Source organism: Lissotriton helveticus, chromosome 3_1 (assembly GCF_964261635.1).
Source record: "Lissotriton helveticus chromosome 3_1, aLisHel1.1, whole genome shotgun sequence".
In the NCBI taxonomy this organism is placed as follows: domain Eukaryota; kingdom Metazoa; phylum Chordata; class Amphibia; order Caudata; family Salamandridae; genus Lissotriton; species Lissotriton helveticus.
The window spans coordinates 650,804,231-650,948,409 of record NC_136061.1 but is presented as its reverse complement, the minus strand read 5'-3'; the positions used below and the strand labels follow the sequence as shown (position 1 = coordinate 650,948,409).

General features: G+C 45.3%; 1 protein-coding gene across 2 annotated transcripts; it reads left to right on the top strand.

Annotated features, from left to right (window-relative positions):
• The first annotated feature begins 45,030 nt into the window (after nucleotides 1–45,030).
• LOC144824694 (metalloproteinase inhibitor 1-like) lies at nucleotides 45,031–101,081 on the top strand. Of its 2 annotated transcripts, none has more exons than XM_078683721.1 (6): nucleotides 45,031–45,131; nucleotides 63,093–63,261; nucleotides 71,034–71,104; nucleotides 77,373–77,487; nucleotides 90,080–90,201; nucleotides 100,730–101,081. In XM_078683721.1, exons 2-6 carry the CDS (start codon nucleotides 63,138–63,140, stop codon nucleotides 100,877–100,879), a joined length of 582 nt encoding a protein of 193 aa, XP_078539847.1. In that variant the 5' UTR covers nucleotides 45,031–45,131; nucleotides 63,093–63,137; the 3' UTR covers nucleotides 100,880–101,081. The 2 variants fall into 2 exon arrangements, with proteins under 2 accessions (XP_078539847.1, XP_078539848.1); XM_078683722.1 differs by having other exon boundaries at nucleotides 45,063–45,140.
• Nucleotides 101,082–144,179: the final 43,098 nt, after the last annotated feature.

Here is a 144,179-nt window from a genome sequence, read left to right as displayed (position 1 = left end):
GCCCCAGTCCTGCGATGGATCTGTTCAAGCTCGCGAGCCTTAACAGTGAGTTCCTCCCTCTTAGCCTGTCTCTCCTTGTTATCGGCGGAGGAGATCGCTAAGAATTCTCCCCGGAGGACCGCTTTCAAGGCTGCCCACTGCGTAGCCCGGGCGGTGTCCTGATTGTCATTGTGCACCAGGAATTCCCGGAGAGCTCCCTCTATGCGTTCCACTACCACCTTCCTGTGCAGTAAAGTATCTCGCAGGCGCCACGTGCGAGGGGGGAGGGCCACGGGCGGCAAACGCATCGTGGCATCGACCGGAGCGTGATCCGAAAGGGACAGCACTCCTATGTCCGAGCCTGAGACCAGTGCCTGAACCGGGGCAGTGACCAGCAAGTGGTCCAGCCGTGCATACGTCTTATGCGCATGGGAGTAATATGAGTAGTCCCGATCCGCTGGGTGCATGTAGCGCCAGATGTCCAAAAGCCCCACCTCCGCCAACCACTCCTTGCCGTCGGCCGAGAGCTCCCCGACCTGCGGGTAGCGCTGTGCCGACCTGTCCATAGCCGAATCAAAGACCAAATTAAGGTCCCCTCCTATAATAACATGTCTATCCTGTGAGGCCGTGATATCCTCGACCGCTGTTCGCAGGAAACGTTCCTGTCGTTCATTGGGGCTATACAGGGATCCAATCGTAAACGTAAGACCCCCTATTCTGAATCTATAGGCTAACAGTCTACCCTTTAGTTCTGTAAGCTTGTGGAGGACCTCCCCCTTAAAATGACTGGACACCAAAATAGCCACCCCCGCAGACTTAGAGGAGCTGGATGAGAAGAACTGTGACGGGAACTTACGGGAGCGTAGTCTATGTGTATCTTGCTGCAGCAGGTGTGTCTCCTGTAGGAGGCAAATGTCAGCGTGCGTATTCTCCAAGAGGGAGAGCACCGCCCGCCGTTTGACAGGGTTGTTCAGCCCCCTAACGTTCAGGGTAACCACTTTAAAAGAAGAAGAAGGCATAGAAAAGGAGAGGCAGCAAGCAATAGGGACCCCACCCGCGGGGATGGAGCGCAGGAGCCCACAATATGAACACAAGCAACAAAGCAGAAAGAAAATCACAAATGCATAAGCAGCCCTGCGACGCAGGCAAACCAAAGTGTAGGGCCACCTTCAAAACTCCCAACAGTCGCACTGTGCACTGGACAACCCCCTTCCCCATCCCAACTCCCGGATCCCCCCCCCTACCCCCAGAACAACCCCCGAACTGCCCAACCCCCAACCCCCATTCCCCTCCTTCCCTCTCAAGCCACCCCCCAACTCCCCCCCCCCCTTCCCCGCACAACCCCCAGCATCAGAACCCCAACCCCCCGCCCCAAACTACCCAAAACTTCCTGAAATAGTCCCAGACCGGCCCTAACGGACCAGTCCGTGGAATGTTACCTTAGTGGACGTCCAGCCACACGTGTCCAACCGTCGCCCCCCCCCCCCCCCCGCTCCCCTTCAGCCAGCTGTTGGAACAGTGCTGTAGCGAACTCCCCCCGGAGCACGATTAAGCGGTCAATGCAACAACCTCCGGATCTCCAAGCTCCTCGGACGCTGTCCGAACAGCAGCCTCACGTTCCGCTCTAATAGTCGGAGACCCTGGCCTCCGGGTCCTCTCCGCCGTCCTTCTCCTGCGTGCAACCTGTTGCCAATCTCCCTCCGCTGAGCGTCGTCTTCTCGGTGTGCCGGTCTCTTCCCCTTCCGTGGTGATGCCCAGGATCTCGCAGGTGTCCTGGAGGTTCCGCAATTGGTGAGACTGTCCCTGCCACTGAAAGATGATACGGAAGGGGTGCCCCCAGGAGTAAGGCGTGTCGTGTTGCCTGAGAAAGTCCGTCACAATCTTAAATGACTTACGCTTCTGAAGCGTGAGGGTGGACAAGTCCTGATATAGCGCCACAGGGTGGTCTCGGAAGGTGAGCGAGTGCGCTTTTCGTGCCTCCGACATGATCCTTTCCTTCAGCGGGTAGTCCGGGAGGAACGCCAGGATGTCCGGGGCGGGCCCATTAGCCCTTCTGCGGGGCCCTACTCTGTGTGCTCTGTCAATTTTAATGAGGAAATCGTCCCCTTCGCCCAAGACCATGCGAAAGAGTTCCTGCAGGTACTTAACTATATCAGGGTTCTCTTCCGAAGACGGCACACCCCGGACCCTAATGTTGTTCCTTCGTGACCTATTCTCCAAATCTTCATTGTGCGATTGGAGATCCAAGTGCTGTTCCCTGAGAGTCAGTACTTCCTGCTGCAAAAAAGCGATCTCCTCATCCTGTCTGTGCGTGGAGTTCTCTACAGTGTCCACTCTCTCGCCCAAACCTTCCACTTCCCTGCGGACTTCTCTCACCTCACCCGCCACTTCCTGCTTCAAGGTTTGGAAGTCGTCCCTCAATGTGCTGAACAGAGACTCCAAAAAAGATCTGGTGACCGGGGGTTCCATCGCCGCACCCGAGTGCGAGCTCCCAGCTGCTCCAGGCGAAGAGGAGTTCCTGTCACCCCTAGCCGGCTGTCTGTTGAGCATCTCCGGAAGCATGCGATCATTGCGCTTACCCCCTCGCTGACCAGCCATGATGTAAGCTCCTTCACCCGGCCTATCGCCCGTCACGGTTCTTCAGCACGTCCACTCCCGAGCCCCTAGGGGCCACCTCCAGGCCAGGGCGGGCGGCGGTCCACTGCAGCTCCAGAAACCACGGGGAGATTCGCGCTCACTATTCACCGGGGTCTCAGGCGCTGCGGTACCGGGGCGAACAGCGGCTCAGGGGCTCCGGTGTCCTCACCGACGTCCAGCCGGTATTCGTGGCCAAAGGGCTCACCACGTCAGCCCGGTTGTGCTCCTGCGTCACCCCGTGGATGTCTGTAGACGCGGCAAACGTCGAGAGGGAAGGCCAGAACCCCCACGGCACCCCCCTGTGTCTGGGGGACGTGAGCTCCGTCCAAGGCGTGACCGCAGTACCCCCACTTGCCTCAAACCACTGCAGGCCTCGCTGGCGGCCTCATGCACAAATGAATCAGCACCAGGGGCGTGGGGGCGCCACAAGTAGGCGAGGCGCTTGTGCCCATGCAGTCTCAGTCAGGGCCGAAATGGCTGGTCCTGCCGGAAGCAGCGCCCGGCTCCTCGCAGAGATCGGGGAGGCCTCCAAGCCGGGCGCTCGCGTAGGTCCGTCCCCGGCCACGTCTGTCCCTGGAGTGGGGAGATCGCCCAGCACCGGCCGGAGGGACCGCCGTGTCCGGCGCCTCGTCCGCCTCGTCGCCAGGGAAGCCCCGCCTAGCAGCGGGGAGCAACCGCTCCTGCTAGTGCACTCACTTGGCAGTCCCAGGGCTATCCGCCAGTCCGGGCGGGGATCACCGGTCCCGGCGCGCCGCCATCTTGGAGCATAGAGGGGACAGCAGGGATGCCCCGGACACCTCGCCGCACCACACCGCAATAGGGGCTCCGAAGTCCGTTGCCCTCCAGGTGCTCCGTACTCTTCCGCTGGGGGGATCAGCGCCCCTCCGCCTTCCCGATGCCACTGATCCGGCGGGACCCAGGCGCAGCGCCGTCACAGGTCTGCAGCTCGTCACCGCGAACTCGGTGAGTTTTTGCTTTGCTGGGCTCCGGCGGCGGAGACCAGGCGGTGACCAGCCCCTGGACAACACAGCCGCTCCGTATGGCTCCGGGGGGGAGTTCTTAGCAGCAATCAGGGCTTAGGGCCTAGGATGGGGTCGGGAGCTCCGGCAAACACGTCTTCCTACCCCGCCATCTTGGCCACGCCCCCCTGGATCATACATTTAAAGCTGATCCAAGCAGGGCACCTTAAAATATGTTTGGCCCAGGGCCCCCAAAATTCTTAAGATGTCCCTGGACAAATATTTACACCCTCATGTCACACTAAATTATGAAAGATCTCCAACTGCATGCTCCTCGTTACCGATTGCAGTAACTATCTTGACCCAGGCTAGGTCACAAAAACAAAGCAGATAAGGTTACATTGTCTCAACCTCTTCTTCAAGGCATCGGGTGCATTTGAAGCTCCTACATCAAATAGTGCTATAAGAAGGGTACCCTGAGCGGTTCATGGCAGACCCGCTATTGCTGTTGGCCCATCATTGTAAATCTGTGGCCTACTGCTGTTAGCTCGAAAAGGAAACTTTAACCCCTTCAGCGCTCATGACAAAGCCAGCTCGTCATGGGCGTTACCTGCGCTACGCGCATGACAAGCTGGCTTTGTCACGTAACATGGGTTTTTCAAATTTTCAGCGCGCAGCGGGTAAACCGCTAGCGCGCATGTGGTTAAAACCACACATTACCACTTCCTTGTGCAGGCACCATATGCAGAGAGCCAGAAAAACAATATGCAATGGAAGCTTTAGGTGTGTGGTTCTTCCTCTTGGCAACACACAGAAGGAAGCAATCACTTCCTTTTATTGTTGGTAATTTTCCAGTCGGTTTTTGTGTGCAAATTTGTATGTAGCTATTTTAAGCTAATAGGTACAACAATAGAAGTTCATTATGTCCCAGATTCTTGCCAGTATTCTTAATTTATTTGGAAATTCTAACCCTGTTGGAATCATTTCTCAGAATGAGGGTCTTCCTGTGATGTCACCAGCTGTTTTTCTGTACCTTGGCCAACTTAGAACCCTGTCTGGGTCCAAATCCAATCCAAAATGCCAGTATTCTCCAAATACTTCACAAGCCCTATAGCCAAGCTTTGCTTTATCAACAGGGGGCTTATTTATGAGAGAAAAGCGTGATTTTGCATACTAGCAGAGTGGTTACATGCATAATGAAGGGCACTCCTGCGGATGAATGAGTAACAAGGACTTTATGGGAAATGATAGTGAAAATGCTTGAATTCTGTAATAACTATCATGTGAAATAATTATACCACTCCATTAGAAACGTTAAATAAATCTTTTTGCGAAATACTTCATTTTATTTATTGTAGGCTTGGAAAAAATGTCTAGAAGCTGGTAATAGTTGGCAGCGGCTGCCCATGCAGCAGATGTATCACTGCAGACCTGTAAAATTTAGAGTCTGAGCCTGTGTTCTGCCCTTCACCCCTCCTACCACGCTGCAGATCCCCACGGCGTGCACTTTCAGATCACTAGCAGCTGATCTTATCTTCTGATTAGATCCTTCGTGGCAGCTGCCTAACAAATATAAACACTATCCAGAGAGGGTGGGGATTAGGAGCAAGTTATGAAAAAGGGGAAGGTCCTGTACCTAAGCTCCTAAAACAATATTCTTTAACAAAGTGGTATCAGTTCCTAAGAAGGAGGAGAACAAGGACTCTTCAACCAATTATGGTTCTGAGTGATTTGTAAACTTATGTGGGTACCGATAGGTAATTTTAACTTCACTTGCACTGATTCACTTGGCCCACACACCCACATGCACAAGTGCGGCACCTCCTAAAAATATCTCCATCAAAGAGCCCTCCTGAGGGCCTGTGAGGGACTGCAGGGCCAACCCCACGAAGAGCATTGCCCAATCATGATGCTTTACACTCGCAAGGATGTGTGAGGGCACAAGAATCAACAAGATGTTCACTCCCACTTCGAGCACACTCAACCGTTATTTGGAGACAATTACAAATCACTCAGAACCATAATTGGTTGAAGAGTCCTTGTTCTCCTCTTTCTTAGGAACCAATGCCACTTTGTTGAAGAAGCTGCTTAACAAAGGCATCTCTATAGGGTTACGGCTGGTAGTGCACCTGAGTGAAGATTTTTTTTATGCCCAGTGTGAGGGCGAAAAGGAGGAGCTCGATAGGGACCGGTCTCACAACTTGATTTTTTTAGAACTGCAGATGCTGAGGACCTGGCCCACTTAAAGCCCTGGTCCGAATGAAGCACCCATATTAGAATGGCGAAGAATATTTAGAGAAGAAGGGATTGTTGATAGGAAGAGTCCTACTACATGGGGCTACCAGAACTGATGGTGTGGGGCCTGCTATGTTATGTAGATTTGTATGGCACAACTTCTCACCCATGAGGGCATCATGGCGCCGAACTGCACACTTTAAAGAAAGCATGTGGCACCAACATGGCCTCAGGAGTTCTGTTGGTTGAAGGATTGATGACAGCGCACTCATTGACGAGCCTAGATTGCCGCTGGAGCTCTGATCTGTAACAGCAATACTACATAAGCTATTCCTTGCTGGAATTGGTGGATGTTAAATCCACTTAGGAAGGCTGTGTCAAACTACTGATTTTCCTTGTGTGGCAATGAACAGTGAAAATGGACTCCAATGATTGTTGGATGCTCTCGCATACTAAGGGTCATATTATCAAGGCTTATATGTGGAATAAGGGTGGCACTACCAACCAGAATATAAGATCCTTAAGTGTTGCCCGGCGGTGTCGCCTCTTGAACCCACAAAGAAATTAAAGTATTGAAGAGGCAGGCGCTGGAGACTGGAAGGCAGGAAACAAGGTTTTTATTCTCTCCGGAGGAGAACACAACAAAACGGGCAGAGGGTATCGTTCTGAGGTGCTCTAACTGCGTCCCTGAGGCCTGGCCTCTTATACACAAGTTTATCTCTTTATTACATGTAACACATTCTCGTCGATACTTTGATGTACGGAAAGACATCCTCAGAATCCCCCCTTCCCAGCCCGTTCCCACGCAAGGTTACAGTGGAAGTCCCCGCCCCGTTCACAACAGGTGATGATCATCGCGCAGCTGGATATTCCGCCGACTCACGGAGTGTGTGGGGTTCGATCGGATCTCGTAGGGCGGGGGCTTTGATCAACCCGGGGATCCCTTGCTGGGGGGAAACTTTCTATTGTACGGGGAGGGGCAAGGAACAGTATCGGCAGAGCTGGGTGTCGGCCTGGGAACGAGGAAGACGAACGGGCACACGGGGAAAAGGGGTTTTGCATCAAAGGGCCGGGGATCATAAATGGGAAGAAGGGAGGTGTCGCGCTGGGAACAGGACGAGGGCCTGGGGCAGAGCAGCGCTGAAGAGGGGTTTTATGATTCGCGGCAGGTGCAGGCAGGGGGGTTGTCAGTATGCGGGGGATGCCGGCGAAGCTAGGAGGGGGAGAGAGGCGCGCTGGCTCTCGGCGGGAGCAGGGAAGCCATGGTGTTCAAAATGGCGGCTGTTTTACGCGCACAAAAAGGTTAAGGAGAGCAAGAGGGCGCCGATAATGTTGACGGTCTCAGTCCAGCTTTCAACAGTCCCCCCTTTTCAACATATCTAGCCACCTTGCTTTACTCAATGTCAATTTTCATCAAATTTCTAACTTCGGTATCATACAATGCTCTCATATGTTCGCTTCCAATGTCCACAGTTTTGGGAAAAATGCAACTCGCACATAAAGAACACATAGGTGGCAGACATTGAATTCCTAAGCATAGGCCACATATTACAACTACGGGAATCATGATAATGGTGAGCAGTCTCCAGCCCCAGCTTTTGATGGTGTCCCAGAACCAACCACCAAGCGACCATTCTTCTTGCTCTTGGTGAACTAACGAAGAGAGTCTGTGAAGATGTTCGATGGCTTTGTACACTGAGGGTGAGTTGTCCGGTATGTATGTGCAACAGCTGGACCCAATTATGCGGCATGCTCCTCCACGGTCCGCCAGAACCACATCTAGAACGAGGCGGTTCTGAAGAGCCACCAAACGGACCGCTTGGAGCTCGGCAGTGTTGTTGGCAAAGATGCCCGCTGTGATGTTCATGGTCGTCTCGACTGCCTGAGTCAAATGTCGGATGGCACGGCTGTTTGCCATCGGGCCCCAGAGGGGGACGAGTCCTTTCATAGCATCGAGGAACTGCGCCCCTGTCGAGTCGGCTTGTTCAAGGTCTTTGGCTCGTTTTTGCCTGTGGTGGTTCGCTGGGGCTACATAAGTCGGAGGAAGGACGAAGGAGATGTAGCAAGTGCCCCCCCAGCCTTTGGGGAGCCAGGTGTAGGCCTTCGTGCCGCAGATGAAATACATGTTTGGGGATGACACAAAGGAAGGTGGATCCGCGGAATCCAAAGTTCTGGTAAAGCGGCAAGCGCTGCGACCCACCAGCTGTGTCCCAAGTCCTTCTACACACATGTGGCCTGTGACGTTGATGACCGACAGGGCCACAGTCAGGGTGGCAGCCGTTCGTTTCCGCAGGTAGGAGAAGGTGGGTCTGGTTGGATTGTTGAACACCTGCATTTCGATTCGTTCTTTAGCCGGGATGTCCATTTGGATCGAGTCGCTGGGGGTCAGCGGGCAGAAGTGTGTCTTTGTCTTGTTTCGCCCGGCCCCGTGAGAAGAATGCGCTGCAGTTCTGCTGGAGGTGGCATTGCCCGTATAGCTTTCTTGCAGGAGGATCAGCCAAGCAAGGCAGGAGCCGTGGACAGAGAAGGGTGAAGGGATGAATGGTATTGAGTGTCCAGTGGCATGGGGTAGCAACCCACAGATCCAGCAGTTGGTGGTATTGGTGGCAAGATTGTGCTGGTGAAGTAGCTGCACGAAAGAGTTGTTCCAAAACTCCTTTCGCCTCTCTCTTAGTTGAGGAGAGAGCGAAATTAGATAATGGTCCTTCATGGTGGTAGGCTGAGCAGTGGTTAGGAATGTTTCGTGAGCAGGTGCATGTTCTTCCAAAATCCAGAGCGTGGTCATGAGGAGAAAGCAGAGGAGGATTACGATGAAGAGCGCAATTGTCTTTGAGCTATGGAGTCTGTCTGTTCTCGGATTTCTGTAGTGGGTATTTCCTGCTGTCTCCGTCGGCTTCTTATTTGGCGCTTCCATCATCTTCTTATCTGGCGCTTCCATCATCTTCGTCTTCAAGGTGCTCGGTAGTGGGCAGGACCACAGACTTAGTTTTAGCTTCTCTCCAGGTAACCCTTGGTAGTTTGGGTCACCGTTCTGAGATCCTTTAACCTAGTCCGTGGCCTACTTAGCCGAAGCTCCCTCCTTTCGACGCAGGAAATACCCTTCTCGAGATGGCACAGTGGGGTCAGGATGTTTTGAAAGTTCAAGTGTCTCAGTATCAGGATAGCAGTTCAACGATGGTCGGTCCTGGTTCAGGAGCTCTTCTTGGGTGTTGACTGTGTCTGTCGTGGCCAGGGCTGGAGAGACCTTTGTGCAGTGATGAGCGTGCAGCCAGTGTTTCTTCCCCTCCACTCGAAGTGCGGTCCGAGTGGTGATCAGCACTTGCCAGGGGCCCGTCCACCGGGGTTCCAAACTCTTTGATCGCTGGAAATTTCGGATCAGCACGAAGTCCCCCGGCTGGATGGCGTGACCCGGACCCCTGGAAGCATCGGGGATGGCCTGCTGCACCTGCTGATGAAGGACAGACAAAGTTTCAGTCAATTTGTACAGATAATCAGACATTAGGACGTCCGGAACGTCATGAATGGAAGTTGGTTTCGGGGCAGACCAGACGCTCATGGGTCGACCGAAGACGACTTCATAAGGAGTTAAGTGATGTCGGGTGGGGGTAGAGCGCATCGATAGTAATGCCAGTGGGAGGGCGTCTGGCCATTTCAGGCCCGTGGTAGCCACTATTTTGGCTAGTTTAAGTTTTAGTGTGGCATTGTGTCGTTCGACAAGCCCAGCAGATTGAGGGTGGAAGACTGCGTGGAATTTCTGTTTAATACCCAGCCCATTTAGGATGAGCTGGATAACTTTGGCTACGAAGTGGGGGCCATTATCACTCCATAAAACACGACAGAGGCCATAACGGGGGAAAAACTCCTTTAACAGAACCTTTGCAGTGGCCATAGCGGTGTTGTCACGGGTTGGATATGCTTCCACCCACTTGCTAAATGCGCACACCACAACAAGTACATATTTTAGGCCTTGGCATCTGTCTAGCTGGATGTAGTCCATCTGCAGGACTTCAAATGGGTGGTTTGGGACCCCAAATCCCCCCCGGGGTACTACAGTTCCTTTCCCGGGGTTGTGTTGCAGGCATATTAAGCATTGTTGGACCAGGCGTTTGGCGGAATCTGGGATCTTGTCATTGTGCCAAACCCTGGAGACAAGTTCGATCATGGGGGCTGATCCTATGTGGGCAGGGGAGTGTGCCATGGTTAATATGGGAATCAAGTATGAATCAGGTAACAACCATCTGTTCGTGTCTTTTGTCCGCCAGCAGCCTTCATCGTCTTTCAATCCCACCCGTGTCCATTCAGTCAATTCGTGTTGTGTGCTAGCCGTTTGTATGTCTCTAATTGTGTCCTTGGCGTCAGTCCAGTTTTCTGCTTGTGACCTGGTCACGTACATACGTGTTGTCGTTCTATTTTCAGCTGTCGTTCGGGCGGTGATGTCGGCTAGTGCATTTCCCTGTCCAATAATGTCTGTCACCTTCTTGTGTGCCTGGCATTTGATAACGGCAAGCTTGTTGGGGAGGAGGACAGCTTCGATTAAGGCGGAGACTAAATCCCCGTGCAAAATGGGTGTGCCGTGTGAGGTCAAGAATCCTCTCTCCCTCCAGAGGAGCCCGAAATGGTGAACCACCCCGAAGGCATACTGGCTGTCGGTGTAAATGTTCGCTGTGGTTCCTGTTGCCAGGATGCAGGCTCGCGTTAAGGCAATCAGTTCCGCTGCCTGGGCAGATCGCTGGGTGATGCGGGCTGTTTCTACTACAGTTCGAGCCGTGGTGACTGCATAGGCAGCGGAAGTGGTACCATCGGAGAGTTTGATGCAAGAACCGTCCACCCACAGCTCCCCGTCGGGGTCAGGGAAAGACGTGTCTCTGAGATCGACCCTACTCCTGGTCTGTTCGTCCGTAAGAGTCACGCAGTCATGTACGGGGTGCACATTGGGATCGTTCTCTGGCAAGGGTAACAGAGTTGCTGGGTTCAGTGTGGTGCATCTTTTCAGGGTGATATGGGGGGCAAGCAAGGTCAGTTCGTATCCAGTCAGTCGTGCACTCGTCAGATGTTGCGTCTTGGTTTGGTTCAGGAGGGTGTCGACTGCATGGGGTACCAGTACCGTGAGGGAATTCGAGAGTACAATCCCCTCACTTTGTCGGATAGAGATTGCAGCAGCAGCTACAGCTCGAAGGCAGGCAGGCAAGGCTCTGGCGACAGGGTCAAGAGTGGCAGAGAAGTAAGCGCACGGTCGTTGCCTAGGGCCGATGGCCTGGGTCAGGACAGATAAAGCGCACCCCTCCCTTTCGTGAGTGTAAAGGGAGAAGGGCTTTTTGTAATCAGGGGTACCTAGGACAGGGGCTGAGCAAAGGGCATCTCGCAGTTCTGTGAAGGAAGTTTGACACTCAGGGGTCCAAGGGAGTGGGAAAGGGACGTCTTTGTTTAGCAGAGAAAGCAGTGGTTTTACAACGAGGCTAAAGTTTGGTAACCATTGTCGGCAGAAGGAGGTGAGGCCTAATAGGGAGCGAACCTGCTTCTGGGTCTTAGGGACAGGGGTATCTAGAATGGTTTGGATTCGATCAGGGGTGAGTTTTCTTTCATCTTTGGACAAAAGGTGGCCTAGGTAAGTGACCTGGGGTAGGCAGAATTGCAACTTCTTCTTGGAGACCTTGTGGCCATTTTCCGCGAGGAAGTGCAAGAGTTGAATGGTGGCGGTAACCGCTAGAGGGGTGGTGTCGGCTGCCAAAAGGATGTCATCGACATATTGTACCAACACCACTCCGTCGGGTAACTGGACTTGGTCTAGTTGTCTTTTGAGGGCCTGGCTGTAAATGCTAGGGCTTTCCATGTAGCCTTGAGGCGCTCGGCAAAACCTATATGAGCGGGCTTTTAGGGTAAAGCCGAAGAGATATCGGCTGTCTGGGTGGATGGGGATGGAGAAGAATGCGTTCTTGAGGTCGATGACGGAGAAGGTGGTGGCAGTGGATGGAATCAAAGTCAGGATGGTGGTGATGTCTGAGACCACAGGGTACTGGGGTACCACCACTTTGTTGATCTCTCGGAGGTCGATGATAAAACGGTATGCTTTCTCATCTCCCTCTCCCTGCTTCTTGATAATGGGCAAGATAGGGCTGTTGCAAACGTTGCTAACCACTTCCTCTACCACTCCTGCGTCTATCAGTGACTGGATAATCATTACCAATGCCTTCTCGCCCTCTGGCGATATCCGATATTGTGGGAGTTTTGGGAGTGTTGCGTCTGGTCGGACAGTAATGTGCACTGGGTCAATTAACATACGCCCTACGTCCGAATCCGCTTTGGCCCACAGATACGGAGGTAGAGTGTCAAGCAGGGACGCGTCAACGTCGGTGATGGAAAACATGTGTCGGGGAGAGCAATGTCTAAGCAGAACGGGGTTGTCGTAAAGAAACACTCGAACTCCATCTTGGGAACACCTGATCGTCGCTCGGAAGTGTTTCAGTAAGTCAAGTCCCATAATGGCGTCAGGGCTATTGGAGGAAAGCAAGAACGTGGTGTCGGTGGTGTTGTTTTCTACGTCAAAGAGAATCGGGGCAGACAAAGGGTTGGTGGAGGGCGTTCCATCGAAACCGGTCGATGTTATGAGTGAGCCAGACAAGGGTGCCCTTGGAATCAGTCGTTTAGATAACGCACTACGTGTTGCGCCAGTGTCTACCAGAAATGGAGACTTGGTACCCAGGACCTTAGCAGTGACATAAGGGCCCTGCTGGTCAACATAGAGCTCGACTGGATCCCTCCCTCGCCCTTGGCTGTCCTATGCGAAGGTGTGAGTGTCGTCATAGTCAGATTGTTGATATTGGTTCTGCCTGGGTCGATCGAACGTATTTGGTCTGCTTGATCTGTCGTTAGTCGCGTCATTTGGGGGCCCTCGTTGTTGTCCCTTAGGTCTCGGTCCGTTTGCTACATCCCTGGGGTCTTTGTTTCTGATCATTTCCAGAAGAACTGGGCACTGGGATTTCCAATGGCCAGTCCCTTTGCAGAAAGCGCACTGGTTTTCTCTAAGGTCTGTGCGTCCACTGTAGGAAGTCAGAGTGCGGTCCTGGGGAAATGTAGTCTTAGGGACGTTTGTCTGGTAGTTTCCCCGGTATTGGTCTCGTCCTATAGTCACCCCTTGCAGTTTGGCAATCATCACCCTCTCTTTTAAGTCCTTCTTCTTTTTCTCTGTCGCCCTATCGTTTTCATTTTTCTGATGCTCATAATATTGGGCCATTTGGAGAATCGCGGTAGGTTTGGAGGCTGCCCAACTACTCTCGCTGGCCTGTAGTTTCTGGGAGATTTCCGATGATAGGCCCTAACATAATTCTGGACAAACAGATGGTGTCCGGTTGCAGTGGTCATGTCCTGGCCGCTGTAATCGGAGAACACCGTTTCAAACCGGGAGAAGTATTCCGATACATCCTCCTGGGGTTTTTGGCGACAGGCTGTTACTATCGACCAGTCCACTTTCTTTTCTGGGATTAGGGTTTTTAATTTCTCTACGATTTTATCTGGGAGGTCTAGAATGGATTTCAAAGGTTTTTGTCCTGGTCCCCGTTGTTTATCCAGGTCATCGAGTTGTGACCAGGTATGTCCAAACAGCTCAAGGTGGTCGACTTTCCGGATTTGCTTCCACACATCAGCTGGTAGACATAACCCGAAGAACAAGTCGATGTCAGCCAGGGTCATAATCGTTGAGCCCAGGGCTGTACCCAATTCAGTATAGAAGGCAGTGGGGTTTTTACGTAGGTCGGGTAGAGATTTCCGGAATGTCAGTATCTCTTGCCGGTCCCATGGCTGGTAGACCCAGTTGTACACTACCCTTCCCTTCGCATCTTGGTTGTCTGCATCATCGTGAGTCCCTGTACCCCGAGGAGGAACCCAGTAAGGGGCAGCCTCTCGTATCGGCATCATGGTGTTAGATTGCTCGGTTGGTGGTTCGGTCACTACAGAGGCTGCGGATTTAGTTCCCGGCTTTCGTTCAGTGAGGTGGCGGAAAACCTCAAGCGTACGCGTAAGGAGGTCCGACACATCACACTCGCCCTCATCCCCGATATCGACCTTCCGGTACAGAGTCCTTAGGCTCTCGGGACCTTTGTCTCGATATCGGTCCTCGTATGCATTCAAGACATGATAACACAGTCGTACGGTAAAATGTCGTCTGTGACTCCCTGTATACGAGCTGAACACATCCGTGATGTACTCTTCATCCTCCTTCCTTTCTACCAGTGTCCTTGCTATTTTGTCGATCCCCGCTCGCTCATCTTTGTCTAGTCTGTTTGTTCTTGCAGGGCCAGCCCCTCGAGTCTCATGCTCGTCTAACGTTGTTGTGGATGCGGGTTTTAATACAAGGGGTTCGGCTGGCACAGAGGCCATTGGGGCCGACGCTGTGGCGGTACCTTCGTTTGTACCTGGGGGTGGCGCGTGCTGCGCCAAGGGTTGAGAAGGGGCATATGGAGGGGGCATGTAGATGATAGGAGGACCTAACAGCAGGTCCTCATTGGCTCGTTGTTTCGAGGGTAAATCAGGGTAGAGCATGGAGGGGGTTCTAACCGGACACTGGCTTGGCGTTTCCATTTCTAGTTTCTGCTTAGCTTTCTCTCTTTCCTTTATCTCTTTTTCTAGTTTCTGGGCAGCTAGGTGGGCTGCTTTTCGCAGCTCTTTTTCCAACCTACTCTCAGTTTTCTTTTTACGTTGTTCAGTTTCTTTTCGCCACATGCCGAAGCTGTCAAGCATAGTGGGCGTTGTCTTGTTTTTACCCAGGGCAGTTTCTAGCGTTTTTATTTTATCATCATCGAAGGATCCTATCAGGGGCCACTGACTTTCTTGACCCTTTTTCGTATATTTATGCCATAGTTTACTATAGGCTATAGCGGTCAATCCATGCTTCATGAACATGTCCTTATTAGGGGTGCCTTCCAGTGGGGCTGGATGGTCCATCTCTAATAAGCGGTCCGGGCTAAACAGGCTACTAATCAGTGGGGAGAAGACAGACATGACGGCTCGTAACGAGGGACTAAAAAGTCAGCACTGCCTATCTTATCACTAGGTGCAAAGACTGGACAGAATATTTCTATTCTACGTTGTTTGCAGGCAGTGAATACCTCATGGATCAAAATAACAAAAGACCAATAAATAACAATGGGGAGAATGAGTAGGTCCGCAAAGATCTGCGTTACCTACCCTTTTCACTGTCTGCAAAAAGGGTGGTCTCTTCCCTGTTTGCAGACAGGGAATCTCCAGGAAACAATAGTTTTGCGAACAACAGTTCAGTTTCAAGTGATTATTGAGTGGGGGAGAAAAAATGAGCACGGCTGCTGCCCTACCTATCCTCCACTGCTTGCAAAGAGAGAGAGCCCGTTGTTTCTCCGTTTGCAGACAGTGAATCTCCAAATAAATAAAAAGAGCAATACTAGTATTTTTTTAAACAATCAAGCAATCAAGCAATCATTTCGCAACTTGTCGTGATTACACGACCTTACCCGGACCGCATGGACAGTTTCTTGTCTTCCGAATCCAGCGCCCGATCGTCCTCTCTTCTCCGTTATCCTCGCGGCACTCCTTATGGTTCCCAGTCAGGACCGTAGATCACTCGAGAGAGGTCTGTTCGGAACCAGTGAAGTTCGGATGATCGGCTGTCAGACGAGGGTCTATCGGACAGACGCGTTCCCGATCGTTGCAGTCGTTCACATTGTCGTCAGGACCTCTCCCACTGGATCCATGGGTCGCTGATGGGCCCCACGCTTGGGACGCCAATTGTGGAATAAGGGTGGCACTACCAACCAGAATATAAGATCCTTAAGTGTTGCCCGGCGGTGTCGCCTCTTGAACCCACAAAGAAATTAAAGTATTGAAGAGGCAGGCGCTGGAGACTGGAAGGCAGGAAACAAGGTTTTTATTCTCTCCGGAGGAGAACACAACAAAACGGGCAGAGGGTATCGTTCTGAGGTGCTCTAACTGCATCCCTGAGGCCTGGCCTCTTATACACAAGTTTATCTCTTTATTACATGTAACACATTCTCGTCGATACTTTGATGTACGGAAAGACATCCTCAGAATCCCCCCTTCCCAGCCCGTTCCCACGCAAGGTTACAGTGGAAGTCCCCGCCCCGTTCACAACAGGTGATGATCATCGCGCAGCTGGATATTCCGCCGACTCACGGAGTGTGTGGGGTTCGATCGGATCTCGTAGGGCGGGGGCTTTGATCAACCCGGGGATCCCTTGCTGGGGGGAAACTTTCTATTGTACGGGGAGGGGCAAGGAACAGTATCGGCAGAGCTGGGTGTCGGCCTGGGAACGAGGAAGACGAACGGGCACACGGGGAAAAGGGGTTTTGCATCAAAGGGCCGGGGATCATAAATGGGAAGAAGGGAGGTGTCGCGCTGGGAACAGGACGAGGGCCTGGGGCAGAGCAGCGCTGAAGAGGGGTTTTATGATTCGCGGCAGGTGCAGGCAGGGGGGTTGTCAGTATGCGGGGGATGCAGGCGAAGCTAGGAGGGGGAGAGAGGCGCGCTGGCTCTCGGCGGGAGCAGGGAAGCCATGGTGTTCAAAATGGCGGCTGTTTTACGCGCACAAAAAGGTTAAGGAGAGCAAGAGGGCGCCGATAATGTTGACGGTCTCAGTGCAGCTTTCAACATATATCGCCACTTTTTTGGCACATAGCACCGAAAAAGCGGCAATTTCTTTATCGCTTAATTAACAAGGACACGCTAACAAGCGCTAGCGCGTTTCCTTACTACTTTGCATGTCAGCGATCAATGTCACTAATGACATGCAAAGTAGGCGTTCCTCTCCTAATCCTCATTGAATCCCTCGCAAACACAACATTGCCCTACTATTATCAATGCAGGGCCGGACCCGCGAAACGATATAAAATCCACGGTAACCGCAGTTATCGCTGGAACTTAACACCTGCCAAAAATGTGACTTATCTATCTCTTCAATGGAAGATGGATTGTTATGTTAAGTCCACACTTGAGTATCACTAAGCATTACACATATCGCAGGTTTTCTATCCAGGAATCAGCCTGCTATTACTGGTTTTTCCTGCTATCGCTGGATTATCCTTCGCCTGTGAGCAGCGCGTTGTTAATATGGCGCTAACAGGGCACGAAAATCCAGCGCTATGCGGCAATAAAAAAAAATTCGCTAGCCTCGGTTTGCGATAATTATCGCAGTATCTTGATAATATGCCCCTACATAAGTGGACCTGCAAATTCAGATGTTATGCTATGTGTATTTGTTAGCGCTCTGTCAATCACTAAGGACTCGGAGCAGGTGTGTGTGCATAGCTCTGCCTATGGTAGGTTGCTTCATTGAAAAGCTAGGTCTGCTTTTTGTGAAATTCAAGAAGAGAGGAGGGGGCTCTAACGTGGAGTTGGAGGTCATTTCATGCTTACGAATGAAGTTAGAGAGCCCCCGCCCTCCTGCATTGATTTGTGTACATGTGGGATGTGTGCAACTAGGAGTCGTGGATTTATCTGGGTGGTAGTTGGAAGGAAATGCGACTGTACAGGTAAGTGGGGCCTTAGTTGTGTAGTGCCATGAAAGTGCATTTGAAGAGTTCGTATTGAATGTACTTGTGTATTGGAAGCCAATGGAGCTAACTGAGGTGGGTGTTAGGTTAGGGATGAGTCTGTGTGCTAAGTTCTGGAGGTTTGTAGTCTTCTGGTGAATAGTCTGGTGATCCCGGCCTACAGGGCATTCCCATATTTCAACTTGCTGGTGACTATGACATGAGTGACTTTTTATTAGTGTTGGTTGGGAGTCATTTGAAGATCTTCCTCCCCATCTTCAGGGTGTGAAAGCAGGATACAGTGGCATCCTTGACTTGTTCGGTCATGTCTAGTTTGCTATGAGATTGGTTCTGAGGTTCCAGGTGTGATTGCTAGGTGTGTGTCCCTGATTTCAGCCAGCATCAGCAGAAGTCCCATGATGAGGTGTCTTGCTGAAGATTACTACTTCTGTCTTGGCCTCAAAAAACAAGAAAACATTGCCAAGCGAAATTAAAATGCAAATAAGAGCAGGCATTGGGGTGCCAGCCCTAGATGTGAAATGCCCTACTTTTCAGGTGGCTACGCTTATACGATCGGGTAAAATGCCAGCACTGATCCTGAAGGCAGCTAGTGGATCACATGGGTTGACCAATTACCCCATTATGTATGCTCTGGTGGTGGACGCAAAATTATACTTGATCAGACCTATGGTGGAAGAGTGCTGCCTGAAAGCCCCTGCAAGTCTACATTATATGTATGAATTTTTCATTAACAAAACTGGTGCATTAATTAAAGTTATCTCTAGCGGAGACCTAAAAATGAATTATATGAATGTCTTTTCATCTAGCGCCACCTAGTGGATTTCATTGTCAAGCACTCTTTTCTAGCTAAGTCTTTGCTTGTACTGACTTCTTTTCCAATTAATGCTCTGGGTCTTCACCATCATGAGACTTACCTATGGGGCAATGTGGCAGTGCTAGAAGGCCTGGTCTGGTAGGCCAGTTTATGGGAAATTTCGAGTCTGTTTGTGGGCTTCTTTTAGGGTCTGGTATGATGGTTACTGTGAAATTCACTGATGTTACCACATACATTGCATGTAGTAATCACAAATACACCAACATAACAGCTCAAGCAGTTGTGCTCTCCTTGAATATCCTCAAACTACTCCTAGGGCAATCTCACTTCTTATCCATAATTCGAGGACCAGTCACTTCTAAAAGTGCATGTGGATATTCAGTACAGACTAGAGCCACAAAAAGATCTGTGGTGTCTCTGAGAACACTTTGTCATTCTGCTGCTCTTTTGTCAACAAGTACTAACAGGTTCGATCACATTACACAGGGCTAAGAGATCTCCAGTGGTTCCCATTAAAGGCCAAATCAAATATGCCTGTGCGGCATTTAAAGCACTGCGAACCCAACGACCCATTCACTCTGATTTTTGAGTAATGCAACTTTCCACCGCCAAATAAAAATAAATACATTTAAAAAAAAAAGCTCCATCTGAACCATTTTCTCCTGCTTCTCATACTTTAAGATACTCTCTTCCTCGGGGATATCTGATATATAGAGAACATCTGGCCATATTATCAAGCAAAGGCAATTCATTATCGCCACTTTTATCGGCAGGAAACTGACGCTAAAACGGCGATAATGGGCTTGATAATATGCCCTTGTGAATTCTCATAGAAGCCCAGGTTCTGGTGTTAACCTGGGCTTCTATGGGAATTCACAAGGGCATATTATCAAGCCCATTATTGCCGCTTTAGCAGCAGTTTTCTGCAGATAAAAGCGGCGATAATGTATCGCCCTTTCTTGATAATATGGCCCTTCGGTACTATCTGAAAGAACTGAAAATGGCACTCTTTAACCTACATAAAAACATTTGCAGACGCAAATTTTCATTTGGTGACAAAAACGCTTTTATTAAAAATTTGCAAAAATAGACCTTTACATAGCACATATAATATACACGAAAGGCAGTAGCTAATCCTACTTAAATGTTACCAGCGTGCAAGTAAATAGTTATTTGTGCACAATGTTTTTCCTTTGTTGCAGATGGTGCTATTTCCCAGAAGCTTTCTATTAGCTAGTGAATAGACAGACACTTGTTTGCATTAGACAACTGGAAGTGAAATTCACACAGAGAGGAGAGGAGGCAACAGGAAGGATGAGTCATGAGAAAGACTGTCTTCATCATAGGATGCGAACGCTGTAATTTTTCAAGGTCTAATGTCTAAAAACTACTGTTCACATGGTGAGTTTTGCTAGTCCCAGGAATTCACTGTAATTCTATTGGATGACGTAGAAGACAGAAGAAAATTGGGGTTGTGTTCCAAAAATAGAGTAGGATTCCTTTTTTGATTCTCTGGCTGTGGACTCATCTCTGAGTTTCTTATACTTCTCTACATAAGAGATTGATTAACCCATTTCCTTGATGTCAGCTAATATATGAATGTGAAAACTTTCCAGCCTGATATACAAGGGCTTTATGCTAAAGCATTAATTCTCTTAACAGCAGCCACGGCTCGTGCAGGGCGTTACACCGGGCGGTGGCGTCAGGCAGAGGAGGGGCAGGGTGGGGGGTTGTAAAATGCGGGATTTGGACGATGTCAGGTAAGTACCGAAAAAAATGAATAAAAGCGAATTTCGTTACCCGCGCTGCATCGCCAAATGTGATGCAGCGCGGGTAACGAAATTAGTTTTTTTTTCGGTACTTACCTGACATCGTCCATATATCCTTACAACCCCCCACCCTGCCCCTCCTCTGCCTGACGTCACCGCCCCGTGTAACGCCCTGCACGAGCCGTGGCTGCTTATCAGAACTCTTTATTGGGTATCTGAACAAACACCTTATTTTCACCTTGCATTAATATATATTTCTAGGTTCGGGAATTTCCTTTAAGGAGTACACTTGTTGCATTATAACAATAATCACTGTTCTTTTGACTGATCACCTTTTGATCTTTTATTGAAATGTCAATTATTAAATTATGTTCATTTCTGATGCTGATGATTGAAAGGCATTGGGGGACATTAGGATGACAGGCGGACTTTTTCCGCCCGACATCCTGTCGGACATCGGGACCGCCTGCCATAAGGGTGGGGGTCCCATGGGTCTCAAGCAGCTGGTGACCACCCCCACCCACTACGCCGGACACACACTCGACCCCGTGTTCTCATCCAGCAAGGACATCACCTTCAGCCACGCCACCGGACTCCACTGGACGGACCACAGCTGCATCCACTTCAGCTTCAGAAGGACCACGATCCACCACCACCAACAACAGGTTGCACGCAGAAGCTGGAACAAGATCACAGCCGACCAGCTCGCGACCTCCCTGAGTATGAACCCTCCCACCAGCGCAACTAACCCAAGCCAGGCGGCCACCAACCTCACAAAGTGGATCAGCAACTGCGCAGAAGACCTCGCCCCTCTGAAGACCCCGCCTAGCAGACCCGGCAGCAAGAAAGCACCATGGTTCACCGACGAACTCAAGAGCTCCAAGAAGAGCTGCCGAGCACTCGGGAAAGCCTGGCGCAGAGACCCAACACCGAACAACATGACTGCCCTCAAGCTCGCCACCCGAAAACACCACCAACTGATCCACGCCACCAAGAAAACTGCTTTCAAGGAACGACTGGACAACAACGCACACAACAGCAAGGAACTCTTCAACATCGTTAAAGAGCTCTCCAACCCCAACGCCGGAAACAACGACATCACCCCTTCGCAAGACCTCTGCAACTCCCTCGCCTCCTACTTCCACAACAAGATCGCGGACATACACAACAGCTTCAGCACTCAACCGACGCATGCCACGACTGAACCACCGCCCCCCACCAACACCCTCCGCGCCTGGACCCCGATCAGCACCGAAGTCACCATCCGCACGATGAACTCCATCCACTCCGGATCTCCGACCGACCCCTGCCCTCACCACGTCTTCAACAAGGCCGACGCTGTCATCGCACCCCACCTGCGGGACATCATCAACACCTCCTTCAACACCGCTACCTTCCCGGAGAGCTGGAAGCACGCCGAACTCAGCGCTCTACTAAAGAAGCCATCAGCCGACCCCACCGACCTCAAGAACTACCGCCCCATCTCGCTGCTCCCGTTTCCTGCTAAAGTCATCGAGAAGACCGTCAACAAGCAGCTGGCCGCCTTCCTCGAGACGAACGGATCCCTCGACCTCTCGCAGTCTGGCTTCCGGGCCAACCACAGCACCGAGACCGCCCTGATCGCAGCCACCGATGACATCCGAGCCCTGCTCGACAACGGAGATACAGCGGCCCTCATCCTCCTAGACCTCTCCGCGGCCTTCGACACTGTCTGCCACCGTACCCTAGTGCGGCGCCTCAGCAACGACGGAATCCAGGAGAAAGCACTGGAATGGATCATCTAGTTCCTCGCCGGAAGGACACAGAGAGTCCGCCTCCCCCCGTTCAGATCAGAAGCCACCGAAGTCATCTGCGGCGTTCCCCAAGGTTCCTCGCTCAGCCCAACCCTCTTCAACGTCTACATGAGCCCCCTCGCAGCCATCGCACGCCAACACAACCTCAACATCATCTCCTACGCCGACAACACCCAGCTGATCCTCTCCCTCACCAACGACCCCGCCACCGCCAGAGCCAACCTACACGAAGGGATGACAGACGTAGCCAAATGGATGATGAACAGCCGCCTGAAACTGAATTCGGACAAGACGGAAGTCCTCATCCTGGGATCTTCACCCTCCGCCTGGGACGACTCCTGGTGGCCCCCCGCCCTGGGCAGCGCACCCAAACCAACAGACCACGCACGCAACCTGGGCTTCATCCTGGACTCCTCCCTCTCCATGACCAGACAAGTCAACGCCGTCTCCTCGTCGTGCTTCAACATCCTGCGCATGCTACGTAAGATCTTCCGGTGGATCCCCACCGAGACCAGGAAGACGGTCACCCAGGCCCTCGTCACCAGCCGTCTGGACTACGGCAACTCCCTCTACGCCGGAACCACTGCCAAACTCCAGAAGAGACTCCAGCGGATTCAGAACGCCTCTGCACGACTCATCCTGGACATCCCCCGACGCAGCCACATTTCCGGACACCTGAGAGATCTGCACTGGCTCCCGGTCAACAAGAGAATCACCTTCCGTCTCCTCACCCACGCACACAAAGCCCTACACAACCAAGGCCCAGGATACCTCAACAGCCGCCTCAACTTCTACGCCCCCACACGCCAGCTTCGATCGACCGGCCACGCCCTCGCCTCCGTCCCCCGCACCCGAAGAGCCACCACAGGAGGAAGGTCCTTCTCCTACCTGGCCGCCAAGACTTGGAACTCCCTCCCGACCCACCTCCGACTGACCCAGGACCACCTTGCCTTCAGGAAGCAGCTCAAGACCTGGCTGTTCGAGCAGTAGCGGACCCCCCCTCCCCTAGCGCCTTGAGACCCTCCGGGTGAGTAGTGCGCTATATAAATGCTTTGATTGAGTGATTGATTGATGGGGGGAATTAGGATGCGCCCGCCACAGTGGCGGACGCATCCTGCATTTTTAACATTGTGGCGGGCGGAGCTCTCAGCACCGCCCGCCACAATGTTAAAAATGCACGTTGTGCTTTTCAATGCACAACATGACAGGCACCGCGCGGTGCCTGTCATGTTGTACATTGAAATGCAGGGGGGACCATAGGTACCCCCCATGTGCACCCCCCACCTCGCCTTCACCATGGGGGCCCGCAGGGGGCCCCCAAAGTAAAGACCGCCTGCATTTCCGTGACGCCATTGCGACTGTGGCGGAAAAGCGGCGGAAGGTGTTTCCATCCGCCGCGGTCCGTCGGCCATAGTCATATGGCGGGGGGAAATGGGTGGCGGGCGGGCAAGGATGTCGGGCGGATCGCCACCGCCCGCATGGCGGAGGCAATCCGCCCGACATCCTAGTGGTACCCTAATTCTTATTGAACAAAACAGAAAAACCCGAGACACTGAAAGTAAAACTCTTTAACTCATTCAAAAATCTCTTTATTGACCATTCTAAAAGTCCCTAATGATATAAAATTTCAATTGGATTAATGTAGATGTTTACTCCTTTTAATTTATCCTTGTTGATAAACAAAGACCCATATGGCAAGTGGTGAGGCTGTTTAGTGATTACACCCAAAGATTGAGGTATTTAAAACCCCATTCCCTGACATCTAAACACTTGTTTCTACCACTCACCAAAAATGAACATGTTTTGTTGGCTCCTACTGCTTCCCCTCCGTTCATAAACTCCCAACCCCAAATTGTTAAACTGTTTTACTCTTTACCTTTCTAACAGTTCTGCTCTGCTCAAGATCCTGCCTCACGATAAATATTTTACTTGAAAATCACTCTTACACCCAAGGGGTAAAGAATTGCAATATCAAAAATCTTTAAATAAATACATTGAAATTAAAATCTGGCATTTAATGATAACAAAACAGTTTTTGGGAGGAATTGAGCTTATGTTTTCAAAATACACTTTTTCTAATACTCAATGAAATGCTGGTATTTTCAGAAAATAGCAAGTTTCAGACAAAATATTGTATTTCAGAATTATATTTATAGTTAATATTTGTGTGCTAATTAATTTAAGAATTTTGGAAGGTTCATTGATGATTTTCACTTCTTGATAAGGGGCCCTAGAAAAAGGCAATAACAGCTCTGACTATTATCTTAAGGCTTGTACAAAGTTCGTTCACCATCTATACTGTAAATACCTTAGATGATATCACCACTGATACATTACGTGTATGCTTGTAGGATTGGTGCATTATGTCTGCTGTCTGATTCTATAAGCTCTATAGCTAAGTAGTAGCATTGCTATATCAGCCTATGGGACATGATTGATAGATTTGTATAATGTAATTTTTGTATCCTGTCCCTTCTAAGTACTGTTAAATTCTAAGGACGGAAAATGAAGTAAAGAAAAATGAAATTTATATATATATATATAAGGCCGGGGAAACTCGGTTGAAACGCGTCATGTTGTGTGAAGGCTGGAATAAAATGCACTAAGAAACTTCAAAACCTTGTGGTGGTCCGTTCCTGGTTAGCAGTTCGCCGAAAGGGAATCTTGCTTTCTTTCCTGGATTTGTTTTTCATTAATTCTAACACACGGTGGCTGTCGGCGTGTTTAACGGACCCTCTTCACGTTGTTGGCTTGTTTATGGCAGCTACTATCGGTTTTCCGATATCTACATTTGACCCGGAAGTGGTATAGCAACAAGCCCCCCACCAGGCGGAAACGAGGAAGTTCCAAGCGCATCGAGGGTGAAGCGGAAGCCTGTTTGCGAGTGAGCGGTTGGATTACGGCGTCGGAGGGCTCCCGGTCCGGTTGTTTGCCAAACAGGTGAGACGCTTGCTCTTACGCGCTAAAGGAGCCCGTATGCCGAAATAAAGTGGGTGTGGAGATTATCAGAAAAAGTGTGACTCGTTTGTCTCCCAGCAATATTCAACGACCATCTTTGGACATAAGGTGCTGTTCGTTTTGGGATTCAGGATCAGAACACGAGTCGCATTCATCATTGAATTGTGCACATATATTTTCATTGCCAAAGAAAACGCTATGGCGTCCACAACTGACGTGCTTAGGACCCGAGATGAACGTGTGGATGCAATGTTTGCCGGCATGCTGGTAACTACCGGGGCTAAGCAGCAAAGTAATATGCAAGCAACGGAAGCAAAGGATATTAAAAGTTTGTTGAAAAAATTAGAAAAACTCCAAAAAAATGAGATAACTAAGTGGTGGGAGCGAAAATCATTAGAAAAATACAAGGAAGCTGGCAGGGTGCCTAGAGGACTGCGTGTGTTGATTGCCCCCTCGTTTGATAAACCTAATCCATTAATGCTAAAGGAGTGGGCTACTAATAATCTGGAATGCTCAATGAACATGGTCATAATGCTGGTAAAGTACGCCGAGATTGACAGGTTGGAAATAGCGGCGGAAATTGAAACTTTAATTGGTGAACTTGATGCTCTTGATCAGAAAGAGGCTGTTAAAAAAAGAAGGGAGGAAATACAAAAACGCCTTGATAAACATGAAAATGTGATCATGAATCGAAAAATCACTAAATTTGCGAGAGATAAACGTGATTACGAGACTGGACGTATTTTCACATTTGCTAAACGTTTTGATAATGTGAAAAAACTTGCAATGAATAAAGTCCAACCCCCATTGATATCCATAAATCAAGGCACCATTTCTGACGTTGCATCAAGTTCGGGAACAAGTATACCTTCCAGCAGTAATGACGAGTCAATTCCTAGTGAAAATGAGTTACATTTAAACATGCCGGAACCCCAAAGCTTCACTCCCTCGGAAGAGTTGGGGTTCATGATCGAGGATCGTCGTCAAACGCTCAGATCATGGGCGCCCCAGAACCAGCCTCAAAATGCAGCGAGCGTAATAGGAAACGCAAAGAGAGGAGGAAAGCGCGGAGGCTTCAAAAAGAGAAATTGAACATTCAGAAGAGCCAACCTAATGACTTGCCTCAAACATCTGTCAATACTGTGATTAATATGACCGAGCTCGAATTAAACACTGCTGAATTGCAGCTCTTGTCGTTGGGAATTTCTTTTTGTCCTAAAAGTAATTTCAAATATGTACAATCACGTATAGACATTTTTAAGTTTATTAGAAAGTTGAAACTTATCAAGTTTCATAAACTTAAGAAGGCAAATGTAAAAGCAACATCTATTATTGCTAGCAATCAGCCCAGTGCTCGTTTTCAAGTAGCTGATGTAGTGGCATTGCGTACAATTAGTGGTTTGGCAGATGACACAATTAATGATAATGTGCTTAATACACAAGATGACCTTTTGGCTATGGGTATTTCCACCTCTTCTGCTGCTCTCACTCCGTTTCGTCCATCTTCTACATTCATGCCAGTCATGGCGAGGGATGCTATAGACATTTTTGGTGACTGTGTGATCAATGACCTCAAGGCTTTACATAAGAAATGCATTTCTGTAACTAAAAAAACTATTTTAGAGAGCAACAATATTCCTGCCTGATTGATAAATTGAGTAAAGAAAAAAACATCATAATCAATAAAGCAGATAAAGGCGGGAATATTGTTTTGTGGCCTCGAGATGCATATTTGGAAGAAGCAAATAAACAATTAGGTGATGTTAATTGTTACAAAAAAGTAGCTTTTCCAATTTTGTTAAAAGTGAAGGATCAGATTTTTAAAGAGTTGTCTAAGTGGAAGAGGGAGAGTTTAATTGATAAGGATGTGTACAATTTTCTAAAAACAGAACATCCTATTACTCCTACTTTATATTTACTCCCCAAAGTTCATAAGTTGATTACTCCAGTGCCAGGTCGTCCCATTATCTCGGCATAAGGTAGCCTGTTAGAATCCATGTCTAAATATGTGGATTTTTTTCTCCATGACTATGTTGCTGATTTACCTTCCTTCATTCGTGATACGGGTGATTTTTTTAACAAACTCAAAGATGTGGTTTGGGAGGATGGTTATCATTTTTTGGTGATGGATATCTGCTCCCTCTATACAAGTATTGATCATCTGGACGGTCTAAATGCTGTTAAATTCTTTCTGTCTAAAAGGAATATTTGTTATAATGAACATAACAAAATGCTACTCCAGATGACGGAATTATGTTTGACCAACAACTTCTTTATTTTTAATAAAGAATTGTTTCAACAACTAAGAGGGGTGGCCATGGGGGCGTGCTTCTCTCCCAGCTACGCGTGCTTGCACGTGGACTGGTGGGAGGAGCACGTCCTCAAACACTCCTACAAGAATGGCTTCTCTAAGCACGTCATCAAATGGTGGCGATTTATTGATGACGTGTTTGTCATATGGAATGGCTCTAATGAATCAGCCTTAGATTTTGTCAAAAGGATTAACAGTAACTCCTTACATTTGGAATTTACAGCACAAGTCAGTGATTCAAAGGTAGAATTTTTAGATGTGGAGGTTTTTGTTGATCAAAAAAACATTTGCACTAAATTACATCGCAAAGTAACTGCTGGAAATTCCATTCTTCATGCCAGTAGTGCTCACCCTAGGCACCTCATAAAAAGTATTCCTTATGGTGAGTTTTTACGTATTCAAAGGATTTGCAATAGAAAAGAGGATCTAGACACCTGTTTGAATGAATCATGGAATAGATTTTTAAATCGAGGATACAAGACTAAAGATTTGCAATGGGCACTAGATAAACTAAATTTAGATGGTCCATTGGCAGAAATTAATAAGATTCTGTTGAACCAACTGTCCAACCTCCGGTAAGGCTTATTACTACGTTTTGTAGTCAGGAGCAGGCCATCAGGAAAATTGTCAGTAGACATTGGCCTATCTTACATACTGACATTACCTTATCACCGGAACTTTTGGACCAACCCACTATCACTTTCAGACGAGCACCATCTATGCGTGATGCACTAGTGAAAACTAATCCTGAAGTGATTGAGAAAAGAAACTGGTTGACTGACAAGAGGGGTTTTGTAAAATGCTACCCTTGTCGCGCATGTAAGTTTGGTTTAAATAAACAGTCTTTTTTGGATCCCTTTTCGGGTTCTTTAAATAAGATTAATGGACATTTCACCTGCAAAACGGATTGTGCGGTATATGTTTTAGAGTGTACTTGTCATCTTTTATACATTGGCAGTACCAAACTCCCTGTTTTTAACAGGATCCTCCAGCACTTGCGGGCAATCGTGAATTCTGATCCATCTTATCCGGTTGCCCGACATTTTAAACTTGTGCACCAAAACAAATTGGAGGACCTTAAGTACTATGTAATTGACTCCGTACCGAAATCAATAAGAGGTGGTGACAGAGAGAAGAAACTCCGCCAGTTAGAGAGTCACTACATAGTTAGACTTAATACAAAGATACCCAATGGTCTTAATACGGGTGAAGATTTGGTCCATTTTCTATAAATATACCTGCTATATGTGACTTTGATTTGTCCATATATCTGATGTTGGGCTCAACGTTAGGCCTGTATCCTTTCTCCAATCCACATTTGGGTTGTCTATCCTTGATATAATAATGGTCTTCTAGTGCAAATCGAATGTGTGTGTGTGTATATATATGAATTTAGGTTTTATATTATGGGTAACATATTTATTGATATTAATGAATTTTAACCTGAATTTAAGTTTATTGCAAAAAATGAATTGCAAAAAATTGATTTGTAATTTGACCTAATGACGATCTGGCAGAGGACTTCTAGTTTCTATTTATTATTTCCTGTAAATACTAGTTATTTTCAGATAATCAATAATGATCCCACTAGGAAAGCCGTATTTATAATTCATATGTGTGTGTATATATATGTTCATGTATTAGCTGATCCTTTATTAATATCATTACTGCTATACTTGATCCAGGAGATGAACTTTTGTATCTTTTTGCTTGGCGCTTATAAGACTTGCTTAATATTGGCATCCCCAATATCATCTGATTTTTAATAACAATGTATGGCTATAAGTAGCCACATTTCACTATTTGCACTTTGGGTACTTATATACCATGATTAACAATTTTTTGTCATTTAAGTAATCGTAAATGTGGATCAGAATTTGGGCACTTGCCCTGGATTTTCTTTTTGATTAAGATTACCATGTATAGTAATCTTGTGGTCCAATTAATTTCAATAAGATTTTAACTTTTTATGCATTCAACAGTGTTATATATGTGTTATTGTAACATTGACTGTTTAAAAGGAAATTTATTGGATGTTCTGATTTGCACATTTTTCATTATGCACTTTATAATTGACTTAGTCTGTTTTCCCTCTCTATGTGAAAGATGGGAGGGTCTAAGTTGTTTTCATGGTATTTATGGGTGAAATTTTTCCTAATCACGTCATGTGATCAAGGCCGGGGAAACTCGGTTGAAACGCGTCATGTTGTGTGAAGGCTGGAATAAAATGCACTAAGAAACTTCAAAACCTTGTGGTGGTCCGTTCCTGATTAGCAGTTCGCCGAAAGGGAATCTTGCTTTCTTTCCTGGATTTGTTTTTCATATATATATTATATATATATCAACACAAGAAAATATATATATATATATATATATATATATATATATATATATATATATATATATATATATATATATATATATATATGTATATATATATATATATATATATATATATCCAAAACCAGTCCAAAGTTTCAATTCAAAGAAGTCGCTGACTTCGTGAATAAATGCCAAAGTAAGATTTCTTTTATTCCGTGTTCACCACCTTGCTCACTACTCTATATATATATATATATATACACACATATGAAAAACTCCCCTCCACAAAAGAAAGGACAGAGACCAGAGGGATTTCCAGGGAAAAGACCAGTTTTATTCAGCGACTTCCAGCAATGTTTGGCGAATGCATTTCGGCATAGGCCTTCTTCAGCGCCCTGTCATTGCGTGTTCAGCCTCAGCAGAATGTCCTGATACTGCCTGCATTTGAATACTGGTCTGGATGCTCCTCCCCCAAGCTTGGTGAGCTCACCTGTTAATTGCCGCTTGAAAGGACGGACTTCAACTCCCAGAATGCCAAATGTCAGTCCTTCTGGGTCGGTGGTGTGGGGAACCGATTGTGTGGCAGGAGACTTGTCCAGGCGATGCAGGTAGGTGGTGGGGCTGTACATCGAGGTTCACCAAAGTCCACAAGCCCCTCCCTGGGTCCCTCGTACCGCTACTGCCCTCGAGTCCAAGTCGGCGATGTAGGCAGGGACAGCCGTAGGCTACAGCGTCCAATGGAGGTAAAATACCTCACTCCGCCCGTGCTTTCCCGAACTAGAAGGCGGACCCTGGATTTCTCGGTACCCCGAGCCAAAACGACGCTGTAAACAGCGCAGGTGTGCCAGTTAACATCCAGGTCACTTGTGTAGCAGTAATATATATATATATATATATATATATATATATATATATATATATATACCTACCTAGGTAGTTATAGTTAGGACCTATTATCCATAGGAAATCCGCAACATTCTATTGGCAATAACTTTGTCGATTGATGAATATTCTTGGAATTTTCCAAACTTTTGGCCAGCTCAGTTCCACTTCTTCCCTGAAAGCTTGGGGGTGATTGGTGAAGGGGGGGGCGGTAAAAAAGGGGGGTCCCAAATCGTGTTTTCCCCATGCAATTTCCCAAAGGACCTTTAGCCACGGCTACAGCTCTAAAGGCTGAACGGAATTACACCAAATTTGGCAGAGAGTTAGTCCTCAGTTCCGACTTGTGCCTTTCGCATATCTGTGTCAATCTGTTCAGTAATTTCTTTGAAAATTACGGTTAACCCCTTGCCTGCTAATGTCGAGCCCAGCTCGTCATGAGGCACATTGGAGCTGTGCTCATGACTAGCTGGGCTTGTCATAACGGGCGCACCACTCCCCCGCGCTGCGAATTCCAGGCCTGTGCGGATGTTCTACAGAAGTGGGCGGAGTCATGACGAGCCCAGCTCCTCATGAGCACAGCTCCACTGTGCCTCATAATGAGCTGGGCTCGACATGAGCGCCGCGGTGCTGCGCGCGACCCTCCCCTCCTCCCCGCGGCGAAGGGGTTAAGATAGACATCCTTATGTCTTCACTCAGGCTGTTGCTTGTATGGCAAACCTGCTGAAAATACAAATAAAGCTTTCTATAAAACATAAAAGTGCAAAGTTTCAAGGACCGGAGGCAGCAGCTGAGCCCAGCCTTTAAGACCCTTCATTTTTCTTTCATTGTCTGGCCTTTGAGAGGAAGGTGCTGCTAGGGACACTGAGTTGCAGTAGTCATCGTTTTTTGTTTGTGTCCACTCCTCTCACCTCTATCTTTTTCCTCCAAATATCTCCAATCGTGCATGTGTGTACTTTGAGCACACTCTGGTCAAACTCCGACCTCTCCTCCCTGAGCACTGGTCTGCTCCATGTAGGTGCTCGGACACTTCAAGGCTCACAATTACATTCATAGCAGTCTGTAGCCGGAGCCCTGAGGACCCATAGCCACACATGGCAGCAAGATCCGAAAGCAATCAGTAACAATTGGCAGGGTTTGAAGGGGTTCTACCCCAATGAAATTTAAAAAAATGTACAAATGGTGAATTTTACAACACAACCTAATGTTCCTTGGTTCGCCAAAATCACACAGCTAACTACGTTTGCCACATTTCTTAGAAAAAAGTCACCAGTATTGGCCATTTGTTTACTTTTGGATAAACCAGAAAAGCAAAGAGCTGAGAGGTGAAAACCAATTTGTGTAAAATGACCAGGATTCTTCTTTAATTGAGTTACATGTCATTAGTTTCTCTAATAAACCCCCTCCTCTATAACAGAGTATTATGCAGCCAATAGTAAAGATGTTCAAGAGCAATACCTCAAGATGCACATTACAAATTGTCCAGCTCAAAGGGTGATTTCTAGAGACCCCCTAACTTCTCATGCTTCTGATTACACTCTCTGGCTTCTTAGAATGGGGATTCAGTGGTTTTGCTTTTGTGCATTGTGTAAATGCATTGTCTCCTATGAGGTACCATGGGTGGCAACTAAACTTGATAAATATGCCTTCTGTCTTTCACCAACCCCAGGGTAATCAAGATTTCACAATAGCTATTACACACACTCTCTCCCGTCCTCTCTCGGCATGCAAGATTAACCTGCTCCCCAGGCTTGGGGAAGCTGCGTGTTGGTCAATCTGCTCCTCCTGTGTTATGCAGATTTGTAGAGTGCACTATCATCCGGGAGGGTATCCTGGCACTGAGCAGGTGTGAGCCGAGCCAAACCTAGGGACTGGTGGTACTACTCAAAAAGCCAGCGTCCTTATTTATGAAACGTGGCGCATCGCTGCGTGAAAACAGCGATGCGTCACTTTTCACTGCGCTCTCCCTGCGACATGATTGATGCGTCATATTTATAATATGACGCACCATGTCTCAAGGAGTTACAGATACGTCAGTATTTCTGACGTATCTGTAAGAGCAAAAGTCACGCATTGCTGGGGTGTGTCACAAAAGTGACGCAACTCCAGCAATGCGTCCTTTCACATGGGGAAAGCCCCATGTGAAAGGGCTTGCGTCAGTCTTACGCCTGCTGTGTGGCAGGCGTAAGATTTTGACGCACCAGCGTCCTAAAAGTGACTCAGTGAAATCTGATAGATTTCACTGCGTCACTATTACGAGGCTTTTTGCGTGTGAACGCCCCCTTTGCATACAGTATACCTGACGCAGGTAAAATGTAGCGCAGGGGTTTACAAAGTGACGCATCTGCTTAGATGCGTCACTTTGTAAATAGTGCGCAACACGACGCATGTTTTACGCCGCCGATGCGTCACAAAAAGTGATGCATCGGAAGCGCAAAACACACGCACGGCCTCATAAATGAGGCCCCAGGTCTTCAGCTTTATGCAGAATTCAAGAAGTGAGGAGGAGGCTGTTATGTATAGTGGCAGGTCGTTCCAGGCTTTAGAAGCAATGTAGGAGAAGGATCAACATCTGAATCTGGTTTTCTGTATGCGTGGGATGTGTGCAAGTAGTAGTCTGGAGGAGCCACGTTTTCTGGAAGGCTTTTGAAAGCTGATGTGTTTGCTGAGGTATGCTGTGCCAGTGTTATGTAGTGCCTTATAAGTGTGGGGGAGAAATTTGACTTGTGATCATTTGTGTATAGGGGGCCAGTGGAGCTCCTTCAGGTGTGGTGAGTTTTTTGTTGATCCCAGCATAGATGATGTTCTTGTAGTTCCACTTGCTTCAGACTAGGGCATGCATGGCGGTATTCCCTGTGCTGATTACGAGTCATTTGGAAATCTTCCTCAGTATCTTCAGGATATGGAAGCATGAGGAGGTGACAGCGTTCACAATGTCAACTTTTGTATTGATGACGATCCCAAGGTTCTCGGTGTGGGTGGTGATGGTGAGTGTCAGACCTAGCTCTGTTCATCTCCAGGTGGAGTTCACGGTGAAGTTATCATCCAGAACATCATGATTTCGGTCTTGTTGGTGTTTGGCTTAGAAAGTTAATCTTCATTCAGTGGGCAATTTCAGTCATGCAGGCATTGAACTTGATCTGGTACTGGGCATCTTATCTGTGAGGGAGAACATAAATTGTGTAGGACAGAGCGTTGATCTCGTCGGAGGGGAGGATAAGTTGAAGAGGTTCAGGTTCATGCAGCTTCCATTCAGAACTCCGCAGATGAGATTGCCGCAATCCAAGGTGTACAGAGCCAGTCTGGGTCCTTCTAGTCAGGAAGGAGCAGATACATCTGACTGCATGTCCTAGGATTGTGATGTCCAGGAGATGCTGAATGAGGATAGGGTGGGAGAAAATGCCAAATGCTGCAGGAGGATGAGATTCACTGTGTCTCCTCCGTCAAGAGTCATACTGAAGTCATCTGTGGTGGGGTGAGAACAGTTTCCATGCTATGTTATGCTGAAACCAGACTGAATGGTATCGAGAGGTTTGTGGATGTTGAGGTATTTGTTAAGACGTCTGTTGATTTTTGCTGAGACCTTGGTAGCCGGGAGAACGGTCTATGGTTGGTAAGTGATGGGGGTCTAATGGAGGAATTTCTTTGGCAATTTAGCAAGGGCTGGGAAGTGTCCAGGTGTCTGTGTATGTCTCAGAAGTGTTGGAGACATTCAAAATGGGTGTTATCATGGTGCTGATGGGTTGCAATTTTTTGAAGTAGGCATGGCGGAGGCAGAGGTCTGATGGGGCCCCTGTGAGGATGGATTTCATGGTCCTCCTACATGAGTGATGCACCACAATCCCAGATGATCCCAAGGTGCAGCCACCCACTGTTGCTTCCGATTTCACTGCTATGGGCCATTGTACTGATTGTCGAACTGTGAGTATCATATTTGTGGACTGACAACATCTTCAAGCGTGCACAGGTATATTCATTGCATGTAGATCACACTGTACACCTATGTCAATGACAGATTAACCAAGTCTCAACGGTTGTTTTGTACAGCCTGTTCATTTGAACATCTATCATCATACACAAAGATTTTCCATAAACAAAACAAGGACTGTTACCACGTTTGTTGTTAACCACCACTAGGACGCTCTACATGATTTCTGCACCAATGAACTACAGCTAGTCTGATCCCATGATGTTTGCACGTATGAACCACCAAAAGACAGACACTCATCATTTCTCTGCTAAAGATCCACTACTAGACAGCCCCCCATTATTTCTGCACCTATGCACCACCACCTGACTGGCCCCATGATTTCTGCACCTATAAACCACAACTGCACAGATCCCCATCATTTCTCTACCTATGAACCACCACTAGAAACCCCCCATTACTTCTACAGCTGTGAACCACCACTAGACTGCCCCCCACAACACAAGACAGACCCCACACCACTAGACAGACCCCCCACACCAGTAGAGAGACCCCTATCATGTTTCAACCTATGTTTTCACCACTGAACCACAAATAGACAACCCCCGTCATTTCTACACCTATGGGCAATTAAAAGTATGGATTTCTAGAGTGAATACTGACTAAATAAATATTGTAGACTGGAATGAGGAGGCAAAGGTATTATTGTTCCAAATGTTCCTGTTTGAAAGAATTTTAAACTGTTTAGGAGGATATCCGTAGGCGTAGACGTTTACTATCCATCGAGGATAAAAGTGCTCCTTGTGTACCACATCTCTGAATAATCAATAGCTAATTACACACGTATTTATCGATTTTTTTTTTACTGGTGAGGGCACTATATAGTCCTGTTTATGCTTGATCCGTGTACCACTCAATTATAGCTGATAAGGTCTCACAGCTTATGATTGCTTTTTGCTAGGGTTTTGCCCAGCCACAGGTTGGCGACAGTCATCTTACTTAGCCATCTGTGTGCTGAATGTGGTGTGTTTGGGCTGATCACGCTGCAAACATGTTTCAGCTTAAAGTTGTTGCAGAATAGGTTAAGGGTGGAGAAGTAAATCAGTGAGTAAAAGACTGCGCTAATATTAGTCAAATCAGAGGCATTAAATTGGGCTCAGGCTGGTACCGGTTTCTGTGGTTGAATTCGAGAAGGAAGGCGTTGGCTGTACTTTTCAGGAAATGCTCTGACTCAGTTAGTAATTAAATTAGGTGGTGGCTTAAGGTCACGTGCTCATCCAATTAAATACAGTCTATGTTTTCGAAAGTGAACAGTTTGTGTATTGGCTTAAATGGTAGAATTATTAGGATAAGAATGACCACCAACTCATTAGTCATTACACTAATTAAAGCCTTGAATTCACTGCAGGCATTAAGGCGTTTAGTATACATGCTATTCTGCAATGCCTGTATTAATGCCTGTATTCATTCCATTTGAGTCCTGATCTCACAATGCCTGCTGCCAGAACCAGCAGCCATGCCTAAGGCAGGTCTGGTTGCAGAGCATAATTAAAGGATCTGTTTAATGAACAAAATCAAACATTGCTTTTTTGTCTTCTTCTCTTTTTTCTAGCTGCATAGTCACATGCAGAAAGGAGATATTTATAGCAACATGTTTATTTTTTCCATTCCGTAGGTAATTACAGAAAAAGTTGAATCTTTCTGCATGTTTCTACACATTCCAAGCTATTGTGCCTTTAAAAAACAACTGACTCACAATTAACTGATTCTAATATTTTTGGGGAACAAATATATACCAGCTTTTTGGTGTGCTTAATTTTGCACTAGAGATTCTATTTTTAATCTTCATCTTTGCAAACATTCATTCTCTTTTATATGAACGTGCTACACATCAAGAAGTTAAGTGGTTTGTGGGAAACGCAATGGTGTTATATGGAATAAAGTACCCCTTGCTGTAAATTATAAGGATATCGTAAGTCACCGCCTCTTTCCATAGCCTTGTAAAGAAACTCAGCCTTTGTCTTCTTTTCTCCACATTGTCATGGTGCTCGTCGGTGACTTGCAATAACCTTATACTGTACGGCCGGGGGGGTACTTTATCCCATATATAGTACATGAGATATCTGCAAAAAACAAATGTGTATCCAATTATATAGCAAAGGACATGGAATGCAGATCTTAATCTTTTAAAGGGGCCACGATATAGCTCCTAGAGGCCAAGTGTCAAAACCTCTTCCTACAGTATGTCCAGCCACGTCCTCAAATGGCAAAGGTCTGTTGTTCCAGTTGCATGCCCAATGTTTTATAGCTGTTGCTGGGGAACGCACGGATATGCTCCCTCAGCCTCCAGTGTTGTCTGGAGTCAAACTAAAAGGCTGTGGATGGCGTCTCTCCGGTATCTGGTCGCCTATCTTCCCGACATATTCCTGTCAGTCAACAACCTCCTCTCGGATTGCTCACCCCTAGTATCAGCTACACGAGCCGCTATAGGCCCATGGTCCGATCACGTGACTCCTAATCCTTCGTGCAGACGTGTGTGCATCTGTATTCTAATGTATTGTTATCCACTGGGAAAATGTCAAATCTTTACTGTTGGTGATACTATGTGATGTTGGTAATGCCAAATACTAAATTAAAAATAAAAGTGATAAAACGTGACGACCATTCCCCACCCGGGGATTGAACCCCTCCGTTGCTGTCAACCAAAAACTCAAGCTCCTAACAAGTGAGCTATCGTTAGATCCACTGGGTGTGTATGTAGAATAGTGATCTAAAAATGAAGTGTATACATGTAAATACTCATATCATAACATTTCTACTGTGCAGTAGTCCTTTTATCAGAGCAAGGTGGAACATATTAAAGTCTATTACAGATAACATGATAGTTCCATGCGTTCATTTAGCCCAGCCGGGCTCTGGGTGCCTAATTTATGAATCCAAAAATTTTCTCGTTGCAGTATGGCTTTGGTGTTATCCCTTCCTTCAGTCTTTTCTACAATCTCCAATATCAAATACTTCAATTGTGAAATATTGTGTTGTGCCTCCATAAAGTGTGAGGCCACTGATGATTTGATATTTTTCATCCGGATGTTTGAATTGTGTTCTGTTAATCTCGTCTTGATGCTCCTTTCGGTTTTGCCGATGTATAGTTTCCCACAGGGACATTTCAGTGCATAGATTACGTTTTTTGTTTCACATGTTGCATTCACCCTCAGTTTAATCTCATGTCCTTTCATGGGATGATTTATTTTATTTCCTTTTATAATGCTGTTGCAGTTCCCACAGTTTAGACATGGTTTCGTACCTTTGAATTCTTTGATTTTTTGTGGACAGCTTTTTAAGATTTCGCCCAGATTTTGGATCCCCAATCCAAGCACTTCAAGTTCTTATAGTCCCCGGGAAATAGTGGCACGCATCATGAGCAACTACGAAGAAATAACAAAGAGTACAGAAGCTAGAGCAGAGACTTTTGCTTTTAAAGACACAGAAGCGGATCGCATCTACGCTTTAATTAGGGATGAACTCACGCAGGAATCCTCAAACCGGAGCAAGGAACAAAGTATTAAACAATTGATCTACCTATCCAAGAGACAGATAAACCAAAAACTACATGCGAGTACACTCATAAAGTATCATCGATCCCAGCGCATACCGAGAGGCCTAAGAATTTCCTTAAAACCTTCGCTTTGTAAAAACTCAAAATCATTTCAAGACAAGTGGTTCGCTATTCTTAACAAGTGTTCCCTGGACCTCATCCTTCTAATAATAGAGGAATTATCAGGGATATTAGAAGAGCTAACAAAGGAAATCACAGAAGTGTCAAAAGAACTATCCAACATGATGACGGAAGAGGAATTATCAGAAACATTGAGAGACATAAAGGATCAAATAGAAAAACACACAAGGGAAATAAACGAAAGAAAAATCAGAAAATTTAAAAGGGACACCCTGGACTATAAGCTAGGGGAGGTCTACACATGGGCAGACATCTACGCCCAAAAAAGAAGGAATCGCCCTTACTCTCCGAATACAGACACCTCATCTTCAGGAAGTGATAGTACACAAAGATTTCAAAGACAACCGAGAAGTTCGCAACAACAGGAACAGACCCGGATAGAACAAAGGCCCCAATCGGAAGGAAGGACAAAAGATAGCACGTCAAGTGAACTACCCACCACCAGCATTCCCGTAACTGTGAATCCTTTTTTAGAACAAGGTCAGTCTCAAAAAGGAGACCCCGGAGAGGAAAGAGACAAAAACAAAGAGAAGGAACACCCAAATACAAGGAGCACCACGGTACCAAGGAAGGAGAAGGACAAGAAAAAGACACAAACCTAGATCGACTGGTCATAAACATTAGTGACTACCAACCCAGTGAATACGAACTCAACTTGTTACAAAGAGGTACATCGTTTGTACCCACGACCAACACAGATGCACTAGAACTCCAAGTGAGTTTTTTTAAACTCATGAGAAAATTAAGATTACGCCACTACTTTGACAACATTCTACCCCAACAAGATAAAACCCAGGAAGACCAATTATGTGGCCTACGACCTACAAGTACTTTTCAGGCTCCAGTGAGCCATAAGACTCTGGATATTTTTGAACAAATGGTCAAACAAGACTTAGCACAATTGAAGTGTGATAGAAAAATCAAGAAAAACATCACGCAAAAGGACATGGATAGTCTAAAAAAATTAGCCGCAATGTCTAACCTAAGGTTCACCAAAGCGGACAAAGGTGGGGCCCTAATAATTATGAATGAAGACATGTACGAGAGGAAAGTTATTGAGCACATTTCAGATGGTAACACCTACATGCAATTGAGTGGAAACCCCACAATGGAATATTCTAAGAACTTAGGCGTTATCATAGAAAGAGCGTATGAAATGGGCGTCATAAACATGAGGACAAAAAACTTTCTTAATAAACCCAACCCTAAAAGCCCGGTATTCTACATGATACCGAAAATACATAAGGACCCACTGGATCCTCCTCTACGTCCAATTGTGTCGACACGCGGCAGCATTCACGAACCCATAGGTCAACTACTAGACAGACATCTACAACCCACAGTAAGAAAGATGAGAACGTATGTCAAAGATACAACGGATTTTCTGGTAAAACTGGAGAGCATCACAATAGAAGCGGAGAACCCCTGATCATGTGTACAGCTGATGTACGATCCTTATACACCTCGATACCTCATCTACTGGGAATGGAAGCAATAGAAAAGGCTTTATTAAACAGCGATTTGAGCCATGAATTACAAACATATCTAATGGAACTTATGACATTTACACTATACCAAAGCTATTTTAAGTATAAAGACTCATGGTATCAACAGCTCACAGGAACAGCCATGGGAAATTCGGCGGCGCCTGTATACGCCAACATCTTTATGAGAGACTATGAAGAAACAAACATTTTCTCCAAAAAAATCTGGCAAGACAACATCAAGTTTATGGTACGTTACATTGATGACATATTCATCTTGTGGAAATCAACAAAAGAATCACTACAGTCCGCATTATTGGAATTCAATGGAGTAGATAACCGGATACAACTTACGTGGGACATTTTTGAATGTTAGGATTACCATAACGGAGAAGGGACTAGAAACCAGCTTGTATCGAAAAGAAACAGATAGAAATAACATGCTACATTTCACAAGTTTCCACCAACCGAGTCTGAAAAAACATTTACCCTTTTCACAGATGACAAGAGCGAAAAGAATTATATCGGACAGTACCAAAATAGACACAACTTTGGAAGAAATGGCCACAAGATTTTTGAGCAGGGGTTACCCTAATGAAGTTCTAAAAAATGCAAGAAAACGGGTGAACTCAATGGAAAGAAGAGAACTTTTAAAACCCAGATCCAAGCAACCAGAAGCTCGCATAGTAGCAGTATCCAAGTATTCCACACAAAGTCACAACTTAAAAAAAATTATCACCAAACATTGGAGGATGCTCAAACTAGAACCAGATTTTCAGAAATCATTCGAACAAACCCCAATATTTGCATATACCAAAGCCCAAAATCTGGGCGAAATCTTAAAAAGCTGTCCACAAAAAATCAAAGAATTCAAAGGTACGAAACCATGTCTAAACTGTGGGAACTGCAACAGCATTATAAAAGGAAATAAAATAAATCATCCCATGAAAGGACATGAGATTAAACTGAGGGTGAATGCAACATGTGAAACAAAAAACGTAATCTATGCACTGAAATGTCCCTGTGGGAAACTATACATCGGCAAAACCGAAAGGAGCATCAAGACGAGATTAACAGAACACAAATCAAACATCCGGACGAAAAATATCAAATCATCAGTGACCTCACACTTTATGGAGGCACAACACAATATTTCACAATTGAAGTATTTGATATTGGAGATTGTAGAAAAGACTGAAGGAAGGGATAACACCAAAGCCATGCTGCAACGAGAACATTTTTGGATTCATAAATTAGGCACCCAGAGCCCGGCTGGGCTAAATGAACGCATGGAACTATCATGTTATCTGTAATAGACTTTAATATGTTCCACCTTGCTCTGATAAAAGGACTACTGCACAGTAGAAATGTTATGATATGAGTATTTACATGTATACACTTCATTTTTAGATCACTATTCTACATACACACCCAGTGGATCTAAAGATAGCTCACTTGTTAGGAGCTTGAGTTTTTGGTTGACAGCAACGGAGGGGTTCAATCCCCGGGTGGGGAATGGTCGTCACGTTTTATCACTTTTATTTTTAATTTAGTATTTGGCATTACCAATATCACATAGTATCACCAACAGTAAAGATTTGACATTTTCCCAGTGGATAACGATACATTAGAATACAGATGCACACACGTCTGCACGAAGGATTAGGAGTCACGTGATCGGACCATGGGCCTATAGCGGCTCGTGTAGCTGATACTAGGGGTGAGCAATCCGAGAGGAGGTTGTTGACTGACAGGAATATGTCGGGAAGATAGGCGACCAGATACCGGAGAGACGCCATCCACAGCGTTTTTTCAGGTTAGTTTGTGTTAGGTAAAGCCAGCAAGGGTTATTACGATAACGATAAGAAAAGAACATAACGTCGACCCAGCACACTTGACTATAGCCACGTTTTCATTTTATTTTTCCACAGAGTTCTTGAACATCTTACACGCGACACGTAAGTGTGAGATAATAATGAGGATAGATGTCATTAAACACACAGGCTGTTAAGGTTTGATAGGGTGATTTTGATCTAAGACACACATTTTGATTGTTTTGAAATATACGTACACATACTCATGAATGTTACATTTTGATTGTAGATATGATTCCCTGATGAAGGGCGGGATTGACACGACCGAAATGCATTGGATTTGAATAGAAATTGTGTCGCTGATGGAAATATGATGAAATATTTTACAAACAGTTGAAATGAAAAAACACTGAAAATAAAAACGTGAAACTAAGTAAGGAACTATTGTTTGGAATCTTCTTTTGACCAAAGAAGAGAACAAGGAGTGCCCATAGGGATGTCTTCAGTGGTTCACTAAAGACACTGTTAGCAATTGTTTGTAGGCGCCCAGGGACGACGGCGGCCACCTACGGAGCACCCTCTACTGAAAAAAGCCCACATTAATAGTAGCTGTGCACTAATCCCCAATCCAAGCACGTCAAACTAAAAGGCACACAAATAGTTTTAAACCATAGAAATACCCCCTTTCTAGAAGTGGCATTTCTATGTTAGTGATGGCAAATTCTTCTTTACCACAGGAGAGGGTTTGCAATTGTGAATTCAACGACAGGAAAGATTATGAGGCTGCTGTACTATTTCAGCGTGAAGTAATTTCGTACCATTCCCCCATGTTAACCTCTAGGAAGAGCAGACCTCATACGTAGTGAAAACACACATGGGTATTCTTGACTACCTGGGCATGGAACACAGGTGTACCTGCCCTTCATTTTACCTACCACCTGCTTCACACCTTAATATTTACCCTAGGGGTGCTCTAGTGATAGTGAAAGGTACCCTCTGGATTGGCATTTAGAAATACCAACCTGTGTGTGAGTGCAATTCTGCACACACAGGCCTGCAATGGCAGGCTGAACACATGTTTAAAACACCATAGGTGCAATTGCGCACACTCATGCCTGCAATGGCAGGCTTGAGACATATGTTTAAGACATCAGGTAAGCACCACTTCCTAATTTGTGTAAGAAAGGTGCACGCACTTCCACACTTCATTTACAGTGGGAAGGTGCCCAGAACCCTAAGGCCGCAGACAGAGAATTAGCAAAACCTAGAAGAAAAAGCCAACTGTTTAGGGAAACACGACCTGAAGATTATCAGCTCTAACATTGGTTGACACAGGTGTGAGCCCTGGCCAAACATCAACCACAATCCTTGTCAAGGTGAAGTCACAAGCAAACCCTAAGTTAACCCATGCTCAAACCTCGGGTAGCTTGGCACAGAGCAGTTAGGCTTAACTTAGAGGCAATCTGTAAGATCTTTGTGAAACACTTCAAACAGTGATACAATGAAAACCCATCAGAAATGGGATCCCACACCAGATTAGAAATACAGAGAAATTAAACATAAATATAACAAGAGCAAAGTGACCCAAAATAATTAGTAGTTGGAGCTATCCAATTTTAAAGATTTTAGTACAAATAGTGCCACATGCACAAGCACCAACTGTGGATATCTGATCACACAGGACCGGGACAAAGTCACAAGTTCATTGGGACTGCGGTGGAGCACGGGTAAGCTACAGGGAACGAGATAGGCCAGCTGAACAGATACCTTAAATCCTGGGTTGCAAAGCTTTGCGAGGGTCTGCTTCGAAGATGTGTTGTGCAGCCAAAGCAATGCATCAGTTCTGAGATGTAGCGAGGCTACAATTGGAGGACCCACATCTACATCGAGGGCTTGCTAAGCGAATCCCGGCATCGAAGTTGCGTTGTGTAGTTGGGGTGATGCATCGGTTCCGAGGAGCTGCATGGCAGAAATGTGGAATTCGGAATGGTTGTGGAGTCGGCTGTCGACAAGGGATCCGTGGCCCTGCACCGAGGATGCGATGCACAGTGGTGGTTCAGAAGAGGTTGCGGCTACGATGGCAATGCATGTCTTTATGATGGGTCTGATCCGCACAGAAACGACGATGCATCCCTTCTGCTTGGGGTTGTGCCGTGCAGCAAAGGATATGTCCCGGTTCTGCTGGCTCTACAGAGAGAGGACCTTAGGCCAACTTCCATCTTAACAGTTATGTGGACTGTTTCAAAGATATCTTTGACAGACATTTGGTAACCCTGCCACAAATAATTCAGGGTGAGGCCTCATCCGTTCTGCTCAGAGGTTTGTATGAAAGAATATCAATTACAAAAAAATAGTGTACACAAATGTTATAACCAAAATAACGAGTACCATAACATTGTAATGGTATGTATAGATGTACTCTTTTTAACTCCTTCTTTGTACTATAGGTGTCTTGCTTAATACCACTTGTAAAAATAATGTTTTAAATCATATTTGTCTGAAATGCTTTCTAGCAAGGGAAGATATGTTCTTTTCAGGATGCTAATACATTTGCATGTTTTAGAGTAAATAGGAATGGGAAATAGAAGAGAGCATGCATTTAGTCGAGGTTAAACTGTACTGTGATTCAGATCAGATAGAGAATGTGATACATGTAACCTGTCTGCCAGTTTACCAGATGACACAATGTAAACATAATCTTCAGCATACTTTGGGAGATTACGCAATCTGTAGTCAGAATTGCACCCGTCAAGATTATGCCTCTTCACTCCACATACCATTATCCCGCATGCTGTCACAACGCGGTCATAACAACGACCGCTTTGTGACAACGCATACCATTACTCCGCAAGTCGTTACAACGACTTGCGGAGGGGGGGCGCTGGATGTTGGAATAGTAAAATTTACTATTCCAACTCCAGTCTGTGCAGACTTTAGGGAAGGTGTTGGATTTTAAATCCAACACCTTTTCCACCCTCCGCAAGTCGTTGTAACGACTTGTGGAGTGATGGTATGCGTTCTCATAACGTGCTCGTTATAAAGACCGCGTTGTGACAGCATGCGGGGTCACGGATGCGTAGTAAAGGTGCTTTACCCCCACACACCTAACATGACAGTGGTAATTGTTCCAGTTACAATTACTCAGGAAATATAAAACAATAGCTTATTAAGCAGGCTCCTCATGAATGCGCGGGTTTTATATTTCCTCTCTTACAATTGGGCCTTTGGTACTTGCTGTAGGTATATGATAGACGTGTACCGTGCAGACAGTTCACAAGAAACCTACACATTTGTACAGTTCATTTAAGAAGTCCTATAGCACCACTGTGGCACATGTTGAAATGACTATACCCAAGAGATCGTCCCTAAAAACGCAAGCAATTTTACATTTTTGTACATATTTCTTTATAGTTGCACTTTTTATGTAAATTCATGTGGCACATTAACACCATTACATGGCACAAAGGTCCTGTGTAGAGGATTTCACTGACTTTTTCCAACATCCACAATAAACATGCACTCAGACTTGAGTTGAAAAAAAGATATCTGATTTTATGCATTTGTTTCCTTCTAAGTTTCCTATTGTGCATTTTCTCTTTTTTCATTTTCATGCTGTTTCAAACTTAACATTGCATACAAGTGGCATTTATTCTAATTTAGTTTCCCTTGCCATTATGTTTTTTCTTTGTCATTCTTTGACATTTGTATCTCTTTATCTTCAAATGAGCCTCACCATTTTCTACATTGTTGTTTTTGTTCTCCCTCTCATACTTTACCTTGGTGATGCGTCACTCAGGTGGAGTGCTATGTGCTTCTCTTCCTAGTACTTCTAGGAAGCTTCACCCACTGAAAGACAATTAACCTATCTGCTCATCACTGACTGCCTTATAAAAGGACATACGTAGCCTTTAAATTCCAAATAAGCATTGGAAGAGCATCAACACTGTTCCACCTCCAAGAACTGAGCTTGAAGCCACAGGTAAGGAAGGTCTGTATAAATGTTTTAGAATGGCATCTGTAATTCTGAGCTTTCCAGAGGAATAATTGCCTAGTCTCACCATGGTCCTGACTAACAAAGACCTTTGCACCATTAAATATGAATTACTAGCGCCAACAGGCACATCTATGGCTTGCAAGATATACACATAAGGTAACTCTCTCAAGGGTAGAGGCCAGTGCAGAGTGCATTGTGTCAATGTACAGCACTGTTGTAATGGGACTACAATTGTTTAACACGAATTTACACTTCTTTTAAGGCATGTCCCGGGTTTTTCCTGAAAAGGAATTTAAACCTTAAATTAAGGCTGAGCAATATTTTGTTTCAAGATCCTTAGAACTGCAATCACAGATAGGTCTGAGAGTTTAATGCTAAGCTTTCTTCTTAAGTGCAAATTTGAGAGAGGATGAATTTTGAGTTTAATGCATAGTTGAGCCCCACCTTCAGATACATAATAGATTGGATCTTATACGTTGTTGCTCCCTTAGTATTCCATTGGAACTACAATCTTTCTGGATAGGTGTGAGGATTTTATTTTCCTTCATATTATTAAAAATATTATTCTCACAGTTATGTTGTTCCAAAGATTGGAGAGTTCACTGAGGTCCTACTGATGTCCTGGATTACAGTTTGGTCAGGATATCAGAGGATGTGTATATTTGTTCTACCAGCTATGGGGAAGAATCCAGGGCACTTTCATGCTGGCTTCCTGGCCTTCTCAACATCCATGAGTGATGAAATCCCATGCCCTACCAGAAAAGTCACTTTCATCACAAAGATCACTGCCGGGGACACGAGGACCTATAAATGTGGTGGGCAGTCCTGTGCCAGCGGGTCAGGGCCCCACAGATCTGGCATGCCACCCCTAAGCCTGTTAGTCATTTTAGTTCTTTGACTGTCAGCTTATTTTGAGTCTTTAAATTAATCATAAATCAGTTGTTAAATAGACCATTCTCTAATTTCCTCGTTTGCGTCTTGACCTTCTTTAATTGGCAGACTCTCTACAAACTTAATTGAGAGAGTCTTTCAACTTTTTGCATGTCTACTGTACTGAAGCAGCATACACATCTGGGATACCTGGGCTTCATTCTTGGCTTCTGAAGGACGGCCTGTCCTATCTTTTTATGTGCAAAATTTACCAACCTAACAGCCGAGTCTCTGCATTCGTAAACTTACTAATAACTCGTAGTTTGTGACCACAAATATAAACGTACAGAAACAGGTATGTTTACCTTTGTGAATCTGGCCCTACAAGTCAGAGCATGTTTAGTGGTTTAAGGTACATTTTCAGGGAGGAGTGCTCAGCTTGGACATAGGATTTTCAACTGAGCAAGCTCTATGAGCCTGGATGCACATTTTTCGCTATGATGTCCCGCAGTAGTCAAAACTGAAGAGCATGCAGATTCTTCAGGGCTTGTTAACTAGGGTGTTTGGGCACGGAACCACGTGAGTGCATCTAAAGAATTTAAGGCCTCATTCATGGGATTTTGGCATAGGGCAGTGGAGCAAGGCAGCTTGCTGCACTGCCCTACACCAGAGTGAAAAGGGCAGGAATGCACCATATTTAAGCAATACCGTGCATACCTGTCGTTTCTGCCTCGCTGGTGCCGTTTTGGCCGCCTATCGACAACGTAGGCAGAGTTTCACCATGGTGCAAGGGTGCCTCCGTTGCATCCAGGATTGTTTTTGTGCAGAAAGGCACTTTATTCTTTCTATGAGTGCTGCAGAATGCAGCACACACAGAAAGAGGATAAAACTAGGAGAAATAAACATATTTCTCCTTGTTATACCTCACCTCAGGAAGCCTATGAATTTAGTGCTTCCCCAGGATTACATCACTTTGTAAATCTGGGGAAGCGTCAAATTTCATGGGTATTGCGTGGGAAACCTCACTGCAACGCCCATGGAACAACTCCTGGGTGCAGAGTAAGTCGACGCAGAAATTTGCTCTGTGCCACCTTACCCATGATTTATGAGGCCACTTAAAGCCTCGCAGGGTGTCTTCAGGCAGCTTCAAAAATCGAAATGAGAGCCCTGGTCAGGCATGTACTACTTTACGTGGTGCAGAAGTGACACAGGGCTCTCATAAATAAGCCAATCAGTGTTTATGGTTTAAATCTTTTATTGGTTTTCCAAAACAAGAAAAACACACAGACCACATTTCCCCATCAGATGCAATAGTGCTAGTTTGTGCTTGAAACCCCTCCGGACGTGAGGTAACATAGATCAAGTCGTTAGTATAGGGGTCTCGCAACGGGGGAACCCAGTCCACAGCCAATCAGTGTTTAAAGGCAGAATGGGGCAGGTGCCAGTTTTAATGAACAGCTGAAGAGTGGAAGTGGAACAGCTGATGACAGCTATGGAAACATTTTTACATTTTGTAATTATCCTTCCGTGCGCCGATGCAAAAATCGAGAGTGGACATAGGAGACTCTGGTGAGCCAGCCAGTTATTAATGCACGTTTAGACAAGTTTTATCCTCTTAGTTGCATGTGGACAACTCCGTATATGAGCCAGTGTACATATAATTATGTAAACAAGGTATGCATTTAATGTACACTACCCTTATTAATGATCAGGTTTACCTAAAATCATTCCTGTTTGTAGCAAATAGGCACTCCCCCATAATCATCCCATTATTATATTATTATGCAAATGTTCCTTACTGCAAAAATATTTTTGGGGTTCAAGGCAGATGAATAAGAATATTGTGAGAATGGTTCATCAATGTGTATGAGTGAAAGGATCTGTAGTTTGATGCCACTTCTGGTATGTGTGGTCATGAGACAGGAAAAGGATAGGGAAAACTCAGTTGGAGACAAGGACTGATGGCGAGTGCATGACAGGGAATACCCCCATCAGTATTAGGTCACATGGTGCAATCAGAAAGAAATGTCTTGTCCAATAGGACCTTGACCAAAGAGATACAGGATCTCAACACCACTGCTTCCATTCAGCATCACACAAGTACAGCTCGGAGTTGTAGGTTACCTGAGTGCAGTCAATGCTTTTCACTTCAGTAAATGCAAAGTACCGACTGAATACATGCTTTGCCACAGATTTATAAGGGAGCAAGAACCCTTTGCAAATGCAGGGCAGCACTCCCATATTAGGTCACCATTCATAATCAGGACATCTGGTGAGCACAAAAGCTGCACTCATATCTTCAACCTTGCCCTCCTTGCATAGCAGTGCACTGGACATGCACTCACTGCTCTGCTATGTATTGCATCACCTGAGCCACGTGAGCATGGGGAAGGGACCGGCTGATGTAAAAGGGTAGGAATGTTGCTCTTTGCTCCACCTCTCATGTGTTGGTGTGCTCCATGATTATTGAATCCACAATATCGATGGGACAGAATGTTGAGGACAGAATATTGAAAATTAAATATTGACAGGTAATTAAGTCTAGATGTTCTATACCTAGCTTAACCTATATCTACTTACGGCTACATATAGTGTCAAGGTACACAGATGTGGAATTAGGTATAGTGAATCTATACATCCCTATATGCACTTACCTTCTGATATTCTGTCCTCAATATTAGTATGCCATAGTAATATCGGTGTCTATATTCAGTAAAACAATCTCATGTGTTTCATGAGTGGTGTAAAATTAGGTTTATAATGCAGACATACGACATTCCCGGCTCCTGCTTCCATTCCACCTTCATCTGCAGCAGTTTGGCAAGGTGTAAGGCTGCTGTAGTGGAATAGGAAGTCTGCCAGGTGCAGATTCCACCAAACTCTGCATGTGCAAGGGATGCTTTGGAATCTGCTTCTGTCACATCTCTGTGGCAGTGCTTTAATCTCATCATGGATATGTACCGGCCCCTTTGGCCATGCGTGTCAGGGCTGCTTACACTGGTATATAGTGAGAAAGAGTTCTCCCAGATACTTAAAGGTCCAGAGGGGGGAGAGATAAACCAAGCGCAAATAAACGAAACCTCAAAAAGGACCTATATTTCTTTTTAACATTGAATCAATCTTATCATTTTTTAAGGGATGCCAAGAGAGAGAACATATGGGTGATTATTTAAACAAGTTTATTAGTATTTTTACATTTTTATATAAAAGAATTGTTTTGACACATTTTTGCAACTGAATTGTACATTATAGGAACAAGCATTAGAATTACTCAATTTACATATAAACTTTCTTAGGAAACATTAAGAGTGCCCTCTAGTAACAGCTAATCTAATCTTTCATACATTCATACGAACATGGCAATCATACTATGAACTATTCTAAAATGACATATCATTCCTCACATACACAAAAAACAAATTTATACTAAACACAAAGGAGACTAATACATTTGGCAATTCTAAGGTGTACTAAGTGGAATACACAAGGGATCCAAGATGGTATGGGTCATCTAGTTATGATGGAATAAACTAGTTTGTATCCAAGACAATTGATGTTAGGCCGACGTACGTTTCGGTGAGAAACACCTTCCTCAGGGCCAAGGACAGTATAAGCAACAAATTATCAACACAATATATTTAAAAAGTTTGAGGGCAGCAGACAAATTTCTGAAAAGTAAAAGGTACAACAGAGAACATGTAAGTATCAATATTACTATTTCTTTTACATGACATGCTCAATCTTTGGCATCATATATAGACCCATGTTTTTACTTTGAAAAAATGACAACTATTTGCTCATAGCTAGTGATTCCTCCTTATGGATAGTTTGGATTAGATAGATCAGAGAGATTAGTGTTTAGCGGTGACAGAATAGAAATCAGATCCTAAGTGTTCCCTTTATATATTATGCACCAAAAAAGAGAGGTGTGTTTAAAGGCATGCAGTGCTACTAGTATTTACAAAAAAGTTTTAGAATTTAGTAATGGCATAAAGGCAACTTAATTTACCAATAATGTGATCTTTGTAGATACTGAATGTGGATCCTGGTCAGTCTTTAGTCAAACCGTTAGAACTGGAAAATTAAGAGAACTTTCATGATTATATGTAGGCATAAGGTGAAGTTAAAAAATGTCAATAGGCTTCTGTTTTTTTACCTCTAACGGTGATCTGCGGTTTTTAACTTATGGAGGCTGTTTTGGCGAAAGGCATACCACTTCCGTATGAGTGGCAAGTATTCTGTGTGAACAACAGAGATAGCCTGTTAGGTCACTAACCGTTTGTTGTATAGCAGTTATGTAGAATCATGTTTGCAGTCTATGTGACATAACTGATTATATATATTTTTAGAGATGAATTGAAAGTTTTTCGGTGCGCCATTGAATGTATGCTAAAACAAACAGAACAGAGTAGTATTACTTTTATTTGCTTTATATTGCGGTGAACACCAATTCATTAATTTAAGGCCCAGAACAAAATCTGGTATTGTGGTGATCAGATATGCAGCCTTAATATGCCAAATTCCGGTTTAGGGCTTCTCCTTCACCTTAGAACTGGAAATATAATAAGAAACTTTCATGTTTCTCTGTTTGCATAGAATAGTATTTGAGAAATGCCAATTGGCTAGCGCTGTTGTACCTCTAGCGATGGCGCGTGGTCTGAAGGTTATGTGGTCTGTTAATTGAAAGAACAGGAGGCTTCCGTGCAAATCGCATATATTCTGTGTAGACATAAAGTCGCCTTTTAGATATGCGGTATTTTTCTGCATTACAATTGTGTGGGGTCATGTCACCAGATTTATACAAATTACCTGTATGTAAGTTGTTGTAGATATTTGGACACTTTTTCCGTGCGCCTTTGATTGTATACTAAAGCAGACAAAAACAGAGAGGCTTAGACCCTATTGTGTTTCTCATTGTATTAGGGTGGTCACAATTACATTTATAACAGAGCTTAAACCGCCATAGTTAGGTTTGGTGTTCTACAGCATTTATAAAAGGATATATAACGACTGTGTAAACCTGGCATTTTAAGTTAAAGTTTGCTGCCTGGTGGTGTTCTAAAGCGACAAAAAAGAATGTTATTATATCTTTATTTAAAATTAGAATACTGATGTCTGTTAGTCACTGTCCGACATAACATTCTAGAATTTTTACACTAGGCGGCTAAAAAACGCCCCGTAATCTCCCAACCTGTGTGTATATTGGGGCTCCACTCTAGGTCTTACCTTCTTTTAAAACTGTATTTTCCGCTAACGTGGGTTCCTTGATTTATCGCCCAAGCGAGAAGATATTCGTCATGGAGCCTGAGGGGATAATGTAATGTGCCGTGAGACGCAGAACGTGAAGAGACCGTAAAGATTTCAGAGCGGAATGTTGATATCGGGGAAAATTGTTTATGCAGCTTAGATAGCGTAGACTGCATAACGAGTGTGAATGTTTCTCCCAGGAGGAAGAAAAAAGATGTTGGCTAGGAACTAAATTTAAGGCTAAAGATATTTAAAAGGGCACGGACTGCATAACAGTTCCTAACATTTCATACGACTGCATAGTTACAGCGTGTAACACCACGATAACGGAGCATGCATGCTGGTGATTTCTTACCTTTTCCATAATCGGCTGTTGCGGCAACCGGGGGTTCTGGGGACTGGTCCCAGGGAAAGACTTTACACCCGTGTGGGGAGCCTTTTAAAAGACCACTCGGAAATTACCAACAGGTGTGGGTGCATGAGCGTAGAGACAAGGTTCTCGCTCTGCTTAGGTTTCCAGGAGGCATAAACATAGTTAGCAGACAAGGGTTAGAGTGTGCATACTGCGGCGGCCATATTGGAGTTGGTTTTAATAAGACCGGGTGTAATGAGATTTAAACTAAATAAGGGGATATCATTATGTTCTAATTTGCTGGGTTAAAGAAAGGCTCAGATTTATGAAAGTTTGCAGTGTTGAAAAGCGCAGTTGGTCCACTAATACTCATATGATGTGTATGGTATCAAAGTCACATAAGCTTTACAGAGACAAGGTAATATCAGAGTGTGACTATCCAGGAAATTTCCTCGTTGTGCCCAAAACGCACTGTATCGCATAAATGGATCCAAAAAGTCTCACGTTTTTTGCGAAAGATTGTTGGATCTTTTCCGGGAGGTGTTCGGACATGTTCCAAAATCTGCCATCGCAGGTCTTGTTCTTTATGGCCATATTGGACAAAATGGGGTACCAATGGGGCATTGGTCTTTTGCGTTCTAATTGCAGACTTGTGTTCCGAGAGTCTGATACGGAATTCTCTAGATGTTTCGCCTATATACCCTATGTCACACGGACACATGATAAGGTATATTACATTTTTAGTCCTGCAATTGGTCATTTCTTTTAGGTTTCCTTGTTTTTGTCCATAAGTCCATCTGTCACCGGGTATGACCTGGTCACATGCATGGCAATTACCACATCTGTGATTGCCAATTGGTAGTGGTTGTCCATCGATTGTTTTTTGTTTGTTTGTATCTTTGCTTTTCCGCCTGCTGTGCACCAGTTTGTCTCGGAGATTTTGATTTCTTCTGAAGGCTAAAATAGGTTTGCTCAATTTATTTTCCTGGTCATTGATGTTCAATATCTTCCAGTTGTTATGGATCACCTTCCTTATCTTGTTATTGATAGTGGTGTGATTGAGAACACACACCAGTTTTTGTTCCTTGAATTTCGGAGTAGGATTCAAAAGGGCATCTCTGTTATAGTATTTTGCTCTTTTCATGGAATTGCGTATGAGACGCTTGGGGTATCCTCTTGCCAATAGCCGTTCCGTTAACTGGTTGGCATGTATCATGAAGTCCTTTATTGTCGTGCAGTTTCTTTTTATACGTAGGAATTCACCAAACGGAATAGAGTCTTTTTGGCAGTTAGGGTGGTAGCTGCCATGTTCCAGGATGGTGTTTTTGGCTGTGGGTTTGCGATATAGGTCGACTGTCAGTTCTCCATTTGCGTGTCTGATCCATATATCTAAAAATTCAACTTTGTCTGGGGAGAAGTTTTGAGTAAATTTTAAATTTATGTCCGCCAGGTTGAGCCATTCTATGAATTCCTTTAGATGTTCCTCCGAGCCTGACCAAATAAAAAACACATCGTCTATAAATCTGTGCCATCTCGAGATGTTTTCAAAAAAAGGTGCAATTTCATTATAAATATTCTTCCGCTCAAATTCTCCCATATATATGTTAGCAATGCTGGGGGCACAGGAAGCCCCCATACTGACTCCTTTGACTTGATGGTATACCTCATTGTCGAATTCAAAGTAGTTGCTTTGCAGAACCATTCTCAAGCAGTCTAGAATAAAAGTATCGGGTCTGGAGCCTGGTGTTCTTGCTAAGAGTGCTGCCACAGATTCTAGTGCTTTGTCTTGTGGAATATTTGTATATAGCGATTCTATGTCGCATGTGACAAGCAGTTGGGTAGCATTATTGAATGGGGAATGCTCAAGGACTTGAATCATGTGCCCAGTGTCCTTGATATAAGAGGCATATGTGGTAGTAAGGGGGCACAGGAAGGAGTCTAAATATTTAGACAGGGGTTCAGTGCTGGAGTTTATGGAGGCTACGATTGGTCTCAGGGGGGGGGTCCAATGTGTTCTTATGTGTTTTTGGGACACCGTAGATAGCAGGTATCACTGGATGGGTGTTAATAAGGTAGTCCATTTCTTTCTGGCAGATGTGTCCATCTACAAAGGCCTTGGACACCATAGTTTTTATCTCTTCTGTTAGATTAGTAAGAGATCGTCTATTCGTTCTTCTGTAGTGTTCCTCCACTCCTAACATTAGGTTGATTTTATCGGCATATTGGTTGGTATTCATGATCACAATCCCTCCTGCTTTGTCGCAGGGTTTTATTGTGATGTCTTGATTTTCTTGTAGCGTTTTCAAAGCTGATCTTTCCTCTTTCTCTAAATTAGGTTTGGGCATGGGAATATATTTCAGAATTCTCTCTAATTCATTCAGAACGCTTTTCTCAAAGATAGCGACTTCTGGTCCCAGCATATCCAATGTGGGAGTAAAAACGGAAGGGGGATGGCAACCTGATAAGTTCTCTTCTTCTTCGCTTGTGTCCCTGATGTCAAAAAAATTTCTTAATCTGATCTTCCTAAAGAAGGAAAAAATATCTTGATGTATTTGAAATCTGTTCGCTCCAGTACTCGGGACGTATGATAGACCTTTGCTCAATACTCTTACCTCTTCTGATGATAGATTATGCGAGGAAAGATTAAATATTGGTATAGATGTTCTGTCTGTTTTTTTTATTGTTTCCAATATTGTTGTCGTCTCGTCTGGACATATGGCTGAGGATGTGGAGGGTTCGGTTGTTGGTATGAAGTCGGTTGTTGATATTGGTTTTGATTCATTGTTGGGTAACGAGGTCTGCCTCGTCCCCTGCCCCTCGATAAAAAAGGGTGTCGTGGGCCTCGATTCGATCTTCCTGAGAACTGGCCCCTTTGATTGTGATTTGAGAAGCCATAGTCATAATCCTCCTCATTTGTTATTCCTTCCTGTTCTGAGTCTGAGGAATTGGTGTTAGAAAAGGTTTGAAATCTGACTCTTTTGTCAAACCTAGAATTATGGTAGGTCTGATCATAGGATCTGCTTCCTTCAGCTGGATCCTCTTGTTGTTGCGTATAGAAATCTTGTTTAAGATAAGGGTAAATTTTTTCTTGGGCGAACCAGCGGACATCTTTCCTTAATTTGTCCATTTTCTTTTTTATTAAGTAAGTATCAAATTCTACTATTTCTTCATTTATTTCCTGAAGAGTTTTCTTCGCATCATCCAGGGATGGATTTGCCTTTAGTTTCTCCTCTAGTTCATGGATTTCCTTCTGTAGTGCTCCCAACATATCTTTCACTGTGTTTATAATAAGGAGCATCCAATCGCGTGAACAGCGATTCGCTATGAGGGACCAACGCTCTAAGAAACTGCGAACTTCCACAAATAGAGCCGGCATGTTCCTGACTCTAAGTCCTATAGGGATTGCCCCTGCCTTTAGATATTCTCCCATAAAAAAGGCGTGCGATTCCATTCTTTTTGCTTTCTTTTTTAGGTTGACAAGTTTTAACCAATCTGTATTGGTTGTAGGTGTGCTGATTGTATTGGTCTTATTTCCACCTGTAATTTGGTCCATCATAGTGAGGAAATCTTCATCGGAGAAGCCGAATGTTTTTAAGTTATCCATGATAGTTGTGTATGGATGGGCAGGAGATGTTTATGAATGTGACTAAGAGTAAAGGTGTATGATATAGAAGAAAAGAAAGGAGATTTGAGTTGTCAACAAGGAGATAAGCGCTATGAGCTATGAAGTAAGCAAATAGAAAGGTATAGCTCTACAGTGAAAACTGTTGAGAAATATAGTGAGAAAGAGTTCTCCCAGATACTTAAAGGTCCAGAGGGGGGAGAGATAAACCAAGCGCAAATAAACGAAACCTCAAAAAGGACCTATATTTCTTTTTAACATTGAATCAATCTTATCATTTTTTAAGGGATGCCAAGAGAGAGAACATATGGGTGATTATTTAAACAAGTTTATTAGTATTTTTACATTTTTATATAAAAGAATTGTTTTGACACATTTTTGCAACTGAATTGTACATTATAGGAACAAGCATTAGAATTACTCAATTTACATATAAACTTTCTTAGGAAACATTAAGAGTGCCCTCTAGTAACAGCTAATCTAATCTTTCATACATTCATACGAACATGGCAATCATACTATGAACTATTCTAAAATGACATATCATTCCTCACATACACAAAAAACAAATTTATACTAAACACAAAAGAGACTAATACATTTGGCAATTCTAAGGTGTACTAAGTGGAATACACAAGGGATCCAAGATGGTATGGGTCATCTAGTTATGATGGAATAAACTAGTTTGTATCCAAGACAATTGATGTTAGGCCGACGTACGTTTCGGTGAGAAACACCTTCCTCAGGGCCAAGGACAGTATAAGCAACAAATTATCAACACAATATATTTAAAAAGTTTGAGGGCAGCAGACAAATTTCTGAAAAGTAAAAGGTACAACAGAGAACATGTAAGTATCAATATTACTATTTCTTTTACATGACATGCTCAATCTTTGGCATCATATATAGACCCATGTTTTTACTTTGAAAAAATGACAACTATTTGCTCATAGCTAGTGATTCCTCCTTATGGATAGTTTGGATTAGATAGATCAGAGAGATTAGTGTTTAGCGGTGACAGAATAGAAATCAGATCCTAAGTGTTCCCTTTATATATTATGCACCAAAAAAGAGAGGTGTGTTTAAAGGCATGCAGTGCTACTAGTATTTACAAAAAAGTTTTAGAATTTAGTAATGGCATAAAGGCAACTTAATTTACCAATAATGTGATCTTTGTAGATACTGAATGTGGATCCTGGTCAGTCTTTAGTCAAACCGTTAGAACTGGAAAATTAAGAGAACTTTCATGATTATATGTAGGCATAAGGTGAAGTTAAAAAATGTCAATAGGCTTCTGTTTTTTTACCTCTAACGGTGATCTGCGGTTTTTAACTTATGGAGGCTGTTTTGGCGAAAGGCATACCACTTCCGTATGAGTGGCAAGTATTCTGTGTGAACAACAGAGATAGCCTGTTAGGTCACTAACCGTTTGTTGTATAGCAGTTATGTAGAATCATGTTTGCAGTCTATGTGACATAACTGATTATATATATTTTTAGAGATGAATTGAAAGTTTTTCGGTGCGCCATTGAATGTATGCTAAAACAAACAGAACAGAGTAGTATTACTTTTATTTGCTTTATATTGCGGTGAACACCAATTCATTAATTTAAGGCCCAGAACAAAATCTGGTATTGTGGTGATCAGATATGCAGCCTTAATATGCCAAATTCCGGTTTAGGGCTTCTCCTTCACCTTAGAACTGGAAATATAATAAGAAACTTTCATGTTTCTCTGTTTGCATAGAATAGTATTTGAGAAATGCCAATTGGCTAGCGCTGTTGTACCTCTAGCGATGGCGCGTGGTCTGAAGGTTATGTGGTCTGTTAATTGAAAGAACAGGAGGCTTCCGTGCAAATCGCATATATTCTGTGTAGACATAAAGTCGCCTTTTAGATATGCGGTATTTTTCTGCATTACAATTGTGTGGGGTCATGTCACCAGATTTATACAAATTACCTGTATGTAAGTTGTTGTAGATATTTGGACACTTTTTCCGTGCGCCTTTGATTGTATACTAAAGCAGACAAAAACAGAGAGGCTTAGACCCTATTGTGTTTCTCATTGTATTAGGGTGGTCACAATTACATTTATAACAGAGCTTAAACCGCCATAGTTAGGTTTGGTGTTCTACAGCATTTATAAAAGGATATATAACGACTGTGTAAACCTGGCATTTTAAGTTAAAGTTTGCTGCCTGGTGGTGTTCTAAAGCGACAAAAAAGAATGTTATTATATCTTTATTTAAAATTAGAATACTGATGTCTGTTAGTCACTGTCCGACATAACATTCTAGAATTTTTACACTAGGCGGCTAAAAAACGCCCCGTAATCTCCCAACCTGTGTGTATATTGGGGCTCCACTCTAGGTCTTACCTTCTTTTAAAACTGTATTTTCCGCTAACGTGGGTTCCTTGATTTATCGCCCAAGCGAGAAGATATTCGTCATGGAGCCTGAGGGGATAATGTAATGTGCCGTGAGACGCAGAACGTGAAGAGACCGTAAAGATTTCAGAGCGGAATGTTGATATCGGGGAAAATTGTATATGCAGCTTAGATAGCGTAGACTGCATAACGAGTGTGAATGTTTCTCCCAGGAGGAAGAAAAAAGATGTTGGCTAGGAACTAAATTTAAGGCTAAAGATATTTAAAAGGGCACGGACTGCATAACAGTTCCTAACATTTCATACGACTGCATAGTTACAGCGTGTAACACCACGATAACGGAGCATGCATGCTGGTGATTTCTTACCTTTTCCATAATCGGCTGTTGCGGCAACCGGGGGTTCTGGGGACTGGTCCCAGGGAAAGACTTTACACCCGTGTGGGGAGCCTTTTAAAAGACCACTCGGAAATTACCAACAGGTGTGGGTGCATGAGCGTAGAGACAAGGTTCTCGCTCTGCTTAGGTTTCCAGGAGGCATAAACATAGTTAGCAGACAAGGGTTAGAGTGTGCATACTGCGGCGGCCATATTGGAGTTGGTTTTAATAAGACCGGGTGTAATGAGATTTAAACTAAATAAGGGGATATCATTATGTTCTAATTTGCTGGGTTAAAGAAAGGCTCAGATTTATGAAAGTTTGCAGTGTTGAAAAGCGCAGTTGGTCCACTAATACTCATATGATGTGTATGGTATCAAAGTCACATAAGCTTTACAGAGACAAGGTAATATAGAGTGTGACTATCCAGGAAATTTCCTCGTTGTGCCCAAAACGCACTGTATCGCATAAATGGATCCAAAAAGTCTCACGTTTTTTGCGAAAGATTGTTGGATCTTTTCCGGGAGGTGTTCGGACATGTTCCAAAATCTGCCATCGCAGGTCTTGTTCTTTATGGCCATATTGGACAAAATGGGGTACCAATGGGGCATTGGTCTTTTGCGTTCTAATTGCAGACTTGTGTTCCGAGAGTCTGATACGGAATTCTCTAGATGTTTCGCCTATATACCCTATGTCACACGGACACATGATAAGGTATATTACATTTTTAGTCCTGCAATTGGTCATTTCTTTTAGGTTTCCTTGTTTTTGTCCATAAGTCCATCTGTCACCGGGTATGACCTGGTCACATGCATGGCAATTACCACATCTGTGATTGCCAATTGGTAGTGGTTGTCCATCGATTGTTTTTTGTTTGTTTGTATCTTTGCTTTTCCGCCTGCTGTGCACCAGTTTGTCTCGGAGATTTTGATTTCTTCTGAAGGCTAAAATAGGTTTGCTCAATTTATTTTCCTGGTCATTGATGTTCAATATCTTCCAGTTGTTATGGATCACCTTCCTTATCTTGTTATTGATAGTGGTGTGATTGAGAACACACACCAGTTTTTGTTCCTTGAATTTCGGAGTAGGATTCAAAAGGGCATCTCTGTTATAGTATTTTGCTCTTTTCATGGAATTGCGTATGAGACGCTTGGGGTATCCTCTTGCCAATAGCCGTTCCGTTAACTGGTTGGCATGTATCATGAAGTCCTTTATTGTCGTGCAGTTTCTTTTTATACGTAGGAATTCACCAAACGGAATAGAGTCTTTTTGGCAGTTAGGGTGGTAGCTGCCATGTTCCAGGATGGTGTTTTTGGCTGTGGGTTTGCGATATAGGTCGACTGTCAGTTCTCCATTTGCGTGTCTGATCCATATATCTAAAAATTCAACTTTGTCTGGGGAGAAGTTTTGAGTAAATTTTAAATTTATGTCCGCCAGGTTGAGCCATTCTATGAATTCCTTTAGATGTTCCTCCGAGCCTGACCAAATAAAAAACACATTGTCTATAAATCTGTGCCATCTCGAGATGTTTTCAAAAAAAGGTGCAATTTCATTATAAATATTATTCCGCTCAAATTCTCCCATATATATGTTAGCAATGCTGGGGGCACAGGAAGCCCCCATACTGACTCCTTTGACTTGATGGTATACCTCATTGTCGAATTCAAAGTAGTTGTTTTGCAGAACCATTCTCAAGCAGTCTAGAATAAAAGTATCGGGTCTGGAGCCTGGTGTTCTTGCTAAGAGTGCTGCCACAGATTCTAGTGCTTTGTCTTGTGGAATATTTGTATATAGCGATTCTATGTCGCATGTGACAAGCAGTTGGGTAGCATTATTGAATGGGGAATGCTCAAGGACTTGAATCATGTGCCCAGTGTCCTTGATATAAGAGGCATATGTGGTAGTAAGGGGGCACAGGAAGGAGTCTAAATATTTAGACAGGGGTTCAGTGCTGGAGTTTATGGAGGCTACGATTGGTCTCAGGGGGGGGTCCAATGTGTTCTTATGTGTTTTTGGGACACCGTAGATAGCAGGTATCACTGGATGGGTGTTAATAAGGTAGTCCATTTCTTTCTGGCAGATGTGTCCATCTACAAAGGCCTTGGACACCATAGTTTTTATCTCTTCTGTTAGATTAGTAAGAGATCGTCTATTCGTTCTTCTGTAGTGTTCCTCCACTCCTAACATTAGGTTGATTTTATCGGCATATTGGTTGGTATTCATGATCACAATCCCTCCTGCTTTGTCGCAGGGTTTTATTGTGATGTCTTGATTTTCTTGTAGCGTTTTCAAAGCTGATCTTTCCTCTTTCTCTAAATTAGGTTTGGGCATGGGAATATATTTCAGAATTCTCTCTAATTCATTCAGAACGCTTTTCTCAAAGATAGCGACTTCTGGTCCCAGCATATCCAATGTGGGAGTAAAAACGGAAGGGGGATGGCAACCTGATAAGTTCTCTTCTTCTTCGCTTGTGTCCCTGATGTCAAAAAATTTTCTTAATCTGATCTTCCTAAAGAAGGAAAAAATATCTTGATGTATTTGAAATCTGTTCGCTCCAGTACTCGGGACGTATGATAGACCTTTGCTCAATACTCTTACCTCTTCTGATGATAGATTATGCGAGGAAAGATTAAATATTGGTATAGATGTTCTGTCTGGTTTTTTTATTGTTTCCAATATTGTTGTCGTCTCGTCTGGACATATGGCTGAGGATGTGGAGGGTTCGGTTGTTGGTATGAAGTCGGTTGTTGATATTGGTTTTGATTCATTGTTGGGTAACGAGGTCTGCCTCGTCCCCTGCCCCTCGATAAAAAAGGGTGTCCTGGGCCTCGATTCGATCTTCCTGAGAACTGGCCCCTTTGATTGTGATTTGAGAAGCCATAGTCATAATCCTCCTCATTTGTTATTCCTTCCTGTTCTGAGTCTGAGGAATTGGTGTTAGAAAAGGTTTGAAATCTGACTCTTTTGTCAAACCTAGAATTATGGTAGGTCTGATCATAGGATCTGCTTCCTTCAGCTGGATCCTCTTGTTGTTGCGTATAGAAATCTTGTTTAAGATAAGGGTAAATTTTTTCTTGGGCGAACCAGCGGACATCTTTCCTTAATTTGTCCATTTTCTTTTTTATTAAGTAAGTATCAAATTCTACTATCTCTTGGCATCCCTTAAAAAATGATAAGATTGATTCAATGTTAAAAAGAAATATAGGTCCTTTTTGAGGTTTCGTTTATTTGCGCCTGCTTACACTGGTACACTGGAAACCCATGTATAGAGGTGGGCTTGCTGATTTCCACAGTCCCCTGTCCCTGTGTCCAGGTAGCTCATGGCAGTGTATACTGAGTATTGGACACGCAAGCTTCTTGGTATGAATGTAGGCCACAAATGGAATCCTGGTTGGTCTCCAAACTGCACACATGGCCCATGAACTGAGCTCTTCTGAGTTGGAAACGCTGCAATGCATTTGAAAGGGACAACATTACCCATTGCAAATATACAGTCACAGCCTCATCATTCAAGGAAGTACTAAGGGCATCTGCCTCTCTTCCGTCTCTGATATAAATGCTCTCCTTGGAGTTGTATGCCATCCAGGACTGCTTACTATGTCAGTAAACAACTGTTAACTAGGAGTACCTGTGTCTAAGACTCCAAAGGCTTGTGTGAACCTGGAGTCTCCAATTAACTCTCCATGTCAATTAAAGTAGGAAACGAGCAAGAGCCCACATCTAAAATCGACTTGCATAGAAGTCAGGGTGGCAATGTCTAGGTCCGGCCTGGAGACATTTTAGTTGCATTACTGGCATCATATTTAAAACAATACGAATAGAGTTACTTTTCATCAACCCTCTTTATCCATTTGATTTTTCAAATGTTGCTGAAAATATGCTTTCTCTCACCTCAGTACACAGTAAATAAAAAAGGGCCCTCCCACTTCAGCCACTGGCTGCCTTCATTTTGAGCAATTGCATTATGCTTGTGAATATGTATACACACACCAAAAGTATAGTCCCTCAAGTTTTAGAAGTTGAAGGCACCTCTACTTTACAGTTTCTTGTAGTACCTATGTACAAGTAGGGTGGCATTACCTACTTTCGAAGCAATCAGGAAATGTGTGGAAAGTTCATCGTGATAAACCTCGTTTGGCATATGCAGCTTCTTTGTATATGCAAAATAATATGTTGAAGTCACCCCCCTCAGCGTTGAGGGACATATATGCAAGTATATATAAGGTATTTCTATAGCACAACCCTAACGAGAAGGCAGCAGAGACAAATCAAGAAATTGCATCTGACTTGAGAGGGACATCTGGTAACACAGTAAGGTACTGCAGGCTTCTAAAGATAAAGCGATTGGAACAGACTCAAAAAGGGTGTCTAGCACTTGATGTATTACAGATTTGTAAAATAATGATCAGCCTGTTGTAAATGACTCAAGAGGAACATTCATTCACAGCTGCCAGTACTGCAGGTTTTGCAAGTCCCAAATAAACTTGATTTCTCACATGCATCAGTAGAGTTCAGCCCTTGACTGTGCTCACTATAAACATCTCTGAGTTTGATGCCACAGAGGTGTATCTCAGTTTAAGAAATAGTCTGCGAAGAACCATTTTGTAGGTACTTGAAATTACCAGTTACTGCTGGTGCCTATGTATACATAAGGGTTTCTTCTCAGTGCTCCAGGGCTATTAAGACAGCTATTCAAGTTACAATAGTGACTCATCATCTTTAACCAGTTGGGCCTATTTATTTAACCCATAGAAAACAATCACAATTCATTAGAGTAGCAACATTGCAAATGCATTTTTTTTATTTTGAGTACTGCGATTTTGTGAACGAATTTGTACTCTCATTTGAGAGAGACATCTAGTAACCTCTAGAGGGGCTGAAGTCCTTAGTGAGGTCTTCAAGTTGTTGATTCTCACCGAGAGGGACATATGGTATTGGTTTGACGTATTGCACTATGTAAAAGGCCAGACCCATTGTTGACTTTACAAATACTTTCTATGGTACAGCGCAGAATGTGCATAAGCATCGCAGCCATATCCAACATCAGCTTTTGCGGAAAACCTGAAGTGCGTTTCTCATTCTTCTTCCCAACAGAACAACTGCTCCAGCTGAGCCACATCTGCAGCTATTCAGAAAGCCATGGACACCAGGAAGTGGGTCACCCTACTGGCTGGTGTGCTTTTCGTAGGGGCCCTTGCCCCAGCAGAAGCCTGCAAATGTATAATCAATCATCTACAGCGCTCCAATTGCAATTCAGAAATTGGTAAGTATATATATTGATCCATTTTTCATGATATGGGTTTTTGCTTTGACAACCCAAGGGGAAGCAGCCATTTTTAGGTCTTGTGACCTACAATGCGCGCAAGCGCATTGAGGGAGCGAGAATTCAAGTGCTTGAAATCCTCGTCAAACCAAGGGCTTCGTTCCTTGCGGTTTTCTTGAAGTTCACGTGGCCACAGGCACGCGCTTTTGGGCCATAAACTCTGTTCCCCACAGCCTTACATTCATTTCTCCTCCCCCTCCCCAGCCAGCTTCCCCCAGGCCGTAGCAGCACTCCTCCCACTCCAGCACCTCCCCTCTCTCTCCCAGCAAACACAGCCTTTACTTTCATTTCTCCTCCCCCTCCCCAGCCATGCCGAATTCTCCTCCCACCTCCCACGGCCGTCCTTTCTGCCCGCACAAGCCTTCTCTTCTCTCTGCTCTCCCCTCAGGCGCCGTGACATACTTCAAAGGCTTATCACTTCACACGGCCGCAGGCCGGGCAACCAGAGTACTTCAGTTGGTGCGCAGCCCCCCTCCCAGCACTGCCTTGTTACTCTCGGCAGCCAACTTTCGTTTCATGGTGGAACAAACCTCACTGATAACACTTCACACGGCCGCAGGCCGGGCAACCAGAGCACTTCAGTTGGTGCGCAGCCCCCCTCCCAGCACTGCCTTGTTACTCTCGGCAGCCAACTTTCGTTTCATGGTGGAACAAACCTCACTGATAACTATCGTCTATTGTAGCGAACAACACCAGGTTCAACTTGTGACTTCAGGCGCTACACGCATCTTTGCAGGGTGTGTGCACAACCTAACGCCAATTTTTGTAGCTACTTTTACGAGTATCATTGGGTATTACGACCCTGTCTACGTGCCTTGAAGTAGCATCCTGATGGCTTAAGGCGCTTGCTCACAAATCCGCACTCGATGCACTCTCTTATCTTCTCCTTCCTGCTACCTAGGCTCCGCATTTCACCCATTGAAATAACTTTACAGCAGCATAAAAGGGTATACAAACAAAGTAATGTAACTAAACAGAACATATATTCTTAACTAAATGTGGCATATACATGGATAATATATGGAACGTATGTAAGCATAACATACCATATGTAGAGTGCGGAGTGCAGATTCAGAGTGCAGTGTGCAGAGTGCAGATTGTGAGTGCAGATTGTGAGCGCAGATTGTGAGTGCAGATTGTGAGTGCAGATTCAGAGTGCAGATTGTGAGTGCAGATTCAGAGTGCAGATTGTGAGTGCAGATTCAGAGTGCAGATTCAGAGTGCAGATTCAGAGTGCAGATTCAGAGTGCAGAGTGCAGATTCAGACTGCAGAGTGCAGATTCAGAGTGCAGAGTGCAGATTTACAGTGCAGATTGTGAGTGCAGAGTGCAGATTGTGAGTGCAGAGTGCAGATTGTGAGTGCAGAGGGCAGATTCAAGATTGCAGAGTGCAGATTCAGAGTGCAGAGTGCAGATTCAGAGTGCACATTTAGAGTGCAGATTCAGAGTGCAGAGTGCAGATTCAGAGTGCAGAGTGCAGATTCAGAGTGCAGATTCAGAGTGCAGAGTGCAGATTCAGAGTGCAGAGTGAAGATTGTGAGTGCAGATTCAGAGTGCAGATTGTGGGTGCAGATTCAGAGTGCAGATTCAGAGTGCAGATTGTGGGTGCAGATTCAGAGTGCAGATTGTGGGTGCAGATTGTGGGTGCAGAGTGCATATTGTGGGTGCAGAGTGCAGATTGTGAGTGCAGAGTGCAGATTGTGAGTGCAGAGTGCAGATTGTGAGTGCAGATTCAGAGTGCAGATTCAGAGTGCAGAGTGCAGATTGTGAGTGCAGATTCAGAGTGCAGATTCAGAGTGCAGATTCAGAGTGCAGATTGTGGGTGCAGAGTGCATATTGTGAGTGCAGAGTGCAGATTGTGAGTGCAGAGTGCAGATTGTGAGTGCAGATTCAGAGTGCAGATTCAGAGTGCAGATTGTGAATGCAGAATGCAGATTGTGAGTGCAGATTGTGAGTGCAGATTCAGAGTGCAGATTCAGAGTGCAGATTCAGAGTGCAGAGTGCAGATTGTGAGTGCAGAGTGCAGATTGTGAGTGCAGATTCAGAGTGCAGAGTGCAGATTCAGAGTGCAGAGTGCAGATTCAGAGTGCAGATTCAGAGTTCAGAGTGCAGATTCAGGGTGCAGATTCAGAGTGCAGATTCAGAGGGAAGATTTAGAGTGCAGATTGTGAGTGCAGAGTGCAGAGTGCAGATTGTGAGTGCAGAGTGCAGAGTGCAGATTGTGAGTGCAGAGTGCAGAGTGCAGATTGGGAGTGCAGAGGGCAGATTGTGAGTGCAGAGTGCAGACTGTGAGTGCAGAGTGCAGATTCAGAGTGCAGATTGTGAGTGCAGAGTGTAGATTGTGAGTGCAGAGTGCAGATTCAGAGTGCAGATTCAGAGTGCAGAGTGCACATTTAGAGTGCAGAGTGCAGATTCAGAGTGCAGATTCAGAGTGCAGATTCAGAGTGCAGAGTGCAGATTGTGAGTGCAGATTCAGAGTGCAGATTCAGAGTGCAGATTCAGAGTGCAGATTCAGAGTGCAGATTCAGAGTGCAGAGTGCAGAGTGCAGATTCAGGGTGCAGATTCAGAGTGCAGATTCAGAGGGCAGATTTAGAGTGCAGAGTGCAGATTGTGAGTGCAGATTCAGAGTGCAGAGTGCAGATTCAGAGTGCAGAGTGCAGATTCAGAGTGCAGATTCAGAGTGCAGAGTGCAGATTCAGGGTGCAGATTCAGAGTGCAGATTCAGAGGGAAGATTTAGAGTGCAGATTGTGAGTGCAGAGTGCAGATTGTGAGTGCAGAGTGCAGAGTGCAGATTGTGAGTGCAGAGTGCAGATTGTGAGTGCAGAGGGCAGATTGTGAGTGCAGAGTGCAGACTGTGAGTGCAGAGTGCAGATTCAGAGTGCAGATTGTGAGTGCAGAGTGTAGATTGTGAGTGCAGAGTGCAGATTCAGAGTGCAGATTCAGAGTGCAGAGTGCACATTTAGAGTGCAGAGTGCAGATTCAGAGTGCAGATTCAGAGTGCAGAGTGCAGATTGTGAGTGCAGATTCAGAGTGCAGATTCAGAGTGCAGATTCAGAGTGCAGATTCAGAGTGCAGATTCAGAGTGCAGAGTGCAGAGTGCAGATTCAGGGTGCAGATTCAGAGTGCAAATTCAGAGGGCAGATTTAGAGTGCAGATTGTTAGTGCAGAGTGCAGAGTGCAGATTGTGAGTGCAGAGTACAGATTGTGAGTGCAGAGTGCAGATTCAGAGTGCAGAGTGCAGATTGTGAGTGCAGAGTGCAGACTGTGAGTGCAGAGTGCAGATTCAGAGTGCAGATTGTGAGTGCAGAGTGTAGATTGTGAGTGCAGAGTGCAGATTCAGAGTGCAGATTCAGAGTGCAGAGTGCACATTTAGAGTGCAGAGTGCAGATTCAGAGTGCAGATTCAGAGTGCAGATTCAGAGTGCAGATTCAGAGTGCAGATTCAGATTTTTGAGTGCAGATTCAGATACAGAGTGCAGATTCAGAGTGCAGATTCAGAGTGCAGATTCAGAGTGCAGAGTGCAGATTCAGAGTGCAGAGTGCAGAGTGCAGATTCAGAGTGCAGAGTGCAGATTCAGAGTGCAGATTCAGAGTGCAGATTCAGAGTGCAGATTCAGAGTGCAGAGTGCCGATTCAGAGTGCAGAGTGCAGATTCAGAGTGCAGAGTGCAGATTCAGAGTGCAGAGTGCAGATACAGAATGCAGATTCAGAGAGCAGATTCAGAGTGCAGATTCAGAGTGCAGAGTGCAGATTAAGAGTGCAGAGTGCAGATTGTGAGTGCAGAGTGCATATTCAGAGTGCATATTCAGAGTGCAGATTCAGAGTGCAGAGTGCAGATTCAGAGTGCAGAGTGCAGATTCAGAATGCAGATTCAGAGAGCAGATTCAGAGTGCAGATTCAGAGTGCAGAGTGCAGATTCAAAGTGCAGATTCAGAGTGCAGATTCAAAGTGCAGATTCAGAGTGCAGATTCAGAGTGCAGAGTGCAGATTGTGAGTGCAGAGTGCGTATTCAGAGTGCAGAGTCAGAGTGCAGATTCAGAGTGCAGATTCAGAGTGCAGAGTGCAGATTCAAAGTGCAGATTCAGAGTGCAGAGTGCAGATTCAAAGTGCAGATTCAGAGTGCAGAGTGCAGATTCAAAGTGCAGATTCAGAGTGCAGAGTGCAGATTGTGAGTGCAGAGTGCATATTCAGAGTGCAGATTCAGAGTGCAGAGTGCAGATTCAGAGTGCAGAGTGCAGATTCAGAGGGCAGAGTGCAGATTCAGAGGGCAGAGTGCAGATTCAGAGTGCAGATTCAGAGTGCAGATTCAGAGTGCCGATTCAGAGTGCAGATTCAGAGTGCAGATTCAGAGTGCAGAGTGCAGATTCAAAGTGCAGATTCAGAGTGCAGAGTACAGATTCAAAGTGCAGATTCAGAGTGCAGAGTGCAGATTGTGAGTGCAGAGTGCATATTCAGAGTGCAGATTCAGAGTGCAGAGTGCAGATTCAGAGTGCAGAGTGCAGATTCAAAGGGCAGAGTGCAGATTCAGAGGGCAGAGTGCAGATTCAGATGGCAGAGTGCAGATTCAGAGTGCAGATTCAGAGTGCAGACTCAGAGTGCAGATTCAGAGTGCAGATTCAGAGTGCAGATTCAGAGTGCAGAGTGCAGATTCAGAGTGCAGAGTGCAGATTCAGAGTGCAGATTCAGAGTGCAGAGTGCAGATTCAGAGTGCAGATTCAGAGTGCAGAGTGCAGATTCAGAGTGCAGATTCAGAGTGCAGAGTGCAGATTCAGAGTGCAGAGTGCAGATTCAGAGTGCAGATTCAGAGTGCAGAGTGCAGATTCAGAGTGCAGAGTGCAGATTCAGAGTGCAGAGTGCAGATTCAGAGTGCAGAGTGCAGATTCAGAGTGCAGATTCAGAGTGCAGAGTGCAGATTCAGAGTGCAGAGTGCAGATTCAGAGTGCAGAGTGCATATTCAGAGTGCAGATTCAGAGTGCAGATTCAGAGTGCAGAGTGCAGATTCAGAGTGCAGATTCAGAGTGCAGAGTGCAGATTCAGAGTGCAGATTCAGAGTGCAGAGTGCAGAGTGCAGAGTGCAGATTCAGAGTGCAGATTCAGAGTGCAGATTCAGAGTGCAGAGTGCAGATTCAGAGTGCAGATTCAGAGTGCAGATTCAGAGTGCAGATTCAGAGTGCAGATTCAAGATTCAGAGTGCAGACTGCAGATTCAGAGTGCAGATTCAGAGTGCAGAGGGCAGATTCAGAGTGCAGATTCAGAGTGCAGAGGGCAGATTCAGAGTGCAGATTCAGAGTGCAGAGTGCAGATTCAGAGTGCAGAATGCAGATTCAGAGTGCAGATTCAGAGTGCAGAGTGCAGATTCAGAGTGCAGAGTGCAGATTCAGAGTGCAGAGTGCAGATTCAGAGTGCAGATTCAGAGTGCAGAGTGCAGATTCAGAGTGCAGATTCAGAGTGCAGAGTGCAGATTCATAGTGCAGATTCAGAGTGCAGATGCAGAGTGCAGAGTGCAGATTCATAGTGCAGAGTGCAGATTCAGAGTGCAGATTCAGAGTGCAGAGTGCAGATGCAGAGTGCAGAGTGCAGATTCAGAGTGCAGATTTCAGATTCAGAGTGCAGTTGCAGAGTGCAGTTGCAGAGAGAACTCAGCAGCACCACCACAGCATCACTCAGCACCACCACAGCATCACTCAGCACCACCACAGCATCACTCAGCACCACTACAGCATCACTCAGCACCACCACAGCATCACTCAGCACCACCACAGCATCACTCAGCACCACCACAGCATCACTCAGCACCACCACAGGATCACTCAGCACCACCACAGCACCACTCAGCGCAATCCCAGCATCACTCAGCACCACCACAGCATCACTCAGCGCCACCACAACATCACTCAGCGCCACCACAACATCACTCAGCGCCACCACAACATCACTCAGCGCAATTCCAGCATCACTCAGCACCACCACAGCATCACTCAGCGCCACCACAACATCACTCAGCGCCACCACAAAATCACTCAGCGCCACCACAACATCACTCAGCGCCACCACAACATCACTCAGCGCAATCCCAGCATCACTCAGCACCACCACAGCATCACTCAGCGCCACCACAGCATAACTCAGCGCCACCACAACATCACTCCGTGCCATCACAACATCACTCCGCGACATCACAGCATCAATCTGTGCAACCATTCAACAACAACTGGTTCAATTATGTTCTCTCAATGTTTCAAGCTTTATTACAAATGTCACAAAAAGATGTTATTTCACTTCTGTTCTTAGATTTTCATCACAATAAAATACACTGAACATAATCTTCACAAACGTTATTTACAAAAGTTTAAGCTATTGCCAATATAAATTACAATCACTTTTATTTAAGTATTAATTATTTAAAAAAATTAAAAGCCGTTGCTATTTGTAATATCAATACATCTAAGTCACGTAAATACAAAACATGCTGCATTACAAATTCTATAGTCGTCACATGTGCGAAAGTTATAACTATTGGCATTGAAAATGACAAAGCTATTAATTTAGCTATTTTCAAAATCAACACATAAATAAAAAAATTGTCATTTACAAGACCAATAGCTCAAACTTTCATAATGCGAGACCTATTGCATTGCAAATGCTTGTTAACAAATGACAGGACGACTGGCCACTGACAGCGGCTACGTAGACATGTGTCAGACAGGTTTTCCTCTTTAAATATGGGTACAAGAGGCTGAGGTCTGTGCATCTAGTCATTGCAAGACCACGGAGGATGGTTATTTTCCAGACATTCAAAAAAAGATTCATAGATATACTGTCATTTAAATTTTGTTTTCTTTCGTTCCTTCGCTTCACCTGCAAAATCTCGGCCTACAAACAACCATGTGCTTCAAAACATAAAAGCCCAGCAAAAAGAAATCTCAAAGGTCCAACATTCTTAATTGTTTTAGCTGAGTTGTAAATCTTCTCATTAGACAATGACTAAATATATTTGCACCTCAAGATAGTTTGTCTATTTTTACGAATATCATAGAATGGAACAGATTTTACTTAATTTGTGCGCTATGGAAGCAGGGGTGTAGCTATCAATAGTGCAGCCTGGTGGGAAAACCCCCATCCCACTTGTGAAAAGTTACTAGTAGCCATTTTTTACTTGTAAATTCTGTCTTCTATGTTGCCACCCCTGAATTGAGGGGTGGAGACATAGGAATGCGCATTCAGGAGTAAATCTGATCTTGGAAAAGATCACTTGGAAAAGAGTGTAGACTTACACTTTGATGCAGTAGTAGATTTATATGTGAGTAAACGTACACATGTAAGTTCACCTTTGTGAACCCGTCACCACAGCACATTGCTCACCTGCATGGAGCCGAGCACCCCGAATCTACGTTGAGCGCCCCTATACTGCCTGAACTTTTTTGAGCAGCTGAATGTTGTACATTTTTGCAAAATTAAAAGGCAAGAAGTTTGCGGCTGCGCAATAAAGCAGAAAAAACTTTTTTGCAACACAATATTCAATATTGTTTATCTGCTGCTTTTATTGACCATGCCACGATCTGCAACCGCTACACAATAACACTCAAAAATAGAGAAACAAAGTTAGATGCCTCTCAGTTCACTGGTCTCTTGGGTGTTTCTGTGCGTAAAATTAATAACCATTTTCTTTGGTATTGTCATTTTGTTCTAATTGTCTGTTTTCTTTCTGACAGTCCTCAAACTCAAGATCCACGAAGCCACCACGCAGGCCGGGGATAAAGGCTACAAAGTTGAAGTTGTCCAGGTAATTTCAGGGGAGGCATCAAAATGCATTGTCAGAAGGGCTTTGCTTAAGAGATTTACAAAAATAAAGCAGAGTTGACATCTTAGGTCATGCACCTCTTAAAACAGTCCGCGGGATTTAGGGGCCATGTTGCTGCCCACTCCCTTCCCTGAAAGATGCTGTGTTCTACCAATAGGAAGTCTCAGTGATGTTGACTCATCACAATGCCATGTGTATCAGAGACGACATCACAGATCCTCTCGCCCCCAGCCACATCACAGGGTTGGCCTCTTGTTCCCACCTTACGCCTCGCAATAACATCCAATTGTCTGGGTAATTAACTGACTGTTGGAACAGAAACTAGAGCAACTACGCCAGGACCTTGGAGCTTTCTTGACTTTTCTTTCTTGCCTCATAAGCCCTCAAGAACAAGAGTACCAAAGTCAAGACCAAGGGTGGTGTAGTGTTGTGTGTCATACATGGAATCAGGAACACTGCTGTGCTCCGGATTCCATGAGATGACAGTTACAACCCAGGTTGATATGATAGATGTGTTTTATCTATCTCCATAATAAATCATCAATTAACTTCCTCCTGACTCTGGAAGATACTTCATTTCACTGGCGACGATTGGAGAAGAACCGCAACTCAACCTGGAGTCCCTACCTGCATCATTGCACCTCGTCTGATGCGGAGGATCACGAACTGTTCACAGCGGTGTCAGCGCTGTTTCCCCATCCACCTGAGCTTCATAAAGGTGAAAACGCCATTATTGTGAGTAATTTTGGGAAGAGGCTGAGCAATTTCAACTGAAATCTGCATTCTCCGGTGAGTCGCGCTAATTCAGCCTGTGCGCATGCGCGTAAAAGACCCTGAACGAGACAACGCGCGAGACCAGTGCCTGAATGTGATCAGTGTCAGCGCGAGCCAAACCTGAGCGTGACCAACGTCTACACCAACGCGAGCTGCGCGAGCCATCCCAGTGCCAATGCGTATGACGTCATAACGTCACAATTTAACGCACGGCGGCCATTTTAAGGAAAGAAATCTTCTACCTTCACGAAGATGATCGTTTTTATCAAACAAACCCATATTTCAGCATCTAAATACACTGGAATGCAACAAAATTTATAAATGAAACATTTAAAATACTAAAACTACAATTTAGATATAAAAAAAAAAAAAAATAAATAAATATATATAAATTTTTTATTCATCATAACATTTTAAATACTGTACTAACACTATAATGGAAAGTTTTTCGGCACCGCCACCATTTCTACCTAATCCAGGCGAACCTATATTAGAATGGAAGAGATGGAAAGAAGGATTTCATGCCTATATAGAAGCTATTGGAGGAGAAGACTATACAGACAAGCGTAAATTAGCCATTTTAAAACACAGTTTGGGTGCGGAAGGAAGGCATGTCTTAAGCCATTTACCTTTGCCCACGGATGGTGTATCAACTTCTGATAACACGATTGATGTTTTTGATGAGGCAATTAAACAATTAGATAAACAATATATAAAAAAAGTCAACATAGTAGTTGCACGTCACAAGTTTTTGAGTAGGGGTCAATTACCAAATGAATCAGTTGACTCATTCATAAACGACTTAAGAGTTTTAGCATCAAAATGCATGTATTCAACGTTTCATGATCAGATGCTGCGTGATCAAATGGTTCACAAAATTGCTGACACCAAGCTTCAAGGAAAACTTTTAGATACGGAAGATTTGACTTTAGATAAAGCATTGGATATCGCTCATCGTTTTGAGAATATGAAACTAGGAGTGAAAGAACTTGCAGAAAAAAACATTGCCGAAATCAACCTTGTGAAAAAATCTAATTTTGAAGAAAAAACTTTCAGAAACAAAAACCAACAATTCCATCAAGGGAGAGAATTTGCATGTTTTAAATGTGGTAATCCAGATCACTTAGCAAATGACAGAAAGTGTCCGGCAATTGGTCAAATGTGCAGATATTGCAGAATGAAAGGTCATTTTAGCAAAATGTGTAGGAATAAGAATAAGTTTAAGAATAGGAGTTTTAACCAAAAAAGAAGTTCAGATGAACACGTAAATGAAATTGAAGACGATTATTTAGAAGAAGAGTTTCTTTTTGCAGTGTACGAAGTCAACGCTGGTGAAAAAGATTCACCTTATTGCACCGTAAATGTTGGAGGAAAAGATATAAATGTCATGGCTGATTCTGGGGCAAAACGCACTCTCATAGGTGAAGAATGGGTGAAAGAATTTCCTGATCTAAAATTATCCCCTCCAGACGTAAAGTTACTTGGATATGGCAAAAAACCCATTGATATTCTAGGGTTCTTTACAACATCCCTTAGTTTCAAAGGTAAAACAATTAATTCAAAGGTTTATGTAGCCAAAGATGGCTCTTGTTTGTTAGGTTGGCCTCAACAGAGGGACTTAATGATAAAGTTAGATCCCAATCATCCTGAACAGGTACTAGGATATTCTGATTTAGTCATGAATGTAGAGTCTGATCTCGGTTCTGAATGTGAAAGAAAATTTCCTTTGGTTTTTTCGACCACCAAATTGGGTCTATTGAAAAACTTTGAACACAAAATCATACTAAGGGAAGATGCTGTACCAAAAGTTCACAAAGTAAGGAATGTCCCATTACATCTGAGGGATGCAGTAAAAACTGAACTTAAAAAGTTATGTGATCTAGATGTCATTGAAGAGATAGAATCCTCTGTTTGGTTATCCCCAGTCATTGTCGCTCACAAGCCCAACGGCAAAGTAAGACTCTGTGTGGATTTGAGGGATTTAAACGGAAATGTTTGGGTAGACAGACATCCTCTCCCTAATATTAATGAAATGTTCACAAAGTTGAAAGGGGCATCAATTTTCTCCACTCTGGACTTGTCAAATGCTTATCATCAGATAGCATTACACAAAGATAGTAAGCATTTGACATCCTTCATCACATCGGAAGGTGCCTTTAGATACAAGAGGATGCCGTTTGGCCTAATATCAGCATCTTCCGTTTTTCAAAGGATCATGCATAATCTTTTTAAAGACTTCGTCAATGTCTTATATTTCCAAGATGACATTTTAATTTTTGCATCCAATCAATCTGATCATTCCGAAATTCTGTATAAAGTTTTATGTGTATTACAAGAAAGTGGTCTAACACTTACGAAAGAAAAATGTAAATTTGGTGTATCCTCTGTAGACTATTTGGGTCACACCATAAGTAAAGAGGGCATTTCCCCGAAAATGAATTTAGTCAAGGCCATAGAATTAGCTCCAGACCCTGTTGACAAGGATCAGCTCAGATCATTCTTAGGGCTTGCAGAATATTATTCAAAGTTTATTCCCCTGTTTTCCGACAAGACTGTAAACATGAGAAACTTGATGAAAAAAAATGTTCAATTTATTTGGGATGACAATTGCAAAAAAGAATTCTTGTTGCAAAAAAAGAATATCATATCTGCACCTGCATTAGCAACGTTTAATACTGCTAACAGTTCACTAATTATCACTGATATAAGTAATGTAGGTGTTGGTGCAGTATTGATGCAACGTCAAAAGGGTCAGTTAGTGGCGATTGGGTTCGCATCTCGTCCTTTGAGGGATGCTGAAAGCAAGTATTCCACACTAGAAAAGGAGGCTCTAGCTTGCTGGTGGGGGATTGAATACTTCCGGAAGTATGTGTATGGCACTGAGTTTAAGCTATGGTCTGACCATCGTCCGTTAGTGGACTTATTCACTACCAAGGGATGTGGTAAAGCAACTTCAAGAATTGCCAGATGGCAGTACAAGCTTCAAGACTTTCATTTTAAAGTAGAATATATCCCTGGCATTAGAAATATCTTAGCTGACTGTTTATCTAGGTTGCCTGTGCCCGATGACAATATTGTGGAAGAAGATAAGGATGAAGATAACGTAGTGTCTATATGTGAAGTCTCCAAAGGTTGTATGGATGAGGAAGCATGGAAGTCAGCGTGTGATAATGATTCAATTATTGGTGATGTGAGCAAATTTGTAAAAACACAATGGCCTCGCAAAGAGTTGTTGTCTGATGAGTTTCTCCCTTTCTTTCATGTTGCTCAAGAATTGTCCGTTGTAGGGGATGTTTTGGTTAGAGGTCAACAATTAGTGGTTCCTCATGACTTACAATCCAAGATTTTAGACATGGCTCACGAAGGTCATCCTGGGATGACATCCATGAAGAGAAGGATAAGGAGTGAATTCTGGTGGCCAGCAATGGACAAATGCATAGAACGTCAGGTTAGAGACTGTCTAGATTGCTGTTTAAGTGATAAAACTCAAAAACATATTAAGTGTGAATTGTTTCCCATTTCTAGACCTTCACGTGTATGGGAAAGTGTGTCATTGGATATTGCTGGTCCTTTGTCATTTAACAAAAGTGTAATGTACGCAATAATTTTGGTAGACCAGTTATCTCAGTGGCCTGAGGTAAAGATGGTAACCAGTATAACATCCAATGTTGTGATCAAGTTCTTAAACGAAGTGTTTGAAAGGGAGAGTTTTCCAGAATCAATTACTACTGACAATGGGGTGCAATTTATATCCTCGGAGATGAAAGAGTTTATGGAGCGTCATGGTATAAGGCATAGACGCGTGTCAGTGTATTATCCAAAAAGTAATGGCATCGTGGAAAGGTGGATTAGAGTATTTAAAGAAGGTCTTCAACTTGCCTTACAAAATGGAAAAGATTACAAACAAACCATTAGCGAAATTCTGTGGTGTTATAGAAACACACCCAGGAGCATGGGAGATTTCTCTCCTTTTGAAAAGATGAGAGGGAGGAGGTGTTGTTCTAACCTATCACAACCATGGATGAAAATGCTTGGCTCTAGGAAATCTGTTTACGTTGATTGTGATCCTTGTGGTAGTTCTTCTCAGTTCAATGTCAATGATTGGGTTCGTGTCAAGAAATGCAGGAATGTCAAGTCTGGTGAGTCTCGGTATTCCAAGCCTTTGATGGTCACGCGTGTAGGAAGGCAAGTTGTCGAACTTTCAGATGGAAATGTGTGGAACTTATCTAGGGTTGTTAAAGTTCCCAGATGGTTATGGCCCAAGGATGTGTTTCCAAAGTTTAAGGTTTTTTCTGGTTTGAAGTCTTCCAATAGTGCAAGTAATTGGAGGAAGTTCTCAGGTTCAACAACTCTTCATAGTTCTCCTAAAGTTAAGTCTTCCTGCTCCACCAAAGACAATGTACTAGTTCATCGTGAACAAAGAAAATGTCATGTTCCAGTATGGTCAAAAGACTATCACCTTTATAAGTAATTCAATTTGTGAAACTTATATGTTGCTTATCAGATAATAGTATTTATATATTTCTTTCTTTTCATAATTTCTTGAAATGTAAAGTTTGCTAGTTCTTGTTATAAAGTGATTCTTGGTGTTTTTATAAATGTTTTATTACGAAGGGGAATGTGTAGTGTTGTGTGTCATACATGGAATCAGGAACACTGCTGTGCTCCGGATTCCATGAGATGACAGTTACAACCCAGGTTGATATGATAGATGTGTTTTATCTATCTCCATAATAAATCATCAATTAACATCCTCCTGACTCTGGAAGATACTTCATTTCAGGTGGCAAAAGGCAAACCAGAAGTTATCTCTGGAAAACCTGAATCAACGTTCACTGTAGTGATTTTGACAGTATTGAGATCAGGTACTACTGAATATCAGAACATTGGAATGTTGGGAGCTCCATTGAAAACAATGGAGAGCTCCGGGCTTACAATGGCTGGTATAAGCCTGGAGCTCCAACATTCCAATGTTTCTTTGTTCACAGCTCTGGCTGTGAACAAAGGCTTCAGGGAGCCTGAGGGGATTTCAATCCCCTCACGCTCCCTAAAGGCTTTGTTTTTTTTTGTTAGAACATTCTGTCCTCTAGTGGTAGAATGTTCTAATAACCTTACAGCCCTTCGTGGCATGGCTATACCGGCTATTAAAGTCCCTCTCCCTTGTTAAAGGCCCTCGCCTTCGGCTCGGGCTTTTAACGCTGGAGAGGGCCTTTAATAGCCAGTATAGCCCTCTACGGCGGGCTATAAGGCTATATCAGAACATTGGAATGTTTAGAGCTCCCTCAAAAACAATGGAGTGCTCCGGGCTTCTAATGGCAGGTAAAGGCTCACAGCTCCAACATTCTAATGTTGTCATTCACAGCTGTTGTTGTGAACAAAGGCCTCAGGGGCTCACAGAACACTGCAGCTTAGAGCTCAAGAGGTGATAATTTGATGACTGCTCATGGTCCACATTATTATTCATGTCTTCTGCTAGGTACTGAAGGGCATTGTGAAACTGAAGACATTGAAGTTCATCACCATAATGAATGGGACTGATTGTGAATACTTTCATCCTTCCACCGACTTCCATAAGGATTACTTGATCACAGGTAAGTCTCCTCTGGGGGTGCTTGTGGAGAAGACAGCTTTATGCAGTTCAGTTGGGGGATATTGGGTATTCATCATGATTAAGGCTTCCTGTTTTCCGTTTTCACGGATTTTTACAGATAAATACAGACAGAAACCAATGTGTTTTCTGTATGTATTTATCTTTAAAAGCGGATAAATACAGAAATATGTGCTGCTTTTTAGTGGCTCTCCGTGCTATCTTTCATGCATGCATGCAACAGCTGAGCAGACGGACAGCAGGAAAAAATTAAAAACAGGAGGAAAATTCTTTAAATACCGGCATGTGTCAATATACATTTGTGGTATAATTCTAGTATTTACCAGTGGATGTATTGTTATCTAATACTTGGCAGCTTATATAGCTAAAACACAACAGACAAAAATGTATGAGTGCGCATCTATCAGTTAAATAAATATGGAAATGTACAGTTTTAATCCTTCATATATACGCAAAACTCAAAATAAATATGGATAAATACAGCTACAATGGCCCAAAAAATAAATATGGATAAATGCAGATGGAAATGTTCCAAAAATAAATACCATAAAACCGGGATCCCAAATCATGATATAGTATTGCAGTATCCCACAGACGGTCACTTTTGTACTCTACTTGAGGCCCCCCACTTCCTACAAATATGCACATACACTGCTTAATTCCCTGCCCTATTTCCTACACTTTTTCACATACTCCACTTGAGCCCCCTATCCCACTTCCTCCAAACTTGTATATGATTACGTGAGCCCCTTGACCCAATTTCCCCATGGCATACACTCTCATGTGAAACACCACTTGGTTTTTGATTATCATAATGGATATGTTACACAGTGCTCACTTCCCAGAATGTTTCAAAACATCTAAAAAAACAAAACTCAAAGATAAAAACACCGAAAGCGTGGACTGGAGACACCAGCTGCAAAATAGTTGGCTGCACTAGAAGGTGTAAACTCTAGGAGCGGGCTCACTTTTATTCATTATAACATAATGTGGATACCACCAAGAAAGGGAGATGCATATTTTGCTAATGCTGCTATGTACAATCTTTGAACACCCAGTATTGCGTTTTCTCCAGTATTAGGGTGTCTTTCATGGATTCACATGCTTGAATATTCCCCGTCGTCGGAGTGGGAGTCCCACGGTAAACAAAATAGCAATAACATACTAATAATATGTATATGTAAAACATAACACATGAAATACACATTAGAAAAAAGGCAGTAATAGCCTAAACATAATTCCACATAGGAATACATGAAGAGAGAAAAGACACATGTAGTCTATTCCTGTCATTATGTTAGTCCAAACTGTAGTCAATCAGGCGCCAGCAGCCCTCCAGAACCTTCTCCTCAGAGCTCAGTACCTCAGATTTTCTACCGTATGTCGTGTGAAAGGGAGTCTCCCTGAGCTCTGCTCAGTTTTCTCTGCTCTTCAGGTTTTCCTGCGTTCTCAGCATGTCTTCTAGTAAGAAGTCTCTCTTTAGACCTTGCTCTTCTTGTGGAAAGCTGCGCCTTTATTCAGAAGATCCTCACAGTAAGTGTATTTACTGTCTTTACCCTGACCATGAGGTGGGTAAATGTAAGTTCTGTAGAACTTTCTCCACAAAGACTCTAAAAGATAGGGAAGGCCGTCTTCTACTATGGCTTCAGAGACTTAAGGACAAGGATAATATACTTTCTGATGCTGAAAGTCTCATTTCTGGTCGTTCCCAAGCAGCTTCAAAACGTGGTAGTGTGCAGGAGTTGCCTTCACCATTCCTTAAGAAGAAGATGTCTCTCACTCTGGCCCCTGCGGTGTCTTCACCTCTACCTGCTACGTCCACGCCCACGAGACCTGGCTCTCAGGCGTCTACTGCATCTTTCACTCATGTTTCTGTTAAAAAACATGTTTCTTCGTCGACAGGAGCATCGGCGGTCGTCCTGACGACGAAATCTGCCGTTTCCGGCTCGTCGACGACGACAGTGACGACGACGACGTCTGCATCAGGATCGTCGACGGCTGTTTCGTCGACGGCGTTGTCGTCGACTAAGGTAACTCTCAGTTTTAAGACTGTGCCATCGGTCATCCCTATTGCTTCATCGTCGAAGAAGCCTCCACCGTCGACGACCAAATCTTCGTCGACGAAGAGTGTTAAGAGACCAGCTCCGTTGACAGCCGCCCCGTCGACGACCGCCCCGTCGACGACCGCCCCGTCGATGACTGCTCCGTCGACGACTGCTCCGTCGACGAAAAAGAAGTCATCCTCGTCGTTGACTCCGTCGATGAGAGCTCCGTCGACGGCTCCATTGCCATTGACAACAGAACCATCGACAATGGATTCTTCTAGTGTGGTTCCAGCACCTTCATCGTCGTCGTCAGTTCCATCGACGACATCTTCCGCATTTGCCTGTCTGCCTTTGTTGCCACTCTCGTCCACGGGCTCTGCCACCGTCGACACGCTTCACCAGCGCCGTAAGGTGCCTATTGACCAAATTTCAATCTCCAGTGACCAGCAACCTCCCTCACCCTTGTTTGCCACGGATTCCGATCAGGACTCGGAGGAGGATGTGCATGAGTCTTTTAGGGCGGCACGTAGTCCATCTGATTTGGTAATCAAGTGCCAGGACTATAGCAATGATGATGAGGACCAATATTTCCAACAAGAGGAAACAACGGTTCAGGCTCCTACAGTGACAGTTCCTTTGTCACTTATTTCTAATCTCCAACATATGTTAGACGATTATAATAGGCATTTCCCGCCTTCTCCACAGGTTCCTACAGTTCCTTCTGTTTTAACGCCTGTTGCAATGCCTGTTGCAGTGCCTGCTGCGGCTCCTCTGCGGCTTCTACCTTCATCTGCTCCGCAGATACAAACGTCAGTTCGGAAACACGCTACTGTGTATGACGACGAAGGTGAAGCTACTCCGGATCGTGAAGATGGTGAGGTCCGAGATGACGATGACGAAGATATGGCAGAGTGGGATCATTATCAGGCTCAAACTCCATCTCCCTCTCCGGCAACGCCGGGTGATTCTCCGCCTGTGGATATTGCAAGTTTCCATCAACTGATGGATAGGGCGGCTCAACGTTTTAAATTGCCAAGAGTACAAAGGGAAGAGGATTGCTTCCTCTATGATTTCAAGAACCAACCATTTAAGCAGATCCATACTGTACCTATTATTGATTTTATCTGGGCTGAAGGGGTGAAATTGATGCAAACCCCAAATTCACTGCCGGCGCAGATGCCCCGGTTGGAGAAGAAATATAAGGCGCCTGTTGGTAGTCCAGCGTGCCTTATTGGACAGCCGAAACCAGATTTGGTGGTTACGCAGGCAGCTCAGCGCCGTTCTCCAAATCCTGCTTCTACTGTGACTGCTCCACCAGATTGCGACGGTCATCGTCTGGATGCAATAGGCCGGAAATTTTCAACGATGGCCTCCACCACATTGAGAGCGGCCTATGCTCTGGCTATTTTGGTGCGGTACGATCGCCAGATATGGGCAGACATGACGGCTTTCGTGGCTATACCAGACATTTCAAAAGCGGAAGCTTTGCAACTTCTCCAAGAAGGTGAGAGAACATCAGAGGAAATCATTGACTGTGCCGTCGATATTGCCTGTACAGGTTTCCGGCAGCTTGCTGGAGAGGCTGTTCTACGCAGACAAGGATGGTTATGCTCCACATCTTTTCAGCAGGAGGTGCAAGCGAAAATATTGGATATGCCGTATGCCGGTGAATCACTTTTTGGAGCACATGTCGATGAGGCATTACAGTCTATCAAAAAAGATACCGACACTGCCCGTTCTTTAGGAAATTTACAATTTCGGAAGCAGCCCTTTCGTGGTGCACGAGGACGCGGCACCTCTTGAAATTTTCGAGGAGGAAGCAACCAGTATTGTTCCTACAACCAAGGCAACCAACGCTACTCCAATAACCAACAACAGTCTTCTCGTCAGCAGTCTTCCAAGACCTATAGGGGGAAATCTTCCTACAGAGGATCTGCTCCCAAGAGACAATGACTTGCCTTTGCCCCAGAGAGTTGGAGGTCGAATCTCCCTGTTTTGTTCTCAATGGTCTTCCATTACTTCGGACCGTTGGGTTCTGGACATTGTAGAAGAAGGCCATGCTCTAGAGTTCATCAAACTTCTTCCTCCTACTCGATCTTCCGGCCCACCTCCAGCCCAAATTCAGGAACTACTCCATCAAGTTCGCCTTATGATACAGAAGGGGGCAGTCGAGGTGGTGCCACAATATCAAAGGGGGAAGGGATTTTATTCCTGTTTTTTCCTTATCATCAAGAAAAACGGAGATTGGCGACCAATATTGGATTTGCGAGCACTCAACAAGTACCTTAAGTGCCAGTCCTTCCGCATGCTAACGCTGTCAGAGATCTTGCGCTTGCTCTTGATGGGAGATTTCATGGCAACTATCGATCTCCAAGACGCCTACTTCCATGTCCCTATTCTACCGCGACATCGGTCGTACTTGAGGTTCCGCGTGGGAAGGAAGGATTTCCAGTTCAAGGTGCTGCCCTTTGGCCTACGCTCCGCCCCTCGCGTCTTTACAAAGGTACTAGCTCCTGTGGTCGCCTACCTGCGTCTCCAGGGTTTACAAATATTTCCATACCTGGACGACTAAAATCACAGTCTCTCACGCAGTTGCTTCAGGACACACGCCTTTGTCAGGAGGTCTTTCGCTCCCTCGGACTTTCCATCAACATTGAAAAGTCCCAATTACGACCAGCTCTCTGCAAGAATTTTCTGGGGGCCATGTTAGATACAACTCTTGCAAAAGCATTTGTGTCTCAGGAACGCCAACAGAAGATACTTCAACTGGTGTCTCTTCTACGGACAAAGCAGTCCGTTTCAGTCCGATTATTAAAATCATTTCTTGGAATGGCATCATTGTGCATTGCGCTGATCCCAAATTGCAGACTACGGACGCGCCCCATTCAAGAAGAACTGGATGGGCAATGGCGTCAGATCACCGGTTCCTTTAACGACAAAGTCTGTGTCATCGCTCGCATGAGGGCGGCTCTCAAATGGTGGACGCAGTCATCCAATCTGTTGGCAGGGACTTCCTTCCTCTCCGTCACTCCGGAGCTTGGGGGGCACACCTCCAAGGTCTGTCCATAAAGGGCAAGTGGACTCTGCCTCAGAGGGCTTGGCACATCAACAGGCTGGAGTTGATGGCAATTTTTCTAGCGCTCAAGTCATTCCATCCAGTACTTCAAGGAGAGTCAGTCCTTATCCAAACGGACAACACAACCAGCATGCATTATATAAACAAGCTGGGCGGAACGAAGTCTCCACTCTTGTCTCAGCTGGCGCAATCGATCTGGGACTGGGCTCTGAGTCACCACATCACTCTCACTGCTGTTCATCTTCCAGGTGTCTCCAACATCCTAGCGGATTACCTCAGCAGGTCAACGTCATCGACCCACGAATGGGAATTACATCAACCAACACTCGAGTTGATTTTTCAGCGATGGGGTCGTCCGTCGATGGATCTCTTTGCCACACCAGAGAACTGGAAATGCCCATCTTACGCAAGCTGGCATCCCCACCGAGGGTCACAGGGCAATGCCCTTTTGATCAATTGGTGCAATCTGTTTGCTTACGCTTTTCCTCCGATCTCTCTGGTGCCTCGAGTATTGTGGAAGATGCGGAGGAAGCCATGCCACATTCTTCTGATTGCTCCAAGATGGCCTCGACAGGCGTGGTTCTCGGAGCTGCTCCTTCTGTCCCAGTGCGAGCCCATCCTTCTTCATCCTCGAAGGGACCTCCTCACGATGGACAAGGGTCAAATTTGCCATCCAGACCCCGCATCTCTGAGTTTGACAGCCTGGAACCTGAGCACTTTGAATTTGCCCATTTAATCATTCCGCCAGACTGTAGAGACATTCTCGCTCAGGCCAGAGCTCTGTCAACTGTTAAAACCTACAAGCTGAAATGGAGAAGGTTTTGCCATTGGTGCGCTGCAACTGGTGTCCATCCCATTCATTCCACGCCTGCGCTGCTCCTCCCATTCTTTCTACAACTGGCTCAATCCGGACTGTCTCATTCAACTTTGAAAGTTTTTCTGGCGGCAATCTCATGCTTCCGCCAGGATGGCTCCACTTCATTGTGTTCTTCTAGGATAATGCGTCAATATTTCAAAGGATTGTTCCGCAAGTTCCCACCAGTTCGGCGCCCTCCTCCTTCTTGGCGCCTTAACATCATTTTAGCACAACTCATAAAGACACCATTTGAACCTATACACAAGGCTGATTTGAAGTTCCTTACTTGGAAGGTTGCTCTTCTCCTTGCGTTGACGTCTTCTCGTCGCGTAAGTGATATTCATGCCTTCACGGTAAATCATCCTTTTCTTCAATTCCAGTCGGACTGTGTAGTGCTTCGCACTAATCCCACCTTCCTGCCCAAGGTGCCTTCTGATTTCCACATCAACGAACCTGTTTTCCTAAAGACTTTCTTTCCTAACCCACAGTCCCCAGCGGAGCAGCGCTTGCACTCCTTGGACATTAAAAGGTGCTTAAAATTTTACATCAGCAGAACAGCTCCTTTTCGTAAAGCTGACCAACTGCTCATAGCTCATGGGCGCTTCCACAAAGGGCGTCCAGTTACCAAACCCACTATTGCTCGTTGGGTTTCCTCGGCCATCACTTTCTGCCATCAAATGGCAGGCAAGCCTCTACAGTCTTCAGTGAGGGCCCATTCCACCAGGGCGATGTCGTCTTCAACTGCCCTCTTCGCCGGTGTGCCGCTGCATCAGATCTGCAGAGCAGCCACGTGGTCCAGCAGGCACACGTTTACAAGACACTACTGCCTGGGTGCCATCAATGATGCTGATACTGCAGTGGGACAGGCTGTGCTTCGCAATCTTTTTCAATAAGGTGAGCCTCTGTCTTCCCTCCTCTATTATGGTTTACCATGGTATTTTTTTACTTGCATGACTAGATATGTATGTATATTCATATACTTTGGTCTTATAAGTCGGTTCATTATTACTGCTTTCTATATTCAAGCATGTGAATCTAGGAAAGACACCCTAATACTGGAGAAGAACAATTGTTACTTACCTGTAAACAGGTGGTTCTCCAGTATTGGTGTCTTTCATAGATTCACATGCGACCCACCCTCCTCCCCTCAGAGGCTCTCTTCTCCTCATAGACTCTGTGGTCACTCTTGTGTTACGAAAATCTGAGGTACTGAGCTCTGAGGAGAAGGTACTGGAGGGCTGCTGGCGCCTGATTGGCTACAGTTTGGACTAACATAATGACAGGAATAGACTACATGTGTCTTTTCTCTCTTCATGTATTCCTATGTGGAATTATGTTTAGGCTATTACTGCCTTTTTTCTAATGTGTATTTCATGTGTTATGTTTTACATATACATATTATTAGTATGTTATTGCTATTTTGTTTACCGTGGGACTCCCACTCCGACGACGGGGAATATTCAAGCATGTGAATCTATGAAAGACACCAATACTGGAGAACCACCTGTTTACAGGTAAGTAACAATTGTTCTTAATATCGTGAAAAGCTTCCATGCTCCTTTACATAATAAAAAAATGAGTCAGGATTTGAGAAGGTTAGGACAAATTAAAGGAGCAGGAAAGGTAAACTCCTTATCTACAGATCTCTCATTCTCTAATCTTGAGGCAAGTTCACTAAAGTGAGTACAGTAGGAACAAGACCACATGTGTGCCTGAAAAACACTAAATCTTGTGGGTTGGTAATCCCTGTTCATGTTTGTACATTGTTTTTTGAGATTTTCTTTGGAATTTCGCACGTTCTCAGATGCGACAAGAACAATTTAGAACATGGGACAGACCTGTCATAATGCGCACTTCCGCTTGGCACATGGAGCTATTTAGAAACATTGGGGGATATTTACAATGGTTTGGCAGAGCTTGGCGTTAAGCATAAAATGCTGACGCCCTGCTTTGCCATTCCGAAAATACAGGAATGAGCCATATTTACAAAGATACAGGACATCCCTGCACTTTCCCTAGAGCTGGTGCTAAATTTAGTAGCCTAATGCTAATGCAGGCACCCTTGCACCATAGTGTAAGGGTGCTTGCATTGAGTGAATGATTGTTTATGTGCAGGAAGATTTGCCTTTCTGCCCATAAACAATCACAAATGCAAATTTGAAACTTCTATGTGTGCTGCATTGTGCAGCACACAAATACAGTTGCAAATAGTAATTTTTGTTAATGATTGTTTATGTGCAGGAAAGTGTCCCTTCCTGCATATAAACAATCATTCATGGCTTTTTGCTGTGCAGCACACATAGAAACAGCAAAATTGAGGAGAAATAAAGCATTTCTCCACGTTTCGCTATGTTAAGACCAGGTTTCCCCTGGTCTTAAGTTTGGCGCTGCCTCCTATTTCCGCCACCCTTGTAAATAGGGGCGGTACAAAAGGGGGTGGTGATGGACGGAGCATCTGAATCAATCAAACACTCACACTCAGTCAAAAGATCTGGGTTTAATCCATCACCGTTCTTTAGCCCACTATGCCACCCCAGTTCAGACATGGCTATATGCAAATCAGTCTGACCCTGTGCCTCATGGGAACAGTCCAGCCCGAACTGCCAAGCCATGTCTTCCCTGGACCGGAAACAAGCTTCCGAGGACCGGTTTCTGGCATTCCAGCCGTCTTCAGCCCGGCTTGCTTGAATCCAGTGGCAAAGTGAGCAAGGGACTCACGTCTGAGCATACCCTGCCACACTTATGGCGGCCAAAAGAGGTACAAAAGGGGGTGGTGATGGACGGAGCATCTGAATCAATCATACACTCACACCCAGTCAAAAGATCTGGGTTTAATCCATCACCGTTCTTTAGCCCACTCTGCCACCCCAGTTCAGACATGGCTATATGCAAATCAGCCTGACCCTGTGCCTCATGGGAACAGTCCAGCCCGAAGTGCCAAGCCATGTCTTCCCTGGACCGGAAACAAGCTTCCGAGGACCGGTTTCTGGCATTTGATTCAGATGCTCCGTCCATCACCACCCCATTTTGCACCGCTTTTGGCCACCATAAGTGTGGCAGGGTATGCTCAGACGTGAGTCCCTTGCTCACTTTGCCACTGGATTCAAGCAAGCCGGGCTGAAGACGGCTGGAATGCCAGAAACTGGTCCTCGGAAGCTTGTTTCCGGTCCAGGGAAGACATGGCTTGGCAGTTAGGGCTGGACTGTTCCCATGAGGCACAGGGTCAGACTGATTTGCATATAGCCATGTCTGAACTGGGGTGGCAGAGTGGGCTAAAGAACGGTGATGGATTAAACCCAGATCTTTTGACTGGGTGTGAGTGTTTGATTGATTCAGATGGGATGTATCACATTACAACGCATGCTTTTACATCGCATGCTTTTACAACACGGTTTTTACAACGCATACCATTACAACGCATAGTGCTTTTAGGCGCTGGATAGTGAATTGTTTAATTTACTATTCCAACTCCAGTCCCCGTGGATAGTAGGGAAGGTGTTGGATAGTACATTAAACCTATTCCCTATTCTAGAGCGCCCCCCAGCGCAATGCGTTGTAATGGTTTGCGTTGTAAAAGTTGCGTTGTAAAGGCACTGCGTGGTAAAAGTTGCATTGTAAAGGTTGTTTACCATTCAGATGCTCCGTCCATCACCACCCCCTTTTGCACCGCTTTTGGCCGCCATAAGTGTGGCAGGGTATGCTCAGACGTGAGTCCCTTGCTCATTTTGCCACTGGATTCAAGCAAAGCGGGCTAAAGACGGCTGGAATGCCAGTAACCGGTCCTCCGAAGCTTGTTTCCGGTCCAGGGAAGACATGGCTTGGCAGTTCGGGCTGGACTGTTCCCATGAGGCACAGGGTCAGACTGATTTGCATATAGCCATGTCTGAACTGGGGTGGCAGAGTGGGCTAAATAACGGTGATGGATTAAACCCAGATCTTTTGACTGGGTATGAGTGTTTGATTGATTCAGATGCTCCGTCCATCACCACCCCCTTTTGCACCGCTTTTGGCCGCCATAAGTGTGGCAGGGTATGCTCAGACGTGAGTCCCTTGCTCACTTTGCCACTGGATTCAAGCAAGCCGGGCTGAAGACGGCTGGAATGCCAGAAACCGGTCCTCGGAAGCTTGTTTCCGGTCCAGGGAAGACATGGCTTGGCAGTTCGGGCTGGACTGTTCCCATGAGGCACAGGGTCAGACTGATTTGCATATAGCCATGTCTGAACTGGGGTGGCAGAGTGGGCTAAAGAACGGTGATGGATTAAACCTAGATCTTTTGACTGGGTGTGAGTGTTTGATTGATTCAGTTGCTCCGTCCATCACCACCCCCTTTTGCACCGCTTTTGGCCACCATAAGTGTGGCAGGGTATGCTCAGACGTGAGTCCCTTGCTCACTTTGCCACTGCATTCAAGCAAGCCGGGCTGAAGACGGCTGGAATGCCAGAAACCGGTCCTCGGAAGCGTGTTTCCGGTCCAGGGAAGACATGGCTTGGTAGTTCGGGCTGGACTGTTCCCATGAGGCACAGGGTCAGACTGATTTGCATATAGCCATCTCTGAACTGGGGTGGCAGAGTGGGGTAAAGAACGGTGATGGATTAATCCTAGATCTTTTGACTGGGTGTGAGTATTTGATTGATTCAGATGCTCCGTCCATCACCACCCCCTTTTGCACCGCTTTTGGCCGCCATAAGTGTGGCAGGGTATGCTCAGACGTGAGTCCCTTGCTCACTTTGCCACTGGATTCAAGCAAGCCGGGCTGAAGACGGCTGGAATGCCAGAAACCAGTCCTCGGAAGCTTGTTTCCGGTCCAGGGAAGACATGGCTTGGCAGTTCGGGCTGGACTGTTCCCATGAGGCACAGGGTCAGACTGATTTGCATATAGCCATCTCTGAACTGGGGTGGCAGAGTGGGCTAAAGAACGGTGATGGATTAAACCCAGATCTTTTGACTGGGTGTGAGTGTTTGATTGATTCAGATGCTCCGTCCATCACCACCCCCTTTTGCACCGCTTTTGGCCGCCATAAGTGTGGCAGGGTATGCTCAGACGTGAGTCCCTTGCTCACTTTGCCACTGGATTCAAGCAAGCCGGGCTGAAGACGGCTGGAATGCCAGAAACCGGTCCTCGGAAGCTTGTTTCCGGTCCAGGGAAGACATGGCTTGGCAGTTCGGGCTGGACTGTTCCCATGAGGCACAGGGTCAGACTGATTTGCATATAGCCATGTCTGAACTGGGGTGGCAGAGTGGGCTAAAGAACGGTGATGGATTAAACCAAGATCTTTTGACTGAGTGTGAGTGTTTGATTGATTCAGATGCTCCATCCATCACCACCCCCTTTTGCACCGCTTTTGGCCGCCATAAGTGTGGCAGGGTATGCTCAGATGTGAGTCCCTTGCTCACTTTGCCACTGGATTCAAGCAAGCCGGGCTGAAGACGGCTGGAATGCCAGAAACCGGTCCTCGGAAGCTTGTTTCCGGTCCAGGGAAGACATGGCTTGGCAGTTCGGGCTGGACTGTTCCCATGAGGCACAGGGTCAGACTGATTTGCATATAGCCATGTCTGAACTGGGGTGGCAGAGTGGGCTAAAGAACGGTGATGGATTAAACCCAGATCTTTTGACTGGGTGTGAGTGTTTGATTGATTCAGATGCTCCATCCATCACCATCCCGTTTTGCACCGCTTGTAAATAGGGGGGCAGCGTCAAAATTAATGGCTATTGCAGCAGGATGCCCACCCCAACACCCATTGTCCACCCCTTTCATGCTGAGTATAGCGTGAAAGGGTGTCTTATTTACAAGGCGATGTTAATCCACCATATGTGGTATAACGATGCCTTGTATATGAGGCGGAGCCCCTGTCTCCACAGGAACATCGTGAAAAGTTATGTTCCTGTGGCAATAGGAGCTTGTAAATATGCTGCATTGTTGCTAGTTAAAAGAGTTATGAAGTGAGACAAGAAGTCTTCTGAGATTGACCATGTGATCTTCGCCCAATAGGATAGTATTGCTCATAGACTGTGATGCTGTTTTGATTTGCAGAATCCTCCCGCATAAGTGCTAAGAATTACTACATCTCGGACTCAGAAAGTGTTTTTTTAATGTGTGCTTATTTTCAACAGCTCTCCATTTCTTAACCATAAACAAAGACCTATTATATTTAGAAGACATAGCTATAACTGTTTACTGAATTTCATGATTATGATTACTGTGAAAAATGTGCCATGTTGCGGCCTATTTACAAAGTGCAGAATCTAGGCAGATGCGTCGCTTTGTAAACCCCTGCGTCAGGTATAATGAATTGTGTCTACGATTGTTGACCAGCAATTCAAGACATTTAGAAGTTCTCACCATGCTTCGAGCTCTCCATCCGCTCATAATATAGGAAGAGTCTTTGCTTCCCATATAGTGGTGGAGCCCAGTGCTAACCAGTGTATTTTATGTATTATGATATCTTAATGGAGTGTTTCTTAATCTACCTAATACCACCTTTAATCAAATATGTTTTGTGGAAATTGATGGTCCTTGTGATGGAGCGCTGTAGTCCGAGGCGTTATGGTAACAAACGCTAATGGAAGTATGTTGCTTTCTCCACTGTCCATGAGCAGCTTCCAACATCAGTGGTAAAGTCTCCGTGAGCAGTTGTAGCTACAGTGTCCGCTGGGATGAGCTGTCCCATAATCAGAAGAAGGGCGTCGAGGGGGCCTACTACAAAGGATGTTCTTGTGCCGTAAGTATGCCTGAGAAGTTGGGTCCTATTTGTGCTGCTAAATAAGTGAGAAAAGAAAAAAGAACCGGGGAGAGGGCGAACTAGTGGACACAACATGGAGAGGAATTGGAAAATGGATTTACACCCTCTTGTGAGTGCAAATTTACACATTTCTGAAATTCACAAAGGTTTCCTAGATTCCTAGAGTATTAGAAGCTTAGAACAGTTGCAGGTTTCCAGGCTTACTCCAGGAAAACTTTGAGAATGCCTACGTTTTAGTATGTGTAGGGCTTTGCATGTGCCCCATTATTTATAGTGCACAGTTGTGCATGAGGAAAAACTTGTGTAACTGCACCATTGTTACTCTTTTTTTCTCAAAGGGGAATATATCTTTCCCTACGGAGAAACCCTTTTCCCTTGGATCTGCCAATTTCGAGGATGCTCTCTTTCCTATTTCCACCTCGAAAAGGGATTAAAAGGGATTTTCTTCTTCCTTGACAGAGGTAAATCTGTATTTTCAGGGTAGTTGTACATTAGAAATAAAGGGGCATATTTATGAGCCCATGTGTCACTTTTTGTGACGCAACAGTGGCGTAAAAAATACGCCATTTTGCGCCATATTTACGAAGTGACAAATCTAAGTAGATGCGTCATTTCGTAAACCCCTGCTCCACATTATACCTACGCCAGGTATAATGTATGCAGGGTGGGCGTTCCCCCGCAAGAAAGGGTAGTAGTAGTGGCGCAGCAAAATCTATGAGATTTCGCGGTGCCACTTCTAGGACGCCAATGCGTCAAAACCTTATGCCTGCCTCATGGCAGGCGTAAGGGTGGTGCAGGCCCTTTCACATGGGGCTTACCCCATGTGAAAGGAACATTGCTGGAGTTGTTTCAGGCTTCCGACACAACTCCAGCAATGCGCCACCTTTTGCGCTGACAGATACGTCAGTTATACTGATGTATCTGTGCTTCCTTGCGACATGATGCGTCTGGTGTCGCAAGGAGGGCGCACTGAGAAGTGGCGCATCGCTGCTTTCTCGCAGCGATGCGCCACTTCTCATAAATGAGGCCCTTAGTTGTGACTACCAACAAACTACATTTTGAGGGTAATCTCAAAACTTCAGGCAATCACCACCGACGATTTCCCACTCCTCCACCCTACAGTAGAATTTTATTCTGCATTTTCATAGGGTGATAGTGTGTGTACACGATGTAATATTGCATATGGTAAAAATCAATTTCCGAGTGCAAGATATCCTCTGTGAAACCACCCCGTGGGCTCATGTAAATTCAACTTGTAGACTCAAATGCTGCGTCTTCATAGGTGTGCGCTTCTAACACCCTTCTGTAGTCACCATATGTAGTTGTCCACTACAACATTGGAGCCCAGCGGTGTATTAACAAGAAGGATGCGATTCCCAGTGCAAGGCTAGACATGGTCCAAGATGCAGAGCCTGAAAGTATCATTTCATTACACAGCGGCTCACAACTCACCTGGGTTCATTTTAAAGAAAAGTTTCACTTTGCAACAAATGTGAAAGGGCATCTTTTGCACTCGGACAGAACGGTAAACTGGATTGACATTGAGTGCACGTCCGTTTTGCACCCCTTCCTTTGTTCCTTATCTTGTAATTGAACCCACTGGACTTTAACACAACACTGTACTTACTATCTTTCACATTCGGAAAGTGAACAAAATACTTTGTTCATTACTAATGTAACACAGAAACAAATATTGTGAAATACTTCTGTGTCATGTTTGCAATGCTACAAATAGTTTTTTTCAACATTCCCTGTAATTCCCTTTCGCAATTCGCAGTGCAAATGAAAAAGTACAGTGCAAAAAACTACTTGTGTCATGTAGTTCGGCTGCAAACTGTGTTGCAATTCATCCGTAAACGTCATTTGCACATTCCCATTCTTCTCGGATAAGACTCCTGGTATTTATATAACATTTCAAAACACTGTGTGGGAAATGACCTGCCTTTCCCTGGTTGCATCAGTTGTCCAGTTGTGATCATCAGACCGTACGTAACTCCTCCCTCTGACCCGTCGCCCTCCTATCACCCTACCAGTCAGACCTGCTTGCAAACCCTAAAGATAACCCCCGCTCTTGTGTCCTAATGGGAAACACCCATTACAACGCAGTCATTACAAGCACTACCTTTACAATGCAGCTGTTACAACGCAATTGCCTTTACATTGCATGCCATTACAACGCATATCACTACAACGCATGCCATTACAACGCATACCATCACAACACATGCCATTAGAACCCATTATAACATAAGTAATGTGGATTTTTTAGTTTTAGGGTGGGTATGGGTTTTGGGGTACATGGGGATAGTATTTTTACCCCTACACTATACAACACTTACCCTACTGTTGCACTCACTGGAGTGGGAATAGTAATTTTTACCCCTACACTAGCCAACACTTACCCCGCTTTTACCCCAAAAGTATTATCAGTTGTAATGCGTTGTGAAACATGCCTTGTAATGGATGTTGCAATGTTAAAACCGGGTTGTAAAGGCATGCTTTGTAATTTTTTTTATTTTTATTTTTTTTATTTTTTATTAAAAGAAGAAAAAACAAAATACAAGGCAAAAAGGAAACAGTATACAAGGACATGTGTTCACATAGGAGGACACCTAGGCACAATATTATACAACAGAGCAATAGTAGATATTGTGAGGAGGGGGCATGTGGGGAAACAAATTTAAGGATAACAAAAAAGCATACAAGACATGGAATGCCGGATCAGGGGGACAGAGGGACTTCGGGGTTGTCCACGAACGGAGTACGCGTTCGATTGGCTCCAGATACTATTCTATTTTCTAGGTTTGCCCCGCGCCACATACACAGTCTTCTCTCTGAACATACACCAGTCCATATTCTCCTTCCACACCGATAACGTGGGCGGGCGCTGGGAACCCCACAACTGCGCTACATCTCTTTTGGCAATCATATTCCCCAGGGTCGCCCACTGCGTCTGGGCCACACTATAATCATTCGGCTCCCACACATTCAACAGGCACCGCCTGGCCTCGGGCTGCAGCATCACCCCCGTGACTCTACCCATCACTGCATGCACATTATTCCAGAACCGCACCACCTCCGGACACTCCCAAAGTATATGGAGGAAAGTACCAAGCATCCCACAACCACGCTTACATAACCTGTCCGAGGAATAACCCATGCGAATCAAGATCGGACCAGTGATATATACACGATGTAAGATTTTGAGCTGAACGAAACAGAGACGGGCAGGAATCGCGAATTCCTTAGGCGAGGATAATGCAGCTTGCCAATCCTCGTCGTCCAGCTCCAAACCATCGCCGGTCCAGACCTCCCTAAGACGCACTAACAGATCCACTCGGTTGTTGATCAACTTTTTATATACCAGGGAAATGGTACTGTCGGGGACGTGGCCGTCAAGGAGCCTATCTTCAAGGGGGGAGGACTCGGGGACGACAGTACCCGCAGGGAGAACCGAACTCAAGGCATGGTGAATCTGTGTGTAACGGAAGAATTCCCTGTCACTCAATTCATATTCTGTCTTTAGTGCCGCAAAGGTCTTGATTTTGCCCTTGACCCAAAGATCACCCACGCAGCTAATACCAATCATATCCCATTTTTCAAACCCTTTCGTTTTACAGAGACATCCCAACCTTTCAGAAGCATACAAGGGGGTCGCACGAGTCAATTGATCTTCCCAACCCACAGACGCATTCGCAGCATGCCACACTCGTACAGCAATCTTGGTAGGTCCAGATAAATCCTTGCCCGCCGCCTTGGAGTAAAGCGCCCTCCTGTAGTCCCCGCCCGGTAGCAAATACTTATCCATCTCGAACGCCGGGTTAGGAGCAGGCACATATGTCGCATGATTGATCACACTCAGTTGCGAGGCCCAATAGTAGCGCCTAATATCCGGCAACGCTATACCCCCATCATACCAGGGAAGAGTGAGTTTAGCGAGGGAAATACGCGAACGTCCATGCCAAATGAACCGCCTCTGCAGGCTCTCAACCTCCCTAAAGTAGCTCGCCGGAATAATATCGAACGTATTCTGAAGCGCGTACAAGAACCTCAGTAGGGCCATCATTTTAAAAAGGCCTGCGCGCCCGAGCGGCGATAGCGGCAACCCGCGCCAGCGCTCAACGTCAAGTCTCAATCTTTGAAGGGGGGGGAGCAGATTATGTGCATAGCGAGACGCAGGGTCCAAAGATATAAAGATCCCCAGGTACTTAAAGCCCGTCGGAGAGACCCGAATGGAGCATCTGCGAGGCAGGCATGCGGTGTAATTGTTTGAATTGTAACGTCATATATTTGTTCTAATACCTATTCCTTTCAAGCCCTACCAGTCTCCTCCTCCTCTCAAGCCTTACTAATCATTCAGTAATCTCATTCCGTGCCAGTCACTCCTTGCTCTCATTCCCTTTTGTCACTCCCTGCTCCATGTCCTACTGGTCACTCCCTGCTCTCATTCCCTTACAGTCACTCTGTGCTCTCATGCCCTCACAGTCACTCCCTTCTCCAATGCCCTTCCTGTCCCTCCCTGCTCTCATGTTCTTAGTCGCTCCCTGCTCTCATTCTCTTACAGTCACTCTGTGCTCCCATGCCCTTACAGTCACTCTGTGCTCTCATGCCCTTATAATCACTCCCTTCTCTAATGTCCTTCCTGTCCCTCCCTGCTCTCATGTTCTAGTAGTCACTCCCTGGTCTCATTCCCTTATAGTCACTCTGTGCTCCCATGCCCTTACAGTCACTCTGTGCTCTCATGCCCTTTTAATCACTCCCTTCTCTAATGTCCTTCCTGTCCCTCCCTGCTCTCATGTTCCATTAGTCACTCACTGCTCTCATTCCCTTATAGTCAAACCCTGTTCCTATTTACTTACAGTCACCCCCTGTTTTCATGCTCTTATACTCACTCCTTGGTCTAATGCTTCATAGTCACGCCACACTCTTGTGCCCTCCCTGCTGTCATGCCCATGCCCTTCCTGTCACTCTCTGCTCTCATGCTCTACCAGTCACTTCCTTCTCTCATGCCCTTCCTGTCACTCTCTGCTCTTATGCTCTACCAGGCACTCCCTTCTCTCATGGCTTTATATTTACTTTCTGCTCTCATGCTCTACCAGTCACTCCCTTTTCTCATGGCCTTACATTCCCTCTCCACTCTCATGCCCTCAGTGATCCCATCCCTACTAATCATGTCATACCAGCCACCTCAGTAGCATTACAACACTTGACAGGGCCCCGCTGCAAAGTACATGGAGGGGACCCCCCAGCACTCTGGACTCAGTAAGGAGCTCTCAGACCTAGGGCCTTTCGCTGCGTACAGTGCCGGAGAGGACCCCTGGAGCTCAGGGGCCTCCCTGCACAGGAGGGCCGATTGCAGGGGTCTCCAACCTTTTGTGTAGTCAGAGCTACTTCTGGCCAGTGAAAATCGTCATGAGCTACTGAACCCGAAGCAACTCGCACATTTTTCCGAGAGACCCCCCACGCCCAGTTTCATTGACTTTAAGCCTAATTTCATCTCTGCCCCGTTTTCCCTTCTGTTCCCCTCCCTGCCCCGTGCCTCTCTGCCTGTTCTGCCTTCTGTTCTTAGCTGCCCCTATATTTCTGTATTCTGTATTTTGCCTCTGTGCCACTCGTTTTTTGTGCCTTTCTGCCCTCTGTTTTACTCGTTTTCCCCTTGTTTTTTGTGCCCTTCTGCACTCTGTTTCACTCGTTTTCCCCTTTTTTGTGCCTTTCTGAGCTCTGTTCCACTTGTTTTTTGTGCCTTTCTGCCCTCTGTTTCACTCGTTTTCCCCTCGTTTTTTGTGCCTTTCTGCCCTGTTTCACTCATTTTCCCCTCGTTTTTTGTGCCTTTCTGCCCTCTGTTTCACTCGTTTTCCCCTCGTTTTTTGTGCCTTTCTGCCCTGTTTCACTCATTTTTCACTCATTTCCCCCTCGTTTTTTGCGCCCTTCTGCCCTGTTTCACTCGTTTTCCCCTTGTTTTCCCCTTGTTATTTGTGCCCTTCTGCCCTCTGTTTGACTCGTTTTCCCCTCGTTTTTTTGTGCCTTTCTGCCCTCTGTTTCACTCGTTTTCCCCTCGTTTTTTGTGCCCTTCTGCCCTGTTTCACTCGTTTTCCCCTGATTTTTTGTGCCCTTCTGCCCTGTTTCACTCGTTTTCCCCTCGTTTTTTGTGCATTTCTGCCCTCTGTTTCACTTGTTTTTCCCTCATTTTTTGTGCCTTTCTGCCCTCTGTTTCACTCGTTTTTGCTTCGTTTTTTGTGCCCTTCTGCCCTCTGTTCCATGCGTATTTTGTGCTTGTGCCTGGCGTGTCAGTGTAGCACCGGGAATCATTCAACATTATTCAACATCACATTAAAAAAAAAACTGAATCCAACGTCACTAAACTATCTATCTGCTCGTCCATTGAGCTTACCTGCGGTCGAAGTCACATCTCTGCTCCGTACTGCTCCTCGCTGGTAACGATGACATCACAGGAGTCAGACACTCACGAGAAGAGTCTGCAGCTCCAGGAGAGGACCGTCATCCTCTTCGCCCGCCACCACCCCCAGCTTTGCTCCAATCCGAGCGGCTGGTTTGGGTGAGGGCGGCCAAATGGAGCCGGAAAGGCTCATACCCCATGAAGGGCTTTACGTGCTACTCCCGGGGTCTCCGCGAGCTACCGGTAGCTCGCGATCGACCGGTTGGAGACCCCGGGGCTATTGTTACCCCACTGAGTCACCAGCTTCCTCTGCTGAACCCACCATCAGGGAAGTTGAGAACAAACCAGAGCCTGTGTTGCCAAAAGAGCACACTTTCCCTGTTTGTGCCACTGCGCACCTTTAAACATGTGTGCCGGGTGCGAACAGGGAAAGTGCGCAATATTAGAAAGAATGCACTCCGCTTGGGGCAGCATATTTAAGTAAAGGACAGAGAAGCTGATTGAAAGCTGCTCAGTGTCTCACAGTGCAGGTTCAAGAGGGGTCCGAGATCACTCATCTAACAGGATATCTGGGGAGGGGTCCATGCGACCACCTTTTACCCTTCAAGAGGGCTGCCCTTAGGGGGTGCATTCACAGTGTGCCACCTTTTTTGTGGTGCACTGTCAGTATGCCTCCTGAGTGCATGTTTGCCTCTGCATTCATGTCAGTAATATGCCACGGGTGCAGGGGCAAGGTTATTCTGTCATTTACATGGGCCCAGGCCCAAATCAAATGAGGGAACTACAGGTGCGCCAGTACCCTCATTATTACAGAAGGGCCCGCTCAAGCAACTTCAGCCCTTTCTGTAATACCAAAGTGCCCTGGGGGTGCAGAAAGAGGGCACAAATGCCCGGTTCACCCTTGGGGCACTTTCTGTATTATAGTCCCTGATCACAAGACCTGCTGAAGGTGACAGTCCTGGGGCACTCTTGCCTCCTATCCCAAGCCCCACTATCAGTCTGACTAATTACCAGTAATCTTCATTACTCTAGGTCTTTTATCCACTCCAGATTCTATAGGGAACCACTTTCATAGATTAAGGATAGTTATGCAGGGAAATTCAGAAGGGGGCAATTGTTATGATCCTGTCCCATGGACGCCACTGTATATCCTCTATGGAGGTCATCAAAGTAACATCAAAATCAAAGAACGTAACAAAATTTGTTTTGTCTGTGCAACCTGGTACCAGTTTGCTGTGGCCTTATAACTGTTTTGTGCTGTGTTATGAGCTGTGCATGAGTTTGGATTGGTGTCAGAAGTTATGTTTCCTGAAAAGAGATATGCTGTAAGGTGAACCTTAGGTTCAGTTCATCATAAGATGACTTCTGAATCTGGCACAGGATCCCCCCTCGAAAGCACTGACCTCTTTCAGACCCTGGTCTATGGTTACAAAAAGTTTATAAATAAACAAATAACCAACAACGCACTACCATTACAACGAAACTTTTACAACGCAACATCCATTACAACGCATGTCTTTACAACGCAGCCTTTACAACGCATGACACTACAACGCATACCTCTACAACGAATGTCATTACAACGCAGTCATTACAACGCATACCATTACAACGCATAACATTACCATCCAACACTTACCCTACTGTTGCACCCCCTGGTGTTAGAATAGTCATTTTTACCCCTACACTATCCAACACTTACCCTACTGTTGCACCCCCTGGTGTTAGAATATTAATTTTTACCCCTACACTATCCAACACTTACCCTACTGTTGCACCCCCTGGAGTTAGAATAGTAATTTTACCCCTAAACTATCCAATACTTACCAAACATGCAATGTAATGTTATGCGTTGTAATGGTATGCGTTGTAAAGGTAGTATGCGTTGTAATGGAATGCGTTGTAATGGAATGCGTTGTAAAGGTATGCGTTGTAAAAGTATGCGTTGTAACGTCATACAACCCCAATAATGTATGACCTCACCTTAACAGAAGTAGTCGGAGAAGCTGGACTGTCTGGGGTCATGCTATAAACCGGACCCTTTATGCGTCTAGTATGATAGCCAGCATAGGATTACAATGCGGTTATTACAATGACTGCGTTGTTGCAATGCATGCCATTACATTGCAAGTTGTTTCTGTGACTTGCTGTAGGGGGCATGCTAAACCAAGGAATAGTATAATTTACTATTCCGACACCTTCCCACTGTTGCCCATGCTGGAGTAGAAATGGTAAATTATACTATTCCTAAATCCAGCGTGCCACCCTACAGCAAGTCGTAGAAATGACTTGCGATGTAATGGTTTACTTTGTAACAACGCAATCCTTGTAATGACCGTGTTCTAATCACATGCGTTGTGTCATTCCACAATCCCAAGATTCTTTCTAGAGTTACCCGATAAGTCATCGTTTTCACCTAGGTGCAAATTGTAAACTCAAAAACACTCTAGCGCACATAACATTTGCCCTGCGGAGCAGGTCTTCTAACAGCTGATTGAAACCTATGCACAAAGAGATAGGGTTAATGTGCACAAACAAGTTAGGATGTGCTGTCTCTGCTTGTGCTGCGATGGGGCGCACATTAGTAACACATGGAGAGGCTGTTTAAAGTCTGCCTTATACAATGAAGATGGCATCCGGGCTGCATTTGCGAAGGGGGCAGAGATCCCGCTGCAGGTTGGTGCTGTGACTGATTGAACCTGTCTACTGTGGGCATGTCTGAGAGGGTCAATGGGACTCCCTTCTTCCCTCTAGAGCTGTACCGTGAGGGGGATACTGACTGTGTGGGGTATCTGTGTGGTGCACAGTCAATGAGCCTCCTGACAGTCCCTTTTCCTCACCCCCACATCCACCTGACCCCAGTCCCTTGAGCAACTGGGTATTCCCTTACTCTATGTTGTGCATCCATAATATGACATGGGCGCAGAAGCAAAGTGTTTTTCCTATTTGAATGGGGCCACCAACACAATGCAAATGAGGGAAAGCCCTCTTAACCCCTTTGGCGCTTATGACGAGCTCAGCTCGTCATGAGGCACAGTAGAGCTGTGCTCATGATGAGCTCAGCTCGTCATAACTGCCGCGGAAGACCCACGAGGGGCTAATTCCCCTCCTGTGCAGACGTTCCACGGGAGTGGGCGGAGTCGTGACGAGCTCGTCATGAGCACAGCTCCACTGTGCAGCATGACGAGCTGGGCTCGTCAGGAGCACCGCGGCGCCTCGCGCGGCCCCCTCTCCCCACGCAACCCCGTGGGAATTTGCCCCTCGTGGAAGGGGTTAATTTAGCACTGTTGCTCTGTGTCCGCTGGCGCTATCTGTATTACAGAAGGGGCCCCACATGCATCTGTGGCCCCTTCTGCAATGCAACGGTGCCCTGTGGGTGCAAAACAATAGCCCCATGCACAGAGCTGTGAATGGCCACCAGGTGAAACCTTTGAGGCAGTTCACACATACGCAAACACACACAAACACACACTTACATGCACAAACAACCATGAACGCATATGTGCACACACGCACGTTTTTAATATATGTTCCGTCCCAAATGCACATACACACTACAATGCGAGTAAAAAGCATTTTTGTCTATTTTGCTACTTGCATACTGGTCTAAAAAATGGAATAAGATGATTTTAGAGGCAGACTTCACCCTCGCTTAACTGTGTGATTCCTTGAGCTGTAACAGTTGTTTCAGAGAAATTAGCAGAATGTATTTTCAGCGTAAAACGTTATAACATTTAATTTTTTTTAAAGCCATTTTTTCGGAGCACACCTTCTGAAGTCTACTGATTCATGAGATAAGAGATAATAGCTTCATTTTGGATAACTGGGCTCCATTTTTCTACTTTTCCAGAGCTCACTAAACAATTATTGTCTATAGTTTTAATGATAGAAAAGTAATGAAATGATCGTATGACCCATCACTTTTATTTAACAAATCGTTAAACACTCTAAACAAAGTAATATTTTCCATAAATCAATTTTCCACCTACATTTCATGAAAGTTTCTGCATCACTTTACCAAAATGTACATTTGAAAACATTAACCGCTCTGGAATTTATTTTCGTACCTTCATGGTAAACAGCTTATTTTGTTTTAATTTTCTTTTTCAGATCGAATCCTGCGCTACTCCGCGTTGTTCAACGGCACAGAAGACATGCACAATAGATGAATATAACGGTGGTGATGCAAAAAAACAGCTGAAGAACAAGTTCTGTGTCCCCGTCAACACAACCACCTGCCAGTGGAAGGAAGTTTATTAGGACTAGTGTACCAGAGAGACAGCCTCACTATTCACGACCCAGGCGACAGCCGCGATCCGTGCAGGTAACAGCGGCGGGGCTGGGAGGGGGGTGTGGGGGGGCGGGGGGGGGGAGGGGGGATACAGGTTGAGGGGGAGCATTTCGAGGGATGATTCCGAATTAAATAAATAACTCCATTTCCTTATGCATCATCCCTCAAAATCCCCCCCCCCCTCCCTCAATCTGGCCCCATTGCCCCACCGCTGTTACCTGTAGGGACCGCGGCTGCCAGCCGATGGATGACCAATTCCTGGAAGACAAACATGACCTCAACTTTTAAGAACAGCCTGTTGAAGAGGAACAAATAATACTCCAAAAATACACAGAATTATGCCTCTGTTCTTTGCAGAACCTTCTTCTGTATCTGGTCACTTCTGTATTTGTGCACATTTCTTAGCCTCAATTCACTGCACGTCTGTATCCTCAATTGTTGGCAATGTATCTTTTTGGTGTGCACAACATTTTGGTGCTCTGTTTGCACGTTATAAATACCCACAATAAAACAAAAAACAAAATATTTTTTATGGGTGTCAGAATCACTCAGTTTAGTCCCTCAGTGTAAGAAGTTTGTCTGCTACCATGTTTTTGTTATGCATTTGCCAAATGACAGTACTGCAACATCTGGTTAACCTCTGGCAGCCAGTGGCTCATTGATCTCCTGCTGAGTCCTTTCTATTCCTGAGGAAGGCCCCTATTCTAAATTCTACATTACAGTGTCAATCCACACAAACACACTCTTCACTAACATACCTATAGATCTGTCTTGAAAGTATAGAAATTCATACATATACACCAAATGCACAAGTGCTGCCTTTTGTTTTTCCTTGAAGTATATACAAGTGTAATAATGCACTTTTATGTCTACTACAATAATGGGAAGACAAATATGTCCAAAATGTGTGTGCTTAGTTTGAAAACTGAAATGATTGTAATACGTTTCGTTTGTGGAAATTACTTTTAGTGGCAGGGTGCTGCTAGCTGACGTATCTATGACCTTGACATGAACTTCAGTGCCATTGGGAAGTCTACCTTTATACATAATCCAGTCCCATAGATTTATTGTGGTGTCTTTCTGTTTTGGCTTTAATCTAAGGCACTGCTACCTTTGCTTGTAGTAAAGATATTAAAATATCATAGGTGTTGTTAGAAATGGGGTTTCTGGTTGGCTTGAGTATGAACCTGAGCCAGGCCGAACCCACTACTCTAATCAGGGCAAGTACGTTACACACCAAAGATAACCTGTGCTCACCCCTGGTAGCTTGGCACAGAGCAGTCAGGCTTATCACTACAGGCAATATGTAAAGCATTTGTGTATCACACTAACATCCGTAACACAGTGAATGCACCGCAAAAAAAACTCTACACAGGCTTAGATAAAGTATATAGTATAGTGTGCATATAAACATAGACCAAAATGGCATAATCATGAAAACTGTAAATATTATGCCAACCCTGAAGTAATACTCGTTATATTGACAGTGCGAGGCTGAAAACAGTTTACATTAAGACATAGGGCCTTATTTTGATGTCTGACTCCGTTGCAGATGCTGAAGGTCGCAAACACCTTTTTCTGTATGGGAGCTTATGCTGCAGATGGAAACCATTTTGTAAGAGAGAACAGGAGTGTGACCCATAAACCAATCGGGATTAGGGTTCAAAGGTGTAAAGACAATACAGTATCCCAACAGGTAGAATTCAAAAGACAATTTTTGTTGCATGCACAAAGCATTACATGGACAAGAGAAAAGGAGACACTCATTCAGATGATTTTCATGTAGAAATTATTTTTGTATTGTAATGTTTAAAGGAGGGTAAGGTTATATTCAAACAATTTGTACAGCACAAATGTGGAAAATTCATATGACAACCGACAAAAGTTGGTGCTCAATATGTACAAGTGGTATGTGGCGACGCAAGTGAGAAAGTGGACAGCGTGAACGGCGCAAGGTGTACAAGGTGAAGTAATTATACAATGAGTGGCTCGGTGTGTGACAAAGTTATAGTGACTTTACATCACAATTCACAATTTCAGAGGAGTCACAATGAGGGATGCGCCTATAGTTGCGCTGTGGAGTCGACGACGTTTCGGTCCTTGATCAAGTGGGACCATCTTCAGGACATGGTTATCTCATTTGCAGTGCTGTGCAGGAGTGGAGTCTCGATCCGGGCGGGGAGATCCGGCGAGGTTCGTGTGACCGCAAGGGATCTGATTAATCCGGGGGGCCGGAGAGGAAAGGGCGAGCGTCTAAGTAAGTTTGCAGCAATGCTTGTCGATCCGGCGGTCAAGGACCTGGATTAGTCTAGGAGCTTGGTTCGGAATGGATCGGTACGGGCACACCAGCCAGGGGTCAGGCTGCCTGCGACTTGCGTATAGGTCCAACTTTGTGCTGTACAAATTGTTTGAATATGACCTTACCCTCCTTTAAACATTACAATACAAAAATAATTTCTACATGAAAATCATCTGAATGAGCGTCTCCTTTTCTCTTGTCCGTGTAATGCTTCGTGCATGCAACAAAAATTGTCTTTTGAATTCTACCTGTTGGGATACTGTATTGTCTTTACGCAGATGGAAACCAGCCACAGCACAAGCTCACATACAGAAAAGAAAGTTTGTGTTCATCCATGCACCGCGGGACAGTTAGGTGCCTGCCATGCAGTGCAGGATGAACATCGGCCCCCAACCAGAGGCCGTTTCCTGAAGAGGGCCCTGCTAAGGGCCCCTAAAGTACATTTCCCACAGGTTTTCCATATCAGAAAGCTCAGCATGGAAAGGCCGTCAGAAACCAACCTCATAATCCAGACGGCTTAAAACCCCTTCCATACGTATTACGTGCCAGTTCCGACTGGCAGATGGGCCACTTGAGCCCGTTGGAAGCCAGACAGAATGTCAGGCCGGTTTCAAACTGACAGCCTCGATTGTAATGAGGCTTTTAATTTTGAAACCGTGATGAGGCCCATAGTATCAACATAAGTACATAAAGCATGATAATTGTACAAGTAATGTAAATGCGTCCAAGGACACATACATGAATTGCAGTTTATCAGAACAAAAGCACATGGAGTATTCGAAAACCCCAGGACATATACTTCTGTGTGTACCACTTGTCAAAAATAAAAACAATTCACCCCCAATGCTAGCAGTGCTAGGGTTTGTTCTCCAAGCAAATGTGTAACAGGTTGGCAGATATAAGAGCCCTATATCCTCTTTGATCAGGACGCGCACATGTTAAAAATTAGGGAAATGAGATGGCTTCTAGCAGTTCTTTGTTATGCTTGTGTTATGTTAGAATATTTGTAAAGCGCATGGCTAAGCGCTATTCTAGGGAGATGACACTGCGAAAGGAGCAGAGGAGTACATAGAGAACAACCAAATCTTCCCAATTCTTCTGAAAGCCAGTGATTATGTATAGTCCTAATAGACAGAGGAAGTGTATTCCACAGGGCAGGGGATTTCGCAGAGAAAGAGCAGCCTCCTGCCCTCACTCTTCTCCCCCAAGGGACATGAGCTAAATGTAGCTTAGCAGACTCTAAGGCTCAGAGAGACATAAGGACTGAGCAGATTGGCTAGAATGGAAGAACCCTGATAAGTTAGAATTTTATGGGGGGAAAGTAAGGTTTTAAAAACAATTCTTTGTTCCACCAGGTGCCCGTGCAACCTATGGATATAGCCAGAGGTAGAACATAATTTAGGAACGGCGCATAAAAACGGAGCCACAGCATTCTGGGCTATCTGAAGCCTTTTGATCACTGTTTTATTGAAACCCCAAAACAGCACTTTTCAGTAATCTAGCCTAGAGTATGGTAGACTGGACTATGATCTGGCGAGTGTGGGAGTTAAAGAATCCCAGAATGGGTTTTAAATCACATAGGAGTCCAAATCAGACGCCTACTACCTATTTTGCTTGGGCTTCAAAAGACAGACCATTGTCGACCTAGACACCAAGATTTTTTACCGCTATTTTGGGCTGCAGAGGTAAACCTAGTGTGCGAGGCCACCAGTGATTGCTCGACATACGGGCATCTCTCCCTAAGAGAAGGATTTCGGATTTGCTGGAGTTGTGCTGAAGTCAATTGGCAGCCATCCACTCAGCAATGGCTGTCATGTCCTCTTGGAATATCACTAAGTTTTGCACAGAATTATTATAAGCGAAGGATATCACCAATTGCATATCATCAGCATAGGGTACTAATGTGATATTGCATGATTTTGCCATCTGGGCTAAAGGGAGAATATAGTTATTGAAAAGGGTAAGACTCAAGGTGGTGACCTGGGGAACCCATAGCATAGCTTTTGAATATGAGACTGATAGGGAGAGGATATATCTTGGAAAGATCTATCAGTTAAAAAAGAGGTGAACCAAGTCAGTGCTGCTTCACCAATGCTGATTTCCTGAAGACGACACAGCTGTATCTCATGTGAAACAGTGTCTAATGCAGCACTCAGATCAAGCATAATCAAGGCAGAGGATTTGCACTTGTCCAGGGTGTCGCACAGGTGCGCTGAGACCGCTAGGAGTGAGGATTCAGAGCTGTGTTGGGGTCTGATACCATTTTGGGAGGAGTCCGAGATCTGATTAGCCTCCAGGAATTACTTTAGCATGCTTCTACGCAGCTGCTACCAAGGCTGGTGATAGTGACAGATTAATCAATACCAGACAGGCAAGGAGCAGACAGTCCTAAAACTTTAGAAAAAGATCGGGCCTAAGCGAGTCGTCGGGAGAACCGGAATTTACTTTATTGGAGAGAATAAAAAGATCTTCAAAGGACAAAATGGGAAAGGCATGTAGGGGTGTGGGAGGTTGGCTAATAGGCAGCTCTGAGCAGTAGTGCTTAATGTATGAGCCAGAATTCTCATAGATCTGTTCTACTTTCCTCATAAAATATTTGGCTAATTCCTCGCATTGGATATTAGAGTAAATATTGGGATCTGTTGTCAGTGAGGTTTTAGTCAAGCTCTTCAAGAGAGATAAAATAATTTTAGAGGGGTTATAACTGTTTTTTATTTTGTCAACAAAATATTCGGCTCTCAACTTCCGAATGTGCTTGTGATATACCTTGATAGCCTCTATGTAGCATATTGTTGCTGCGGGCTCATAGGAGCATCTTCAAGCATGTTCTAGGACCTTGCAGTTTTTCTTAGCTAAGGTCAAAGACTCACTAAACCAGGGGATGGCCTGAATTATTTTACTGTGTGTTAGGTTTGCTGGAATACAGCTGTCTAAGTCATGCCTGATCCAACCATGGAGGAGACTGTTAGCTGTCTCCATGTTGGTGGGCAGTTTGGGGCTCTGTGTATAAAGAAGATTTCAGAATTGGTTGGGATCAAGCTTATGCCAGAGGCGCTTAACAGTGAGAGTATGATGGGGCCCTGTTTTAGAAGTCTTCAAGACATATAGACAGAGATATAAGAGTGTGGTTGGACCAAGCCATCGGGAGAAGAACAGGGAACTTTAGCGAAGGGATATTAGAGAAAACAGGTGTAGGATTGTGTGATGTGGTCTAGTGGTTGGGGGGTGGAGTTAAAGGGAGGAGCAGGAACGGGAGGAGCTGGGGACAGGAACCACGGCAGTTAGAGTAGGGACAGGGTTGTGAAGAGAAGTATAGAATAAAGCTCCAGTAACCATACATAGTTGTGTCTGTGATTATTTGTAGCGCAATGCTACAACTGGCGACGAAGGTGGGATGACCAAGCCCACCACTCACAGACCGCCAAGAAGACACCCTGTCCCCGGCAACGTCGACGAAAACGCTGCCAAGGAAGTCGAGCTGCCACCTGGGAAGAAGCGGCCAGCAGCAGGGGATCTTGACCCCAGGGACTGTGAGGGCGCCGAGAGAGGCTGCAAGAACGAGCGCTGACTCGCTCGAGAAGAATCGAGTCGATCGCGCCGAAGCGCGACTCACGCCGGAAGCGTGTGCCTCGGGTGAGTCTGATGAATGCAGAAGTCAGGAGCCCACCCTGACCCTGCCTCACACCCAAGAGCGGCAGAGTAGTGCCCCGGAGCAGAGGACTCCGTCCCTAGAGGACCGCTGGTGAGCGCCGTCAAGCGCCTTGAAGCCCGGACCTGAGTGCCCGTTGATGTCGGAAGATCTCACGCTTGATGCGTGAGCTTTGGCACGCCGTCGCGAGGAGAAACGCGGGAATCTGCAGGACAAGGCGGGAGCCCACCCCAACCTCACCTGGTGGTAGCCGCAAGTGGAGAAAAGCAGATCCTGATGTGTGCTGCCCTCTGGAGCTGTCCGCCGGTGAGTCCAGAGTGAAAGAGGATCGAGTGATCCAGGAGAGAAAGCCTCCTGTGCCTGCAGTGACGGCGGCCATCTTGGAGTCAGGCACTTTTCAAGACAAACCTCTTGATCAGCATAGAGCGGCCATTTTGAAGTCAGGCATACAGCACCAAACAAGCATTGACAGGCACAAATAAATAAGCATTGGCGAGAAGAGACAAACAAGCATTGACGAGAGCAAATAAACAAGCATTGGCAAGAAGGAACAAACAAGCATTGGCGAGAGCAAATAAACAAGCATTGGCGAGAAGAGACAAACAAGCATTGACGAGAGCAAATAAACAAGCATTGGCAAGAAGGAACAAACAAGCATTGACGAGAGCAAATAAACAAGCATTGGTGACTGTAACAAAACAAACATTAACACATGCAAACAAGCATTGGCGAATGCAAGTGAAGAATAATAAAGCGCTGAAAAGACAACGACAAACAAGCACATGCAAATGCAAGAAGCAGTCTAAGAAGACAAGCATTGACAAAGACAAGGAGAAAAATAGTACAACAAGCATGACAAATGTAAGTGAAATACAAGGACAGGCATTGGCAAGTCTAGAGGAACAATCAGCGGCAAAGGTATAGGACCAAGCACTGGCAAAAGCAAATGCGCGAACACCGACAAACAAACAAGCCCGAGTCAGTGCAAGGAAGAAACAGCAAACAAGCACGAGCACCTACAAAAGCGATGCAACAAACATTGGCCAACGCAAGTGAGGAAAAGAAACGAGCACAGACACATGCAAGAGCTAGGGAGAAGCGACAAGTGGACCCAAATAATCACGAGCAGATGCAACGAGTATAATAAGATAACAAGCCCAAGCAAACGCAAGAGGCGTAATAAGGAAACACAAACAAGAACGGAAGAGAAGAAGCAAACAATCATAAGCAAACGCAAGCAACCGGTAAAGGTGGTGGTGAACACACACCGAAGAGCGTAAAAGGGAGAGGTGCTGCTGGACAGAATCGCATGAGATTTAGAAGAGGGCAAGACTGCGAAGGACAGTCCCAGAAACAAGCACATTACACACTGAAGTGACTGGAGGACTTGCACGAGGGTAAAGGGAACGCCCGAACGAACAAAGATGTCAAACGCGCCCAGCCTCACCGCGGAAGAGTCAGTAACCACCTGCCACTAGCATGCGACTCGAAGGAGAAGGAGCCCTGTGTCTAGCACAGTGCGGCTGGATGGTGGACATTTCGGAACGCAAGAAATCCAAGTTTTATTCTCTGGCGCATAGTGTGATGGTTGCAAAGATTATCAACGTCCCAGCAAATGACCAGACCGAAGGCCTCGACTAAAGAAGATCAGCTAAGAAGACGAGGAGCCGAGTGAACAGCCCGTGCCCTGCGAATATAATTGATCAGAATACTCCTCTCATGGCGGGGGAAGAAGTAGCACATCGATTCAACCCCTGCCTTAAAGTACCACCCCCAGGGGTGCAGCGTGATACTTGGAGTCTGTGTCTCAAACGGAACCAATGGCTGGCAACATTGGGTGACTTCCTAGACGCCAATGGTGAACAAAGAGAGAGAAAATGTCTGATGCTACTCCTCCATCTAGTGGGTCCTGAGGGCCGATGCCCAATCAGAAAAATTTCCAAAGAAGACACAGAAATCTATGAAAGACTCCAAGAGAAGCTATGTGCCCATCTCTCCGCACAAGCAGATGTGGATCATGATCGCATCGTCTTCAACACAGCTCGGCAGGAACCAGGCGAACCATTGCCAACCTTCATCATTCGGTTGCAAAATCTGGTACAAGGCTGCCACTTCAACACCTTTACGAATGAGGACGCAGTTCGACTCCGGATAATTGAAGGCTGCGCAAACCCCGACACAAAGCGCAAGATCCTGCGAGAGCATTGGTCGTTAGAAGAAATTATTAGGAAGGCTGAAATTGGAATGCATGTCAAGGCAAAAGACAGTTCAACGGACCTGGCTCTGAAGGCAAAATGTCAAGATGCCTGGACAGATAAAATTCGGAAGACAAACAAAACAAAAAGGAGAGAGAGGGAAGGCAGACCAGCAAAAAGACAACGGGAGAGACAAAGTGACAAAGGAAGTGACAAGGAGTACTCCGAGTCAACCAGTCAAAAGACAACCCCAAGGAGTTCTTCACCCTCAAGGTGTCATTCAAAGTCTGATGAGGAGGGAGCGTCAAGTGGGACAGATCGCACTCCTGGACAAGATGGCAACCTGCACAACAGGAGGGCAAGGAAGACAAACTATAGAAGAAGAGATCAAAATGGTCAACACTGGAAATCGGCGCAGGAACACTCTTCGTCAAGTTGTGAAGATGAGTCCGAGGGAACATCCAGCAGGAGAACATACCACACCCGTATCATAGGTGTCCGAGCACAAAACAAAGGGGAAGAAGAAACAGGTCGCATAAGACGAACTGACCCTCCCCAACAACGAACAGGAAAAGACCAACGCATCAATGGCACCCGTGACAACGAAGAAACTGAGAAGAAGTCGTTGACATCGTATGAGACGGGCAAAGATGAAAAACCTCGAGATCAAACACAAAGAACAAGCACGTCGTTGTTGAACAACTTCTCAAATGAAACAACACCAAAGACAAGTCAATAAAGGTGCCCGGAGGAGCGCCTTAAAGACAACCCTGGGTTAAAGAACAACGTGTCACGGCCTACTCATTTCAGAAATCCATTACTCGATACACTCTCAAAAGAACGCTTAAAAAAGAATAGGGCTAGGAACTCCTCTGATTCAGAGAGCGCGTCTGTCCGATCCTGGAAGTCGACAAAAGACTTCTCTGACTCAGAAAGCATGTCTGTCCAATCCCTTGAGTTGACTGAGTCATGGTCCCGACAACAGCCATGGCGTCAACCACCCGAACGCACCATGGAGCCAAAGGACATCCTTCCCGTTAAAAGCAACATGTCCTACACTAGGGTCTCTGAATACTCAGTCACCCCACAAGACAACCTGTCATGGCAGTCACAAGTATATCCAGACATAGATCATACGCCGTCACCCCTGAAGGGGTCCGCGAGGCTGACTCGAAGGGCCTACAAAAGGAAGACAGAGATAGTGGACCTTAGTCACCGGATGGGAAGGGACCGGTCAGTCACTCCGCAAGAAAAGCCGGACGTGTCAGTAGAGAGAGATCATCATCGTATGAGAGAGAGACATGCCTATGCACAGATAGCCCAAGAGTTCGCCAGACAACCCGAGGCCGCGAATGGGTTACCAAACCAAACCAAGACAATCTCTTCAGATAGTACCGTACCGTCTGGTATACATGACCCTGAACTGGAGGGCAGTGTTGCCCTCGACCGGACAAGACAAAAGGAAGTAAAAGTAGATGTGGGTGCTCGGAAGAGAACAAGAACATTATCCACTCATGAAAGAGATCGAGCATCTGAGCCAACAGCAGTAACACCACAAGAAGGAAACATGATGACTGCGGAATGTGAGAATAAACAGTTCACACGCCACGTAGTCAAGGATGCCCTGATTAAGACAACGGAAAGATTGACCAAAGCCAAGCCCACCACTGATTCGACACTACTGAGGCTTGAAGAACAGGCTGTCCGCCGACCCGTGTGGTGGATTGAAGAATTGCGAACACTGTGGAAATTAAGCTAATTTTGTTAAGAAAGGGGGAGATGTAGGATTGTGTGATGTGGTCTAGTGGTTGGGGGGTGGAGTTAAAGGGAGGAGCAGGAACGGGAAGAGCTGGGGACAGGAACCACGGCAGTTAGAGTAGGGACAGGGTTGTGAAGAGAAGTATAGAATAAAGCTCCAGTAACCATACATAGTTGTGTCTGTGATTATTTGTAGCGCGATGCTACAACAGGGTCAAGCAGATGACCAGCGGAATGCATGGCACCAGGAACACGTTGCCTCAATTGACATGCCCCCAAATTCACAAAAAAATTAATACTGACTGTGTTGTGAGCTGTTTCCAAGTGTAGATTCAGATCTCCTTTGATATTAAAATTGGCTGTCTCTATTGCCAGCTTAGCTGCCAAAGTAATCAGAGCTTCCTTAAAAGCATTGGCTGGGCCCGGAGGGCGATAGATTAGCAGTCCTGAGTACGTAAAATTATCATTGAGTGTAATTTTAAAGAGAGCGCTATCACAGTCGGAAATATTTTCATGAGTAAATCTGCAAGTATAAGACTCTTTAAAAATCACTGCAATTTCTCCTCCTCTCCCACCCACTCTGTTTAGGTACTTCATAGAGTAGCCTTGGGGAAGGGCCAGAGAAGGTATTGCGGTGTAGTTCTGGGTAAGCCATGTCCCAGTTAGAGTTTGTGAAGGAAGTCCATCATAAACAAGACAAAAATGCACCCAGAACTAGAAGAGCTAGAGTGCGATTGTCAAGTGAAGCGGGTAGATTGGGAAACTGTTTTATGGGGCAATACGTGTCAGCACTGAAAAAAGTAAGCCAACGGGACTGGCGCCCTCAAGCGTAGGAATGTGGGTGCTCCCTGTAGGGAGGTTATGGCCATGTTGTGACGAGTGTTTGGGGGCACACTAGAGAGTGGGATTCAGGTGCAGTCCTCCGTGCAGGCACAGAGTAGTCCCTGGGGACCCACTGTATGAGTCAGTGGTGGGGTGCACCAGAAGAGATTTTCTCCCCATGTTGTGCCTTCCTTGTGGGAGGGGGCCCCACTGAGCGGTTACAGACAGACAACTCAGGGATCATTCAGGGGAGAGTTAGGGCCACTTAGTATCTTCCCACAAGGCTGCCCATCGCGCGCCTCCTCGGCTGGGGGCTGTAGTTTAAACAAAAGCTTCTGCTGTCAAACAAGCTCACAGTGCCAGGAGTTAGGCACTTCATATCTTCTCACTTCCCAAGCAAGGAGGCAGAAACCAGTGCTGTTCAGGAGCTGAGGTGCATGTTGGCCACGCACTATTGTGCAGGTTAAAGAGCGAAGAGGCAGCCAAACATAATGCGCTCCACATGCACTGGTTTGTGGCTGAAGGAAATCTAAGGAGCTGCAGATAGAGCTCTACACGCTTGTGCCACAAATGGGACTCCCCACAAGTGCTGTGGGATAATAGTTTCCCATGCAGCACATGCTTTTGCTGGACCAAAGGGCAATGAAGTCCCACGGTGGAGGTGCTTGGCAGCATGGCCCTGAGATTGTAGTAGAACAGGGGACAAGCCAGCATGCCCTTGGAGTCACTTTGGGAGCAGTATGTAGCCCTTCTCAGTGGGGCAAAGTTCAGCAGCCATCAGGGCAGCGCATCAAAGCTGGACAGCAGTTCCTGGGAATAGTCAGTCACAGCAATGAGGCAATTCTTTGGGAGCAGCAGCCTTTACTCCAGCAGAGGTTCTTTCAGGTTCAGAAGTGATCTAAAAATGTGATGTCATAGCCTTGTACTTATACTCAAAATCTCTTCGATGTGGAGGTAAGTTCAAAAGAATCTTAGAAGTGCACAACACAACTATTCAATCCCAGCCCTGACTCCAGACATCAGTAGGGGATAATCAAGCCCTTTGTGTGTCCCAGTCCCGGTAGACTATTCAAGGTGCAGATGTACCCAGTGCAACCTGTGTGATGACTGCATGAAAAGTATGCACAAAGTATACATGCCCCTCTACCCTAGAATTTGGAATGGACTCAGGCTGCTAATCACATAGTGTTATAAGCACAGAGAAATGCTCACTTTCTAAAAGTGCCAATTCTAAAATAGCAATAAAAAATCCACCTACACCAGTAATCATCTTTGAACTTCCATGGTTGAGTGGTCTTTAAGGGTAATAAATGTAATCTGTTGTATTTGATATGTTTCGAGCATTTCTGATTGATCAGTAAATACGGTTGCAGAGAGGGAGAAGTGACGAATGGCTATAAGAGGTGTGCTTTTTGTACTTTTCTGAAGGCCTACAAATTGGTTCTGAAACTTAAGTTCCTGGCAGCCATTTTAGCCATTATCTTGACATGGTTGTAGTGCTGACTGGACTCCAGTCAGGAATGCCAGTTTGTTCCAGATCAAATTTGTTAGGGACTCCTCAAGTGCCATTTTCAGCCTCTAACAGTAACTAAATTCAAGTCTTAGCTTGCTTTTTGAAAGTGGAAAGATAGCCCGGATTAGTCCTGAGTAAAACTTCTCAAGGAATGGAAGAACCCTGATGAGTTAGAATTTTATGGGGGGAAAGTAAGGTTTTAAAAACAATTCTTTGTTCCGCCAGGAGCCCGTGCAACCTATGGATATAGCCAGAGGTAGAACCTAATTTAGGAAGGGCGCATAAAAACGGAGCCACAGCATTCTGGGCTATCTGAAGCCTTTTGATCACTGTTTTATTGAAACCCCAAAACAGCACATTTCAGTAATCTAGCCTAGAGTATGGTAGACTGGACTATGATCTGGCGAATGTGAGAGTTAAAGAATCCCAGAATGGGTTTTAAACCACATAGGAGTCCAAATCAGACACCTACCACCTATTTTGCTTGGGCTTCAAAAGACAGACCATTGTCGACCTAGACACCAAGATTCTTTACCGCTATTTTGGGCTGCAGAGGTAAACCTAGTGTGCGAGGCCACCAGTGATTGCTCGACATACGGGCATCTCTCCCTAAGAGAAGGATTTCGGATTTGCTGGAGTTGTGCTGAAGTCAATTGGCAGTCATCCACTCAGCAATGGCTGTCATGTCCTCTTGGAATTTCACTAAGTTTTGCACAGAATTATTATAAGCGAAGAATACCACCAATTGCATATCATCAGCATAGGATACTAATGTGATATTGCATGATTTTGCCATCTGGGCTAAAGGGAGAATATAGTTATTGAAAAGGGTAAGACTCAAGGTGGTGACCTGGGGGACCCCATAGCATAGCCTTTGAATATGAGACTGATAGGGAGAGGAAATAACTTGGAAAGATCTATCAGTTAAAAAAGAGGCGAACCAAGTCAGTGCCGCTTCACCAATCCCAATTTCCTGAAGACGACACAGCTGGATCTCATGTGAAACAGTGTCTAATGCAGCACTCAGATCAAGCATAATCAAGGCAGAGGATTTGCACTTGTCCAGGGTGTCGCACAGGTGCTCTGTGACCGCTAGGAGTGAGGATTCAGAGCTGTGTTGGGGTCTGATGCCATTTTGGGAGGAGTCCAAGATCTGATTACCCTCCAGAAAATTAGCTAGAATAAAATTAATATGTGGCTCAGTGAGTTTGGCCAGAAAAGGTAGAAGAGAGATGGGGAAGAAATTTTCAGGCTTGGAAGCACCCAATGTGGGCTTTTTTAGTAAAGGAATTACTTTAGCATGCTTCTACGCAACTGTTACCGAGGCTGGTGATAGTGACAGATTAATCAATACCAGACAGGCAAGAAGCAGACAGTCCTAAAACTTTAGAAAAAGATCGGGCCTAAGCGGGTCGTCGGGAGAACCGGAATTTACTTTATTGGAGAGAATAAAAAGATCTTCAAAGGACAAAATGGGAAAGGCATGTAGGAGTGAGGGAGGTTGGCTAATAGCAGCTCTGAGTGGTAGTGCTTAATGTATGAGCCAGAATTCTCATAGATCTGTTCTACTTTCCTCATAAAATATTTGGCTAATTCTTCGCATTGGATATTAGAGGAAATATTGGGATCAGCTGTCAGTGAGGTTTTAGTCAAGCTCTTCAAGAGAGATAAAATAATTTTAGAGGGGTTATAACTTTTTTATTTTGTCAACAAAATATTCGGCTCTCAACTTCCGAATGTGCTTGTGATATACCTTGATAGCCTCTATGTAGCATATTGTTGCTGCGGGCTCATAGGAGCATCTTCAAGCATGTTCTAGGACCTTGCAGTTTTTCTTAGCTAAGGTCAAAGACTCACTAAACCAAGGGATGGCCTGAATTATTTTAATGTGTGTTAGTTTTGCTGGAATACAGCTGTCTAAGTCATGCCTGATCCAACCACGGAGGAGACTGTTAGCTGCCTCCATGTTGGTGGGCAGTTTGGGGCTCTGTGTATAAAGAAGATTTCAGAATTTGTTGGGATCAAGCTTATGCCAGGGGCACTTAACAGTGAGAGTATGATGGGGCCCTGTTTTAGAGCCTTCAAGACATATAGACATAGATATAAGAGAGTGGCCGGACCAAACCATAGGGAGAAGAACAGGGAACTTTAGCGAAGGGATATTAGAGAAAACAGGGTCAAGCAGATGACCAGCGGAATGCATGGCACCAGGAACACGTTGCCTCAATTGACATGCCCCCAAATTCACAAAAAATTAATACTGACTGTGTTGTGAGCTGTTTCCAAGTGTAGATTCAGATCTCCTATGATTAAAATTGACTGTCTCTATTGCCAGCTTAGCTGCCAAAGTAATCAGAGCTTCCTTAAAAGCATTGGTCGGGCCCGGAGGGCGATAGATTAGCAGCCCTGAGTACGTAAAATTATCATTGAGTGCAATTTTAAAGAGAGCGCTATCACAGTCTGAAATATTCTCATGAGTAAATCTGCAAGTATAAGACTCTTTAAAAATCACTGCAATTTCTCCTCCTCTCTCACCCACTCTGTTTAGGTACTTCATCGAGTAGCCTTGGGGAAGGGCCAGAGAAGGTATTGAGGGGTAGTTCTGGGTAAGCCATGTCTCAGTTAGAGTTTGTGAAGGAAGTCCATCATAAACAAGACAAAAATGCACCCAGAACTAGAAGAGCTAGAGTGCGATTGTTAAGTGAAGCGGGAAGATTGGGAAACTGTTTTATGGGGCAATACATGTCAGCACTGAAAAAAGTAAGCCAATGGGACTGGCGTCCCCCAAGCTTAGGAATGTGGGTTCTCCCTTTAGGGAGGTTATGGCCATGTCTTGACGAGTGTTTGGGGACACACGAGAGAGTGGGATTCAGGTGCAGTCCTCCATGCAGGCACAGAGTGGTCCCTGGGGACCCACTCTATGAGTCAGTGGCGGGGGGCACCAGAAGAGATCTTCTCCCCATGTTGTGCCTTCCTTGTGGGAGGGGGCCCCACTGAAGGTTTACAGACAGACAGCTCAGGGATCATTCAGGGGAGAGTTTGGGCCACTTAGTATCTTCCCACAAGGCTGCCCATCGCGCGCCCCCTCGGCTGGGGGCTGTAGTTTAAACATAAGCTTCTGCTGTCAAACAAGCTCACAGTGCCAGGAGTTAGGCACTCCATATCTTCTCACTTCCCCAGCAAGGAGGCAGAAACCAGTGTTGTTCAGGAGCTGAGGTGCATGTTGGCCACGCACTATTGTGCAGGTTAAAGAGCGAAGAGGCAGCCAAACATAATGCGCCCCACATGCACTGGTTTGTGGCTGAAGGAAATCTAAGGAGCTGCAGATAGAGCTCTACAGGCTTGTGCCAGAAATGGGACTCCCCGCAAGTGCTGTGGGATAATAGGTTCCCATGCAGCACATGCTTCTGCTGGACTAAAGGGCAATGAAGTCCCACGGTGGAGGTGCTTGGCAGCATGTCCCTGAGATTGAAGTAGAAGAGGGGACAAGCCAGCATGCCCTTGGAGTCACTTTGGGTGCAGTATGTAGCATTTCTCAGTGGGGCAAAGTTCAGCAGCCATCAGGGCAGCGCAGCAAAGCTGGGCAGCAGTTCCTGGGAACAGTCAGTCACAGCAATGGGGCAATTATTTGGGAGCAGCAGCCTTTACTCCAGCAAAGGTTCTGTCAGGTTCAGAAGTGATCTAAAAATGTGATATCATAGCCCATTACTTATACTCAGAATCTTTTTAATGTGGAGGTAAGTTCAAAAGATCTTAGAAGTGCACAACACAACTATTCAATCCCAGCGCTGACTCCAGACATCAGTAGGGGATAATCAAGCCCTTTGTGTGTCCCAGTCCCGGTAGACTATTCAGGGTGCAGATGTACCCAGTGCAACCTGTGTGATGACAGCATGAAAAGTATGCACAAAGTGTACGTGCCCCTCTACCCTAGAATTTGGAATGGACTCAGGCTGAAAATCACATAGGGCCAGATGTAGGAAAATCGTATTTACCGATTCATAAATACCGAATTTTACCGATTCGGTATTTATGAATTGGTAAATATGAAGGAGGGAGATTTAGGTAGATTCGGTAATTGAATTAACGAATCTGTAGAAATCGGTATTATTGCCCATTGATTCCTATGGGCCTGGAAGCCCATTGGAATCAATGGGCAATACCGAATCGGTATTTACCGATTCGGTAAATACCGATTTCAGCAAGGGTGCAGGGGGTGTCACTTTGACACCCTCTAGCACCCCGAATACAGGCATGTTTGCCATGTGGCACACAGACATGCCCTAAGGGCATGTCTGTCTGTCACATGGCATAGGTGTGCATGCACACATGTGCATGCACACCTGGATTCGGTATTTTACCACCCAATTGGATTGGGTGGTAAAATACCGAATCTGTAAGGCCTTTGGGACTCTGAAGAGTCCCACCTACATCTGCAAGTTACCGAATCGGTAAAAATACTGATTCGGTATTTTACCGATGGCCCCCTACATGCCAATTCTTAAATACCGATCGGTAACGGCCGAAATCGGCCGTTACCGACCGGTATTTGGGCTCCTACATCTGGCCCATAGTGTTATAAGCACAGAGAAATGCTCACTTTCTAAAAGTGCCAATTCTAAAATAGCAATAAAAAATCCACCTACACCAGTAATCATCTTTGAACTTCCATGGTTGAGTGGTCTTTAAGGGTAATAAATGGAATCTGTTGTATTTGATATGTTTTGAGCATTTCGGATTGATCAGTAAATACGGTTGCAGAGAGGGAGAAATGAAGAATGGCTATAAGAGGTGTGCTTTTTGTACTTTTCTGAAGGCCTACAAATTGGTTCTGAAACTTAAGTTCCTGGCAGCCATCTTAGCCATTATCTTGACATGGTTGTAGTCCTGACTGGACTACAACCATGTTGTAGTCCAGTCAGGAATGCCAGTTTGTTCCTAATCAAATTTTTTAGGGACTCCTCGGGTGCCATTTTCAGCCTCTAACAGTAACTAAATTCAAGTCTTAGCTTGCTTTTTGAAAGCGGAAAGATAGTCCTGAATAAAACTTCTCAAGGTTCTTGTGCAATGATGAAGCTCAAATTGGAGCTCCATATAATAGAGCAGGAATTACTTTGGCTCTACATATTTCCAATATGTATGTGCCTTTCATGTATTTTAGTTGCTTAGAACATAAAAATACTAAAAAATAAAATACAAAATCAAATCTCACAGTAATATAGTACCTTTTTTCTCTAACCAAAACTTACCATCAAAAACAACCCAGAGAAGAAATCTTGCCTGAGGACAGTAAGCGACCTGGAAGAGAAGGTCAAATTCCCAGCCAAACCCAAAAATACACAGCCAAGTGTAATACTACCCTCTATGGGGTTTCCACCAACTCTGTACATTATATCACTAATCCAGCAACTCCATGGTCGAGTCCTTACCCAGCGGCCGAAAATGTAGAAACAAATCTCAAAGTGGAAGACTCCTACAAATGGAAAGTCTAAATAGCAACATTACCTCTCTCATCAGCGTTAAAATCTCAGGCTGTGGTGACCACTCTCTAGAGATGGTAGGACCAGTAACCATTCGCCGAGCAGTGAATAAGCTGATCATGCCTGCCGAAATACAAAGTGACCTAGGACAAGTGAAGAGGGAGGTCTTAGAGCTATCTGGCAGCAGTCTAGATAGCATGGAGAAAGTATTAACTACCACAATACCTTGACACCTGTGTTGGGTGCTGCAGTGCCCCTGATAGCTATGATTAATGACGACCCAAATAACAGGGTCACGCTGGATACCGGAAGTAATTTAGATTATGACTCAGACCTTGCCACAGAGAGGTTCGGCACTGAAATCTCAGATGAGCTGCAGCAATCAGAACTCGGCCCACTGTCTCAATCTTTTTATATTTTATATAAATGCAATAACCAGAAGCAACTGATGGGAGTTTCCCTTAACTTCTCTGACCTCTATATAACAGGGAGAGCCCTCATGGTAGACTAAATCAGAGAATGATCCTACCTCCATTTTCTGCCATTCCGGCTCTTTGACAAATTGAATCTCGCGACATGTTGTCTTTTGGGAAGAGTCAAACAATGTTGGAAACCCAAACTTATGTTTAACAAAAATGACTTGCCGTAAGGAAAACATCGCCTCCCTTAATAAAGGCTCCCGGTCAATACTCCTTGGTGGGATATTGATATTTACAGGAGGCTGAGACAGAATACCCATTGCCCTTCAGGCAATTAAGTCTATAAGGATTCCGCCCCTCTCAGGTGACAAATTTCTAACCAGTAAACATTTAGAGGTGCGCACAGGATCCACCCAGAACCCCTGCGACAAGAGCATACATATCAGTCATGGTAACCAAAACAGTAAATGCGCCAGCTGACAGCTATTTTCTGAATCTCAAAGAAACTCTTGGGGGCAGATTTAAAAGCCCCTGTGACATTTTTACGTTCTCGTTGTGTCACTTTTGTGACGCAGCGGCTTCGTAAACAATGCCCCACATTGCAACACATTTACAACGGGACGCATCTAGGGTGATGCATCACACGGTCACGGTCAACCACGGTATTCTGCTGACCAGGTTCGAAGAAGTTGGGGTGTCAGGGACGGCTTTAGAGTGGTTTCGCTCTTATCTTTCTGACAGATGTCAGGCGGTCTCCCTTCCGCCGTATCAGTTTAAGTTTTCCAGCATCCACCATGGTATTCCTCAGGGCTCGTCCATTAGCCCTATTCTTTTTAATATCTATATGAGACCCCTGATTGGAATCATGAAGGCACATGCTGTGAAAGTGGTAAACTATGCCGACGACACCCAACTTTTCTTCTCCCTAGAGGGAAATCAGTCTATTTCTCTGACAACTTTTCACGATTGCATGCAGGCTACTGCCCTCTGGTTAAGAACTAACTCACTTCAATTTAATTCAGATAAGACTGAAGTCTTATACTGCGCGGTGGGGAAGGTCCTTCCCTTTTTCCAGACAATTTCTGGCCCTCTCCAACCACGTCTGCTCTGGTTCCATCTAAAGCAGTACGTAATCTGGGAGTGATGCTTGATGTGAACTTAACCTTGGAGTTACATGTAAATAAGTTAGTGTGGAACTGTTTCTCCCTGATTAAAGCCCTAAGAAAGATCTTCCTGCTGCTGCCAAAGACGGTCAGAGCGCTGGTTGTTGGTAGTATCATCCTCAGTTGACTAGACTACTGTAATGCTCTACTGTTAGAGGCCCCCAAATTCTTGATTGAGTGCCTCCAAAGAGTTCAAACTGTGGCGGCCAAGCTGGGACTGATGAAACCACGACGTTCGTCGGGTTCACTGGCCCTTGCAGAGCTTCATTGGTTGCCTATAATGCAGAGGGTCCAGTTTAAGTCTCTGTGTCTGGTCTTAAAGGCTCTTCATGGCCTGGGACCCATACCTCTTCAAGAGACCTTTACATGGTATTCGTCAACAAGGTGTCTCCGCTCTGCCACCGCCTGTTTGGTGAAAGTCCTGAAAATTCGAAGCGCCAGGTCAGGAGGAAGAGCGTTTAGCTCGGCTGCTGCCAAGCTCTGGAACAGCATCCCTTTAGAATGTAGACAGTTACATGATCTTCTGCAGTTCAGGAAGAATATCAAAACATGGCTGTTTCCCAGAGCCTGACAGCTCTGGAGTTGCCCTGTTAGTGTACGCCTGTTTTCTGCATCTACTGCCTGATGAGGATTCATGTACTACAGCGCCAAGATACCCGTTGGGTGATAGCTGCGCTCTACAAATACCGCATACAATACAATACAATACAATACATTGTAAAGCCCTGTGTGACATTATACCTGCATCAGGTACAATGTATGCAGGGTGGGCGTTCCGACGCAAGAAAGCCTCAGAAAAATGACGCTGTGAAATCTACAAGATTTCACTGCGTCACTTCTACGATGCCACTGCGTCAAAGCCTTATGCATGCTTGAAGCTGGGGTAAGGAGTGACGCAGCACATTAGGAATCATTTCAGATAGCCTATATTGATAAAAAGTGACAATTTTTACCAAGAGGTCATAATTGACTGGAGGCCGAAGTATATGGTTAATTATTTCGTCAGAGGATAAAACTCTTCAGCCATGCAAAATAAAATGAAATCTGCACTCGCAAACTAAATAGGAAGAATTGAGTCAGGCTAAAGGAAGTACTCTGATCATAAATGTCATTCAGCAAAAGGGAAAGGATTAAAGGAGCTTATCTGTTCTGGGTGGCCCAAAAATGTAATATCCATGGTAGATACCCATACAATCAAATTTATCAAAGCAGAACAATTATACGGGACATGAGAGAGAAACCCAGAAATATGACCTCTAGCGTCTGGTATTCGTTAGAGCTAAGAGATCTCTGTAGAGCAATCAAAAAGCTAACCAGAAAATCCCAAAAAAGGAGGAGCAAGAGCTGATAGTAAAATACGAATTTAACTTTTACTTTTAGCAAGAACTTATAATGCCAAATGTTAGAAGGCAATAACCATATTTTAGGGTAGGAGGTGATTTGACGTCAATAAATGGATTAATACAAAGGACAGCACAGCATTTTGTAACGTAATTCATAATTTAGCTTCACCCGAGAAATCAACATATTCACAATGTAAATAAACCTGCGAGGCATACATATTAAATTTCAACCATGACCACTCTACATAGAAAGTGTGCCCACCATTACCTAACCAGGCTGAGGATTGAACACCTCTGCCAGAAGCTTGATAAATAACAAGCAGACCAAGTCTCAAACTCCTGAACTGTGCCTTACAAGTTATAAAGTGACTAAGGAGCCCAAGGCATCTTATACAAACAGAACTCCCAGCCCAAATGGTGTCCCTATGGCAGTCTTCAAGCTAGATGAAGCCCAGTGGTCCACCCCACTACTAATTCTTATTCAGGTATATTATCTGATAATATATTTCCTGACAATAGGTGAGTCTCAGTCCTCCAACCCATCCAAAAGAAGGGCCCAAGAACCACACAATTATAGAACTATTTCTGTTCTGGATGCTGAGGCAACAGCCTGAGATAGGATATTACAACATACCACATAGCAACAATCTGCATAAATAAACTCCACAGCATACTACACAAGTAAAATCAGCTTGATTTACCTTACAGCCACAAAGTCCCAAGCCACACCAATCACCCCAACACTTTTCCATTACACACCACATAATTCAACCAGAAACCACATAATACAAACCAACAACACAATTTCATAACACACTACATACATACAATCCATACCACACAATTCCACCACACACCACACAATTCCACCTCACACCACAAAATTAAACAGCACACCACATATTTTACATATATACATACCACTCCACCACAATACCATACCACGTAATTACTCTCCATAAGACACAATCCCACTCTGCATAATTCCAATACACTAAATACCACATCATTTAAATCTACATAATTCCACAGCACAACATACCACATAATTCCACTACAAACCACATACATCCACTCCAAAAAACATAAGTAAAAAATATTCACATTTACAATGCCAACACCTCCAACTTTTGCAAATGCGAGACCGATTGCATTACAAATGTTTGTTTGAAAAGGTGTTGCTGTTAATTGAGTTGTTTGACCTGCTTTCAAGATTGAGTTAGGTAACTCTGGGCAGTCCACTTTCAAGATGATTTCCCAATCTTTCTAGGTGCAGTTGTTTCGCTCATTGGTGGATGTTCCCCTTTGGGATGGTGATGCTTCAGCGTTGACTCTCCCAGCCGGGTGCATGCAGTGAGATGAATTAACGTTGTCCTTGTTACAGACAGTTAGTTGTTCACCAATTTGCTTAGTCTGTTCCTGGTTAGGAGGATCAATGAGCACCAGGATTAGTTTCATTTCCCTTTGGCATCTTGTAGGTGATTTTGGGTCCTTAGTTCCCAGAAAGTGCTTGATTGGTCTTCATTGTACTTACTGTTCTGAGAAGCTATTAGGCCCATGTCAGATGACATTTGAATGAGAAAGCTAAGAAAAGTCATTGATTGTGAATAGTCCCTATGTATCTCGGTCTTAAATATTCTGAGGTTCCATGGGCTTTGTTGCTAATGAAGGAACAGGGAGATATGTGCCAGCTACATGGCTATCACTTTAAAATGCCTTCCTTGATTTCATGTGGGCTGTTAATCCCTTGACAGTGCTGGCTGTACTCTTAGATTTTATAGACTTGCACTTCCAATAACTTTTCAGAGAACGTTTTGCGACGAGTTGCCACCTGCACATGAGAAACTTGAATAGTTTCCAGTGAGAGGAGTTAAAAGGTATCCGAGTCTTCACTTGTTAGAGATTGTGGGCACTGTTGACTTTCTTGATCGCTTATTTTGTTAAGGGATTTCTGGTGCTATTTTTGATGCTGTCCCTCACTCTATTCGACCCTTGATTAGTAGGGCCATAGAGCAATAAAGCTGAGTAGTCGTGAAGGCCTTAAAGGTCTTGGAGATCCAAAATCTGGGGCCTCTCATGCCCGTGCCTGTCAACGTTTACTCGCATATGGTTATGATTCTCTTAGGGATCTTGAAGGAGGCTTCAGGGGGTATGAGGCTGGGAACCACTTGGTCCACGGATGCAATCTGCACCAGACCCTAAGATGGCGGCATCTGAAAGTATCTGCTGAACCCAAGCCTAATGCCGACATTAAAGCTACCGCACATAACCCTTTCGCTCGCATTGTGGCCTGTAAAGATCTCCACCTTCCTGCTATGCGGCCCCCCTGCTCTGCTGCTCTTTAAATCCTCACCTATGGAGGTTCTGGATTCTCTCCTCACCTCATCAGCCCGTTGCCTAGCAGGGCCTTGCCAGCCTGCCATATTCCTAACTCTGCAATAGCCTCAAGAGTTAGTACCCCAGTTTATAATCACTAAACCTAGAAACACTTCTACAAAACTGAGATTCTGTGCCCTCCAACAATTGTATTCTCTTTATTAAAAAATGAACTTCACCATAGTACCTAAATAATGAACAAATCAAATACAACCATAGACCTTTCAAATGACTTGCTCAGAACACTTTTTCTTATTACATAAACTTAACACCAAAATGTTTTGCTCAATAAACTATAATATGGACTTACAATATCAAAAGGATAGTTCAGGGGCCATATAATAGAAATGTACCCTAGGGGCACAACTGGCATGTGCACCCGCTTTATGCACCCCCAGTGCATGTTGGCATTACAGAAGGGGCTGCAAATGTTTGTTGGCCCTTTTTGTAATACAGATAGCGGTTGCACACATGTAACACCAGTGATATCACCAGAGGGTATTCCCTACTTTGCATGGGGGTGTGGCCCCTTGCACCAGAGGGAATCTCCGTGCCTCTGCACCTGTGCCATTTTATAGACGCAGGCACAAAGGCAAAGAGGCTGTCAGGAGGTGCTCTGGCAGTGTCCAACCTAAAAGATGGTGCACTGTTACTGTGCCCCCTGATGGCAGCCATTTGGAGGGGGCAAAGGTGGTCCTATGGACCCCCCAGACCTTCCCTTACAAGCAGGTGCAGTCCCTAACTGTACCCACTTGCAACAGGATCCCTAATCCCCCTTAAAAGTTCAGACGAGTTGCCGCTTGCACATGGAAACACAGAGCAGCTGCTTCAAATGTATTTCACTTTAATGTGCTGCCCTCAGGGCAGCACGACTTCGCGGTTGCCCTGGGGGCAGTACATCCAGTGTAATAGGTTGCACTTTTCCTGTGTGAGTCCAGCGCACCTGTTTCTTACTTTTGCTGGCTGGGTACTTTGCCACTGTTAACCAGTGCTAACCTGCATGTTCTCTCTTTTTAAACCATGGCTTATCCATAATTGACACATTTAATTTACTTATAAGTCCCTAGCTAAGTACACTGCATGTGGCCAAGGCCTGTAAATTAAATGCAGCACTGATTGTGCCACTCACTTTTGAATCCCTTTAAATACTGTCTCAGGCCTGCCATGGCAGAGCCTGGATGCGCTGTTATAAACTGCCATGCTGACCTGGCAAGCTAACCCTCTTGCCAGGCGCAAACCTTTCATTTCAGTACAAATAAGTCACTCCCTAAGGTGGGTCCCGGTCCTGGGGTTAGTGACATCTGGGCTTTTTGTGCATACCCTCTAGACAGCCACACACAAATGGAGCGGGGCAAGATGAGAGAAAGGAACTGAAACTTACAACAAAATAGGTAGTGTCCTGTCCCCACAAAAAGGGCTGCATATCCCCTTGTAGTGAGTCAGGAGACAAGACAGCAAGGGCATCTCTGTGACGTCTACCCCACTTCAAAGGCACAGCTGGATATACGTTCTGGACCTCAGACACTACCACTTCAGTTCACTTCTGCACCTGTGCATACTACACCAGGAAGAAGCCTTGCTGAGCTGCTGGAAGGACTGACACTCTGCTGGACTGCTACTTTGCTGCACTCCTGCTCTGTTGTGCTGTCCTGCTGCCATCCTTGCCTGGGAGTGTGAAAAACCGGACATCTCTCCAACCCAGAGCCAAAGTGACTCCAAGGGCTTATTGGCTTGAGGTTTGAAGTCTCGAGGACAATAAAAACTTAAAACTCAGCCTGCTACAGCACCTGCACTCTGCCATCTGAAATCGTGCTCTGCCAAGTGGTGTGAACCCAGTCCTGGACCCTTGCAATTTTGTGTAAAGTGCTACTTCAGCAGAAATCCAATCATCGATGCTGTTGCCCGATTCAGAATTGGCGCATCTCCATTTTTGGCAATTCATCACTGTTGTTGCGATGATCGAGAACATCGCATTGCCGACGGCAGAGTGCATCTGCTCCATTTCCGATGCATCTGGGACTTTGTGAGTCTCAGAGCTGACGCATCACCTGCATCCTGTGGTTCGGCGATGACACTTCGCCTTCATTCTAAGGATTTTCAATGAAACATTGCTTCTTCTGCTCCTCTCATCTTGTCCTCGATATAGACAAGGTACTTTGCAGCTGGCCAAAGCTGGTCCCTGTATCCAACCTATACTCCTTCGTGGTCAACCTTAACTTTTAGATTTACCCGGTCTGGAGTGTCCAGTGGGTCTTGCTTTATGCTTTTAAGCACTACATTTTAGTTTATTCTTTGAAAATTCATAATTCTGGTTCTACTTATTGGATTTTGTCTTTTGTTCATAAGTTAAGCTCTATTTTTCTAACCAGTTGTGGAATCTTTTTGTGTGGTGTTTTCACTGTTTTACTGTTTGAAGTGTTGCACAAGCACTTTACACTTTGCCTTTGCTTCAGAACTGCTCTGTGCCAAGCTATGAGTAGGGTGAGCACAGGTTAATTTAGGGTGTGTATCTGACTTACCCTGACTAGGATTTTAGTTCCTGCTTAGACAGGGTTCATACCTCTGCCAACCAGGATCCCAATTTCTAACAGCGCAAATATTACTACTGCTAGCTTAACTTCGCCCTTATTCCCCCTCAAATAAAACCCATCAGTTATGGTCTTTAATAGGATAAACAGGGTGGGAGGTAAAGAAAAACGTGCTAGATTGCCTCATGTCGAGATCCCTCAACACAGGCTGTCGCTGCATCTGAACTTATTTGTGTACTGGTTTTGAAACTTTTTAGAATATTCATCAAATGGTGCCAAAGTTATTAGAAACACACATATATATATATATACATATATACATATATATATATATATATATACATATATACATACATACATACATACATACATATATATATATATATATATATATATATATATATATATATATATATATATATATATATATATATATATATATATATATATTCATGCTCCGTTTGCCCAACAAATTGAGTTGCACTCTGACACAGGCGAAAGGTGGCAAACCTCCATTTCCATTGGATTAAGAGGAACAGAGTCCTAAAGCACACATCAATCCCGTAAAAGCCTCTGATGAAGGAAGTCGTATCTTCCAGAAACGCGTCAGGCATTACGTTCGGGAGAGACTGGATTTGGAAACAGCAGGCAGATGTCAGCTCATACTGGAAATGGAGGTTTGCCACCTTTCGCCTGTGTCAGAGTGCAACTCAATTTGTTGGGCAAACGGAGCATGAATATATATATATATATATATATATATATATATATATATATTAACCCCTTCCATGCTGGGCCGATTCTGCTCCTGTGCTGCAGATTTCAGCGCGGGTGTGGTCATGACGGCCCCTAGCCGTCTTCAGCACACAAGCACTGTAGTGCATGACGGCTGGGGGCCGTCATCAGCATGCAAGGGGTTAAGTCAGAGTAACTCCTTCTTGAAGGAAAAACTGCGCAGGACACCGCGGGATGCTTGAATTCGTTTATTTGGCAAAAAAGTGAAGCCTGCCTACCGACGCGTTTCGCCAGTTACGGCTTGGTCACGGTGAAGATACTGACGTGCACATTCATATCATATCATATCCAAACAGTTACAGTCCCATATTACTAATCAACCCAAATGTACGGCCAACTCCTCACTTGAATTCAACTCCTCATATGAATTCAAGTGAGGAGTTGGCCGTACATTTGGGATGATTAGTAATATGGGACTGTAACTGTTTAGATATGATAGTGTTCTATCACTTCGTTTTTCTATAATTAGATTTTAACAGTTTTTATATGTATATAGGTATTGGATTTTAATATCACTCACCTTACACACCTTTTTTCACTTTTTTTCATTTTGGAATCAGGACGAAAATCTCTATGGAACCATAAAGTAGAATCATGAATCAAACTGAACTCAAGAGGTGTATCTGAAGTTAAAGACTAGTGTATATTTGCAAGTATTTGGCAGGACACCATGATTGGAAAAAATGCCCACTTTGGCACAATTGTTCAGATCAATAATGCCCACTGGGGCGGGACTCAGATTTAAGCAGATGTTATAAATATAACAGGCTTATGAGTATATCATTAAACTCAAAGGATGCGCTCTCAATTAATTTCAAATTGAATTGACAATGAACTAACGTTCATCTATTAATGATATTGGAAATAGAAATGGATTTGTTCAAATGCATGAATTGCTCATGTAAATAGATTTGAATTAATTTACAGATAATAACTGGGTTCCGAACAAAGAAGTTTACGAATGTTGCTAAATTATATATGTTATTTCTTTTGAACTTTGTGTGCCAAGATTATGGGGCCATTTGAAATTATTAATGCTTTTAAAATAATTCGTAAAGAGCCATTACAATATGTCCGCCATTGGAAAAGCCACGAAGATAGGCTTAGTCCTGTTTCCATTTCAATGAATTGTGTATGTAAATAGAATGTGCACGTCAGTAGCTTCATTGTGACCAAGCCGTAACTGGCGAAACGCGTCGGTAGACAGCCTTCACTTTTTTGCCAAATAAACTAATTCAAGCATCCTGAGGTGTCCTGCTCAGTTTTTCCTTGAAGAAGGAGTTACTCTGACTTAATATTAAGGGAGACCGGTACCCGCGCAGGACCGCCGCACAAAAGAAGCCAGGAGTAACCGGAAACGGTGTGGTTGTTGTATATATATATATATATATATATATATATATCTATTACCCAGTTGTGATCACATTTCCATAAGAAATGCATTTTTGTTTTGCTAATAGCTTGGGCCCTGTTTGCGGAATCACCATGAAACTTTCCAAAAAGATGCTACGTTTCAACTAGTTTGTGCATGAAATGTTTAGTGGCGATCTGTAAAGCAGGTGGCAGAGAAAAAAGGAATTACCAAAATACAAACCCCCCCATGTATTTTCCATAGAATTCTTTAAGTAGCATTGGCGCAAAAAATGCTGAACGGAATTACACAAAATTTAGCGGGAAGCTAGATCTTGGTGCTCAGATTGTTCATTTTGTGATTTGATGCAAATCGGTTCAGTTTTTGTGAGAAATTAAGGTTCAAAATTATTTGTATATCTGCAGGGTTGGGTTTGGCGGACTTTTGCAAGAGTCCCTGGAACCCAATTTTAAAAAATAGTGTGATCTATTCTTTTTTGTTTTGACCCATCTCAATCCTTTGTTAGTCAGCCTCCAGTGGGAGCGAGCTCACTGATTGGTTGCCAGCACCATTGGAAAAATGTTTCTGGCATCAATTACAGGACTCAGGGACTTAGTCCACTGTCCTGAAAAAAAGTAACATAAGGGTGAGGGTAGAGATACCCTCAACCCCTAGGCTTCATGACGGCGCCCCAGAGGGGCCAAACTGGGGCCCAAATATATATAAATTTGGCCGTATTTGTTGTGATCCCGCTCTTCAAAACGTAAAAAATGCCACAGACATTTTTTGTTAAACTACATGGCGAGGGGGGCATGAGTAGGGCTCCCCTCCTCTTGCCCAGTTTGGGCCAAGTTTAATACTTTAGAGCAGGGACCCTATCCTAGCAAATGTCAAACCCGGGGACCCCACCTCTGGGGCCCAAATTAATTATTATGTGGAGAGTGTTATGCAGCTGCCCTCCTTGAGCAGATTTCAGACCCAGGGACCCCATCCACGGGGCCCAAGTACATTTTTTTATGGGAGCGTGGCAGACAGCACTACTCCCCGAGCTGTATTTGGCTCTGGGGATGCGATCTCCATTGACCTGATGTATTTTTTAAGGGAAAGGGAGCCGCACGGCCCACCTCCCCAAGGCTTTTATAAGGCGCTAGGGACCCCATGCCACAGGGCAATGACTTTAACTAAAAGGGAGGAGGGCACAATCATTTCTGCAGTGACTGTCCAAGACAAGTGAGTTTTTCCTTGTCGTCTCCTGTTCTGAAAGAACAGATGATGGTTCTCCATTTTAATTACTACTGCGTTTGCAAAGGTGCCAGATCACCTACAAGTTTTACCTGTTCGGTCCGCCCCTTTAGTTACACCAATATGTTTACTAACTGGTGAAGATTATGTTGTAATGCCTTCAGGACTCTATTTCCAAAGATGACAGGCAGTAATTGTGGTACCCTGCCACAAAAAATAATTCAAGGTGAGGCCTCTCTGCAGAAAGGTTTGCATGACAAAATATCACCTACAATAAATATTTTTACACACATATCTTAACAAAAATACAGCGTGCCACAATATTGTGAAGGTAAATTTAGAAAGCTAAGATTAACTCTTTTTAAATCTACATCCACCTACCTCGGGTGTCTCGATAACATCCTATTTCTCTGAACTGTTTTTTAACCCGGGCACATATGTTATTTTAAGGATGTGAATTAATGTGTATGTTTTAACGCAAATAGGGCCTGTAAATAAAACAGGACATGCAGTAAATTAAGATGAAGTTGTTCTGTGATTCGTATGAGATTGAAAATGTGAAACATTGTATTTTGTCATTTAACTTGTATGCCAATGTATAAGATGACATAGTGTATATCTAATCTTTTATACACTGTAGGATATTATAAAACCCTCTGGTAAATCCTCCGAGATACTGCAGGATGACAGTGGTAATTTTTGCAGCGGTAATTCCCCTGAGGGTAATCCGGACAATAGCAGATTACGCTGGTTCTCCAGAAATATTCAAGCGAATATCCAAGTGTGGGTGGAAAATTCGTTCCGCTCGCCGAATTTGCGGATTTTCTGCAATATCGCGATCCGCGAATCTCGCAAAATTGCAGAAAAATCCGCAAATGCGCGAGCGGGATGGATTTTCCAAAACTGAAGTACATGAAGTACTTACAGGGTTGCAGCAGGTGCCCAAGTTGAAGCTAATTTCTTTGTAACCATTTACAAAATGGTTACAAAGAAATTAACTTCAACTTGGGCACCTGCTGTAACCCTGTAATGCTTCCTGATCGGCGCCTCCAAAGAGTTCGTTGCCTACTTGCAACTATTCTCTGACCCTGCTCTGACCCTCGAAGCAGGGTCAGAGAATAGTTACAAGTATGGCACAATGCTCCTGTCACAAAAATTAAACCTCAACAGGAAGCACTTACAGATATAAATAAAGCAGGTGCCTGAGTTGAAGCTCAAATTCAGTAACGTTTTATTCAGCCCAAAACATTAGTGAGCACGGTCGAGGCTGGGCAAGTGTGCTTTAACCCCATCTCTGCTGTCGAAAATTAGCTTTAATACTTCGGGGAGGTCTTTGCATCCATGAGTTCCTTGAGCGTCATCCCCTTGTAGTTCCTGTGACCAGGAGGCTGCTTTCTCCTCACCTGCTGCCCTGCTCGCTCTCTGACCCTTTACACAAGAGGCATGTGAACACGCATAGAAGCCCTGTCCGTTTGGCCCCGCACCAGACACTAGCGGTATCAAACGTCTTCCTGTTCTTTCCTAACTATGATGGACTGCTCACTTAAGGGACCTCAGCGTCTTTTGGCGCGGTGGCAAAGTTACAGGCACAAAGGGTCACTGGAGGCAAATCTTCTGGCCCTTTACGCAGCTGCAGTGTAGGAAAAGCACTATACATTTACCCAACGAGGTAGCACTTACTGATTAGCCAGTAAAAGTACTCCAGTTGAGTAGAGGTATTGCACAAAACGGTGGCATCTTCGTGGATAACTATGCAGGGCAGGCTTCATTCTGGCACGAGGTTCCTGTCACAAAAATTAAACCTCAACAGGAAGCACTTACAGATATAAAGCAGGTGCCCGAGTTGAAGCTCAAATTCAGTTATGCTTTAATCAGCCCAAACATTAGTGAGCACGGACAAGGCTGGGCAAGGGCTGGGCAAGTGTGCTTTAACCCCGTCTCTGCCGTCGAAAATTAGCTTTAATACTTCGGGGAGGTCTTTGCATTCATGAGTTTCTCGAGCGTGATCCCCTTGTAGTTCCTGTGAACCGGAGGCTGCTTTCTCTTCACCTGCTGCCCTGTTCGCTCTCTGACCCTTTACACAAGAGGCATGTGAACACGCATAGAAGCCCTGCCCGTTTGGCCCCGCACCACACACTAGCGGTATCAAACGTCTTCCCGCTCTTTCCCAATTATGATGTACAGCTCACTCAAGGGACCTCGGCGCCTTTTGGCGTGGTGGCAAAGTTACAGGCACACAGGGTCACTGGAGGCAAATCTTCTGACCCTTTACGCAGCTGCAGTGTAGGAAAAGTACTATACATTTACCCAACGAGGTAGCACTTACTGATTAGCCAGTAAAAGTACTCCAGTTGAGTAGGGGTATTGCACAAAATGGTGGCATCTTTGTGGATAACTATGCAGGGCAGGATTCATTCTGGCACGAGGCTCCTGTCACAAAAATTAAACCTCAACAGGAAGCACTTACAGTTATAAAGCAGGTGCCCGAGTTGAAGCTCAGATTCAGTAACGTTTTAATCAGCCCAAAACATTAGTGAGCACGGTCGAGGCTGGGCAAGTGTGCTTTAACCCTGTCTCTGCCGTCGAAAATTAGCTTTAATACTTCGGGGAGGTCTTTGCATCGATGAGATCCTTGAGCGTCATCCCCTTGTAGTTCCTGTGACCAGGAGGCTGCTTTCTCCTCCCCTGCTGCCCTGCTCGCTCTCTGACCCTTTACACAAGAGGCATGTGAACACGCATAGAAGCCCTGCACGTTTGGCCCCGCACCACACACTAGCGGTATCAAACATCTTCCTGCCCTTTCCCAACTATGATGGACTGCTCACTTAAGGGACCTCGGCGTCTTTTGGCGTGGTGGCAAAGTTACAGGCACAAAGGGTCACTGGAGGCAAATCTTCTGGCCCTTTACGCAGCTGCATTGTAGGAAAAGCACTATACATTTACCCAACGAGGTAGCACTTACTGATTAGCCAGTAAAAGTACTCCAGTTGAGTAGAGGTATTGCACAAAACGGTGGCATCTTCGTGGATAACTATGCAGGGCAGGCTTCATTCTGGCACGAGGTTCCTGTCACAAAAATTAAACCTCAACAGGAAGCACTTACAGATATAAAGCAGATGCCCGAGTTGAAGCTCAAATTCAGTAACGCTTTAATCAGCCCAAAACATTAGTGAGCACGGTCGAGGCTGGGCAAGGGCTGGGCAAGTGTGCTTTAACCCCGTCTCTGCCGTCGAAAATTTGCTTTAATACTTCGGGGAGGTCTTTGCATTCATAAGTTTCTCGAGCGTGATCCCCTTGTAGTTCCTGTGACCCGGAGGCTGCTTTCTCTTCACCTTCTGCCCTGCTCGCTCTCTGACACTTTACACAAGAGGCATGTGAACACGCATAGAAGCCCTGCCCGTTTCGCCCTGCACCACACACTAGCGGTATCAAACGTCTTTCCGCTCTTTCCCAACTATGATGTACAGCTCACTCAAGGGACCTCAGCGCCTTTTGGCGTGGTGGCAAAGTTACAGGCACACAGGGTCACTGGAGGCAAATCTTCTCACCCTTTACGCAGCTGCAGTGTAGGAAAAGTACTATACATTTACCCAACGAGGTAGCACTTACTGATTAGCCAGTAAAAGTACTCCAGTTGAGATGGGGTATTGCACAAAACGGTGGCATCTTCGTGGATAACTATGCAGAGCAAGATTCATTCTGGCACGAGGCTCCTGTTACAAAAATTAAACCTCAACAGGAAGCACTTACAGTTATGAAGCAGGTGCCCGAGTTGAAGCTCAGATTCAGTAACGTTTTAATCAGCCCAAAACATTAGTGAGCACGGTCGAGGCTGGGCAAGTGTGCTTTAACCCCGTCTCTGCCGTCGAAAATTAGCTTTAATACTTCGGGGAGGTCTTTGCATCCATGAGTTTCTTGAGTGTGATCCCCTTGTAGTTCTTGTGACCAGGAGGCTGCTTTCTCCTCACCTGCTACCCTGCTCGCTCTCTGACCCTTTACACAAGAGGCATGTGAACACGCATAGAAGCCCTGCCCGTTTATCCCCGCACCACACACTAGCGGTATCAAACGTCTTCCCGCCCTTTCCCAACTATGATGGACAACTCACTCAAGGGACCTTGACACCTTTTGGCGCGGTGGCAAAGTTACAGGCACAAAGGGTCACTGGAGGCAAATCTTCTGGCCCTTTACGCAGCTGCATTGTAGGAAAAGCACTATACATTTACCCAACGAGGTAGCACTTACTGATTAGCCAGTAAAAGTACTCCAGTTGAGTAGAGGTATTGCACAAAACGGTGGCATCTTCGTGGATAACTATGCAGGGCAGGCTTCATTCTGGCACGAGGTTCCTGTCACAAAAATTAAACCTCAACAGGAAGCACTTACAGATATAAAGCAGATGCCCGAGTTGAAGCTCAAATTCAGTAACGCTTTAATCAGCCCAATACATTAGTGAGCACGGTCGAGGCTGGGCAAGGGCTGGGCAAGTGTGCTTTAACCCCGTCTCTGCCGTCGAAAATTTGCTTTAATACTTCGGGGAGGTCTTTGCATTCATAAGTTTCTCGAGCGTGATCCCCTTGTAGTTCCTGTGACCCGGAGGCTGCTTTCTCTTCACCTTCTGCCCTGCTCGCTCTCTGACACTTTACACAAGAGGCATGTGAACACGCATAGAAGCCCTGCCCGTTTCGCCCTGCACCACACACTAGCGGTATCAAACGTCTTCCCGCTCTTTCCCAACTATGATGTACAGCTCACTCAAGGGACCTCAGCGCCTTTTGGCGTGGTGGCAAAGTTACAGGCACACAGGGTCACTGGAGGCAAATCTTCTCACCCTTTACGCAGCTGCAGTGTAGGAAAAGTACTATACATTTACCCAACGAGGTAGCACTTACTGATTAGCCAGTAAAAGTACTCCAGTTGAGATGGGGTATTGCACAAAACGGTGGCATCTTCGTGGATAACTATGCAGAGCAAGATTCATTCTGGCACGAGGCTCCTGTTACAAAAATTAAACCTCAACAGGAAGCACTTACAGTTATAAAGCAGGTGCCCGAGTTGAAGCTCAGATTCAGTAACGTTTTAATCAGCCCAAAACATTAGTGAGCACGGTCGAGGCTGTGCAAGTGTGCTTTAACCCCGTCTCTGCCGTCGAAAATTAGCTTTAATACTTCGGGGAGGTCTTTGCATCCATGAGTTTCTTGAGTGTGATCCCCTTGTAGTTCTTGTGACCAGGAGGCTGCTTTCTCCTCACCTGCTACCCTGCTCGCTCTCTGACCCTTTACACAAGAGGCATGTGAACACGCATAGAAGCCCTGCCCGTTTATCCCCGCACCACACACTAGCGGTATCAAACGTCTTCCCGCCCTTTCCCAACTATGATGGACAACTCACTCAAGGGACCTTGGCACCTTTTGGCGCGGTGGCAAAGTTACAGGCACAAAGGGTCACTGGACGCAAATCTTCTGGCCCTTTACGCAGCTGCAGTGTAGGAAAAGCACTATACATTTACCCAACGAGGTAGCACTTACTGATTTGCCAGTAAAAGTACTCCAGTGCAAATCGCAAAAAAAATCCGCAATTTTGGGGGAAAATCCACGAATTCACAATTTTTTCGCAATTTCGCGCAAATTCGCGGACCGCAGATCTGCAAAATTTGCCCATACTTAGTTTGTACCTGAGCTGAAAGAGACACCGCAGAACTGTGCCTCAGTAGAAGGCATTCACTCAAAGAGCAGTTCCTCAAGAGGACGCTCACCCCATAAATGTAATTCAGCAAACACTTTGGCGCCTACCCCAAGCAAGGAGCAACCATCCTCCAAACAGGGACATATCAAGAATTTTGGGGGCCCTTGGCCAAACGTATTTTGGGGGCCCCTGTTCGGAACAGCTTTGTATTTAGGATCTAGTTCCAACACTTTCATGCCCTCTGAGGCACGGTCACTGGCAGTGCACAGGCTCACTGGTACAAATTCTAAATGTGTTTAGAGCTGGCTTTATCAGGGGGTCCCCTAGAAGGCTGGGGCTCTGGGCGAGAGCCCGTTTTGTCCATGCCTTTAAACATCGCTGCCTCCAAATGCGGCTCAACAGTGGCAAGCACGAACCAGAATTATACGGTAGCAACTTTCACTCGCCACAGAACTATGCCTCTAGAGGGCATTCATCACCCAAACTCATTGCTAGCATGAGGGTCCTTAAACAAAACTGATCCTCAAAGGCAGGTGTGGAGCCCTCAGCTCAAACTGTATTCTACTTGGGTAGAGAGTTTTCTCCAACTATGTGCCTCAGCAGGGGGCTTTCACATCAGCGCCATACTTTATCAAGTATTGTCTTGTTGGCCAATGACACCCATCCTGCTTCTTCTTCGCCAAGCTTGCAGTTGGCCAAGCAATTAAGCAGTACAAAAAATGTATGTAACTTGCTCCAGAACTGTACCTCAACTTGCCTGATAAGACTACTTACAATAGGGGGGGCGGAGCTTGCCTGGCCTTAAGATGGGTGCTTGATCGAAGAGCTCTGCATATGCTGTTTATTTAATACTGCAGAAATCCCAATAATTGGCGGTTGTACATGTGCAAACTGGTAGGCTTCTATTTGCGCTGTGCAGCGGAGTCGTGAGAGCACCTTTGGAGGTCTGTCACTGTGAGCACTGCGGAGAAAGACAACAACGAAGTTTGGAGCACGGCTGCGGCCTTGCAGAAACCGTGTGCTCACACCCAGGCCTCCAGAGTGAAGACATGCCGAGGGAGGCGCACTGAGAGCGGCCTCGTAACAAGCTGTCTCCTGTTCCATACGAGCAAAGTGCTCTCCGGGAGTCATCGTCGCTGAATTGAGGCAGGTGGAGCGGACCCGTGCATATGTCGACCCGGGCATTGGAGCCATGGCACGTGTGCTGCGTACATGATAAGCGGCCTGGATTGTGCTCCTTTAACTGTACGAAGGGACGCGCACGCCGGTGCATGGACGGTAACTGATTTGATTTTACTGCTTCAGGGTGCCCGGTCGGGAGCTGCTGACCCCACAGATGTAGGATTTATGTTGCAGAACTGTGCAGCGCCACGTGTTTCAGTCTAGCGACCGGGTTTGCACGGTGCTCGTCTGATGCCTTGGGGCTCTCCACGCTGACACAAGTACCCCATAGGGTCCACTTGGGGCAGTTTGGCAGCAAAGGATGTGATAACGAAAGGGGAAAGAACTTTAAACGCAGTTATGCAAAGGGTTGGGCCCTAACCAGAGTGACCCATGCAGAATACCCATACGGCACTGGCGTAGGAGGAGGATAGTGGCACGAAGGCTAAGTGCAGCAACGGGTGTGGAGGGGGCACCTCAACGGCACAATCGAAAGTTCTGCATTCCAGGATGCTCAGGTGCAAAGATGGGGAAGCCCGATAAAATGCACACCAGATTGCAATTCGACCAACGTAAGTCAGGTAGGAACAGGGATGAGGAAATTGATAAAGAGGCAGATGAGTGCTGAGCCTCGAGTCTGAATTGGGTGATGACCTGTGCAAAATACTTGAAACTATGCAACAAAGTCAACTATTGATGGAAAATCGATTTGCTCTTATATCGAATGGATCACATGTCTGAGAGAAAAGACAAGCATGCAGAGAGGCTAGATAAGGTTAAATGAAGGGTATCCAAAGTCGAAGACCAGCAGATCGACACTACTAATGCACGTAAAGAGCTTGGGAAAAGATGGACACCCTGCAATCCAAGACCGTCCAAGCTTGTTCACGTCGCAACAACTTGCGCATACATGGCTTGTTAAAGTCCACGCCCATGGCCAAGATGGAGATTTTTGTGGAGAAACTGGTTGGCAAATTACATTTTTGTGGTAGAAAGAGCACACCACTCTTTGGCTTCCAGACCGCTGCCTGGAGCCCCCCGCGCCCTCTCATTGCAAGACTGTTAAACTATTGAGTTAGAGAAGAAGCCCTGCGAAAGGCAAGAGAATTGAAGGTACTCAAGTATAAGGGGTCAAACATCTCGCTCTATCCGGACTTAACCGTAAAAGTTCAAGAAGCATAGCAAAAATTTGTGAAGATCAACCGTAAAATAAGGATATATGTAGACCCTAACAGCCAACAGCAAGATCTCAAGCATGTATAGAAGCTCACACACAGCGGGCAGCAGTCTGTGGTGAATGCAACCAAGGAACAGAACACTGATCCTCTAGATAACAACGATTGAAGGGGACGATATCTTAACAGGCCATTGTTGTGTGCTTTGTAATTAATTGTTGATAAGGGGCCTGGGTTCAGGAAGTTTAGTGCACATATTGGTAGATATAGTAGGGTCCCTCATTCAGCAGAGGTTTGATCGGCACCCCGTTTGGGTCACATAGTAATGGGTACAAGAAGGACTTCCTGCAACTAAATTGTCAGTACAACATATAAAACCGGAGGAGAAGCACAAATATAATTGTAGTTTGCGTATGTTTAATATATGATGTGTAGCTGCGTTAAAGGTCACAATATATGCTTGATAACGGTGGCGGTAACAGAGCTGTGGGAGTGGTCAGGCAATCTACCCCCTGACGTGTAACACACTGCTCCAGGGAGTATTAAAAAGGGTCAAATCAATGTAATATTTCAAACATGCATTCCTTTCTCCCGTGCTCACATTTTTCTAGGCAGCCTTTCACCTTGCTGGGACATATTTCAATTTGATTTACGTATTGTAGATCTATTGCTGGCTGTTGCGTTTCAACAGATTACCACTCATTGGAAATCCTCATCTAACCTTTCCTTCCAAGCATGGTGGAATAATGTTTGTCATGATCACAGACTGGACACTACCTTTGTTTCCCCCCCCCCAGCTAGCTACGAAGAGAACGGCTCTATGGCTTCCTGTTTTTCTGTACCTGGACAGATGTTCTGCTACCTCCCGTTGTCCTTTACCTGCCCAGCAAGAAGTTCTCAAACCCCCTTGATTGCCTTATCATTCCCTTATTGTTATATTTCCATATGTACTCATTCTCTCCTTTTCACATTTTGTTAATCCAGTAATCACTTTTATGCCTAAATTTACTTGCGCTTTCTTCTTATTCATGACTATTTTGTATCATTATATTTACTATATTTGCGAATGTATTTATATTCCCTTTTTTCTTTTTTTTTTTTTTACTTTTTCCCCTTATTGTCAACCCTTTTTCCCCTCTTCTCCTCTCCTTTTCTTTTTATGCCTACTTCTCTGCCTAAATAAAATCTTTTTGAACTTAAAAAAAAGGGATAAAGCTCAGTGGGGAAGATGGGGGTTACTGTTCAGCATGTTGTGGTACGGGGAACATCATCATGCCGTGGGTGGGGGGATTACAGTATGTACCGTATATTTATTCTTCAAGCAGCCCAGAGAAACGGATAGAGAACTCACATGGTTATCAGCGATGGCATGTTGATGCTGCTTAGTTATCATGAGCAGAAAGGCTGATAGGGGCCTGTCAGATGAGAGGCATGTTACCTCTTTAAATTTTTTAACGTGGAATGTACGGAGACTGAATGATACGCGCAAAATTCATCAAGTGGTATCATACCTACACGGACAACATATAGACGTAGCGATACTCCAAGAAACCCATCTCACGCCCCATACAGGGTTGCTCACACAGAAGAGAATGAAGGGGAATTGCCCAGCGGCAGGTTTTACATCGCACACACGAGGTGTGTTAATATGGATCGAGCAGGGTTCTGATATTAAGCTACAGACTCTTGAAGTAGATGCAGGTGAAAGATATATAATGGTGCAATGTCGCAGGGGCCCTGGTGGGTGTGAGACTGGTGGGATTGTATGGGCCTAACTGCGACGACCCTCAATTCTATTGCAACTTGCATAACAAAATAGCCACTTGCACAGTAATGCCCACTCTTTGGGGAGCGATTTTAACTGTGTGCAGTCACCAGAATTAAACAGGTCAAAGGGATTGGTTTGGCAACACTCTGCAGCTGCTAAAGTCATAGCTGCCATTGAGGAGGCAGACGATTTACACGTCGTATGGCGGCATTAGCATCCACAGGGTAGAGAACACACGCAATATTCCTCCTCCCACAATATCCATACACGTATAGACTATTGGTTTGCTTCCCGAGACCTGCTCCCATATATAGCCGAGTGCAAACATTTCACCAGCACATGATCGGATCACTCCCCGATAAGCATGCAGATAAAGATACATGAGATAACATGCCGGACCCGATTGTGGCGTTTTCCTCAGTACTCGCTGCTGGACACTGTATTTAGAGAAGAGTTGGCGCAGGAAATAAAACAATATTTTAGGCATAATCTTGGTAGTGTTTCGAAGATGGCCACCATCTGGAAGGCATTTAAATGTTACATTCGTGAGGTGGTAACCTCGAGGCACTCTGCGGTACTACGATCTATCAGGGGCAGACTCCAAAGATTATAAGCCGAAATAGCAGTGATAGACAAGGAAATTGTTGGAAACTCCCTCTCCTGAGGTACGGGCCGTATCAGGAAAAAGATAGATGAATACAATGGGAAGCGCTGTCTGAGGTGAGCCATCTGGGCAAGTATGCGACTGCCAGTGTATATGTGGAGGGCAAGAGGCTCAGCGCCACCTTGGCTGCACTGACTAGGCCACAGAGGGGTGCAAATGATATCACAGAAATAGTGGACGTCCATGGAAGGCATATACAATGCGTCTAAAATAGCAGACAGGTTCAGAGAGTATTACACAGATTTACACACTTCTCGACCACTGCATGCAATAGAAAAGGCCGAGGAATATCTATCATACATAAAAAATGGGCTACCTGAGTGACACAAACACACACAGGGAGAGGTTGTAGGGCCCTTTGCGCCCATCCGAGATTGCAGCCACCCTCAAAGATATACCTAGCCAGAAAGCTCCAGGCCCTGATGGGTTTACAGTGGCCTTTTATAAAGAATATCAGGACTTGCTAGTTCCTCAAAGTTATTTGAGGTAATGACTAGCGATGGAATTATGCCCCCTACCATGAGGGAAGCAATTATGATCACTTTGCTTAAACCTGGAAAAGCCACTGACCAGTGCTCCTCTTATATGCCTCTGTCTTTGCTCAACACGGATACGAAGATTTATGCGAAGGTGTTGGCAAATAGAATAGCCCCGCTACTCCCTCTAGTCGTGGTCCCTGAACAATCTGGCTTTGTCCCTGGTAGGTCGCTTACCAGTAACCTGCATACTATGTTTTGCACAATCAATCGCCTCAACCCGCAGATCAAAGCAGCAGTCTTTCTGGATGCAGGAAAGGCCTTTGATTCGGTGGGATGGGGATTCTTGATGGCAGTGCTTCGCAGGATGTCATTAGGGAAGGTATTCATACAGCTGGTGTGAGTGCTATACACTGAACCTACAGCGAGAATACATATAAATGGATTGTTCTCCCGATCCGTACAGATCACCAGCGGCACCAGGCAGAGCCCCCCTCCCTCGCCTTTGTTGTATGCCCTGGTGGTGGAGCCATTGGCTTGTGCCCTTAGAGAATATCACTCTCATCGAGGCCTAAGGTTCCCACCATACACTTTAATAATATCTGCATACACAGATGATGTGCGCGAGCCCGAACGTACCCTAGCGCCTAATTTGCCAGAGGTGGTAAGTTTTTGGCAGCAATCAGGACTAAAAATAAACTGGAATAAGTCCCAAGTATTCCCGCTTACTGCGGTCACCACTCCACCCCTTACGATACTTGGGAGTGCAAATCCATACAGATCCGGAAGTGATAGTGTTTGAAAACTATAGCAGGGCTATTCACTCACTCACTGAGGGAATTGAAAAGTGGATCAGACTACTGCCATCATTATTAGGGCGTATAGCATTTATGAAGGTGATGTCCTGCCAAGGCTGCTGTTTCATTATGTATATATTCCAATCCCTCTGCCTAAAATATTTCTCAGCACACTGGGCATGGTGGGGGCCTCGCAGGTCTCTGTTCCGCAGGCGGGGGGGGTCGGTGGGCTGGGGGGGAGCTGTTCTGCGACGAGTGTGCGACGGGGGAGTGCGGGAAGGGGTGCGGGGCGAGTGGGGGGGGCAGGAGGTCTTGTTCGGGGAGAGGCCTTCGAGTGGGGGGGGTGTCCTGCGGGGAACGGGGTTTTGGGCAGGTGCGGGGGTGTTTGGAGGCGCGATGTGCGCGGAGGGGGGGGTTTGGCAGGGGGGGGAGTTTTTTAAGGGGCGGGAGGGAAGGGGGGGGTTTCTTTCCCGGCATGCTGGCCCACACCTCTTGTTCTGGACAGGGACGCGGAAATAGGCGCTCGGGAGAGCAGCATGAGGCTCCATCGACCGAGGTGATGGGCCGGCTCTGCCTGGTATGGGCGGTCGTGCTCCCACGTGGGACCATTCTTGGAAAGCGCCAGTGGAAGCGGGGCTGTGCGCCCCCCGCCGCTCCCACCCCGAAGGGTCAGGACGGCCGCCGGGGGTTGGGGAGGAAGGCAAGAGACTGTTGATCTGCTTTATTTTATTAATTAATTATTTATGCATGTTCTAATAAGAATAGACCGGATACAGGGGCATTACCAGTGAGTGAATTGCTTACGCAAGGTTACAGGATATGAGGCATAAGTGACAAGCGTGTGTAAACAGAATACAGGAGGTTGCAATCGGGCGTCACAGGAGGGTGCGTGGTATTTGCGCGGGTTGCAAAAGAGATGGGCTAGTAGGGGTAATACTGTAGTGAATGGAGGACGCTCGACCACAAGATTGGGAGTTACGTGGGCATGGTGGCCCCCGGGACGGGCCTGGAAACATTCAACGGTTGGAGGGAAAAACGGAGTGTTACACTGGACCCGTGTCGTGTGCATGTGAACAAGGGTCCCAATCACGGGTGCTGAGTAGTGCTGCTATAATGGCGGTCTCACGGACCACGCGTTCCCACTGGAACGGCACTTCCTTAGTGGAGGGTCAAGGAATTTTATAAAACGGGGCCTGCCTGCAGGCAATAGGGGGCAGGAGTTAACTTTGGGTGGGCTTTGCGGGAGGGGAACTTTGAGGTCAGTTTGGAAAGCCGGGGAGGAGTGGTTGGGAATTGCAGTAGTCCAGTTTTGGTGAAGATCGGCGATGGGGCGGGGGTTGTTGAGGTCATGCTGCAGGAAGGAGCATGCCTCCCACTAAGAGGGCGCAGTTGATGTAGGGCAGGATTGGCATTTGGGGTACTTGGGTGTGATGGTGTTGTGTGGCGATTAGGACCCCTGGGGTTTCTGCGCAGCGACGATGATGGGTGTGTCGTTCGTAGATTCAGCTGGTCCATCCATGAGTGCACCAGTGGAGGTGATAGTCAGGAGGAGGGGAGGAGGACTTGGATCGGGGGATTGGAGGGGGTTTGTGTCGGCAGGTGGCAGGGTGGGGTAGGACGGAGCCATGAAAAGGGGCTTGGGGGACGATTTTAGTTCTTTATTTATGCGAATTTATATAGGCGGACTTTAGCGAAGATGTCAGAGCGCTTCACAATGGGACCTGTGACGATACAAGAGGAAAACAATTACAAGTGAATAAATTACAAAAGCAAACGTGGGGTTCCATGGGTCAAAGGTGACAATAGGGCAACCAAAATACATGAGGTGGCACCCGGTGCATTACAGGAGGAAAAATTTATTTGTGTGCAGGTTACAAAAACGTACAAGTACCAGGGAGGTTTAATACTGCAATACATGGCTGACACTCCGGCAAGAGCGAGCGTTACGTAGGCGAATGGTGGCACTTGTGCAAGTATCTGAAGCAAACAAAATGTGAGGGGTGGCAAACAAGTGTGTTACAAGAGAAAGGTGGAAGGATGGGCCCAGTGCTGGGCAGGAGGCCATGGGCTGTTGGAACTTGTGGGGGGTTCTGAGAAGGGGGGGAGATGCGTTACGGGGGTGAGGCCATGGGGGCAATTGAACTATGTGGAGGATCCGGAGGGGGAGGGGGAGATGTGAAAGGGGGGGGAGCAATGTAACGGTGTTGGTAGTGTGTTTCAGGTATGCCCACGGCAAGGAGCGCCGAGGTGACGGCCCACCCCCCCGCCTCTGCTGGTTAGGCGGCGGGTTCCAGTTGCGACGCCGGCCTTGACGCCAGGTAAGGATGGTGGCGGAGTAGGGGAGTGGTTTGAGTAATCCTCGGCTGTTGGTTGGTGCGGATACCTAGGATCCTGTGAGGGCGCCGGGGAATGGCGCGGTATGGAGGGAGTGCCAGGGGGGGTGCGGAGAGGGGGGAAGGGGGGCAAGGTTCTGGGCATAGGCTCCCGCCAGGGAGGGTGGAGGAGTTGATCCGGCAATGCGAAAACAGGGCCGGCGTGGGGCAGGTGTGTAAGGAGGAGAGCGGGGCAGGGATGGGGCCCCCCCCCCTCTTTTGGTGTGGAGCCGCAGGA

Coding starts and splice junctions, on each gene's coding strand:
- LOC144824694 (XM_078683721.1), top strand. CDS start 63,138: ATGGACACCAGGAAGTGGGTCACCCTACTGGCTGGTGTGCTTTTCGTA. Junction 63,262..71,033: donor CAATTGCAATTCAGAAATTG/GTAAGTATATAT, acceptor TCTTTCTGACAG/TCCTCAAACTCAAGATCCAC. Junction 90,202..100,729: donor ACAAAGGATGTTCTTGTGCC/GTAAGTATGCCT, acceptor TTTCTTTTTCAG/ATCGAATCCTGCGCTACTCC.